The sequence below is a fragment of the Nerophis lumbriciformis genome, linkage group LG32, assembly GCF_033978685.3.
Source record: "Nerophis lumbriciformis linkage group LG32, RoL_Nlum_v2.1, whole genome shotgun sequence".
NCBI classification, from domain to species: Eukaryota; Metazoa; Chordata; class Actinopteri; order Syngnathiformes; family Syngnathidae; genus Nerophis; species Nerophis lumbriciformis.
In genome coordinates this window covers 28,808,033-28,911,118 of record NC_084579.2, presented here as the reverse complement: position 1 = coordinate 28,911,118, position 103,086 = coordinate 28,808,033, and the positions used below count along the sequence as shown (strand labels likewise).

The 103,086-nt window shown below is 40.3% G+C and overlaps 5 protein-coding genes across 8 annotated transcripts in view; 4 read left to right on the top strand and 1 right to left on the bottom strand.

Annotated features, from left to right (window-relative positions):
* The first annotated feature begins 6,147 nt into the window (after positions 1 to 6,147).
* Positions 6,148 to 9,048, top strand: LOC133574937 (dnaJ homolog subfamily B member 5). Its single transcript, XM_061927299.2, has 4 exons — positions 6,148 to 6,397; positions 6,959 to 7,220; positions 7,299 to 7,846; positions 8,370 to 9,048. The coding sequence occupies exons 1-4, from the start codon at positions 6,290 to 6,292 to the stop codon at positions 8,601 to 8,603; spliced, it is 1,152 nt and encodes a 383-aa protein (XP_061783283.1). The 5' UTR covers positions 6,148 to 6,289; the 3' UTR covers positions 8,604 to 9,048.
* Positions 9,049 to 16,525: 7,477 nt separating this feature from the next.
* hwa (huluwa) lies at positions 16,526 to 21,138 on the top strand. The gene is made up of 3 exons (XM_061927300.1): positions 16,526 to 17,193; positions 20,491 to 20,686; positions 20,950 to 21,138. Exons 1-3 carry the CDS (start codon positions 16,651 to 16,653, stop codon positions 21,111 to 21,113), a joined length of 903 nt encoding a protein of 300 aa, XP_061783284.1. The 5' UTR covers positions 16,526 to 16,650; the 3' UTR covers positions 21,114 to 21,138.
* Positions 21,139 to 21,729: 591 nt separating this feature from the next.
* atp5fa1 (ATP synthase F1 subunit alpha) lies at positions 21,730 to 34,875 on the bottom strand. The gene is made up of 11 exons (XM_061927298.2): positions 34,719 to 34,875; positions 29,858 to 29,933; positions 29,609 to 29,778; positions 29,331 to 29,504; positions 29,087 to 29,253; positions 25,063 to 25,363; positions 24,754 to 24,978; positions 22,514 to 22,621; positions 22,293 to 22,437; positions 22,071 to 22,221; positions 21,730 to 21,947 (listed from the first exon to the last, which is right to left on the bottom strand). The coding sequence occupies exons 1-11, from the start codon at positions 34,776 to 34,778 to the stop codon at positions 21,869 to 21,871; spliced, it is 1,656 nt and encodes a 551-aa protein (XP_061783282.1). The 5' UTR covers positions 34,779 to 34,875; the 3' UTR covers positions 21,730 to 21,868.
* Positions 34,876 to 40,055: 5,180 nt separating this feature from the next.
* Positions 40,056 to 57,982, top strand: ark2n (arkadia (rnf111) N-terminal like PKA signaling regulator 2n). 3 transcript variants are annotated; one of them, XM_061926633.1, is made up of 5 exons: positions 40,056 to 40,480; positions 41,027 to 41,909; positions 47,401 to 47,571; positions 48,024 to 48,135; positions 56,401 to 57,982. In XM_061926633.1, the coding sequence occupies exons 2-5, from the start codon at positions 41,090 to 41,092 to the stop codon at positions 56,588 to 56,590; spliced, it is 1,293 nt and encodes a 430-aa protein (XP_061782617.1). In that variant the 5' UTR covers positions 40,056 to 40,480; positions 41,027 to 41,089; the 3' UTR covers positions 56,591 to 57,982. The 3 variants fall into 3 exon arrangements, with proteins under 3 accessions (XP_061782617.1, XP_072768205.1, XP_072768206.1); XM_072912105.1 differs by lacking the exon at positions 47,401 to 47,571 and having other exon boundaries at positions 40,057 to 40,480; XM_072912104.1 differs by lacking the exons at positions 47,401 to 47,571; positions 48,024 to 48,135; positions 56,401 to 57,982 and adding an exon at positions 44,157 to 45,293.
* A 38,089-nt stretch (positions 57,983 to 96,071) lies between these two features.
* Positions 96,072 to 103,086, top strand: part of ark2ca (arkadia (RNF111) C-terminal like ring finger ubiquitin ligase 2Ca) — a 45,048-nt gene continuing 38,033 nt past the window's right edge. For both annotated transcript variants that reach the window (XM_061926721.1, XM_061926720.1), the window contains exon 1: positions 96,072 to 96,213. In XM_061926721.1, coding sequence (XP_061782705.1) covers positions 96,153 to 96,213 — 61 coding nt within the window. In that variant the 5' untranslated portion in view covers positions 96,072 to 96,152. The remainder of the gene's footprint in view (positions 96,214 to 103,086) is intronic.

The following is a 103,086-nucleotide window of genomic DNA, read 5'->3' as shown; positions in this document are numbered from 1 at the left end:
AACGTGTGAACTCGTTGGGAGTTTCCTCCTCTCCCAGCTCGCTAGCCTCAATCTGAACCTTGGTATTTACCGTGATGACGGACTGGCAGTGTGTCGCGCCTCGCCAAGGAGCAGCGAGAATACCAAGAAACGCATATGCCAAATTTTCAAAGAGAACGGCCTACGGATCATGATTGAAGCCAACAAGCAAACCGTCAACTTCCTTGACGTCACTTTCAACCTGAGAAATAACAGCTACCAACCATTCACGAAACCCAACACAACACTCCAATACGTGCACCATGACAGCAACCACCCACCCACCACCACGAAAAGAATACCTACCGGAATCAATAAAAGGCTATCGATGCTGTCATCTAGCAAAGCTGAATTTGACCAAGCAACCCCCCTGTACCAAAAAGCCCTTGATGAAAGTGGATACAATTTCACCCTCACCTATGAACCCACGCCAGGAAACCAGCCAAAAAAGAACAGAAAACGAAACGACATCATCTGGTACAACCCCCCATACAGCAAAAACGTCTCAACTAACATTGGACACAAATTCCTCAATCTGATTGACAAACACTTTCCCAAAGACAACACCCTAAGAAAAGTATTCAACAAGAACAACATTAAATTGAGCTACAGCTGCATGAACAATATACGACAAATCATCTCAAACCACAACAAAACAATTGCAAATGAGCCGTCGGCCCCCAGACAGAGCGACTCCAAAACCAACAAAGGCTGTAACTGTCGAAAGAAACCTGATTGCCCTCTCAACAGGGGGTGCTTACAAACATCAGTTGTCTACCAATCTAAGGTAATACGCAAGGACATTAACACATCCGACACATATGTAGGATTAACCGAGAGAGAATTCAAAACCAGATGGAACAATCACAAGGCTTCTTTCAGGAACAAAAACCTGCGAAATACCACAGAACTCAGCAAACACATTTGGGACCTCAAAGACAATAATGTTGAATATTCAATAACATGGCAAATTCTTGCATCCAGCACACCTTACAATAGTGGTAATAAAAGATGCAACCTATGCTTGAAAGAGAAACTGTTTATTATTTACCGTCCAGACCTGTCATCCCTCAACAAGCGCAGCGAAATTGTAACAGCATGCCGCCATAGACGGAAACACCTCCTAGGTAACACATGAGCCAATCACCACGCCCCTCCGCCAGCCTGTACCCACCCACTCTGTGCCCTATATAAACCATGGTATGCGAATGCTCCCATTAAAATCTCCTGATGATTGAGGGTACCCCCCCTCATGAAACAGGCCTGTAGAGATGAAATAGTCTTGTGATTTTTTTCTTCCCACACATACATATATTGCGCTCTACTACGGTATCGAGCACTATTTTTTGGATAACCTTATTAAGACATATATATACATATATATATATATATATATATATATATATATATATACACACATATATATACCATATATATATATACACATATATACATATACATATATGTACATATACACACACATATATATATATATATATATATATATATATATATATATATATATATATATATATATATATATATATATATATATATATAATATACATTTGACAGTATTTATCAATTGTATATACACTCAATGGTTGTGTTATAGATGTGTGATAGTCAATCCATAATACATAGACTTACCTAAATATGATAAATCTATCTATGATAATTATATTTAGCTATGAAGTATGATAAATCCATCTGATATGCATACAGGTGTGTATATATACATATATATATATATATATATATATATATATCCATCCATCCATTTTCTACCGCTTATTCCCTTCGGGGTCGCGGGGGGCGCTGGAGCCTATCTCAGCTACAACGGGCGGAAGGCGGGGTACACACTGGACAAGTCGCCACCTATATATATATATATATATATATATATATATATATATATATATATATATATATATATACATGTATATATATATAAATACATACATTTATGAAAATATACATGCATACATTCATACATATTTATGTATTAAAATATTTCATTTACAGTATTTATCGATTGTAAACACAATAGTTGTTTTTGCAAGTACCGTTCTTATTTTAATTTACTGTATTGTGTTATAAATGTGTAATAAATCTATGATATGTAGTCTAGATAAGGGGTGGGAAAACTTTTTGGCTATGGGGCCATATTGGCTTTTGAAATTTGACAGACAGGCCGAGTGAGCACATGATGCATTTCAAATCACATCATATCTGTTGGAACTAAGAGTAGGCTTCTCAAACATGGGCTATTTTAATCATAATACATCTACTTTCAACAATAATCTTTAGAACATCAAAGAAACATAACAATGGTATTAAAGGTTTAACGCTTACATTCTTTTTTAGTGGGAGCAGTGTTGTTGATCACCCTTTTTTGCCAGCGCGTCCAAGTCTAGTGTCGGTTTTGTTGTGGCAATTCTCAAAACAGATATTTGCTCAATTCTGTTTTAATATTTGTCGGGCCGGATTAAAGGGACCAACGGGCCGGATGTGTTTGCCCATCTTTGGTAGATTTATCTATCTATAGTCATATTTTTTAATGAATTATGATATAATCAATCAATCTATCGATGATACATACACTTATATCTATATTATGTACACAATATTACCAAAAGTATTTGGACACCCATCCAAATGATCAGAATCAGGTGTCCTAATCACTTGGCCCGACCACAGGTGTGTAAAATCAAGCACTTACGCATGGAGACTGTTTCTGCAAACATTTGTGAAAGAATGGGCCGCTCTCAGGAGCTCAGTGATTTCCAGCGTGGAACTGTCATAGGATGCCACCTGTGCAACAAATCCAGCCGTGAAATTTCCTCGCTCCTAAATATTCCAAAGTCTTTATTATAAGAAAATGGAAGAGTTTGGGAACAACTCAGCCACCAAGTGGTAGGCCACGTAAACTGACAGAGAGGGCTCAGCTGATGCTGAAGCGCATAGTGCAAAGAGGTCACCGACTTTCTGCACAGTCAGTTGCTACATAGCTCCAAACGTCATGTGACCTTCCAATTAGCCCACGTACAGTACGCAGAGAGTTTCATGGAATGGGCTTCCATGGCCGAGCAGCTGCATCTAAGCCCTACATCACCAAGTCCAATGCAAAGTGTCGGATGCAGTGGTGTAAAGCACATTGCCACGAGACTCTAGAGCAGTGGAGACGCGTTCTCTGAGGTAATGAATCACGCTTTTCCATCTGGCAATCTGATGGACAAGTCTGGGTTTGGAGGTTGCCAGGAGCACGATACATTTCAAACTGTATTGTGCCGAGTGTGAAATTTGGTGGAGGAGAAATTATGGTGTGGGGTTGTTTTTCAGGAGTTGGGCTTGGCCCCTTAGTTCCAGTGAAAGGAACTTTGAATGCTCCAGAATACCAAAACATTTTGGACAATTCCATGATCCCAATCTTGTGGGAGCAGTTTGGAGCGGGCCCCTTCTTCTTCTAACATGACTGGGCACCAGTGCACAAAGCAAGGTCCATAAAGACATGGATGACAGAGTCTGGTGTGGATGAACTTGACTGGCCTGCACAGAGTCCTGACCTGAACCCGATAGAACACCTTTGGGATGAATTAGAACGGCGACTGAGAGCCAGGCCTTCTCGACCAACATCACTTTTGGAAGAGTGGTCGAAAATTCCTATAAACACACTCCGCTACCTTGTGGACAGCCTTCCCAGAAGAGTTGAAGCTGTAATAGCTGCAAAAGGTGGACCAACATCATATTGAACCCTATGGGTTAGGAATGGGATGGCACTTCAAGTTCATATGTGAGTCAATGCAGGTGGCCAAATATTTTTGGCAATATTGTGTATTTCTACAATAGATCTATACATATATTAGCTATATCATCTATGATATATGATGTCTTATGATCTATAATCAAGATAAAGATTGATGTATCAGACACTGTAGATCAGTGTTTCTTAACCGTAGGGCCGTAAGCGTCACCATAGAGCACCGCCAAAATAATATCTGCAAATTCTTTTCAACCTATATTCAATTGAATGCCCTGAGATCGGTAGGTTAGAGTTCAAACCCCGGCCGAGTCATACCAAAGACTATAAAAATGGGACCCATTACCTCCCTGCTTGGCACTCAGCATCAAGGGTTGGAAGTGGGGGTTAAATCACCAGAATTGATCCCGGGCGCGGCCACCGCTGCTGCCCACTGCTCCCCTCATCCCCTGATCAAGGGTGATGGGTCAAATGCAGAGAATAATTTCGCCACACCTAGTGTGTGTGACAATCATGAGTACTTTAACTTTAACAGACTGCAAAGACAACATACTTAACGTTTGAACTTGAAAACTTTACTTTTTGCAAATATTAGCTCATTTGGAATTTGATGCCCGCAACATGTTTAAAAAAAGCTGGCACAAGTGGCAAAAAAGACTGAGAATGTTGAGGAATGCTCATCAAACACTTATTTGGAACATCCCACAGGTGAACAGGCTAATTGGGAACAGGTGGGTGCCATGATTGGATATAAAAGCAGCTTCCATGAAATGCTCAGTCATTCACAAACAAGGATGGGGCGGGGGTCACCACTTTGTCAACAAATGCGTGAGCAAATTCTCCAACAGTTTAAGAACAACATTTCTGAACGAGCTATTGCAAAGAATTTAGGGATTTCACCATCTACGGTCCGTAATATCATCAAAAGGTTCAGAGAATCTGGAGAAATAACTGCACGTAAGCGATGATATTATGGACCTTCGATCTCTCAGGCAGTACTGAATCAAAAAGCGACATCAGTGTGTAAAGGATATCACCACATTGGCTCAGGAACACTTCAGAAAACCACTGTCAGTAACTACAGTTTGTCGCTACATCTGTAAGTGCACGTTAAAACTCTACTATGCAAAACGAAAGCCATTTATCAACAACACCCAGAAACACCGCCGGCTTCGCTGTGCCCGAACTCATTTAAGATGCACTGATGCAAAGTGGAAAAGTGTTCTGTGGTCTGACGAGTCCATATTTCAAATTGTTCTAGGACGTCGTATCCTCCGGAACAAAGAGGAAAAGAACCATCCGGATTGTTATAGGTGCAAAGTTCAAAAGCCAGCATCTGTGATGGTATGGGGGTGTATTAATGCCCAAGGCATGGGTAACTTACACATCTGTGAAGGCACCATTAATGCTGAAATGTACATACAGGTTTTGGAGCAACATATGTTGCCACCCAAGCAACATTATCATGGACGCCCCTGCTTATTTCCGCAAGATAATGCCAAGCCACGTGTTACAACAGCGTGGCTTCATAATAAAAGAGTGCGGGTACTAGACTGGCCTGCCTGAAGTCCAGACCTGTCTCTCATTGAAAATGTGTGGCGCATTATGAAGCCTAAAATACCACAACAGAGACCCCGGACTGTTGAACAACTTAAGCTGTACATCAAGCAAGAATGGGAAAAGAATTCCACCTGAAAAGCTTCAAAAATTGGTCTCCTCAGTTCCCAAACATTAACGGAGTGTTGTTAAAAGGAAAGGCCATGTAACACAGTGGTAATAATGCCCCTGTGCCAATTTTTTTGCAATGTGTTGCTGCCATTAAATTGTAATGATTATTTTCAACAAAAAAAATAAGCTTCTCAGTTCAAACATTAAATATCTTGTCTTTGCAGTGAAAATAAGTTGAAAAGGATTTACAAATCATTGCTTTCTGTTTTTATTTATAAATTACACAACGTGCCAACTTCACTGGTTTTGTTTTTGTATCTATCTATCTATCTATGTATCTATCTATCCATCTATCCATCCATCTGTCTGTGTATCTGTCTATCTATCTCTAGTGTTATTTAAGGACATCCTGTTCAATCCATAGTGTTCTTTCAGGACAAGCTGGTTGTCTGGAGTATGTCTGGCCGCTCATGTTTGTTCTGTCTGGACCAAAATTGGACTCGATGTTCTGAGTCGTGACTCGCCGGTGCTGATGCTGCCGCGAGATCTGCCTCCCGGAGCTCCGGATACAAGGCTCCACAAGGCGAGAGAGGGCTGCCACTTCCGCAGGGGAGCCGGCCAATCACGTCTCTCCCCGCGGCATCCCTCCTCGTGCGTTGCGCGTCGTAGGAAGTGGGCGGCGCCTGGGAAACGCTGCGTGGGCGGCCCGGCGGTATAGTAAAAAGGGAGAGCTGCGGAGGCACCATCTAGTCAGACGGAGAGCCAGCAGCAGGAACAGGATCTTACTTTCAGAACCAGGCTCCAGTGGACAGCGACACTGCAACAGCAACACCCGGCATCATCATGGTTCTCATCTGGACACAGTTTGGAGTCAAGCACAAAAATGTCAACGTCAAGTGCAAAGTTCGCGTCATGCACAGGGGAGACAGCTCCGGGTCATCCTCATCAGCGGTAGGTTTCATGTATTTAACTGCTTCTTTACAAGGTCATTTAGGTACTCTGTTGGAAGGACCTTTAATGATTAAGTAAAAAATGTATATTTTTTAATTACTGCATTCATAAATGATTATAAAATAATTAATGTATGCACCAGTGAAATAAAAATATTATTATTAGTATTAAAAAAATAAAAATTCAAACATTAGGAAATTGATTACAATTTTGCCTTTTTTAATGATGTTGTGTCATTATGGCTCAAATTTAGTGGTGATTGTACTTAATAATGGGATTTTATCACTATAGTCACAACCAAATGTGATTTGCCTTTACAATAAGAAGAATGCTCAATTTTGTCACTGATTTAAATGCAAGACTAGTATTCATCCAATATCTGCAGAGTCTCTTACCCACACTGCAAAGGATCAGCCTTTAAAATTCAGTGTGTGCAGAGGCAGCCGCACACATGCCATGCTTGACATGTTAGTGTTATTATGACACGACGCACAACCTGTACAGCATAACCAGCGTAAAACTAAAAATCTAATGCAAAGCTCCTCCCCTTCCACCTTGCAGGAAGGCACCAAGTCCGAGCCGGACACCCCGTGCCTCTCCATCAAGCCCAACGCGGGGAAGGATTTCTACAAAGTCTTGGGTGTGTCGCAGGATTCCAACGAGGATGAGCTCAAGAAGGCCTACAGGAAGATGGCCCTCAAGTTCCACCCGGACAAGAACAGCGAGGCCGACGCGGAGGATCGCTTCAAGGAGATCGCCGAGGCCTACGAGATTCTCACCGACCCCAAGAAGCGAAGCATCTACGACCAGTATGGAGAGGAAGGTGAGGATTGGAAAACTGATGCACTATTTTAACTGTGGAATATTTCTTGCAAAAGTAAACTTATCTTATTTATTTCAGGTCTGAAGAGCGGCATGTCTGTGGCAGGGCAAGGCAAAGCCTTCCGCAACCACTTCGCCACCGATCCCCACGCCACATTCTCCTCTTTCTTCCACGGCTCCGACCACTTCGACATCTTCTTCGGCCAAGACAACGAAGCGGAAGACGACCTATTCAACCCCTTCAGGCGCTTCCCTTTCAGCCACGTGGGCGCCAACCACGACGGCGGCCTGCGGCGGGGCCGGCGGCGCCTGCAGGGCGAGGAGGTGGTGCACGAGCTGCCCGTGACCCTGGAGGAGGTCATGCACGGCTGCACGAAGCACGTGAAGGTCACCCGCAGCCGCCTCAACGCCGACGGGCACAGCGTGCACTCCGAGGAGAAGATGCTGAACGTGGTGGTGAAAAAAGGATGGAAGGCGGGCACCAAGATCACCTTCCCCAGGGAGGGCGACGAAACGCCCAACAACACCCCGGCTGACGTCACCTTCGTGCTCAGGGACACGGAGCACTCGCAGTACAAAAGAGACGGCGCCCACATCGTGTTCACGGCCAGCATCACCCTCAAAGAGGTGAGTTTTGACTGAGACTAATGACTTAAGAGTCGAGCTAGACAATAAGCCTTAAAATGTGTCACAAAACCCCTTCTTTATGTAAGCCTTCTCTGTAATCCCCAAGAAAATCAATTACTGTAAAAATACCAGGCGGAAATATGAGCACCGGCAAAAAGAGCCTGCTCGTTACCTCATCCGCCCCCACGCCGGGCGAGCTAAAAATAGCCTCTGCCTACTGTGATGCTGCATGCAGACTCCTCAATGGCAGGCGAGCGGAGGAGGAGGAGGCGCCCACGCACAGATTAGTCGTTTTGAAAAAAAAAAAACCTCTTTCCTGTCTTCAGTCATTGAGCCGCTCGACGCCCACACGCGGCTCTCAAAAAATGGAGCAGCCATTATCACATCTGTAGCAGCGGGCATGTTGCATAACCGCCTTTTTCAAAGACTTGACACATTTACGGTTTACGCAACTTTCATAAGTGTCCTCGGAAGGATTATGAGTTATGAAACCTGTTCCTAAATCTACGTCTGCCTTTCCCAGGCTCTCTGCGGCTGCACAGTCAACGTCCCCACGCTGGACAACCGCATGATGCCTCTACCGTGCAGCGACGTCATCAAGCCGGGGGCGGTGCGGCGCCTCAGGGGCGAAGGCCTGCCCGTGGCCAAGTGTCCGTCCAAGCGCGGCGACCTTGTGGTGGAGTTCCAGGTGCTCTTCCCCGACAGGATCCCGCCGCAGTCGCGCGAGATCATCAAGCACAGCTTGGGTCAGTGCTAGCCCAAATCGGACGCTGTTCTCGCCTGAGGTTCTACATACAGTAGGACCGCGACCGGCCCCCACTTGGGTTCGGACGATGAAAAGGTGCAGATGTGCACGAATACACGATGCCTGACAGATGCGGTGTTCGGTATCTGACGGACGTCTTAATTGCTGCTGTCACTGCAGTATGTTATTCAAGTCTGTATAGACTTACACGGGTGGTAGAAACTTGACTATATATTATTATATGGTGCTCAAATGACTGCCTTTTTACATTACTAGCTGCGTGTACTTTGTGTACAAAAAAGCAAAAATATTGTCTCTAAGAGAGATTCATGTGTCAATTGTTCTATTGAATGGTTTACATTGTAAATACTCTGCATAGGTGTATTATTATTATTGCTATTGTTAATATGATCTGATACTCAATTGGTAGAATGGAATAAAGAAAGCTCCAACCTGACTTTTCTGTCTTAATCGCTGATTATTTTCCCATGGTGCATTGATTACACAACTACAAAAATGAATACTTGTTATTCAAATACCTGGTTGAATGTTCTTTTAACAAGTTTTTACATACATACATACATACATATATATATACATATACATACATGCATATATATACATATATGTATATATAAATATATATATATACAGTATATATATATATATATATATATATATATATATATATATATACAAACCCCGATTCCATATGAGTTGGGAAATTGTGTTAGATGTAAATATAAACGGAATACAATGATTTGCAAATCATTTTCAACCCATATTCGGTTGAATATGCTACAAAGACAACATATTTGATGTTCAAACTGATAAAATTTTCTTTTTTGCAACTAATTATTAACTTTAGAATTTGATGCCAGCAACACGTGACAAGGAAGTTGGGAAAGGTGGCAATAAATACTGATAAAGTTGAGGAATGCTCATCAAACACTTATTTGGAACATCCCACAGGTGTGCAGGCTAATTGGGAACAGGTGGGTGCCATGATTGGGTATAAAAACAGCTTCCCAAAAAATGCTCAGTCTTTCACAAGAAAGGATGGGGCAAGGTACACCCCTTTGTACACAACTGCGTGAGCAAATAGTCAAACAGTTTAAGAACAACGTTTCTCAAAGTGCAATTGCAAGAAATTTAGGGATTTCAACATCTACGGTCCATACTATTATCAAAAGGTTCAGAGAATCTGGAGAAATCACTCCACGTAAGCGACATGGCCGGAAACCAACATTGAATGACCGTGACCTTCGATCCCTCAGACGGCACTGTATCAAAAACCGACATCAATTTCTAAAGGATATCACCACATGGGCTCAGGAACACTTCAGAAAACCACTGTCACTAAATACAGTTCGTCTCTACATCTGTAAGTGCAAGTTAAAGCTCTACTATGCAAAGCAACAACATCCAGAAACGCCACCGGCTTCTCTGGGCCCGAGTTCATCTAAGATGGACTCATGTAAAGTGGAAAAGTGTTCTGTGGTCTGACAAGTCCACATTTCAAATTGTTTTTGGAAATATTCGACATCGTGTCATCTGGACCAAAGGGAAAGCGAACCACCCAGACTGTTATCGACGCAAAGTTCAAAAGCCAGCATCTGTGATGGTATGGGGGTGCATTAGTGCCCAAGGCATGGGTAACTTACACATCTGTGAAGGCACCATTAATGCTGAAAGGTACATACAGGTTTTGGAACAACATTGCCATCTCAGCGCTGTCTTTTTCATGGACGCCCCTGCTTATTTCAGCAAGACAATGCCAAGCCACATTCAGCACATGTTACTACAGCGTGGCTTCGTAAAAAAAGAGTGCATGTACTTTCCTGGCCCTCCTGCAGTCCCGACCTGTCTCCCATCGAAAATGTGTGGCGCATTATGAAGCGTAAAATATGACAGTGGACTGTTGAATGACTGAAGCTCTACATAAAACAAGAAAGGGAAAGAATTCCACTTTCAAAGCTTCAACAATTAGTTTCCTCAGTTCCCAATCGTTTATTGAGTGTTGTTAAAAGAAAAGGTGATGTAACACAGTGGTGAACATGCCCTTTCCCAACTACTTTGGCACGTGTTGCAGCCATGCAATTCTAAGTTAATTATTATTTGCAAAAAAAAAATAAAGTTTATGAGTTTGAACATCAAATATCTTGTCTTTGTAGTGCATTCAATTGAATATGGGTTGAAAAGGATTTGCAAATCATTGTATTCTGTTTATATTTACATCTAACACAATTTCCCAACTCATATGGAAATGGGGTTTGTATATATATATATATATATATATATATATACATATATATATATATATATATATATATACATACATGTATATATACATATATATATGTGTATATATATATATATACATATATATGTATACATATATATATATATATATATATACATATATATGTATACATATATATATATATATATATATATATATACATGTATATATATACATATATATACATATACATATATACACATACACACATACATATATATATATATATATATAAATGTACAAATGTATATATATATATATATATATATATATATATATATATCAGTGACGTGCAGTGAGGTTCATGGCTGGTGAGGCACTGACTTCATCACAGTCAGATTTACAAACATATGAACCCTAAAGAGTATCTTATTCACCATTTGATTGGCAGCAGTTAACGGGTTATGTTTAAAAGCTCATACCAGCATTCTTCCCTGCTTGATACTCAGCATCAAGGGTTGGAATTGGGGGTTAAATCACCAAAAATTATTCCCGGGCGCGGCGCTGCTGCTGCCCACTGCTCCCCTCACCTCCCAGGGGGTGATCAAGGGGATGGGTCAAATGCAGAGGACAAATTTCATTACACCTAGTGTGTGTGTGACAATCATTGGTACTTTAACTTAACTTTAACTTTACACATACAAACTGTAGCACACAAAAAAGCACATTTAATAAAAAAAATGTTATTATGGTCTTACCTTTACTTATAAATGAAGTCCATTCGCCGCTGTTGTGCTGGATTAATGCACCCCCTGACGGGAGTGTTATATCAACTAAAGCCCTCACTTAAACTTTCCACGTGCAAGATTGAATCTATTTAAAAAAGTGTAACCGAGGGTTTATAAATGTCGCCTATACTGTATGAAACTACAAAATAACAAACACGGAGGCTCCAGTTTACACGAGGACCACTTTATTTACCTTCTTTCAAAAACTTTCGCTCCACTCCAACGTGTCATCACTTCCGCTCTTAGCGCCTTCAAAATAAGAGCTCAGGGCATATACTGTATAACAGCGCATAACAGGAACTTAACATCACAAAGAGGAAAGCCCATAAAAATAGGTTACAAAAGTTATTTAATAAGAAGCCAAAAAGTTTGAAAACAATAATGTTTGTGTTGGAGGAGTTGTGAATTATGTACACCTGCAGTCTGCAGGTGTACCTAATGTTGTGGCCCTGCAGTCATTCACAACTCCTCCAACACGAACATTATTGTTTTTGCACTTTTTGGCTTCTTAAGAAATAACTTTTTTAAATAGATTCAATCTTGCACGTGGAAAGTTTAAGTGTGGGCTTTAGTTGATATAACACTCCCGTCAGGGGTTGCAATCCACGGCGGGGGTACAGGAGGCAGGATTACTGGAGCCTCAGCCAGTGCGTCTTTTGCAGCAGTTTTATGATCGCTCAGCACAAGAAATACGTTACACACATACAGTTGTTGACAAAATACACTGTACATTATATACCTCAGCTAACTAAACTATGGAAATGTATAATATAGTTCATATAGCAATACGGTCTCACTGCACAGCAGGCCAGCAGTTAGCCAAGTCCGCAATCCATGGTGAGGCACAACGCAGTGACGTGCCTCAACTGGCTGCTGTTCACCGCACCATCTCTTCTCAGTATTTGAACGGCAAATGTGAAAATTCAGCGATTTTGAATAAAAATACTCTAAAACTGGTGAAGTTAAATGGAAAATAACTTTATAGTATAATCACTGGATACTTATTACAATTTAATAAAAATGTTTTCTTTTTACATTTTTTTTCTTTCCATGATGTGACTGCACGTCACTGATAGATATATATATATATATATATATATATATATATATATATATATATATATATATATATATATATATATATATATATATACATATATATATACATATATATATATATATATATATATACATACACATATATATATATATATATATACACTGTAGGGCTGCAACTAACGATTAATTTGATAATCGATTTATCTGTCGATTATTACTTCGATTAATCGATTAATAATCGGATAAAAGAGACAAACTACATTTCTATCCTTTCCAGTATTTTATTGAAAAAAAAACCAGCATACGGGCACCATAAATAAACATTGATTGATTGGTTGATGTTCTGGACATTGGGGGTGCAGCATACACCAATAATAACACAGAAATGTAACTCATCAGATCAGAACTGAATCAGATATTGTACACGTTTCTGTTGTGAATAATAAAGGATTAATTTTAGGCTGCCTCTGAATAATAGCATGAAATATTCCAGCACCTTCATAACATTTAGTTATACGAAAGCGTCACTCAAATCTAAATATATTTATATAGCTTTATCGGGCCCGGCTACATTGATCCATTATGAAACCAACCTGAGATATTTCTGTCCGTTATGTTTATTTCCAAATTGGTAACCGTGCGTTTTCTCTCTCAAAACGGAGACAAATGTGCCAGAGACACATTATCAGCCCTGCGTTGCAACAAAGGCATAACATTAACGTTACTCACAAAAAAGCTGAACTCGTGAATGCCTGTTGCCACTATGGACTTAAAAAGTTACGTATCGTGAGTTATTCCCTTCATTCATGGCTCCAACATGTTTCCTTTTCAGGTGCTCAATGTTGTACTTCTGTGCCATTTTGCAGGAAATGGTCTTCTTTGAAGTCTTTAAAGTAAAGTGTGCCCACACTTTTGACAACTTAGGTCGTACACTTTTCTCCATTGAAGCAATGACCTCAAGATGTTTTTCCGCTGAACTATCCTTACTGTTTTCCTGCGCCATTTTTCGAATGTTTCCAGCAAAGGAGACGGCGTCGTCACGTGAGCTGCACATGACTCCCACTGGGGTGAGTTTTTCCTTGCCCTTATGTGGGCTCTGTACCGAGGATGTCGTTGTGGCTTGTGCAGCCCTTTGAGACACTTGTGATTTAGGGTTGTATAAATAAACATTGATTGATTGATGACACATCATTGGCTAGCTTACCTCCACCTCATGAGACGTAGCCTCAGCGCCGCCCTGGCGCTGTTTTGTAATGTTTTTGTACTCATTTTGATTATTGTTTCTCAGTTGTTTGTAAATGTTGCAGTTTATAAATAAAGGTTTATAAAAAAATAAAAAAAAAATAAAAAAAAAATAAATACAAATAAAAAGCCTCCGCGCATGCGCATAGCATAGTTCCAACGAATCGATGACTAAATTAATCAGCAACTAGTAAGTAAATGCTCACCATCCGTCTCACCACCGTCTCTCTGTTTTCAAGTGACTGATGAAGTCACATGTTGGACGGTTGATTAAGATTTTACGCAAAAAACACTTGGACCCCAAGTGTTTTCAGGGTAAATATGAACAATATCGTCATCGGTGATCCACTTGTAAATTATTTGCGCAACGTAAAGTGAAATGTGAAAGTAAAAATAAAGTCAGTTATAACAGTGAAGTTAATTAATTAAACTCATATGTTCTACATAAGGTGAATGTTTATATTCACCTTGGAGAAAGCAAACCACCAAGTTCAAGTAAATAGTGGTATTTCAGTTTGAGCACATAATAAGATAAGGCCCCTTAGTTTGATATTCGCAGGTGGATTGGTTCACTTCTCGTAGGAAAGAGGCCCTAGTTGGGACTTCGGAATGCAAAAGAGATAACCATATCCTTGAGAAAAGATTACCTGTCTAGCTCAACGCCAACAAAGATAGGAAGGAGGAATATACAACTCAAACATAACGTTACTGTGGCCAACTAAAGAAAAAGCAAGATTAATTTGCGGAATTCTGTACGACAACACTTACAAAATGTACTATTTTCGGCCACTGTAACATTACACACAGTTTAAACAGTAAACTGTGTTTGAATATGGAAAATAAAACATTGTACTTGAATAAAGAATCAAATCATAATTAATTTTGCATAAAAGTGAAATAAACATTGTACTAAAATGAATATCAAAATATAGTGTTTAAAGATTTTATGAAAATGTAACTAGATGAGGCAATTCCTGAAGGAACTGCATGTGAATGCTCCAATGCTGAAGTTGAACTGAAATCCTCTAAAAAAAATGTTTGAATTGTGGAAGTAGAGCACAACATTCCTGAACAAGCTGAATATTTTGAAGTTGAAACAGTTTGAATCAAATGAAAAATGTGGGAGCTGTGGAACATTGAAGAATGTCCCATTCATTTCAATGAAAATTTCCCCCAAAAAATGGGAATTTCGGGAAAAGCGGGAATGTTTTTTTTTTTAATTAAAAAAAACTTGAATGGTCTGAATGAGTTGAAATGGTTGGTGTTTAAATTTTTTCAAATAGGTCGAGAAATGTTGAAGTAGTAACATGCTGAATTGAAAAATAGTATTACGGAATTCCTGGAATTTCGGGAAAACCGGGAATTTTTCCAGTTCAAAAAAACATTTCAGTTTTTGTCCCGATTAAGAAGAATGTTTCGACGGTGGAATGGTTGCAGTGGGTTGAAAAATGTGGGAGGAGTAGTCGCCAGAAAAAGGGTGGGAAAAGGGCTTTGGAAAACCAAGGAATTCTGGAAAATCCTGGAATTTTTTTGAACTTGGAAAAGGGGTAGTTTGAATTTCCAAAATGGTGGAATTTGTTGAAGGGGGAATGGTTTGAATGGGTTGAAAAATGTGGAAATGGTGCAAGTTTGAAAAATGGCCAATTCATTTTGAATGGGAAAAATGTCCCGGAAAACCTGGAATTCTGAGAAATCCTGGAATTTTTGGAATTTGGCAGAACAGTTGGAAGTTGGATTGATTGATTGATTGATTGAGAATTTTATTAGTAGATTGCACAGTACAGTACATATTCCGTACAATTGGCCACTAAATGGTAACACCCCAATAACATTTTCAACTTGTTTAAGTCAGGGTCCACGTTAATCATTTATCCATCCATTTTCTACCACTTGTCCCTTTTGGGGTCGCGGGGGGTGCTGGAGCTTATCTCAGCTGCATTCGGGCGGAAGGCAGGGTACACCCTGGACAAGTCGCCACCTCATCACAGGGCCAAGACAGATAGACAGACAACATTCACACACTAGGGCCAATTTAGTGTTGCCAATCAACCTATCCCCAGGTGCATGTCTTTGGAGGTGGGAGGAAGCCGGAGGGAACCCACGCAGTCACGGGGAGAACATGCAAACTCCACACAGAAAGAACCCGAGCCCGGGATTGAACTCAGGACTACTCAGGACCGTCGTATTGTGAGGCACTTGCAGTAACCCCTGTTCCAACGTGCTGCCCCCACGTTAATCAATTCATGATAAATTCATGGAACGGTTTGAATCGGGTGAAAAACGTGGAAGGTAGAGTGCGCCAAAATCTGGAGAAGACGAAGAAGTTGAATAAAAAAAAAATAGATGAATTTTGGTGTAGAAAGCCATGACAATATTCATACATTTTAGGCAGGAGATGCAATGTAGTTTTTTGCACTCTGGTCAACTATCCCCCCCTGATGGTGGGGAGTCGCCATAGCACCCTGCAGCCACGTCAACATAATTGCGCTCAGCTGTTGCTCTGTAAACTTTCCCGACCTGCCTTTTACACATGTCTCATTTCGTGTTACAAAACACGAACCCACGCAGCATTTGACAACAAAGATGTTGAAAGACGACGTTTGAAAAGCCGCACTAACCCAAAATGGCCCACGTTGATTGACACGTCAAAGCACGTGCGTTGCAGACACGCGTGGATGTTTTTCCACATCTCTAATATAGTCACCTTTTTCATGTCCTGTGGAATGAAATGTCACGTCAGAGCACCTCCCCTAACCTGAGTGAAGGGTACCCAGTGACAAACCTCACCCTGGTGGTCCTCCTGCTCATCCCGGCTGTTGTCCTCCTGCTGCTCCTCAACTGCGTCTTCCTGGGCTACAAGCTCTTCCTGCTGTCCAAGAGGGGCCGGGAGACCACCGAGGACTTCCCGCTGAAAAGAGCCCGCAGGAGCTCGTCGCCCGACGTGGAGGTCTTCCCCACGCGGATGGCGTACATGTCACTGTCCGAGCCCGCCTTGCCTCACCCGGTGACCTCCTCCAGGGCTTCGTCGAGGGTCGGAGGGGAGCACAGGATACGGCTTCTGATGCCGGATGGGGCTACCGGGTCAGGGTCCTGGAGGGCGCCGAGTAGCATCCGGGCATCCGGGGCGGGGAGACCCGACCTGGCCTCCGGGTCACGGACGCGATGCATCGACACGGCCGGGTGGCGTCACAGTGCGCCGGTGTTGCCCACGCAGTCCAGTGACTCGGAAGCCGGGGTCAGGCTGCACCTGGTTCCGCCCAACTCCCCCACGGTAAAGTTCATCAATTATCATTTTTTACGTTTGGTGTGATTTCTTACACCGAATTAATCATGTAAATCAGGGGTCCCGGCCCAAACTACGAGCCGCAGGTAGTCCCAAGTTAAAAGAAAAAAAATATTTATCTATTTGTTTTAATTTTTAAATATGTCCTTTCTAATCAATTTTCTACCGCGTGTTACTCTCGGTGTTGTGATGTTCACCAGAACGTAAGGTATTTTATTTTGAAGTCCCGTTGCTAGACAGGAAGTACGCGGAGTCGAGTGGCTACTTGACTATGGTTGTATGCCAGTTATGAAATGCCGCTGATGCGTTGTTATTAAAGTTACGAGTTCAAGGAACAAACTCTCATTATTTCTGCAGTCACCACGATGCAAGAACATTACAGGTATCTCCTAGCCGATCCGGCCCGCAGGAAGTCCCAAAGTGAAATTAAAATAAATACAAATAATTATTATTTTTTTTTTTCCTAATCTGTCCTTTCTAATCCATTTTCTACCCCTTGTTACTCTCGGTGTCTGCTAGCCGCTCAGGCAATTCATATAGTTAAAAAATGCATTTTCCCATCGATAACGTGACGTCATCGCGTTCGCAATATATATACAACTGTGTGTATATATATATATTACAGTCGTGGTCAAAAGTGTACATAGACTTGTAAAGAACATAATGTCATGGCTGTCTTGAGTTTCCAATAATTTCTACAACTCTTATTTTTTTGTGATGGAGCACAATTGTTGGTCACAAAAAACATTCCTGAAGTTTGGTTCTTTTATGAATTTATTATGGGTCTACTGAAAATGTGACCAAATCTGCTGGGTCAAAAGTATACATACTGCAATGTTAGTATTTGGTTACATGCCCCTTGGTAAGTTTCACTGCAATAAGGCGCTTTTGGTAGCCATCCACAAGCTTCTGGTTGAATTTTTGACCATCCTTTTGACAAAATTGGTACAGTTCAGCTAAATGTGTTGGTTTTCTGACATGGACTTGTTTCTTCAGCATTGTCCACACGTTTTAAGTCAGGACTTTGAGAAGGTCATTCTAAAACCTTAATTCTAGCCTGATTTAGCCATTCTTTTACTACTGTTGACGTGTGTTTGGGGTCATTGTCCTGTCGGAACACAAAACTGCGCCCAAGACACAACCTCTGGGATGATGATTTTAGATTGTCCTGAAGAATTTGGAGGTAATCCTCCTTTTTCATTGTCTCATTTACTCTCTGTAAAGCACCAGTTCCATTGGCAGCAAAACAGGCCCAGAGCATAATACTACCACCGCCATGCTTGACGGTAGTTATAGTGTTCCCGGGATCAAAGGACTCACCTTTTCTCCTCCAAACATATTGCTGGGTATTGTGGCCAAACAGCTCAATTTTTGTTTCATCCGACCAAAGATGGGGTTATAGTAGAAAGGTAAAAATATAATCTTTTTTGTGGCAGCATACGTTTAAGCAAGTTATGTTTAAGTTTCACTTTTACATCTCATTGCACATACCTGTAGTGCGTTCTAGGACCCTGTATTTAAAGTTAGACACAGAAGTGTCACTGGTTTGTAGGATCTTAAGACCCAAACTCTTGTAGGGCATGCATTTTTAATTTATCTTGGCTATTTGGAACCCAATGAGTATAAAAACAAAAAAAAGTTCAATTGCCATCTGAACTGTTTTCAGCCATCTTGAGTCATGTGATGTGGTATACTTTTCCTCCACCACTAATTGGCAGTATAATGACCTCGTAATTGGAAACCAGGGTTTTGTAGAGAAATATGTTGTATTTTGGTCTACACCAGTGGTTCTCAAATGGGGGTACGCTTACCCTTGGGAGTACTTGAAGGTATGCCAAAGGGTACGTGAGATTTTTTTTAAATGTCTTGTCAAAAAGAACTGTGAAAAGAAATGCAACAATGCAATATTCAGTGTTGACAGCTAGATTTTTTGTGGACATGTTCCATAAATATTGATGTTAAAGATTTCTTTTTTTGTGAAGAAATGTTTAGAATTAAGTTCATGAATCCAGATGGATCTCTATTACAATCCCAAAGAGGGCACTTTAAGTTGATGATTACTTTCTATATGTAGAACTTTTTATTTATAATTGAATCACTTGTTGGGACGGCGTGGCGCAGTGGAGGAGTGGCCGTGCGCAACCCGAGGGTCCCTGGTTCAATCCCCACCTAGTACCAACCTCGTCATGTCCGTTGTGTCCTGAGCAAGACACTTCACCCTTGCTCCTGATGGGTGCTGGTTAGCGCCTTGCATGGCAGCTCCCTCCATCAGTGTGTGAATGTGTGTGTGAATGGGTAAATGTGGAAGTAGTGTCAAAGCGCTTTGAGTACCTTGAAGGTAGAAAAGCGCTATACAAGTACAACCCATTTATCATTTATTTGTTTATTTTTCAACAGGTTTTGAGTTATTTTTCTATCTTTTTTTTCCAAATAGTTCAAGAAAGACCACAACAAATGAGCAATATTTTGCACTGTTATACAATTTAATAAATCAGAAACTGATGACATGTTGCCGTTTTTTACTTCTTTCTCTTTTTTTCAACCAAAAATGCTTTACTCTGATTAGGGGGTACTTGAATTAAAAAAATGTTCACAGGGGGTACATCACTGAAAAAAGGTTGAGAACCACTGGTCTACACAACCAAAAATGTGTCTACATATGTGGACACCAGGTCCTAAGAAGTTAAAAACAGGGAGACTTAACCAGCAGTAGATGCACTAATAGTCATAATGTATTGTTATGATTGGTATATTCCACTGATAATCCAAAGTGTATCAGCTAATATCTACTTTACATTCATTTAGGGGGGTTTATTTAGACAATTTTAACAAGTCAAAATATTAGTGTTTAACAAAATCAATGCAGTAAGTATTTTTGAGTGCATGTAAACATACCAAGTGTGTGTTTATGAGGTGGGGACATTAGGTTTAGCCTTAGGGTGGGATGGGGGCCCAGAATTTGGTGATGCGCCCCTGGCTGTGTAGAACCGCATTGCTTCATTTGGGGGGTTGTTTCTAATATTGTGACTTTACTTTTTGACAAGTTAGATAAGGTATATCTAAACAAAATACTACGAAACATGCATGCAGCACAGAATATAATAACGTCTGCTAGACAACAAAAAAGTTGCATTATTGCCAGCAAAGCTGACAAGGCACCTGTAAAACCAAGGTTTAAATACTATTTTTATGGCTTTTAGTTGCAGAATATCAGCATTTAATGTTAATATATTTCTGCATGTGTCTTTGCAGGGTATTTCATTGTTTCCTTGCTTACATCCATAGGAAATTGGGCATGTGGTTCAAGTCCATCGCAGCAGCAGTGCCTACGAGTTGCTGAACGAGTGGAGCCCAGGCGATGTGAACTTTGACAAAGTGGACATGGAGTGCGAGTACAACAACCCATCCTCAGAGGGATCCTGCGTCAACACATCTGCGGTGCAAGGTTCCGGCCTGGATAGTGACTTTGGTGCCAGCGCAGGTTTGTTATGTTATAGGGCTTTCTTTTGACTCCATATGTGAGGGGGGGGACATATTTCTACATCAGACGACCCTGCATTGGTGTGTGTTGGTAAGTGACAGGAAGAAAATCTCTGACACACTTGGGCAAAAGTCCTAAGGCTCTTTAGCCCCATGACCTGACTTTTCTGGGGAGAAAACAATCTTGTATTATATAAAAAAATGTTTTTATTTTTATTCTTTTAATGATTCAAAAAACATACGCAATAAATGTTTCCTGTCCAGGTGTGTCCCTGCGAATTCTGTCAGCAGACAGCGACGGTTTGTCCAATGGCGTGGTGTCGGCATTGGAGTGGGACTATTACGACCCCTGCTACGTCAGACAAAACAACGTGTCCAAACATAAACACCATCGACCCGCCATGCACACAAAACAGTACTGGGTGTAAACAAAAATAAATAACCCAGCTTTCAGTACTGTTAGTTTTAATGTTTATTTATTTTGATTCTATTTAAAAAGCGCGTTGTGGATTTGTATGTTTGTCTCACGTCTTACGACGTTGACCTGTTACATTCACAAGTTTGTTTTTTTTAAATATTTTGAGTGCACCCAACACTGAATTTCTTATAATTGGAAGCTGACCTTTTCAAATGACTTAGTGCACTTTTCACATGTTTAGTCTCACATTTCACAATGTTATGTACAGTTGAACTTTTGAAAGTAATTGTTTGATTTTAACTTGTCATGAGAGTATTTGTTTTTTGTACAATTTATTGAGTTTGGCCTATTAAATGGGTGGATTTGGGGATTTTAGGTGGAGATTGTTTGCCTGACACTGGTTGCTAAAGTATCACCTTGAACTTTTGTTAACCCATCCATTTTCTACTGCTTGTCCCTCTCTGGGTCACGGGGGTGTCTTTAGCCTATCCCAGCTGCATTCGGGCAGAAGGCGGGGTACACCCCAGACAAGTCGCCACCTCATCGCACGGCCAACACAGACAGACTAATTAGAGCAGTGACTATCATTTCTTGGTATGTGTGTTTATGAATGAAAATCAGCCATGCAACGAGCTGGAATACTTTATTCTCGGCAAAGAGATTTCTGTACATCACGGATCGGGTGCCACTTGGAGGTTTCGTAGAAAGTACAACTGACGAAGCACTATGTAAATCACAGAAGACGACCGAAACAAACTGAAAATGTTACTCAAAGCTGGAGAGGAAGTTTAACACAACCTCCTTGAGCTTAGCATCTGAGGCCTCTGAGATTTGGCCGTCAGCCCTGTGGAGAGCAAGAAGAGTTTAGTTATAAAATTACAAAAAAAATACTGCCCTGTCAATCAAAATTGATAAAGGCGGAATATTTGTTGCAGGTGTCCTTAATGAAGTGTCCCATGAAACTTACCTGATAGCAGCCAGCAGGTCTTGCTGCTGACTCAAGATGTGCTGCAAGAAAGCCTTCTCGAACCTGGTGATCTTGCTGGGCTCCATTTTGTCCAAATATCCCCTCACGCCAGCGTAGATGACTGTGACCTGCTCTTCGATGGCCATGGGAGCTGGAAAACAGCAGTGATGTTGGTATTTAAAAAAACAATCTAGCTGTAGTTTCTGATAGCAAAATACTTACAGTATTGGCCCTGCTTCAGGAGCTCAGTGAGACGGACACCGCGGTTCAGCAGCTGCTGCGTGGCTGCGTCCAGGTCGGAACCAAACTGAGCAAAGGCGGCCACCTCACGGTACTGGGCCAGCTCCAGCTTCATGGTACCGGCCACCTAATGGGGGTTATTGTCAGTAACGGCTGTAAAAAAATCTCTCTTTAGCAAAAAAAATAAAATAAGTGGCATGAACCTGCTTCATGGCCCTGGTCTGGGCAGCTGATCCGACACGTGACACGGACAGACCAACGTTGATGGCGGGGCGGATGCCCTTGTAGAAAAGCTCGGTCTCCAAGAAGATCTGAGGGAGAATCCTATCATTTAGTGTTGAACGCAGCATTTTTCAAGCATAGAAAACATTGTAAAGCCTCACGTAGGCCTACTCTGTGGCCAGCATAGCTAGCTTGGACTCTAAGCAGCCGGCTAGCCACAGTGCATCGGAAAGCGTGAACAAGTCGGTGAGTGTGGGTTGCACTCGGCCTGCTAGTGTGCTTAGCTCTAAGCAGCCAGCTAACTAAGGTGCGCCAGAAAGCGGCCGAGTTAGCGGTTTTATACGGCAATCTGGAAAAAAAGTATCACTTTGGCTAGAAAAATAGCGGAATTCTGCTAAATAACGGACATCTGGGGTGCCTGTATATCAAGACAAAAACACAGAATGACAATGTAACAATATCAATTGAATATTGAAATTACTTTCCTACTGTTGGCTCTGATTTAAATGCTTGCCCTTAAAGTCCTGTGTTCAGGGACTTATTTCCTGAGTTTATAAATAAAACATTTTGATGATAAAAATTATTGATACAACCACGGTACTATCGAGTGTGTATTGATTCTATACTTGTAAGGGTGTAATGGTACGTGTATTTGCATTGAACCGTTTCGGTACGGGGGGTTCGGTTCGGAACGGAGGTGCACCGAACAAGTTTCCACACTGACGTAACATTATCAGGTATTTTGAAGGCGAGTTGCTCCCTCCTCTAGTTTCCGGTAGTCTCCGCGCGACAGTCAGACGCTCACTCGTTTACACACGAGACGGATTTATGTGTTTTAGCGCTCCAAGTTTGTTGTTTCTTCCCACAAAGTGCCTTGGAAGCATTGTCTAAGTCCTGTGTCTGTTTTATGAGTAACATGAAGACGTTGTGTGCGCGTGTAAATGTAGAAATAGTATTGTGCGACGATAGCTTATTGCTTCTTTGCTGCTAGCTCACTCCTCTAAGGGAGGGTGCAATGTTTGTGTCTCTCCTCCTCAGTATATAATGTATACTATCCTGTGTTGTTTGCAACCATTCCATATGTAAATCTTATTTATGTGTGGCTTTGAGTGTTACATGGGCTATGTACGGCTATTTACATAACTTTATGAGCACTGTTTACATGCTATTGTATGGGCTGTGTGTGTATGACTTAGTAGTATTTGACATATTTTGTGTCTCTTTATACAGTTTTACAAATAAATAAAGAAGAGAAGATAACAAAAACAAAAGGGAAACAACATCCATCACACACAGAGCTATTTTAAAGCAATGTTAAAAGGATAAAGCCATTGTTTACACATTTTGGTAAATAACCAGAAAATGTATATTTTGTGGTTTTCTTACTGTACCAAAAATGAACCGAACCGTGACCTCTAAACCAAGGTACGTACCGAACCGAAATTTTAGTGTACCGTTACACCCTTATATACTTGGTATCGTTACTGTCGATATTTGTATTGATACGCCTTCCTCTGTTGACAGTCAAGAGCTTGAGCTTAGCGGTTTGTAGCATGATTAGCTTATCGTTGTCTTCCAGTAATATTGTTACCGGGTACTTGTAAAAAAAGTAGTTTATTTGCCGCCTTGGATGCAAAGATTGCTGACTTGGGACGGCGTGGCGAAGTTGGTAGAGTGGCCGTGCCAGCAATCGGAGTGTTGCTGGTTACTGGGGTTCAATCCCCACCTTCTACCATCCTAGTCACGTCCGTTGTGTCCTTGGGCAAGACACTTCACCCCTTGCTCCTGATGGCTGCTGGTTAGCGCCTTGCATGGCAGCTCCCGCCATCAGTGTGTGAATGTGTGTGTGTGAATGGGTGAATGTGGTAATACTGTCAAAGCGCTTTGAGTACCTTGAAGGTAGAAAAGCGCTATACAAGTATAACCCATTTATCATTTATCATTTAGAAGCAGTTTTGCACTGTGGAGCGACATTAACCGCTAACAAGGAAGCTACATTGCGTTGAGGACACGTTTGTTAGCTTGTCGCTGTCAAATTTGCGGGACAAAGCTAGAATGTGTCAACATGCATTATCACAATATACTGATTAGATCAAATTTATATCATTTATATTGTGAAACCCTAAACGCAACTGGTCTTTTTCCAGACTTGTTTTTAGGAAAAAAGTCTTACATTGGGGTCAATACGATAATTGAAGTTTCCTCGATGGCCAATAATTACCTGTCCATCTGTAATGGAAATGACGTTGGTTGGAATGTAGGCCGACACGTCACCGGCCTGAGTCTCGATGACTGGGAGAGCAGTAAGGGAGCCACCGCCAAAGTTGTCGTTCATCTTTGCAGCCCTCTCCAGCAGGCGGGAATGCAAGTAGAAGACATCTCCTGGGTAAGCCTCGCGGCCGGGGGGACGACGCAGCAGCAGGGACATCTGACGGTAAGCGACGGCCTAATGGAGAACCGCAGAAATAAAGGGTTACCTTCAAACGCTGAAGGGTGATATCCGCCAAAAGTGACATACAAAAGCACTCACCTGCTTGGAGAGATCATCGTAGATGATGAGGGCGTGCTTGCCGTTGTCTCTGAAGTACTCCCCCATTGAGCAGCCAGAGTAGGGGGCCAGGTACTGCAGGGGGGCGGCGTCAGAGGCCGTGGCTGACACCACAATGGTGTACTTCATAGCGTCGGCGTCAGTCAACCTCTTGACCAGCTGGGCCACGGTGGATCGCTTCTGGCCGATGGCCACGTAGATGCAATACAGCTTCTTCTTCTCATCAGTCCCTTCGTTGAAGCGCTTCTGGTTGATGATGGTGTCAATAGCGATGGCAGTTTTTCTGGTATTATTAAAAAATTCACAAATTAAAAAGGTGTGGAAGTCTCCCTCGTCTTTGCACAAGCATTTTCATGGCGCTAGGATTAATTTCGTGTCAATTTCACATTTGCATCCATCCATCCATCCGTCTTCTACCGCTTGTTCCTGAACATTGATCCTGTGCAGTCTTGCCATGAATACCATTTATTTACCAGTAGAGGGCGTAAGAAACCTAGAAATAACTTAATTTGCTACCTAAAGAGGCTGCATAAAGTCTAATTTGCATAATAGGTCATTATTCATGTGTAAGTAAATTTTATGAATGCTGCAGGAGAAAAAAAGTGAACAAAAAACATGAAAAGCAAAACAAATATGTTTGGAAATACAAATTAACTCGGCTTGTTACGAAGAGTAATATGTGCTTTCATGTTAAGATTCTCCACAGGGGTATAATATTTTAAAATCACTAGATTTGTCTCTAGTCAGCATTTTTGAAAAACAGAATCTAGAGGGGTCTGAATACTTGCCAATCATAACTAAATCAGAAGCATCATACTTTCTGGTCTTCCTTTTCTCTGGTAGACCACATGAGGTGTGTTAACGAGCAGATTTACGTTATTATCTATTGTACAGAGTTGGAATGACAAGCTACATTCGCAGACAGTCCCATTATAATGTCTTTATAAGCAAGTGGGCCTGGGCCGATAAATGTTGCTGAACAATATATTGTCCAATTAATTATTGCAGATAAACGATAGTGTAAACATTATTTTGAGACCAAATAAAGTACTAATTTAATCACAATATAATATACAAATAATGCAAGGAACGCTTTAAAACGCAATAAACTTGTATTTCTCATTAGTATTTTTTAGCATTGCAATAGGTTGTACACCTGATGTCACGTCTGGCGCTAATACGTGAGACTCGAAGTAGTGGGCCAGCGAGCGTCTGTTGTCAAAGCGTTCTGGGCGGCATTTTGCCTTTCTCAAAGAAAAATTCTCTAGGCTTTAATTGCTTTAGGCTGTTAAAATGTTGGAAAAGTTTCTTAAGAGTTCTCGGAAGGTCAAAGGAGTGCAAGATTTTATGAAAGACAACGAGAAAATGGCACACACTCTAGTTGTCCAAAGGAGCAAAGTCGAAGAACACACAAATTTGCAGTGATCACTTCGTTAAAGGTGTGTTTGATATACCATCAATTTTGGACTTTAAACCGCTACTTTTTTCCTACACTTTGAAACCTGCAGCTTATAAAGTTATTAATTATTAATCGTAATTATTATTTTTGCCATAATCATCCAGCTCTAAAACACGGACATAGCAATTTATCGAGCTCATTTTCATTTATCGTTCAATTAATTGACTTATTGTCTATCACAGTGTTTTTCAACCTTTTTTGAGACAAGGCACATTTATTGCATTGAAAAAATGCAGAGGCACACCACCAGCAGAAATCATTAAAAAACAAAACTCAGTTGACAGTAAAAAGTCGTTGTTGCAATTGTTGGATATGACTTTAAAGCTTAACCAAGCATGCATCACTATAGCTCTTGTCTCAAAGTAGGTGTACTGTCACCACCTGTCACATCACACCCTGACTTATTTGGACTTTTTTTTGCTGTTTTCCTGTGTGTAGTGTTTTACTTCTTGTCTTGCGCTCCTATTTTGGTGGCTTTTTCTCTTTTTTTGGTATTTTCCTGTAGCAGTTTCATGTCTTCCTTTGAGCAATATTTCCTGCATCTACTTTGTTTGAGCAATCGAGAATATTTCAGTTGTTTTTATCCTTCTTTGTGGGGACATTGTTGATTGTCATGTCATGTTCGGATGTACCGTATTTTCCGCACTATAAGGCGCACCGGATTATTAGCCGCACCTTCTATGAATTACATATTTCATAATTTTGTCCACCAATAAGCCGCCCCGGACTAAAAGCCGCGCCTACGCTGCGCTAAAGTGAATGTCAAAAAAACGCTGCGCTAAAGTGAATGTCAAAAAAACAGTCAGATAGTTCAGTCAAACTTTAATAATATATTGAAAACCAGCGTTCTAACAACTCTGTCCCAAAATGTACGCAAATGTGCAATCACAAACATAGTAAAATTCAAAATGGTGTAGAGCAATAAATAGCAACATAATGTTGCTCGAACGTTAATATCACAACACACAAAATAAACATAGCGCTCACCTTCTGAAGTTATTCTTCATTCGTAAATCCTTCGAATTCTTCGTCTTCGGTGTCCGAATTGAAAAGTTGCGCAAGCGTGGGATCCAAAAATGGCCGGCTCCGCCTCGTCGAAGTCATCGGATTCAGTGTCGCTGTTGTTGTGCAGCAGTTCTGTGAATCCTGCCTTCCGGAAAGCTCGGACCACAGTTGTGACCGAAACTATCTGCCCAGGCATTTACGATCCACTGGCAGATGTTGGCGTATGTCGACCGGCGCTATCTGCCCGTCTTAGTGAAGGTGTGTTCGCCTTCGGAGCTGTGTGAAAAAAGCCACCCGGCCTCTTCGCGTAAACTTCCCTTAACCACTCGCTCATCTTTTCTTCATCCATCCATCCCTTCGAGTTAGCTTTTATGATGACGCCGGCTGGAAAGGTCTCTTTTGGCAAGGTCTTCCTTTTGAATATCACCCTGGGTGGAAGTTAGCATGGCAAGCTAGAACCACAGTGAAGGATGACTTCTCATTCCCTGTGGTGCGAATATTCACCGTACGTGCTCCCGTTCCACAGTGCGGTTCACAGGAATATCAGTTGCTGTGAAATACGGTAGTAATCCGTGTGCGGATGGAGAGATTGCGTCTTTTTATGAACCGGATCCTTGTCCTTTGTAGGAGCCATTTTGTGGTCTTTACAGATGTAAACAGGAAATGAAACGTACGGTGATATCCGCGCGTTTTTTCTTCTTCTTCCGGGGGCGGGTGAAGCGCTTCCTGTTCTATGGGGGCGGGTGAAGCGCTTCCTGTTCTATGGGGGCGGGTGCTTTCCTTGGCGGTTGCTTGCGTAGAAGAAGAAGCGCTTCCTGTTCTACCGGGAAAAAAGATGGCGGCTGTTTACCGAAGTTGCGAGACCGAAACTTTATGAAAATTAATCGTAATAAAGCGCACCGGGTTATTAGGCGCACTGTCAGCTTTTGAGAAAAATTGTGGTTTTTAGATGCGCCTTATAGTGCGTAAAATACGGTATATTGTCATTGCTACAGTAAGTCTTTGCTGTCGTCCAGCATTCTGTTTTTGTTTTCTTTGTAGCCAGTTCAGTTTTACTTTCATTCTGCATAGCCTTCCCTAAGCTTCAATGCCTTTTCTTAGGGGCACTCATCTTTTGTTTATTTTTGGTTTAAGCATTAGACACCTTTTTACCTGCATGCTGCCTCCCGCTGTTTCCGACATCTACAAAGCAATTAGCTACCTGCTGCCACCTACTGATATGGAAGAGTATTACACGCTCTAGACAGCACCGACACTCAACAACAACACATCATTTGCAGACTATAATTACTGCTTTGCAAAAAATATTTTTAACCCAAATAGGTGAAATGTGATCATCTCCCACGGCACACCAGGCTGTATCTCACAGCAAACTAGTGTGCCATGGCACAGTGGTTGAAAAACACTGGTCTATCAACCCAGACCTATAAACAATGGTAAACATGTAGTGCCAAATGCATTTCTGGCGTTTGAAATGTATCTGTGGCGGGCCGGAACACAACACTGGAAGAATATACACTCAATTAAGGGGAGTCTTCCTACCCAGTCTGCCTGTCGCCAATGATGAGCTCACGCTGTCCACGGCCGATGGGCACCAAACTGTCGACGGCCTTGATGCCAGTCTGCATGGGTTCCCTCACGGAGATACGAGGGATGATGCCAGGGGCTTTCAGACCCACTCGCCTGCGGGTATTGGAGCCAAGGGGACCCTGTCACGGAATTAATGAAAAAAGGCGATTAGGAGTATAGAAGATACTGTAACTCTAAAGCTCATTTGCTTAGTCACCTTTCCGTCAATGGCATTTCCCAAAGCGTCCACAACGCGGCCAAGCAGTTCTTCGCCAACAGGAACATCCACAATAGCGCCAGTCCTCTTGACAATGTCTCCTTCCTTGATCAGCTTATCGTTACCGAACACCACAACGCCAACGTTGTCCGGCTCCAAATTCAGAGACATGCCCTGAAATCCAACAGTTTCAAACAAGTTAGTTCTAAAGTAAAATTAGAACCAATATGCAAAAAGCGGAATCAACAAGGAAGTAATATGCAAATTAACGCATCTACCTTGAGCCCAGAGGAAAACTCCACCATCTCCTCGGCTTGCACGTTCCTGAGACCGTACACTCGAGCGATACCGTCACCAATGGAGAGCACTCGGCCGGTTTCCTCCAATTCAGCGCTGGTGTCCGCTCCCATGATCTTCTCCTCCAGGATGGAAGAAACCTCAGCGGTGCCTGAAATTTTAAAAGCAACCAGTGTTAATTTGGTAATAGGTCTGAAATACATTATTACACCATTTCACCAAATGCCGACCTATTTTCTGCATCCATGGACTGGTGGTGTGGAGGTTCCTGACTCCAACACATGCTGCAGCAACATTTTTGGACACCTTCAAATGCAACAGAACGTTTTACAAATTGGATGTGAAAAAAGTGACTTTAATAACTTTTAAAAAAGCCCTGCTAATAGTTATCGAATAAAGAGCTGCGCCTGAACAATGTATATCTTAAAGTACAAGTAAAGTGGAAAAACAAGTTGAATTTATATTCTTATTTGTGTTTCGTTGTATCCGTTTCAACCATATCCAATTGTATTTACAAACTGCAAAGTATGTGAAAATACCTTCTAAACATCACAAAATGACAAATTCAGTTACCCATTTTGTATATTCCGCTCCGAACGTCTTCTGTAATTTCCATAAACTGACGTCACTGGAGTAACACTTCTGCACTCTGACCATAGCATTAGATCAGTGATACTGGAAGTACGCAGGAATTAGAGAGAGTTGTGCTGTCTATCATTCACAATCCTTATATAAGACATGAACACATGTTTTTTTTAATTTATTCCAAGTAGTAAATAAATACCGGTACATAGAAAGTCAGCTAACAATGTAGTTAATAGGGGCTCTATTTTTCCCACAAAACCAACCAACAATACTCTCTCTACATTAGGGCTGGGCGATGTATCGATATATGCGATATATCGCGGGTTTGTCTCTGTGCGATATAGAAAACGACTATATCGTGATATTCGTGTATACGTTCTCACGCAGTTGCTTTTAGCTGCTGGCATTACACTACAGGCTCTCCTCGCTCTTTCCTGTGTCTCCTTCTCACAGACAGACAAGCGCACCTTCTTACATACGTCACATCATACGTCACATACGTATACGCCCTCACGCAGCAAAGAGGTAGCAGCATGGGTAAAGTTAGCTGTGATGCTAGCGGTGCGAGTGGTAATACGAGAGAGAGAGGGTGCGAATCTGGTAACAAATGAAGGAATAATTAATTCCCCCAAAAAACAGCAGGGTGTCCATCGTCTGGCGGTGGTTTGCCTTCAAGTGTGAATATGTCAAACAGACAACCGTATTTTGTCAAGTGTGGGGAAAAAGTGTTGCTATAAAAAGTAGCATTATTGCTAATATGTAACATCATTTGAAAAGTCACCTGCTAGAGAATGAAGAGTGCTTACTCCGCATGTCAACAACTCCATTCGGTGCCACACGCCCACACCATCAAAATACAGAGGCAAACATTTCCAGATCAACACCGTATGAAAAAAATAGTGATTTTTTTAGTTGTGATTTCCTTCTGTGCATGAAAGTTTTAAAGTAGCATATATTAATGCAGTATGAAGAAAAATGTTTTAATGTAGACACATAGAATCAGTAGAAGTGTTCATTCAAGGCTAAGGCAAAATATTGAGATATATATTGTGTATCACGATATGGCCTTAAAATATCGCGATATTAAAAAAAGGCCATATCGCCCAGCCCTACTCTATATACATATCGTGACCTGGATATTAACCACATATTAGCAAAGTTATTTTAAGCGCTAACCAAAAATACTATTTTTTAGCGGCGGATTGAAAACAGACAGCTAAGTATCCCTCCACTGTTTTACTGTGGGCTGGCCGTGATGTCCTGCTGCTCCCGCATCATCGCGTCTTACCTCGTGAAAGTTATTCGAGATTATAAATCATGCCTCTCATTTGGATATTAAGAGGAATTAGCAATACATCTGGAAGTTGTTCATCTGTGACATCCAATGTATAGCCAGAGATCAATCAATCAAAGTTTATTTATATAGCTCTTAATCACAACTGTCTCAAAGGGCTGCACAAGCCACAACAACGAGATGGAGACAAACACACACAAACGAGGACTGTCTGCAGGGAGACTTTTCTTTTGTTAACCCTTTGTGTGCATCATGAATAATTTTGCATATAAACAGGAAGATATGGACATCATGTCAGTCGTCATCAAAGTAGGAGAAGACATCGTGCAGTAAGCAATTTTCTTTAGTTTAGTTTGTATTTTTTGTTTAGCACTATATAATGCTTAATATTTCACTAAAGCTGGATCTGTTTTAACCTGACTCTCGCCAGACCTTTGTAGTTTGCTGAGCTCAACAAGGGTCTGGGCTCAAAGGCATTGCAAACTCCTTCCAGATAGCAAAAAATAATGAACCAATCAGGATCGCCGGGCGGGATTTCATAGATGTGACGTAGCGCCGAAGGGACTGTTTGATTCAAACAACAATGGCGGCACGGAGCAAGGAGTCGTGTGCTGACATTGATTCTGCTATTGCAACGGTTTTGCGACATCGATCGAACATTAATTATTTAAAAGATGAACAGAGAATGGTTTTGAAGGCTCTTCTTACGACCGGGTTTGGATTTCCCAGCGTCACTTTCAGCAGCGTCACGGGTTGATTTCGATGTGAGTGGTTGAAGTAGCACGTCATTCAAGATAACGGACAAGTGCTTTATCCAATCACATACCATTTTTTTTTTTTTTTACAAGGCCCCGCCTTCTGAAATACATCTCCTATTGAGAACTCCCAGATTCTTGTGTGGAGCTCAGCGAACAACAAGGATCAGGCTAGACTAATGCAACACACTTCTTGTCGGGATCCCCAGCAAGAACATCCAGAAGCTGCAGTACTTACAGAATAGTGCTGCTAAGATCCTGATGAGAGTGCGGAAATATGACCAGATCACACCAATTCTCAAATCCCTTCACTGGCTTCCTGTTCCACTCAGGATTGAATTCAAAGTCTCCCTGCTAACCCACCAGTGCCTCCATGGAAATGCCCCCCTCTACCTCAAAGAACTACTCTTCCCCCAAATCCTCCACACGACACCTCCGCTCCGGACAGGCTAACCTCCTCCAACCTCCGAGGACAAAGCTACGAACAATGGGAGACCGGGCTTTCTGCTCCGCCGCTCCCAGTCTGTGGAACGCTCTCCCTGACCACCTGAGGGCAGCCCAGACTGTGGATGCTTTTAAAAAAGGCTTAAAAGCCCTTCTTTTTAAAAAAGCCTTTCTTTTTTTTTTTTTTTTAGATATATGCATACTAGTTATAGCTATTTGGCTATTCTAGTTTGTATATTTATTTATTTATTATCTTTTTATTTATTTATTTTTAATACACTGTAGCACTTTGAGATTGTTTACTCAATATAAAGTGCTTTTTACAAATAAAATCTATTATTATTATTAATATCTGGCGAGAGTCAGGTTAGATCTGTTTCGCAGAGCTTCTAAAACTTGTAGCTCCTCCTCCTTATATTTTGGATCAACAGGATAAGTTTCTGGTTCATACTTTTGCCCAATGTGATCAATGTTGGCTCTAACAAAGTCTGCATGATTAGCATTGTTGTTGTTGATGGAAGAGATCTGTGGTTCCTACCTCTACGTCACGCAAAGACGTGTCTGGATAACTCATTTTCTCTCAAAATCGCTGGGGAATCTCAGTGAAATTGATACTATTTTGAACATATATATTTACTCACAAAAGTAAATATTTAGGTGCTATGCAACATCCATCCAGCCATCCAACTTCTTCCGCTTATCCTAGGTCGGGTCGCGGGGGCAGCAGCCTAAGCAGGGAAGCCCAGACTTTCCTCTCCCCAGCCACTTCGTCCAGCTCTTCCCAGGGGATCATGAGGCGTTCCCAGGCCAGCCGGGAGACATAGTCTACCCAACGTGTCCTGGGTTTCCACGTGGCCTCCTACCGGTCGGACGTGCCCTAAACACCTCCCTAGGGAGGCGTTCGGGTGGCATCCTGACCAGATGCCCGAACCACCTCATTTGGCTCCTCTCGATGTGGAGGAGCAGCGGCTTTACTTTGAGTTCCCCCCGGATGACAGAGCTTCTCACCCTATCTCTAAGGGAGAGCCCCGCCACCCGGTGGAAGAAACTCATTTCGGCCGCTTGTACCCGTGATCTTGTCCTTTCGGTCATAACCCAAAGCTCATGACTATAGGTGAGGATGGGAACGTAGATCGACCGGTAAATTGAGAGCTTTGCCTTCCGGCTCAGCTCCTTCTTCACCACAACGAATCGATACAGCGTCCGCATTACTGAAGATGCCGCACCGACCCGCCTGTCGATCTCACGATCCACTCTTCCCTCACTCGTGAACAAGACTCCGAGGTACTTGAACTCCTCCACTTGGGGCAGGGTCTCCTCTCAAACCCGGAGATGGCACTCCACCCTTTTTCCGGGGTGGAGGTGCTGATTCTCATCCCAGTCGCTTCACACTCGGCTGCGAACCGATCCTGTGAGAGCTGAAGATCCTGGCCAGATGAAGCCATCAGGACAACATCATCTGCAAAAAGCAGAGACCTAATCCTGCAGCCACCAAACCAGATCCCCTCAACTGCGCCTAGAAATTCTGTTAAAAGTTATGAACAGAATCGTGACAAAGGATAGCCTTGGCGGAGTCCAACCCTCACTGGAAACATTTATATGATAATATCTTCAATATAGAGGCAACTTGTTTCTCCACTCTACTGGTACTATAAATTGAGTATGCAAACAATAAATATGATTAACCAAAATAGCAGTATAATTTCACAACATGCTAACAAACGTGACCTTCAGTGCGAGATTCCATTGGCCACAAGCTAATGTAAGACCATTGGCAATCCTAGTTTAGACAGATAGCACATATACATGAAATTATAAATAATTATATACAGTGTAACTTCTTGTCAAAAATGCATGTTAGCTTGTAGCTAAGTAGTGACAGGCCCAGTCAGTGTGCTCCCTATGCTAGCACGTCCGCATGTACACCTCCGCCACGGTTTTTCGCGCTTAAGCCCTACTTTCCGGTGCAAACATTAATCAAAAGAGAACATAATTCAGGGGGTATTTGCTTACATAGCCGGCCCGTCGAGGCAGAGAGCGGGCCAGGGCCGCTGCGACGCGTACTGACAGCATGTTGGAGTCCTGGGGTGACCGTTCTGCTCTCGGAGCGGAGAGAGAAGGATGGCGGATGTAGACGCCAAATTGAAGAAAGGTCACAGTAACCCGGATGTACTTTCTTCTTCTTCTTTTGTTTTTTTTTATGGCGGTTGGCAAGCAACCTTGTGGTGTGCATTACCGCCACCTACTGTAATGGAGGTTGGATCGAGGTGGATCCCTACTCTATATTCTTTTATTTAACCCAGTATTTTTTAAATATGTGCATATTGCTTTATAACCTATGTGTTCTGAGTGCATTCCTAATATATCTTCCACTGCTAACCTAATATTCTCTTTCGCTAACTTACTTTCCAGTATTTCCCTTTCTCTATTATATTTCCTACAATGTATTAAAACATGTCCTACACTTTCTAGCTGTTGGCAAGAATCACACAGTCCTGTAGTATGTTTCCCTATCAATTTTAATGAACTATTTAGATATGTATGTCCTAATCTCATTCTAGTAATAATGTCTTCTTCCTTCCTATTTCTATTGCCTCCTCTCATTACACCTACTCTCCTCTGGACTTTGTAATACTCTCTACCTGTTGTTTCCTTATTCCAATTATCCTGCCACTTTTTATTGTGTTCCATCTTAATTATGTTCTTCACTTCCTCTTTACTGTGCTTAATCTCCATGTTTACTTCTGTTTTAGTAGTTGCTTGTTTTGCGTACTTATCCGCTAATTCGTTCCCCTCAACTCCTACATGAGCAGGAACCCAAAGAAATGTTACCACACCTCCCGCTTTATTTATTCTGTAATTTGCCTGAACTATTTCATAAACTAAATCTTGTCTTGTTTCTGATGCTATGTTTTTTATGCTCATCAATGCACTACTGGAGTCTGAGCACACGACTGCTTTTCTTGCTTTATTTTCTTCTATCCAATGAATTGCCATATAAATTGCTACCAATTCTCCCGTAAAAACAGATAACTTATCACTAATTCTTTTATTTAATACTATGTTTCCTTGTGGGATAACAGCTGCTGCTCCTACCTTATTATTTATAGTTTTTGATGCATCTGTGTACACCATGATGTTGTCTAAAAACGTTTTCTCAATCCATTGTTCTATCTGGTAACTATTTAAATTTCTATTCTTTAGTAATTGCATGTTTACATTTGGGTTTTCATACATCCACGGTGGTATTGCAGGGATTGGTACTGTAGGGCTAACTTTAATATTATCAATTTGAGCTTTATTACATATGTCTCCTATTATCCACCCGAAACTATTCATTTTTTTCTTCTCTTTTTCTTGGCAGTTTAATAACACTTGATGGGTTGGATGTCCTTGCTTGGATCCTTTTAAGTTTGCCCAATAAACTGCTGACAATTGATCTCTCCTCATATCTAAAGGTTTTTCATTCATCTCTACTTGTAATGCTGTAACTGGGGTTGACTTTGTAGCTCCACAACATAACCTTAAAGCCTGTGATTGGATCCTGTCTATTTTCCCAAGTAATGTTTTTGAAGCAGATTGATAAATAATGCATCCATAATCACCGGATGTACTTTGAGGGTTTACCGTATTTTTAAAAGCACTACATTTGGGGAAACCTAAATGACTGGCAGTTAATTGGATAGAGAAAATAAAGCAAGGAAAGCAGTCGTGTGCTCGGACTCCAGCAGTGCATTGATTAGTAATAAAAAACATAGCATCAGAAACAAGACAAGATTTAGTTTATGAAACAGTTCCGGCAATCTGCAGAGGTGTGGTAACATTTCTCTGGGTTCCTGCTCATGTAGGAGTTGTGGGCAGAGATAGATACGCAAAACAAGCCACCACTAAAACAGAAGTAAACATGGAGATTTAAGCACAGCAAAGAAGTGAAGAACATAATTAGGATAGAATTGATTGATTGATTGATTGATTAAGACTTTTATTAGTAGATTGCACAGTACAGTACATATTCCGTACAATTGACCACTAATTGGTAACACCCGAATAAGTTTTTCAACTTGTTTAAGTCGGGGTCCACTTCAATCAATTCATGGTACAAATATATACTATCAGCATAATGCAGTCATCACACAAGTTAATCATCAGAGTATATACATTGAATTATTTACATTATTTACAATCCGGGGTGTGGGGTGTGGAGGGGGCGGGGGGGTAGGTTTGGTTGGTATCAGCACTTCGGTCATCAACAATTGCATCATCAGAGAAATGGACATTGAAACAGTGTAGGTCTGACTTGGTAGGATATGTACAGCAAGTAGTGGACATAGAGAGAGAGATCAGAAAGTGTAAGAACAAGTATATACATTTGATTATTTACATTTGATTATTTACAATCCGGGGAGGTGGGATGTGGTGTTAGTCTAGGGTTGCAGTTGCCTGGTGGTGTTCTTTTAGTGCGGTTTTGAAGGAGGATAGAGATGCACTTTCTTTTACACCTGTTGGGAGTGCATTCCATATTGATGTGGCATAGAAGGAGAATGAGTTAAGACCTTTGTCAGATCGGAATCTGGGTTTAACGTGGTTAGTGGAGCTCCCCCTGGTTTGATTGATTGATTGAAACTTTTATTAGTAGATTGCACAGTGAAGTACATATTCCGTACAATTGACCACTAAATGGTAACACCCGAATAAGTTTTTCAACTTGTTTAAGTCAGGGTCCATGATACAGATATATACTATCAAATATATACTAACATCATAATACAGTCATCACACAAGATAATCATCAGAGTACATTGAATTATTTACATTATTTACATTGTGTGGGATATGAAGGGGGGGGGGGGGGTGGTAGGTTTGGTTGGTATCAACACTTCAGTCATCAACAATCAGCATCAACAATTGCATCATCAGAGAAATGGATATTGAAACAGTGTAGGACTGACTTGGTAGGATATGTATAGCAAGTAGTGGACATAGAGAGATAGATCAGAAATTATAAGAAAGAGTGTCTACATTTGATTGTTTGATTGTTTACAGTTGATTATTTACAATCCGAAGAGGTATTATGTGGAAGGGAGGGTGTTAGTTTAGGGTTGTAGTTGCCTGAAGGTGTTCTTTTAGTGCGGTTTTGAAAGAGGATAGAGATGCCCTTTCTTTTACACCTGTTGGGAGTGCATTCCATATTGATGTGGCATAGAAAGAGAATGAGTTAAGACCTTTGTTAGTTCGGAATCTGGGTTTAACGTGGTTAGTGGAGCTCCCCCTGGTGTTGTGGTTATGGCGGTCATTTACGTCAAGAAAGTAGTTTGACATGTACTTCGGTATCAGGGAGGTGTAGCGGACTAGGCTCAGTGCAAGTTGTTTTACTCTGTCCTCCACCCTGAGCCAGCCCACTTTGGAGAAGTGGGTAGGAGTGAGGTGTGATCTGGGGTGGAGGTCTAGATGTAACCTGACTAGCTTGTTCTGGGATGTTTGGAGTCTAGATATGAGGGTTTTGGACGTGCTGGGGTACCAGGAGGTGCATGCGTAATCGAAAAAGGGTTGAACGAGAGTTCCCACTAGAATCCTCATGGTGCCTTTGTTGACCAGAGAGGAGATTCTATAGACAAATCTCGTTCGTTGGTTGACCTTTTTGATTACCTTGGTTGCCATTTTATCACATGAAATAATAGCCTCTAGAATGGAAACTAGGTAGGTGACTTCATCTTTCCTGGTGATAACAATGTCACCCACTTTTTTAGTGAAGTCATTGACTTTCTTAAGGTTGATGTGGGACCCAAACAGGATGGATTCCGTTTTACCCAAGTGTATGGATAGCTTGTTGTCAGTGAGCCAGGTGCAAGTTCTACAGTTTATGAAATAGTTCAGGCAATCTGCAGAATAAATAAAGCGGGAGGTGTGGTAACATTTCTCTGGGTTCCTGATCATGTAGGCGTTGTGGGCAACGAGTTAGCAGATAGATACGCAAAACAAGCAACCACTAAAACAGAAGTAAACATGGAGATTAAGCACAGTAAAGAAGAAGTGAAGAACATAATTAAGATAGAACACAATAAAAAGTGGCAGGATAGTTGGAATAAGGAAACAAAATGTAGAGAGTATTACAAAGTCCAGAGGAGAGTAGGTGTAGAAATAGGAAGGAAGAAGACATTATTACTATAACAGTGGTTCTTAACCTTGTTGGAGGTACCGAACCCCACCAGTTTCACATGCTTCTTTAGTGAAAAATAATTGTTGTTTTTTTTCAAATTCAAGACAAAGTTATATGTTTTTTGGTAACACTTTAGTATGGGGAACATATTCTAAGTGACAAAGACTTTATTTAGTGTTATTTGGTTAGGGTCAGGGTCAGGGTTAGACCATGCCGAATAAGGCATTAATAAGTACTTAATAATGACTAGTTAAGAGCCAATATGTTACTAATTTGCATGTTAATAAGCAACTAATTAATGGTGAATATGTTCCCCATACTAAAGTGTTACCATGTTGTTTTTACTGGTGCACAAAATGAACCGTGCATGAACATCACCTTGTTCAAACAACAAAACCAACACAGTGCATAAACTCACAACAAATTACACACCTGCAATCCAGTCAGCTGTTGCCGTATCCGTAATACGACGATAGGGAGAAGTTTGGTCGGGTGTGTTTTGACCTCCGCCGAACCCCTGAGGCCAACTCACCGAACCCCTAGGGTTGGATCGAACCCAGGTTAAGAACCACTGTACTCGAATGAGATTAGGACATACATATGTAAATAGTTCATTGAAATTGATAGGGAAACATAATATAGGACTGTGTGATTATTGCCATCAGATAGAAAGTGTAGGACATGTTTTAATACATTGTAGGAAATACAATAGAGAAAGGGAAATACTGGAAAGTAAATTAGCGAAAGAGAAGATTAGGTTAGCAGTGTATATATTAGGAATGCACTCAGAACACATAGGTTATAAAGCATTATACACATATTTTAAAAACACCGGCTTCCCCCCACCTCAAAAGACATGCACCTGGGGACAGGCTGATTGGCAACACTAAATTGGCCCTAGTGTGTGAATGTGAGTGTGAATGTTGTCTGTCTATCTGTGTTGGCCCTGCGATGAGGTGGTCACTTGTCCAGGGTGTACGCTGCCTTCCCCCGGATTGTAGCTGAGATAGGCTCCAGCGCCCCCCGCGACCCCGAAGGGATTAAGCTGTAGATGTGGATGGATGGATGGATGGATGGGTTAAATAAAAGAATATACAGGTAGAGGAGGGATCATCCACCTCGGTCCACACTCCATTTCAGTAGGTGGCGGTAATGCACACCAGAAGGTTGCTTGCCAACCGCCATTAAACAAAAGAAGAAGAAGAAGAAGAAGAAGAAACCTAAATGACCGCAATAAAACACTCTCACTATTTAAAACAATATTGATTTTGATTATATTTGTAAAAATATTAATATGTTGTCCCGGTGCCTTCCATAATGCAGTTTTGACTCCAGACAGGCAATGTCGCTAACCTCCACCAGTATCCGGAAGTGACGTATTCCGCTTTGTGAGGCCGACGGAGACATTTTAAAATAAACATTTAGCTAACTGCTAAATGCTAATAGAGCGCTCGCGCAGGTGTGAGCCCGCTGCGCCAGCACAGAAACTACCCTCTAAACGCTCCAACTTGTCACCGTGTTCATTTTAATGAACGGCATTTCGCGGGCCATAGAGGAATCTACCAGCCGAAGATGTTAAGATGTTCGATATTGGGAATTAAAAAGCATTAACACCGTGGTGAGTAAGTAACAATCGGGGTCGACTGCTAAGTTAGCTTAGCTAACATCCTGACGCCCTGCTAGTTAGCCCCCGGCTGTCAACCCATTTAAAGATGTCGCTGCTCAATAGTGATCCAGCAAAAACAAATATATGTTATTCCTGTGATTTAAATGTGCTCTTGCAAAGCTTGCGGAGTGCGTATTTGTGTCCTAATCTGGCTTCGTTGCGTAGCCTGTCAGCTATGTGCTAGCCAAGGCAACGAGCTAAGTCATTCATTCTGGCACAGCTAAATGTCTCAAATTACTCACCCAGCGAAATGTGACAATCATTAAACGTTTGTAAAATTAAATTGTGTGCATACAACTACAACCTAAGCTAACTATACATGATTGTTGTAAATATATTTTGTATATTAGTCCTAATGATTCATGTTGATTTTGAAGTACCGTAACGGTTTGCATGGTGGCTAATTTCTGTGTGACTTGTGAAAATAAATATAATTTTGCTTCTTTCCTCTGACTTGATTTTTCTAGTTGATCAATTGCATTTCTTTCCTCACTGCAGGTGAGTGCTGATCTCAGCACCTTGGTCCATGTTTGCTGGACATTGTGCTAAAGTAGCCTGAAGATGGCTGATTCTGAGAAGGCAGAGGAATTTGTTGAAGCAGAATGTCCCTCGGAGTGCCTTGTTGAAGCACAGTCAGCCAATGATGAACATTTAAAAACCGAGACTACCACAAGCACCAGCTCCCCTCCGAGGGATAAGGAGGCAGACAGCCCTTTTCACACGGAGGGTGAGCAGAGCCTCCTCTCCATGCCATGCCTGATGAAGGAGCTCCGCAGAGACTCTCCAGAGTCCCAACAGGCCTCTACGGAGAGTGAAAAGCCTGTCTCTGGCCATGTCTACGAGAGCGACTCATCTAACCCCTGCATGCTCTCGCCCTCGTCCAGCGGCCACCTGGCTGACTCGGACACGCTCTCCTCAGGGGATGAGGGTGCTGCTCCGGTCACGGGGGAGGAGGCAGAAATCAAAATGGAAGCTGCAGATGACCCTGGCAAGGTAGCTGAAAAACAAATGGTCACTTCGGCTGCTGTGAGTAGTGGGAGGAAATCTCGGCGGTCGCGCTCAGAAAGCGAGAATCCGCCCAACGCCATGGCTGCGAAGAAGAACCGCTGCCATCCCGCGGCGGCGGCAGGGGCCACGGGGCCAGAGAAACAAATCAACGGCAAGCAGGCCAAAGTGAAAGGTCACCGGAGCCAGAAGCACAAGGAGCGCATGCGTTTGCTGAGACAAAAACGTGAAGCGGCTGCACGGAAGAAATACAACCTGCTGCAGGACAGCAGTACGAGTGACAGCGAGCTCACGTGCGACTCCAGCACCAGCTCCTCTGATGACGAAGACGACGACACTTCAGGAGGCAGCAAGACAATCAAGACAGAAATTCCAGGTATTCATTCACTCTTTGTCATTCAGGCCTGCGGTAGAGCAGTAGATATTCACCTAAAAGTACTGTCTCATAAAATAGGGAGTAAGTTGTGTGCATGATGTCAACATTTCAAACGCCTCATGTCACATCTATAGTGAAAACATGTCATGGTAGTATCAGATCAAGCGTTGCTTTTTAAAAAAAAATGAGAAGTTACGCCACCTATTGATTTCTCATCCTATTTTCCCTTATTTCATCCAAGTTGACTCACTAGAAGCTTTTATCCATTCATTTGTCCTGCTCTTATAACATTTAAACAGTGTGAACGCTAGGGGTGTGGGGAAAAATCGATTCGAATTCGAATCGCGATTCTCACGTTATGCGACTCAAATTCGATTCTCATTTTTAAAAAATCGAATTTTTGTATTTATTGTTTTTTATTATTATTATTTTTTTAATTACCGGTAATCTATCCAACAAAACAATACACAGCAATACCATAACAATGCAATCCAATTCCAAAACCAAAGCCGACCCAGCAACACTCAGAACTGCAATAAACAGAGCAATTGAGAGGAGACACAAACACGACACAGAACAAACCAAAAGTAGTGAAACAAAAATTAATATTATCAACAACAGTATCAATATTAGTTACAATTTCAACATAGCAGTGATTAAAAATCCCTCATTGACATTGTCATTAGACATTTATAAAAAAAAAAAAAAAGAGCAATAGTGTCACAGTGGCTTACACTTGCATCGCATCTCATAAGCTTGACAACACACTGTGTCCAATATTTTCACAAAGATAAAATAAGTCATATTTTTGGTTCATTTGATAGTTAAAACAAATTTACATTATTGCAATCAGTTGATAAAACATTGTCCTTTACAATTATAAAAGCTTTTTTACAAAAATCTACTACTCTGCTTGCATGTCAGCAGACTGGGGTAGATCCTGCTGAAATCCTATGTATTGAATGAATAGAGAATCGTTTTGAATCAGGGAAAAAAATCGTTTTTGAATCGAGAATCGTGTTGAATTGAAAAAAAATCTTTTTTTTTTTTGGCCCCACGAATCGATATTGAATCGAATCGTGGGACACCCAAAGTTTCACAGCCCTAGTGAACGCTATGGCATTCATGAGAACATTCGCTTGGATTGCTTGGAAGCACATAAACACTTGGGTTTAATGTCACCTGCGCCTTGAGAGCTGCAGTTCAGCGAGTCCATTCCTTTAGTCTTTTGCTGTAAATAATGTTTGTGTGTCTGCGCTTGCTGTTTGAGTTTAACTACATATACTGGAGTGTGAAGAGAAAGACATAGCATCAGGATCAGTTTATTAGTTTGTTTTTAAAGGTCAGTTTGTTCTCTTCCGTAGGCTACCAGTTAAACATCCTTTTTCAATATCTGTCTTTCATGTTGTGTCTCTGATCGCTGCATTCTGTTCCACATTTAGCAAGCAGTGGTTCATTTGTTCCACTGCAGAGTGTACCAGGTACTTATTTGCAGGGTAGCATTTATTTGTACAATTGCAATTAAAATACAAATAATATTGATTAGAATAATAAACTATCATAATTTCTTATTCTATATTGTGGCTCTCATAGTAAAACTAATTACATCCGCCTCATAATGTTTTAAAAATGTGCTGCGTTTGTTCATACAATATTGATTAATTAGGGTGGGGTTTCTATTTGAGCAGAGTCCACTATTTAAGGAAAAATAGACATATAATGTTATCAAAAGCTTCAGCAAAATAGTAATCATATTTTTGCAGCTGTAAATAGTTTTCTGGTAAATGTAGATCATTATGAAAAGTTAGTTGGTATTTAGAGGATTTTTTATGGTCACTTTTTTCCAGTTTGAGTTGAATGTTGGTTCTGGAGTGTGATCTTTTTCTGTACTAAATAGTGGCTTGTATGTCGTATGACCATTTTTTTGCTTACTTTGATTTTTTTTGCCTATTCGAACCTTCTGTCATATTTGCAAGGAGTTCCATTTCATCCTTTGAATCTTAGAAAAATGTGTTTCGTGTAATCAGCCAACCGGGGTTTTGTAGTACAGAAAGATGTCAACCATTTCTGCATCCCAAACACAGACTGCATGATGTAGTCCATCAGCATGAAAGAGTTGGTCCGCACGTAACCAGAAAGCAAAATAAACAATCTGTCATTCTCTCTGTTAACACAAAAAGTCCACTTGGGAAGCATGAAACCACTGCCACTGTATGTTCTTAAGCCTTGGCCTCAATTTCTTTCAAGCTGGCTTCAGACGTGCGTCGGAGAGATCCAGAGTGGGCGCCCACATTCATGGGCTGTTGGACACCGGCTCGTGGGACAGGAACGGCCTCAGCAGCGTTTTGGAGGAGGCCATGACGCGCATCGCCGTCATGCAGCGCCAGACTGAAGAGCGATTCCGCGTCTGGATGGAAAAGCTTGCGCACCTCGACTCGGATGACTCGTCCAAGCGCTCGAGCGATGCCGTGGATGGGGGACAGCAGCAGCTGTCACAGGGAGCGCGGCCTTCCCCCCCTAGCTCCTTTTTACCGTCGTCAGAGTCTGCAGAGACGATGGCCGCCTACATGTTGGCACGGGCAAACACAGGTCTCGCCACCAGCCCGATTAACAACAACATCCTTCCTGAAGCGGTCACTCAGAACGGAAACCTTGGCGTTCAAGATCCTGGTCTCTTGAATGTTTAGATGTCACTTCCTCGCCACTCCTCGCAGTTCCACACCGGTTGATGCAGGAACACAGACCTTTTGTGTCAAAAGGCAAATAATGGGAGGATGACACACCGGGATTACAGCGGGCCTGATGCCTGGCACACCACCTGGAATTGAATCACTGTGAGATTTCAGAATATTTCCAACCCATCCCCTTGATACAGTGCTGAGGAAGGGCTCTTTGTTGTTTTGACTTCCTGTACGGCTTCCTATATGTTTTTATTCCCCCAACTGTACTGTCACACTCCAGATGACTGTGGTGCAAAAAATCTACACACCACATAACAATCCATCGCCAGGGAGGTGCGGCTGCAAAATAGCATGTGCCTTGTCATTCAGCAGTCATACTGGGAATAATGCAGCCTCTTAATATTTCTCTCGCACTCGAGCGGGGGTCAAAGGTGAACAACATTTGCACTGTGCATGTCTTGTGACTTATAATTATATTTTAGCGTCAGAGCTTTACTAACCTATACAGCTAACAATGGGCTGAATAGCATTATACAAACAAGTGGTTTGAATTAAAATACATATTTTACATAGACTAGAAGTGTTTACATTGTGGGTTACATCCGCTGCTATTACTGCCCTTTAAGCAGTAACTAGAAACCTGTGAGAGAAAAAGTACGTAGCCTTGGCCGCCAAAAAAAATATATTTATATATGTATATGTGTGTGTGTATATATATATATTATATATATATATAAATATATATATATATATATATATGTGTGTGTGTATGCATATATATATATATATATATATATATATATATATATATATATATATATATATATATATATATATATATATAAATATGTGTGTATATATATATATATATAATGTATATATATGTGTATATATGTATATATATATATATAATGTATATATATGTGTATATATGTATGTATATATATATATATATATATATATATATGTATATAATACACATAGGCAATAGGTGTGATTGTATGCTAGCTACGGTGGTAAAAATCAAAAATTTTGCCTGATACATTTTTTTATTATTTTATTTTGCACCCTTTGGCCAGTTTAGGGGCCACTGGTGTTCGCATCTTGACTGAAATCAAAAGTGATGTGACTGAAACTAACTCCAAGCTGGAGTACTAGGGCCACACTGAAATTGAGAAATAAGAGCATTATAACGGAAATGGGGTATTGTTGCATTTTTTTATATTTTTGATTTACCTCAAATTAGTAATTTATTTCTGCTCATACTGATGTTGGACACATGTTTGGATATTAGGGCTATTAAAATTAATGTGCATTGCAGTTATTCACAAAATTTTTTGCAATAATCATGTATGAACGCATATTAATCATGCAAGTTATGTTAGAGACTCCAACTGGTGTGCAAATTTCGTTTCAACATACACCCCGACAGTACTTAAGATAATGTTTGTGCCAAGTTTTGAGCAAATAAATGATGAGCATTCATTTTTAAAAATGTTCCTGTATGGCATTCTGACAAAAAAAATGCATTTGTGTCAAAATAGTTTTTTTGAAAGTTAATTTAAACTAAGCAAACAAATAACTTACTGTTAATTGCAATTAATCAAAATTCAAAAGTGTAATTAATCAGATTTTTAAAAAAAATATCGTTGTGACTTTTTCTTTCTCATATAAATGTTTACTTTTTTTGTATAATTATTTTCCCCCTCTTAAAAATTACAACATAATTTTCGTAAATTCTCTTTAATGTTATCCTGGTGGTATTTTTTTGTCTCTTCAGTGTAGCGCTAATACTCCTTTTGTACATACCAGCATGACAATGTTTACTGACCTCTTAAAACCTGATCTGGGGCTGAGAGATTGTGTGATCTTTGAGGCTGCCCCCAGATTTCATCTAAAGGTGACCGCGGTGTCACAGTTTCAACACAATCCTGCCTATTAATGAAGGAGTCCAATCATATTTATAGCTAGGATGTTTTTTTTCTGCGTGTACTACATGTAGCCCTGAGAGTTGTCGGCATCACCTGTTTGCATGTGACTTCTATTAGTGTCTAGAATGAGAATAGCTAAATTGCCGTCAGGAAGCATACATGCTAGTTCTACGCTGGTGATACTTTTCTTTCAAAATGTGTGCATATGTGTATCTTCTCTTGTTGTGCCAGTTTACTACCAAGCGTGTGCATTTATATAAAAAAAAAAGAGGACATTATGTTGTCGGCCAAAGAGACAAGTCTGGTTTACATGAGTTCTTTTTCTATCTTCTACACCTGGCCTTTGCTTGGCGGGTGTTTGGTTTCTCTGGTAACGCCACTACCTGCCAGTTTAAGCTATTCAGAGGCAGCGTCCCTTCAGTGCACGCTGTCCCTGCACACACAAACACACACATGCACTCTCGCCAGCATAGCAGTGTTTGTGTGTGTTTGTGTACCCTTTTTACAGGGTAGAACAATTGTTCCCAACTTCTTTTGTTTGGCTTTTGTTGTCCAGCTGCAGTTTTGTTTGTCATCGGAGAATGATTCTGTGGACATGTTTTGTATGTACTGTATTCTAGCATAGTTTTTATGTGAATGGCTGTTATTTCAAAAGAAATAAATGGAAGAAAAGCAAAAAGAACAAAACAGCGTATTATTGCATGCAACTACTACAACTTAACCATAGTGGCAAAATAACATGGTTTTAAATTGTTACACTCTATCTAGTGAGGACATAACTAAAGAAAGTGATATTTTTTTGGGTGCTGCGTCCAGCCTCCACACCCATCAATTCACGCCTTGTATTGAATAATGAAGTGTTCTCTTTGTCCTCTGCAGACGGGCCTCCAGTAGTGGGTCACTATGATATTTCAGACACTGATTCTAACCAGGAGAGTATGAATTTGGAGAAAGTCCGGCCCACCGTCATAAAGCATGAGCTAGAAACACACAGAGGCCAGGATATGGCAGCTCACTCCGGGTGTATAAGAGCTCTGAGCTCGATCGCAGGTCAGTTACAAACCCGGTGCATCCCGGTTGACACTTTTCCTTCCTTCTGCTCTTCCTATCAGTAGAAACTGGACTTTCAGCCGCATGGGTTTTCTTTGGTTAGCGGCGGGCTTTTCTGGGGTCCTTCCCGTGTTGGCAAGATGTCACACACTGCTCGCATTGCTTTTAAACGTCCTGCTGCCTGGTTTCAAAGCTGAAGAACATCACATCGTTCTAACTGGTGGTGTTAAAACACCATAAATCAGGTCCACAGTTAGCGTTTTGTCCGGTATGCCACTTTCTGCTACAAAACTGCCCTCCCTCCAAACACACAAAGTGTCTTTGAGCCATCATTGTCTTGTCTGTATCTAAGCAGCTGCGGGGCCTGAAGCCGCAACCCCTCCCCTTGTCAGACGCTCCACCCCTGTCTCTTCCACAGTGTGTGATTTGTGCTCATTTGTGTGTTGTTTCAGGCCAAATGGAGGTGGCGCGCAACAAGGACAGCTGTTCTCACCACAAGGGCCAGATTAACATCGCCTCCTCGGACAGCGAGGTGGAGATCGTGGGCGTGCAAGACAAAGCTCGGTAAACGCACGCTTCATCTTGTCCCATTCAGTTTTTGTTGTTCTTTTTGATACCAATTTGGTTGTATGTAGGAGTACAGTCGTCCCTTGTCTATCACAGTTAATTGATAGCTGGCAAATTTTCGCAAAGTAGGTAGGATTGATTGAATATTTTTGTAGAGCATAAACAAAATATTCACAACCTTCTCAAAAATGTTTTCACATTATAAAATAACACCCAAATAGTCATATTTACACTTGTTTCACCCAATATAGTAGTCTTGACTGTGTTCTACTTACCGTATTTTTGGGACTATAAGTCGCAGTTTTTTTCATAGTTTGGCCTGGGGTGCGACTTATACTCAGGAGCGACTTATGTGTGAAATTATTAACACATTACTGTAAAATATCAAATAATATTATTTAGCTCATTCACGTAAGAGACTAGACGTATAAGATTTCATTAGATTTAGCGATTAGGAGCGACAGATTGTTTGGTAAACGTATAGCATGTTCTATATGTTATAGTTATTTGAATGACTCTTACCATAGTATGTTACGTTAACATACCAGGCACGTTCTCAGTTGGTTATTTATGCATCGTATAATTTACACTTATTCAGCCTGTTGTTCACTATTCTTTATTTATTTTAAATTGCCTTTCAAATTTCTATTCTTGGTGTTGGGTTTTATCAAATAAATTTCCCCCAAAAATGCGACTTATACTCCAGTGCGACTTATATATGTTTTTTTCCTTCTTTATTATGCATTTTCGGCCGGTGCGACTTATACTCCGGAGCGATTTATACTCCGAAAAATACGGTACTCACTGCTAACCCAAAGGATCCTCCAAGCGTCATTAGTATCGCCATCACCCGCCCACTATGTGGAAATACTTCATCACTTCCTGGCTAATTCCTCTTTTAGAACTGGGTTTCCACGTGCAGAAACCACCGGCTTGTGTTGTTTGCAAAAATTTGGATAACAATCGCAGCTACGGTCGTTCGCATCATTTTTAATTGTTAGCATTCTGTGCCATGCATTGTTATTTCACATAGCTCACACCAAAGCTGTGTTATTAATGTCAAAGTTGAAGTGCGCCTTGAATAAAGAGAATTTATTTCCACTTTGGCCCGGGCATGTTGACAGCTGATTTATAGCAGTCTCAGCCTGAAGTGCCACGCCTAATGTCTAATGTTATGTCCCACTGTTGTATTTTGATATCGCTGATATCAAAGTCTAACCAATGTGGAGATGTGTTATTGATGAAGCAGGAGTTGAAGATAAAGTGCATCCAAAAGTTTGTCTGACAAAAGTTGGTCAACTTGACAGCGCCAAGATTAGCCACGTGTGGTTGTTAGCATGGATCGACCCTTTACCCGAAACAGTTTTGCTTGGTGAATACCTTTTATCGATTGACACAATATTATACTAGAAATTAATACACTGTAATGCATAAATAAAACTTCCTTTAACACTCAATTTATGCCCAAGATTTGCACAATATGCTTACATTAACTTTATTTTTTTTAAATCTGCAATTTAGTGAAGCCGCAGTATTTCAAGCGCGTTGTAGCGAGCGACCACTGTATTGAGCTGCAGCTATCGAATATTTTAGTAATCGAGTATTCTATCGAATATCCCGATCGAGTAATCGAATAAATCATATTTTTGCTTTAAAAAAAATAGATAAAAATGTTGTCTTGTCCAGCTTCTCAGGCAAATCATATAGTTGATGTAAATGCCTATATCGGCTGTACAAATTTACTTTACAAAAGAGAAGTGTGGGATACTTCTCTTGTTGCCTTATTTGTATTTTGACTTTATTAAATGTATTTATATTATTATTTGGTGCAGCCTAAGGCCATGTCTACCGTATTTTCCGCACTATAAGGCGCACCGGATTATTAGCCGCACCTTCAATGAATTACATATTTCATAACTTTGTCCACCAATAAGCCGCCCCGGATTATAAGCCGCGCCTACGCTGCGCTAAAGGGAATGTCAAAAAAACAGTCAGATAGTTCAGTCAAACTTTAATAATATATTGAAAACCAGCGTTCTAACAACTCTGTCCCAAAATGTACGCAAATGTGCAATCACAAACATAGTAAAATTCAAAATGGTGTAGAGCAATAGCAACATAATGTTGCTCGAACGTTAATGTCACAACACACAAAATAAACATAGCGCTCACCTTCTGAAGTTATTCTTCATTCGTAAATCCTTCGAATTCTTCGTCTTCGGTGTCCGAATTGAAAAGTTGCGCAAGCGTGGTATCCAAAATGGCCGGTTCCGTCTCGTCGAAGTCATCGGAGTCAGTGTCGCTGTTGTTCTGTGAATCCTGCCTTCCGGAAAGCTCGGACCACAGTTGTGACCGAAATATCTGCCCAGGCATTTACGATCCACTGGCAAATGTTGGCGTATGTCGTCCGGCGCTGTCTGCCCGTCTTAGTGAAGGTGTGTTCGCCTTCGGAGCTGTGTGAAAAAAGCCACCCGGCCTCTTCGCGTAAACTTCCCTTAACCACTCGCTCATCTTTTCTTCATCCATCCATCCCTTCGAGTTAGCTTTTATGATGACGCCGGCTGGAAAGGTCTCTTTTGGCAAGGTCTTCCTTTTGAATATCACCATGGGTGGAAGTTAGCATGGCAAGCTAGAACCACAGTGAAGGATGACTTCTCATTCCCTGTGGTGCGAATATTCACCGTACGTGCTCCCGTTCCACAGTGCGGTTCACAGGAATATCAGTTGCTGTGAAATACGGTAGTAATCCGTGTGCGGATGGAGAGATTGCGTCTTTTTATGAACCGGATCGCTTAGTAGGAGCCATTTTGTGGTCTTTACAGATGTAAACAGGAAATGAAACGTACGGTGATATCCGCGCGTTTTTTCTTCTTCTTCCGGGGGCGGGTGGTTGCTTACAGTAGAAGAAGAAGCGCTTCCTGTTCTATGGGGGCGGGTGCTTTCCTTGGCGGTTGCTTGCGTAGAAGAAGAAGCGCTTCCTGTTCTACCGGGAAAAAAGATGGCGGCTGTTTACCGAAGTTGCGAGATCGAAACTTTATGAAAATGAATCGTAATAAAGCGCACCGGGTTATAAGGCGCACTGTCAGCTTTTGAGAAAATGTGTGGTTTTTAGGTGCGCCTTATAGTGCGGAAAATACGGTACACAAACACAGAGAGTTTCAAAAACACATTTTTGGGGTTAAAACAATCTCCATCCACACAAGTGTAGTTTCAAAAATGTATATGTCTATACACAAACACATACACCTGTTGTCATGCACATTTTGTCCAACCAGAAGCCTGAAAAAAGCAGCAATATCTGACTTGGTGACATTACACCTCCAATAATGTTTATTTTGATATACCAGACGTACACAATGACATGTACATTATCTTTAAAACCTGCCTGCACATACACAGAGACCTGGGAACGTTATTAAAGAGCGAATGCATGCCTGTGCTGCTGGAACCCAACATTCATAGAATTATAACATGTTCAGCAACATGGTGATGTATTACATGTGCAGTGAAGTGTACATTATTTCTAACATCAGCGCGCACTAACGAAACCCTTTTGCATGTTTGGTAAATGGTAAATGGGTTATACTTTTATAGCGCTTTTCTACCTTCAAGGTACTCAAAGCGCTTTGACACTGTTTCCACATTCACCCATTCACACACACATTGACACACTGATGGCGGGAGCTGCCATGCAAGGCCCTAACCACGACCCATCAGGAGCAAGGGTGAAGTGTCTTTCTCAAGGACACAACGGACGTGACAAGGTTGATATAAGGTGGGGATCGAACCGGGAACCCTCAGGTTGCTGGCATGGCCACTCTCCCAACTTCGCCACGCCGTTTAAGTGCCTATATAAAGTGCACGGACGTGCGTGTACCGCTGCAAAACTCTCGTGGAATTATAAAGCATTTAATCATGGATATAGTGAAATGGTACATGGGTAATGAAGTGTATATTGTCTATAGCATCAGTACAGATGACAAGCTATTTTTTAGCTGCTTGGTCGCTTTTTACGCACGAGCACGGTCGCGCCCGACTCCATCTACAAAAATGGACGCAAGACACGTAAGTTAACTTCATGATTTGTCGTTAAACAAGGACTAAAAACATAAAATAATGTTGCACCTTTCTTATGACAGAGCAAAAAGTCTTACTTGTCAAAGTTGTTCCATCAGGCGGAGGTTCCACAGCGATCGTATCCAAAACAGCTGACTGTCATTTGCGCCGGCGGGAGTGTCGCAAAACCCATTTTTATGTGTCTTTTTTTATTAATGTTGAGTGAAAAGAGCAGCATCTTTACGTTTAAACATACATTAAGTCCTCTTATAATGTGTTTAAAGGCAGCAAGGCAGTGTTGATGAGTTTGGAAGTGACAGCGTACAACCGTGACGTCATCACAAGTCTCCGCTGAGTGGAAAGTTTTGGATCTTTACACTTTGGCCAGCGTTTGTAAAAGTCTGCGTTTTTAAGGACAAAAGTATGTGTCTGCATTTGGACAAGAGGCCTAAACGCAGAGATAAGTACCGTATGTGTTTATTAAGTACCGTATCTGTGTTCGTGTGGACATGGCCTTAACAAGGCAAAATGCCGGGAAAAAAAACAATTTAACAATGCAGCGAAAATTCCTCGAATATATTTTGTAATCAAATTACTCGAATTACTCGAGTAATCATTTCAGCTCTACCACTGAATCGGTCGAATTTGCCAGATAATATTTGGAATTTTTTTTCTTCTTGAATTGTGTGGTTACTGGCCTAACTGACAAAGTGATAGAAAAACAGATGCCTTTGTTCCTAATGACAAAATATGCCCTATTAAAAACCATTGAAAACGACATTTTGGACCCCACATTAACAAAACAAAAACTAATGCAAACCTTTAAGATTCAAATTTTGACTATTCTTTCCATTTTGTATTTTTTTAAAAGACCTACTTATGTATTTGGCTGCTAGGGGTGCTGAAAAAATGTCTTCACATCTGGATTGCAATTATTATTTATTCTAATTCTAAATCGATTCATAATTTTTAATAATTGATTAAAACAATATTTGAATGGAAATGCAACAGAAATGCGGTTACCGTATTTTTCGGAGTATAAGTCGCACCTGCCGAAAATGCATAATAAAGAAGGAAAAAAACATATATAAGTTGCACTGGAGCCCGGCCAAATTATGAAAAAAAACTGCGACTTATAGTCCGAAAAATACGGTACATTTGTTCATAACGACAAAGTATGTGCTGTTGAAAATTACATTTTCAATCCAATTTAAAGCTGCAGTTAAGTGGATGCTTAGGCCCTCTTAGAGGGTGATCGCGTTCAATCATTGTGACCCTCCCTCTTCCTAGTTTAAACCTTCAGCATACACACACGTAAAGACAAAAAGAACAACGCCACAGCTCTTGCGCTGTGGCGTTGTTTGGAGTGATTTTTGGCCGCACCTGTTAAAACCCCACACGGTGGCTGTTGCATCTCTTTTTTAATTCTTCCCTATGATCTCTCCTCTGGGCACGCACCGCAGAAATTTGCGCGTGTATGGACAAGAAAACGGAAAGCCAATCAACGTCAACATGTCATTCAGCCTGTGTGGAAGTGTTTTACAAAGTTTAAAGGGGAACTGCACTTTTTTTAGGAATTTTGTCTATATTTCACAATCCCTATGTAAGACAAGAACACTTTTTTTTTTAAATGCATTTTTAACTCGTAAATAAACGTTAGCAAAAGTCTGCTGCAAAGACACTAATGGAAATGGCTCCATTCTGCCTATGAAGTGCTCAAAAAACATCCATCATTTTATATACATGCTGTAAGTATTTATGCAGTGTATTAACAGGCACAATCATAATAACATGTAATATTTACATGTTTTAGTAATTATGAGCATATGGCACCGTGTTAATTTCACAGATGCATCACAATGTTCACTTTTCCCTTCAACAACACCACTACCAAAAATGACAGACTTCATAAGAGCCATCAAACGCAAATGATGATCCAGAACATTATCTTTTTAGCCTGAATATAGGGAGGATGATAGGCAACACTAAATTGGCCCTAGTAGGTGAGTGTGAGTGGCTGTGTATCCGTGTTGGCCCTGCGATGAGATGGCGACTTGTCCAAGGTGTACACTGCATTCTGCTCGAGTGCAGCTGGGATAAACTCCAGCCCCCCACAACCATGAGAGGTACAAGCAGTAGAAAATGGAAGGATAGATGGATGGACGTACAAGTTTTAGAAGCTGCGTGCTAAACAGATCCAGCTTTAGTGAAACACTAAGTATCATGCAGCAGTATTGCTAAGTGCTAAATAAAAAAAATTCTAACTGCAAACATAATAATAATATCACATACTGTACAATGTCTGCTCTCGCTTGAATGCTGATTGATGGGATGTTTATATCTTCCCATAACCTTCTACTATGTACACCAGTGAGAGGCATGATTTATAATCTGGAATTAATTTTCCGTAGCTCAACGGTGATGGAGCAGCTCACTGGCTCGGTATGTCAGTATAGCAGCACAAGCTCGATCGTGCTCTGTGACTGTGGCGCAGCTAAAATAGTTTGTCTGCGTTAGCAATCAAAAAATGATTGCTAATACTTGGTTAATATTCAGGTCAAGAGATGTAAATAGAGTATTGTTTGCGGTTTTTGGATGTTTTTGAGGGGGCTTTATGGGCAGAATAGTGTACTCCCATTAGCTGCACTGTTAGCCACCTCGTGTTGGCTGTGTTTTACAACTTAAAATGCATAAATAAAAGAAAAAACGTGTGTTCTTGTCTTACATAGGCAAAATTCTCCAAAAGGTCCAGTTCCCCCATGACTTTGTATTTGTGCCAAATATATACATTTATTAATAAATCTATTAAGTTTATTAAAAAATAAATCTCATTTAATTATTATTTTTAGAATCCATTTTTAAAAAGATGATCCCGCCACGTTCCACGCTTACTTGCTTTGTGTGTGCATCATACGTCGGCAGCCTTTTGTAACCTGTTTTGAAAAGGCTTTATCATCATTCTTCAACCAGCTAAAATCGCTTCAGTCAAGAATCGCATTGAATTGAGAATTAATTCTGATTCGAATCATCACCCCTGGAATCCGAATCTACCGGTAATCGTGAATACAATTCCCATCCATATTGGCTACTCGGTGGCGCTACTGTTCCCCATTCCAAGCATGCAGCAAAACAGCTTTTGATCAAGGTAATATAGTCAAAATTCCATCCTTGGTTATTAGTAAATATAAGAATAATAAGATCAATGATTTTGTAAAATTGCAAACAGCTAAAATTATGTACAAAGCAAACTATTACCTGTTACCCAAGAGTGTACAAAAAATATTCTCAACTTAAGAGGAGAGATATAACCTTAAAACATTTGTAACCTTGTACAGCACTAAAAACCTTTCATCTGCCTGTCTCTCTGAGGTCTTTATCAACCATTGGTCCCTTCAAAATCTCTTTTTGTGTATCTTAAAACTGAATGCCACTGTATGTATAGTATGCCGTTGGTTGGAATTTAATTCAATTTAATATTATATTTATTTTACTGGATTATATGTTATTCTATTGTAAATGCTGTAATTTCTGAGAGAGTTGTGTGAGCTGAGAGGTTTCTGAGCAAAATTGTCTCTAATGATTGTAATTGTTTGTTGTGTAACTTGTACTATTGTGTTAATTTTAAATGTATTTGGTCCCACTTGAAAACGAGATGCTTCATCTCAAGGGTTTTTTCATTCATAAATTCAAGTAACTACTCTCTTCGCGCGTTGCTCTTCTGTTAACACTTCCTGTTGAGGCTGATCTTTCTTTTAGAAATGAGTAAAAAGTAAAAGCCAAAAGTGTGAATTGATCCTTTGATATGTGCTGAGTTTTTTAGGGTTACCGGTTTTTCCCCCAAAATGTTGGTCAAATTATAAAGTATACCACTTTTGGGACATTTGACGTTAAACGATTTGCCTAGTGGTTAGAGTGTCCGCCCTGAGAATCGGTAGGTTGTGAGTTCAAACCCCGGCCGAGTCATACCAAAGACTATAAAAATGGGACCCATTACTTCCCTGCTTGGCACTCAGCATCAAGGGTTGGAATTGGGGATTATATCACCAAAATGATTCCTGGGCGCGGCCACCGCTGCTGCCCACTGCTCCCCTCAGGGGGTGATCAAGGGGATGGGTCAAATGCAGAGGACAAATTTTGCCACACCTAGGGTGTGTGTGACAATCATTGGGACTTTAACTTTAACTTTAACTTTTGTGTGTGTTCCAGATGCGCCCATCCTTGCGGCGGCGTGATCAAGAGCTTGTCCTCTTGCAAAGAGAACTCGGTGGAGCAATCGCACGGCACAAACCATCCTCAGCTGTGGACTTCTGTTTCCCCTCAGTCTAGCTGGGTGTCCCCCCCAGAGGTGGTGGACCTCACGCTGGACGAGGAAAGCGGACACAAATACTTACCTTAGACGACCTCTCACACTGAAACGCCCGTCTCCGCCACCTCCCCGCCCGTCACTTTTTGCCTCTGTGTCCTGGACTCCCTAAATTGTCATGTATTTCAAAGCCATTCTATTGACGTGATTCCCTATTTTTTTATTTTTAGACGTGGTTACACGACAAAGCACTTGTGATCTGCAGGAGTGATTTATATTTTAGATAGCAATACCCTCCCTCAAATTGATGACCTTTTTATGTGTGTGTTTGTACCGTGAAAAAAAACAAACAAACATCAAAGTTGCTGCTGGAGAGCGTGGTCAGTATCACAAAATGGCGCCTGGCCTGCTCCACTACAGACTCTTTTAATAACAATACAAGTCTCACCACTGGGTTTTCACCTTCTACATCAGGCTTTTGCAGGCGGTCCACACTTAGTGATGCCGCCGCCGTCGCTGCTGCTGCTTTGGTCACAAGCTTTCCTTCCTTTCTTAATTTTTTTTTATACAAAAAGTACCATAACCTGACGAGAGCGCACTTCACGCTTTGTCGCAATTGCAAGTGCGCGAGTTGAGTGTGAATGTACGAGACCGGCGCCACATTTTTACTTGTTCTGAATGAATAAAAGGAGATTCAAAAAATGCTCCTTTACAGCAAACTTTAAAAGAAATGTATCTTCCGCTAAATACTGCATAGCGACATGTCCTGAATGCCTTGAAATCTGCACTGTTTTCGTTTTAAATTCTTTTTACCCAGCAAAACAGTGACTTTTTGCTATCTTGACAATGACTATTTTAATATTAAATGTAATTTGACTTCGTATGAAAAAAATTATAAGTGAGAGTGGATACGTGTGACGTCTTTTGTCACATTGACATTCTGCCCCCCCTGCCAGTGACATTTATTATCCCCTTTTTTTTTTTTTCTTCCAAAGGTTACCAGAAGATAGTACAGTTGTGCAAAAATACCTCTGCTGGTTACAGAAAGGGAAATCTAATCCTACACATTATTTTTTAACCAAAGTAAGATTTTTTTTCATCCTTGTTAAAATTGGGCTTATAACATTCTTTGGAATGTTTTTCATATTTTATTAAATAGTAATATAGTTGCTGTCCATACTGTTCATTGGAGAGTAACGATGCCAGGTCACAATGCTTTTTAATGCTGCCATCTTTTTTTTTTTTTTATATATCTTTGGTTGACATAATACAGAAGGACATTGCTTTAATAATGGCTGTTGCACACCTTGTTATCCTCATCACTTATCATTTAACCTTCCTTCTGTTGCTATATCAATGTCAGTATTTTAAATTAACAAAAAGGTGTTTATATTTTGTCGCTTCTGCAAGATCTTCCTTTAACTTATGTCTGTAGAACAAAAAAAGTCTATTTTAAAACAATAAATAGAATGTTATTTAATGACATTCTTGTAAAGTCCTTCATTCACAAGTTTCCCATTTTTCTTGTCATTGTTTGTAAAAGTAGCGTGCAAAATTAAATAATATTTGATAACCTGTGAAGGGTGTGTGGCTTGGGCCAAGGAAGTAAAAATGTATATATATTTTTTATGTTTTATTGTAGCAACAATTTTTCGGTGGTGATTTTCAGGCTTTTTTTCCCCTTAATTGTATCTTAACGAGAACTTGCGGATACATTACCCTTATAGTTGCCCACAATCTTCCATCCATCCATCCATTTCTACCGCTTGTCTTCAGTGTTGTAAATATAGTGATACATCCAAAGCTAAAAGTAATGTTTAATGTGAATCAAAATCATGTTACAATCAAAAAAATATGAATACTCATTTTCATACATAGAAAATATTTTTTCTAGTGCATAAAAAATAGATACATACTAATGAAATGGATAAATACCATTTAACATGCTCTGTTTGGCCACTCCTTTTTTTGAATTGATACTCTGTACTATAACGGAAAAGGTGTAAAACTTTTTTTCTTAATAATTTTATAGACAAATCATTTTTTTATTACGACAAAGAGAGATTTGTCAGTGAACAACAGATAAATCTTACTGACAAAAATCTATTTTTTTTGTGTTACTTGTGTTTTAAAAACATTTTTACTAACAAAGTTCAAATTTGGGTGTTGTGAACATACTTTTAGTCAAAGAAACACACTTGTCCTTAATGTTGTTTTGTAAAGAATTTGTTAATTGGGGACATGTTCTTCTCCGATATGACTGGGATTAATTGGCCTTATAAGTACAATACTTCAGGAGATGTCTCATTGTTTTCCTTTATCCCGAGCCCCAAATAGTCTAGACAACTGCCTGGCAGCCCACAACATAATGCAAACCTCGCTCACAAAAAGCAGCCTGCAGGGTTCAGAGGTCGCCTCGTGACACCTGCCATTAGGGGGGGGACATATGGCGTTCACTCTTAAAGAAAGACAAAGAGGGAGTGGAGCAATGCTGCCAAAGCTTCTTTTCACTCATGTGTACAACAATCAGCTGTATGCTAATTTAACCACGCAAGGAGTATCCTTCCATTTCTCAGCGTTCACATTTGATGGGTTAAGGTTGGATGTGCATATTCAAAGTGAGACAGGCAGTGATTTTTGCAAGTATAAGAATGCATTTTCGGTTCCTGAATTGATATTTTGAGAATTGGACTCAAAACCTGAACTTCTACAATCACCACAACCTTGGAGAACGATGTGGATTTACAGTCGCGATCAAACGTTTACATACACTTGTAAAGAACATAATGTCATGGCTGTCTTGAATTTCCAATCATTTCTACAACTCTTATTTTTTTGTGATAGAGTGATTGGAGCACGTACTTGTTGGTCCCAAAAAGCATTCATGAAGTTTGGTTCTATTATGAATTTATTATGGGTCTACTGAAAATGTGACCAAATCTGCTGAATCAAAAGTATACATACAGCAATGTTAATATTTGCTTGCATGTCCCTTGGCAAGTTTCACTGCAATAAGGCACTTTTGGTAGCCAATTTTTGACCACTCCTCTTGACAAAATTGGTGCAGTTCAGCTAAAATTGTTGGTTTTCTGACATTGACTTGTTTCTTCAGCATTGTCCACACGTTTATGTCAGGACTTTGGGAAGGCCATTCTAAAACCTTCATTCTAGCCTGATTTAGCCATTCCTTTACCACTTTTGACCTGTGTTTTGGAGTCATTGTCCTGTTGGAACACCCAACTGCGCCCAAGACCTAACCTCCGGGCTAATGATTTTAGGTTGTCCTGAAGAATTTGGAGGTAATCCTCCTTTTTCTATTGTCCCATTTAAAGCACCAGTTCCATTGGCAGCAAAACAGGCCAAGAGCATAATACTACCACCACCATGCTTGATGGTGGACATGGTGTTCCTGGGATTAAAGGCCTCACCTTTTCTCCTCCAAACATATTGCTGGGTATTGTGGCCAAACACTGCGATGAGGTGGCGACTTGTCCAGGGTGTACCCCGCCTTCCGCCCGATTGTAGCTGAGATAGGCTCCAGCGCCCCCCGCGACCCCAAAGGGAATAAACGGTAGAAAATGGATGGATGGATGTGGCCAAACAGCTCAATTTTTGTTTCATCTGACATCACATGGACAAAGATAAGACCTTCTGGAAGAAAGTTCTGTGATTTAGAATGGCCTTCCCAAAGTCCTGAGTTAAACGTGTGGACAATGCTGAAGAAACAAGTCCGTGTCAGAAAACCAACAAATTTAGCTGAACTGCACCAATTTTATCAAGAGGAGTGGTCAAAAATTAAACCAGAAGCTTATGGATGGCTACCAAAAGCGCCTTATTGCAGTGAAACTTGCCAAGAGACATGTAACCAAATATTAACATTGCTGTATGTATACTTTTGACCCAGCAGATTTGGTCACATTTTCAGTAGACCCATTATAAATTCATAAAAGAACCAAACTTCATGAATGTTTATTGTGACCAACAAGTACGTGCTCCAATCACTCTATCACAAAAAAAATAAGAGTTGTAGAAATTATTGGAAACTCAAGACAGCCATGACATTATGTTCTTTACAAGTGTATGTCAACTTTTGATCGCGACTGTATACAGCACATTTTTAGACACTCAAAGCACTTCACAGAGAACTGAGAACATCATCATTCATTCAGTGCACATTCACACAATGATGGCGGTAAGGTACATTTGTAACTACAGTAGTCTGATTGAAGCATGGCTGCTAATTTACAACTCCGACCACCATCAAACATTCATTCACATCCATACACCAGTGGGAGAAAGGTGGGTGAAGTGTCTTGCCCAAGGACGAGCCGTGACTCGGATGGTAGAAGCTGGTATCGAACCTGCAACACTCAAATTGCTTGCATAGTCGCTCTACCATCTGAGCCACGCCGTCACAACAAGAATTGATTAGAGCTTACAGCACTTTTAATTTTACCAGAATCTTCTCACACCTTTTCTGACTTATGTCCAAATGAGTTGCAAGCTACAAACCAAATTTCATAGAAATCAGTTCTATTTTAGTTGTGTGCAGTAAAAAAAACATGTTTTAAGTCATACCAATTTTACACATTTATTTTTTAAATTCAAATCCACTCACAAATGTTATGGATTTATGACAGTGGAACGGTATTGAGAATTCGGATCACAATCAAAAACTTCAAAAGTCTTTTCTGTTTTTGAATCTGGATCCACGTCACAAAGAAACCGTTTTGAAGAAATCTCTTCTTGGTTTTTCGTCATTGCGCACCAAAATGTAAGACACGTTTGCTCGTAAGTAGTCAGGTTAAGCTTGTGTTACAAAAATAACCGGATTCTGTAAAAAACTGTAGATCAGGGGTCTTCATGAGGGAGTCCATGACCTGCCACAGGATCCGCAGACTGCTGGGGGGGGGTCGTGAAATGTTGGGTCGATTGACTTTGTTTTTGTTTGGTATACTCTCCATGCAATTTTTCCACAAAGGTGAATATTTTGAAATACACATTAACATTAATCCAACTCACTGTAATATAGTTTCTTTAGAAAGAGCAGTGACACCCTACTGACTGTAGCTTGCAGCTTGCAAATAAAAACACGAATAAAGAATTATAATATTGTGTCTAGAGATGTCCGATAATGGCTTTTTTAGGGAGTAGCGGGGGGTGTATATTGAAGCGTCCCGGAAGAGTTAGTGCTGCAGGGGATTCTGGGTATTTGTTCTTTTGTGTTCATGTTGTGTTACGGTGCGGATGTTCTCCCGAAATGTGTTTGTCATTCTTGTTTGGTGTGGGTTCAAAGTGTGGCGCATATTTGTAACAGTGTTAAAGTCGTTTATACGGCCACCCTCAGTGTGACCTGTATGGCTGTTGACCAAATATGCCTTGCATTCACTTGTGTGTGTGAAAAGTCGTAGATATTATGTGACTGGGCCGGCAAGCAAAGAAAATGCATTTAAGGTTTATTGGCGCTCTGTACTTCTCCCTACGTTCGTGTACAAAGCGGCGTTTTAAAAAGTCATAAATTTTACTTTTTGAAACCGATACCGATTAATTTTGAAACCGATAATTTCTGATATTACATTTTAAAGCATTTATCGGCCGATAATATCGGCAGTCTGATATTATCGGATATCCCTAATTGTGTCCATGTTGGCATTTAAAATAGCTAGCGATTAGTGCACTAGTTGTCAGCTAACGATTAGTGCACTAGTTGTCGGCCCTATAGCATAGTATTACATTATCTTAGTAGTTCTGTCCTTGGCTTGGAAATCATTGAAGAGATCCCAAAGTTTCGGAAAAAAACATACTTGGTTATACTAGAGTTATACAACAAATTTGCGTCAAAATCTCTTTGCAACTTTGCACATTTGAGTGAAATTCCTTTCTGAATGGAACATATCGGATTGGAATCTTCTGAGTGACGTGGTTATATGAAGCATTTTTAATATGATTGGGCCTTTATTCCAAATATTTGTGTCCGTATAAACATGGCTAGTCTTACAAAAATAGCCCAGATCTAGATTTTAAATCTGGATCTACAACCCATGCATCTTGGGTTATACTTATAAAAAGCTACTTAAAGGGGAACATTATCACAATTTCAGAAGGGTTAAAACCATTAAAAATCAGTTCCCAGTGGCTTATTTTATTTTTCGAAGTTTTTTTCAAAATTTTATCCATCACGCAATATCCCTAAAAAAAGCTTCAAAGTGCCTGATTTTAACCATCGTTGTATACACTCGTCCATTTTCCTGTGACGTCACATGCAAATGATGCCAACACAAACAAACATGGCGCATAGAACAGCAAGCTATAGCGACATTAGCTCGGATTCAGACTCGGATTTCAGCGGCTTAAGCGATTCTACAGATTACGCATGTATTGAAACGGATGGTTGTAGTGTGGAGGCAGGTAGCGAAAACGAAATTGAAGAAGAAACTGAAGCTATTGAGCCATATCGGTTTGAACCGTATGCAAGCGAAACCGACGAAAACGACACGACAGCCAGTGACACGGGAGAAAGCGAGGACGAATTCGGCGATCGCCTTCTAACCAACGATTGGTATGGGTTTGTTTGGCATTAAAGGAAACTAACAACTATGAACTAGGTTTACAGCATATGAAATACATTTGGCAACAACATGCACTTTGAGAGTGCAGACAGCCCAATTTTCATCAATTAATATATTCTGTAGACATACCCTCATCCGCTCTCTTTTCCTGAAAGCTGATCTGTCCAGTTTTGGAGTTGATGTCAGCAGGCCAGGGAAGCTAGGGTTGATATTCTTCTCTTGATCATCTTCGGTGGCATAAGGGACGGTGTGAGCCAAGACATCCAGGGGGGTTTAGCTCGCTCGTCTGCGGGAACAAACTGCCGCCATTGCTTGCCGTGCTACCGAGGTCCTTTGTCCCTGAATTGCTCACACACTCCGGCAGATTCAATGGGGGTCTGGCGGCAGATTTCTTTGACTTTATTGTTGGAAATGCATCTGCTTTGAGTGTCGCAGGATATCCACACATTCTTGCCATCTCTGTCGTAGCATAGCTTTCGTCGGTAAAGTGTGCGGAAAAAACGTCCAATTTCTTGCCGCTTTCGCATCTTTGGGCCACTGGTGCAACTTGAATCCGTCCCTGTTGGTGTTGTTACACCCTCCGACAACACACCGACGAGGCATGATGTCTCCAAGGTACGGAAAACAGTCGAAAAAAACGGAAAATAACAGAGCTGATTTGACTCGGTGTTTGTAATGTGTTTGAGAAAATGGCGGATTGCTTCCCAATATTTCAATCGCTCCGAGAGCGAATAATAGAAAGGCGTTTAATTCGCCAAAATTCACCCATTTAGAGTTCGGAAATCGGTTAAAAAAATATATGGTCTTTTTTCTGCAACATCAAGGTATATATTGACACTTACATAGGTCTGGTGATAATGTTCCCCTTTAACAAAAATCATCAAAGTCTGTTCACAACTTTGAGTTGTGGTCTTACCACAAAAACAATCCAGATCACGACCACAGCTACAGGCAATGTTCGATGATATATGTCCCTGATTTGTGTCGGTGTGCCAAAAAACAAATTTTTCCAGATTCCACAATAGATAAATGGTAAATGGGTTGTACTTGTATAGCGCTTTTCTACCTTCAAGGTACTCAAAGCGCTATGACACTATTTCCACATTCACCCATTCACACACACGTTCACACACTGATGGAGGGAGCTGCCATGCAAGGCCCTAACCACAACCCATCAGGAGCAAGGGTGAAGTGTCTTGCTCAAGGACACAAGGACGTGACTAGGTTGGTAGAAGGTGGGGATTGAACCAGGAACCCTCAGGTTGCTGGCACGGCCACTCTCCCAACTGCGCCACGCCGATCAAAGTTTAAATAATATATGTCCGTGGTCACAATGTTCTGAGTTCTTCTAGTAACAGACCACCACCCACATAAGTAAAATAATGGAGTAAAATGAAGTGATTTGAGATCTGAGCTGATAGTATTTCATTTTGAGAGACCTCTGTGCTATTCTGCAGACTTCAAGTAGGTGGGAATCGTAAGACGGTGGTGCCATATGGGATCAAGAGTTTTGTGATTGACCCCTTCTTCCTTCCCAAGCCCATCTGTTCCCTCAGCCCTTAGGCTCACTACTCAGGGCACATTCAAGACACACTTAATCTGCTTTACAATGTTACTGGAGTCTGGTGATAGTACTGATGAATCGCCGACAGTCAAATTGAGGACTATTCATTAATTGTTATGGTTTCTCTTCTCTCTAGTGGTCTGCTCTAAGACCACTGTTCGTAAGAGCCACCATCCTTTACACTATCGAGTATATGAGAACATCTTCTCCCCGGAGGCCTCTTGCCCTCCACGCTACCTTCAATCATGACCACGAGTAGAGCTCTGTGACGTAGCGTTTGGTCGATCCAGGCTCTCTGCCTTCTGTGGACGATGTACACTTTAGCCCAGTGGTTCTTAACCATGTTGGAGGTACCGAACCCTACAGGTTTCATATGCGCATTCACCGAACCCTTCTTTAGTAAAAACTACAATGTTGTTTTTTTTCAAATTCAAGACAAAGTTATATGTTTTTGGTCACACTTTAGTATGGGGAACATAGTCTAAGTAACAAATACTTAATTTAGAGTTTTTTGGACACTAGAGGAACATATTCTAAGTAACAAAGACTTAATTTAGAGTTTTTTGGACACTAGGGGAACATATTCTAAGTAACAAAGACTTAATTTAGAGTTTTTTGGACACTAGGGGAACATATTCTAAGTAACAAAGACTTAATTTAGAGTTTTTTGGACACTAGGGGAACATATTCTAAGTAACAAAGACTTAATTTAGAGTTTTTTGGACACTAGGGGAACATATTCTAAGTAACAAAGACTTAAATTAGAGTTTTTTGGACACTAGGAGAACATATTCTAAGTAACAAAGACTTAATTTAGAGTTTTTTGGACACTAGGGGAACATATTCTAAGTAACAAAGACTTAATTTAAAGTTTTTTGGACACTAAGTGAACATATTCTAAGCAACAAAGACTTAATTTAGAGTTTTTGGGACACTAGGGGAACATATTCTAAGTAACAAAGACTTAATTTAGAGTTTTTTGGACACTAGGGGAACATATTCTAAGTAACAAAGACTTAAATTAGAGTTTTTTGGACACTAGGAGAACATATTCTAAATAACAAAGACTTAATTTAGAGTTTTTTGGACACTAGGGGAACATATTCTAAGTAACAAAGACTTAATTTAAAGTTTTTCGGACACTAAGTGAACATATTCTAAGCAACAAAGACTTAATTTAGAGTTTTTTGGACACTAGGGGAACATATTCTAAGTAACAAAGACTTAATTTGGAGTTTTTTGGACACTAGGGGAACTTATTCTAAGTATCAAAGACTTAATCTAGAGTTTTTTGGACACTAGGGGAACATATTCTAGGTAACAAAGACTTAATTTAGAGTTTTTTGGACACTAGGGGAACATATTCTAAGTAATAAAGACTTAATTTAGAGTTTTTTGGACACAAGGGGAACATATTCTAAGTAACAAAGACTTAATTTAGAGTTTTTTGGATACTAGGGGAACATATTCTAAGTAACAAATACTTAATTTAGAGTTTTTTGGACACTAGGGGAATATTCTAAGTAACAAAGACTTAATTTAGAGTTTTTTGGACACTAGGGGAACATATTCTAAGTAACAAAGACTTAATTTAGAGTTTTTTGGACACTAGGGGAACATATTCTAAGTAACAAAGACTTAATTTAGAGTTTTTTGGACACTGATGAACATATTCTAAGTAACAAAGACTTAATTTAGAGTTTTTTGGACACTAGGGGAACATATTCTAAGTAACAAAGACTTAATTTAGAGTTTTTTGGACACTGATGAACATATTCTAAGTAAAAAAGACTTAATTTAGAGTTTTTTGGACACTATGGGAACATATTCTAAGTAACAAAGACTTAATTTACAGTTTTTTGGACACTAAGGCCACATATTCTAAGTAACAAAGACTTAATTAGGAGTTTTTTGGACACTAGGTGAACATATTCTAAGTAACAAAGACTTAATTTAGAGTTTTTTGGACACCAGGGGAACATATTCTAAGTAACAAAGACTTAATTTAGAGTTTTTTGGACACCAGGGGAACATATTCTAAGTAACAAAGACTTAATTTAGAGTTTTTTGGACACTAGGGGAACATATTCTAAGTAACAAATACTTAATTTAGAGTTTTTTGGACACTAGGGGAACATATTCTAAGTAACAAAGACTTAATTTAGAGTTTTTTGGATACTAGGGGAACATATTCTAAGTAACAAATACTTAATTTAGAGTTTTTTGGACACTAGGGGAATATTCTAAGTACAAAGACTTAATTTAGAGTTTTTTGGACACTAGGGGAACATATTCTAAGTAACAAAGACTTAATTCAGAGTTTTCTGGACACTAGGGGAACATATTCTAAATAACAAAGACTTAATTTAGAGTTTTTTGGACACTAGGGGAACATATTCTAAGTAACAAAGACTTAATTTAGAGTTTTTTGGACACTATGGGAACATATTCTAAGTAACAAAGACTTAATTTAGAGTTTTTTGGACACCAGGGGAACATATTCTAAGTAACAAAGACTTAATTTAGAGTTTTTTGGACACCAGGGGAACATATTCTAAGTAACAAAGACTTAATTTAGAGTTTTTTGGACACCAGGGGAACATATTCTAAGTAACAAAGACTTAATTTAGAGTTTTTTGGACACCAGGGGAACATATTCTATGTAACAAAGACTTAATTTAGAGTTTTTTGGACACTAGGGGAACATATTCTAAGTAACAAAGACTTAATTTAGAGTTTTTTGGACACTAGGGGAACATTCTAAGTAACAAAGACTTGATTTAGAGTTTTTTGGACACTAGGGGAACATATTTTAAGTAACAAAGACTTAATTTAGAGTGTTTTTGGACACTAGGGGAACATATTCTAAGTAACAAAGACTTAATTTAGAGTTTTTTGGACACTAGGGGAACATATTCTAAGTAACAAAGACTTAATTTAGAGTTTTTTGGACACTAGGGGAACATATTCTAAGTAACAAAGATTTAATTTAGAGTTTTTTGGACACTAGGGGAACATATTCTAAGTAACAAAGACTTAATTTAGAGTTTTTTGGACACTAGGGGAACATATTTTAAGTAAAAAAGACTTAATTTAGAGTTTTTTGGACACTAGGAGAACATATTCTATCCATCCATCCATCCATCTTCTTCCGCTTATCCGAGGTCGGGTCGCGGGGGCAGCAGCTTAAGCAGGGAAGCCCAGACTTCCCTCTCCCCAGCCACTTCGTCCAGCTCCTCCCGGGGGATCCCGAGGCGTTCCCAGGCCAGCCGGGAGACATAGTCTTCCCAGCGTGTCCTGGGTCTTCCCCATGGCCTCCTACCGGTCGGACGTGCCCGAAACACCTTCCTAGGGAGGCGTTCGGGTGGCATCCTGACCAGATGCCCGAACCACCTCATCTGGCTCCTCTCGATGTGGAGGAGCAGCGGCTTTACTTTGAGTTCCCCCCGAATGACAGAGCTTCTCACCCTATCTCTAAGGGAGAGCCCCGCCACCCGGCGGAGGAAACTCATTTCGGCCGCTTGTACCCGTGATCTTGTCCTTTCGGTCATGACCCAAAGCTCATGACCATAGGTGAGGATGGGAACGTAGATCGACCGGTAAATCGAGAGCTTTGCCTTCCGGCTCAGCTCCTTCTTCACCACAACGGATCGATACAGCGTCCGCATTACTGAAGACGCCGCACCGATCCGCCTGTCGATCTCACGATCCACTCTTCCCCCACTCGTGAACAAGACTCCGAGGTACTTGAACTCCTCCACTTGGGGCAAGATCTCCTCCCCAACCCGGAGATGGCACTCCACCCTTTTCCGGGAGAGAACCATGGACTCGGACTTGGAGGTGCTGATTCCCATCCCAGTCGCTTCACACTCGGCTGCGAACCGATCCAGTGAGAGCTGAAGATCTTGGCCGGAGGAAGCCATCAGGACCACATCATCTGCAAATAGCAGTGACCTAATCCTGCAGCCACCAAACCGGATCCCCTCAACACCCTGACTGCGCCTAGAAATTCTGTCCATAAAAGTTATGAACAGAATCGGTGACAAAGGGCAGCCTTGGCGGAGTCCAACCCTCACTGGAAACGTGTCCGACTTACTGCCGGCAATGCGGACCAAGCTCTGACACTGATTATACAGGGAGCGAACTGCCACAATAAGACAGTCCGTTACCCCATACTCTCTGAGCACTCCCCACAGGACTTCCCGGGGTACACGGTCGAATGCCTTCTCCAAGTCCACAAAGCACATGTAGACTGGTTGGGCAAACTCCCATGCACCCTCAAGGACCCTGCCGAGAGTATAGAGCTGGTCCACAGTTCCACGACCAGGACGAAAACCACACTGTTCCTCCTGAATCCGAGGTTCGACTATCCGGCGTAGCCTCCTCTCCAGTACACCTGAATAGACCTTACCGGGAAGGCTGAGGAGTGTGATCCCACGATAGTTGGACCACACCCTCCGGTTCCCCTTCTTAAAGAGAGGAACCACCACCCCGGTCTGCCAATCCAGAGGTACCGCCCCCGATGTCCACGCGATGTTGCAGAGTCTTGTCAACCAAGACAGCCCCACAACATCCAGAGCCTTAAGGAACTCCGAGGAGCTTTTTAACTACCTCGGCAACCTCAGCCCCAGAAATAGGAGAGCCCACCACAGATTCCCCAGGCCCTGCTTCCTCATAGGAAGACGTGCTGGTAGGATTGAGGAGGTCTTCGAAGTATTCCCTCCACCGATCCACAACATCCGCAGTCGAGGTCAGCAGAGCACCATCCCCACCATACACGGTGTTGACACTGCACTGCTTCCCCTTCCTGAGGCGGCGGTTGGTGGTCCAGAATTGCTTCGAAGCCGTCCGGAAGTCTTTTTCCATGGCCTCCCCGAACTCCTCCCATGTCCGAGTTTTTGCCTCCGCGACCGCTGAAGCCGCACACCGCTTGGCCTGTCGGTACCTGTCTGCTGCCTCAGGAGTCCCATATTCTAAGTAACAAAGACTTAATTTAGAGTTTTTTGGACACTAAGGGAACATATTCTAAGTAACAAAGACTTAATTTAGAGTTTTTTGGACACTAGGGGAACATATTCTAAGTAACAAAGACTTAATTTAGAGTTTTTTGGACACTAAGGGAACATATTCTAAGTAACAAAGACTTAATTTAGAGTTTTTTGGACACTAGGGGAACATATTCTAAGTAACAAAGACTTAATTTACAGTTTTTTGGACACCAAGGGAACATATTCTAAGTAACAAAGACTTCATTTAGAGTTTTTTGGACATTAGGGGAACATATTCTAAGTAACAAAGACTTCATTTAGAGTTTTTTGGACACTAGGGGAACATATTCTAAGTAACAAAGACTTAATTTAGAGTTTTTTGGACACTAGGGGAACATATTCTAAGTAACAAAGACTTAATTTAGAGTTTTTTGGATACTAGGGGAACATATTCTAAGTAACAAAGACTTAATTTAGAGTTTTTTGGACACTAGGGGAACATATTCTAAGTAACAAATACTTAATTTAGAGTTTTTTTTACACTAGGGGAACATATTCTAAGTAACAAATACTTAATTTAGAGTTTTTTTTACACTAGGGGAACATATTCTAAGTAACAAAGATTTAATTTAGAGTTTTTTGGACACTAGGGGAACATATTCTAAGTAACAAAGACTTAATTTGGAGTTTTTTGGACACTAGGTGAACATATTCTAAGTAACAAAGACTTAATTTAGAGTTTTTTGGACACCAGGGGAACATATTCTAAGTAACAAAGACTTAATTTAGAGTTTTTTGGACACCAGGGGAACATATTCTAAGTAACAAAGACTTAATTTAGAGTTTTTTGGATACTAGGGGAACATATTCTAAGTAACAAATACTTAATTTAGAGTTTTTTGGACACTAGGGGAATATTCTAAGTAACAAAGACTTAATTTAGAGTTTTTTGGACACTAGGGGAACATATTCTAAGTAACAAAGACTTAATTCAGAGTTTTCTGGACACTAGGGGAACATATTCTAAATAACAAAGACTTAATTTAGAGTTTTTTGGACACTAGGGGAACATATTCTAGGTAACAAAGACTTAATTTAGAGTTTTTTGGAGACTAGGGGAACATATTCTAAGTAACAAATACTTAATTTAGAGTTTTTTTTACACTAGGGGAACATATTCTAAGTAACAAAGATTTAATTTAGAGTTTTTTGGACACTAGGGGAACATATTCTAAGTAACAAAGACTTAATTTAGAGGTTTTTGGACACTAGGGGAACATATTCTAAGTAACAAAGACTTAATTTAAGAGTTTTTTGGACACTAGGGGAACATATTCTAAGTAACAAAGACTTAATTTAGAGTTTTTTGGACACTAGGGGAACATATTCTAAGTACCGTAACAAAGACTTAATTTAGAGTTTTTTGGACACTAGGGGGACATATTCTAAGTAACAAAGACTTAATTTAGAGTTTTTTGGACACTAGGGGAAGATATTCTAAGTAACAAAGACTTAATTTACAGTTTTTTGGACACTAGGGGAACATATTTTAAGTAACAAGGACTTAATTTAGAGTTTTTTGGACACTAGGGGAACATATTCTAAGTAACCAAGACTTAATTTAGAGTTTTTTGGACACTAGGGGAACATATTCTAAGTAACAAAGACTTAATTTAGAGTTTTTTGGACACTAGGGGAACACATTCTATGTAACAAAGACTTAATTTAGAGTTTTTTGGACACTAGGGGAACATATTCTCAGTAACAAAGACTTAATTTAGAGTTTTTTGGACACTAGGGGAACATATTCTAAGTAACCAAGACTTAATTTAGAGTTTTTTGGACACTAGGGGAACATATTCTAAGTAACAAAGACTTCATTTAGAGTTTTTTGGACACTAGGGGAACATATTCTAAGTAACAAAGACTTAATTTAGAGTTTTTTGGATACTAGGGGAACATATTCTAAGTAACAAAGACTTAATTTAGAGTTTTTTGGACACTAGGGGAACATATTCTAGGTAACAAAGACTTAATTTAGAGTTTTTTGGACACTAGGGGAACATATTCTAAGTAACAAATACTTAATTTAGAGTTTTTTTTACACTAGGGGAACATATTCTAAGTAACAAAGACTTAATTTAGAGTTTTTTGGACACTAGGGGAACATATTCTAAGTAACAAAGACTTAATTTAGAGGTTTTTGGACACTAGGGGAACATATTCTAAGTAACAAAGACTTAATTTAAGAGTTTTTTGGACACTAGGGGAACATATTCTAAGTAACAAAGACTTAATTTAGAGTTTTTTGGACACTAGGGGAACATATTCTAAGTAACCAAGACTTAATTTAGAGTTTTTTGGACACTAGGGGAACACATTCTAAGTAACAAAGACTTCATTTAGAGTTTTTTGGACACTAGGGGAACATATTCTAAGTAACAAAGACTTAATTTAGAGTTTTTTGGATACTAGGGGAACATATTCTAAGTAACAAAGACTTAATTTAGAGTTTTTTGGACACTAGGGGAACATATTCTAGGTAACAAAGACTTAATTTAGAGTTTTTTGGACACTAGGGGAACATATTCTAAGTAACAAATACTTAATTTAGAGTTTTTTTTACACTAGGGGAACATATTCTAAGTAACAAAGACTTAATTTAGAGTTTTTTGGACACTAGGGGAACATATTCTAAGTAACAAAGACTTAATTTAGAGGTTTTTGGACACTAGGGGAACATATTCTAAGTAACAAAGACTTAATTTAAGAGTTTTTTGGACACTAGGGGAACATATTCTAAGTAACAAAGACTTAATTTAGAGTTTTTTGGACACTAGGGGAACATATTCTAAGTAACAAAGACTTAATTTAGAGTTTTTTGGACACTAGGGGAACATATTCTAAGTAACAAAGACTTAATTTAGAGTTTTTTGGACACTAGGGGAACATATTCTAAGTAACAAAGACTTAATTTAGAGTTTTTTGGACACTAGGGGAACATATTTTAAGTAACAAGGACTTAATTTAGAGTTTTTTGGACACTAGGGGAACATATTCTAAGTAACAAATACTTAATTTATAGTTTTTTGGACACTAGGGGAACATATTTTAAGTAACAAAGACTTAATTTAGAGTTTTTTGGACACTAGGGGAACATATTCTAAGTAACCAAGACTTAATTTAGAGTTTTTTGGACACTAGGGGAACATATTCTAAGTAACAAAGACTTAATTTAGAGTTTTTTGGACACTAGGGGAACACATTCTATGTAACAAAGACTTAATTTAGAGTTTTTTGGACACTAGGGGAATATTCTAAGTAACAAAGTCTTAATTTAGAGTTTTTTGGACACTAGGGGAACATATTCTAAGTAACAAAGACTTAATTTAGAGTTTTTTGGACACTAGGGGAACATATTCTAAGTAACAAAGACTTAATTTAGAGTTTTTTGGACACTAGGGGAACATATTCTAAGTAACAAAGACTTAATTTAGAGTTTTTTGGACACTAGGGGAACATATTCTAAGTAACAAAGACTTAATTTAGAGGTTTTTGGACACTAGGGGAACATATTCTAAGTAACAAAGACTTAATTTAAGAGTTTTTTGGACACTAGGGGAACATATTCTAAGTAACAAAGACTTAATTTAGAGTTTTTTGGACACTAGGGGAACATATTCTAAGTAACAAAGACTTAATTTAGAGTTTTTTGGACACTAGGGGAACATATTTTAAGTAACAAGGACTTAATTTAGAGTTTTTTGGACACTAGGGGAACATATTCTAAGTAACAAATACTTAATTTATAGTTTTTTGGACACTAGGGGAACATATTTTAAGTAACAAAGACTTAATTTAGAGTTTTTTGGACACTAGGGGAACATATTCTAAGTAACCAAGACTTAATTTAGAGTTTTTTGGACACTAGGGGAACATATTCTAAGTAACAAAGACTTAATTTAGAGTTTTTTGGACACTAGGGGAACACATTCTATGTAACAAAGACTTAATTTAGAGTTTTTTGGACACTAGGGGAATATTCTAAGTAACAAAGTCTTAATTTAGAGTTTTTTGGACACTAGGGGAACATATTCTAAGTAACAAAGACTTAATTTAGAGTTTTTTGGACACTAGGGGAACATATTCTAAGTAACAAAGACTTAATTTAGAGTTTTTTGGACACTAGGGGAACATATTCTAAGTAACAAAGACTTAATTTAGAGTTTTTTGGACACTAGGGGAACATATTCTAAGTAACAAAGACTTAATTTAGAGTTTTTTGTACACTAGGGGAACATATTCTAAGTAACAAAGACTTAATTTAGAGTTTTTTGGATACTAGGGGAACATATTCTAAGTAACAAAGACTTAATTTAGAGTTTTTTGGACACTAGGGGAACATATTCTAGGTAACAAAGACTTAATTTAGAGTTTTTTGGACACTAGGGGAACATATTCTAAGTAACAAATACTTAATTTAGAGGTTTTTTTTACACTAGGGGAACATATTCTAAGTAACAAAGATTTAATTTAGAGTTTTTTGGACACTAGGGGAACATATTCTAAGTAACAAAGACTTAATTTAGAGGTTTTTGGACACTAGGGGAACATATTCTAAGTAACAAAGACTTAATTTAAGAGTTTTTTGGACACTAGGGGAACATATTCTAAGTAACAAAGACTTAATTTAGAGTTTTTTGGACACTAGGGGAACATATTCTAAGTAACAAAGACTTAATTTAGAGTTTTTTGGACACTAGGGGAACATATTCTAAGTAACAAAGACTTAATTTAGAGTTTTTTGGACACTAGGGGAACATATTCTAAGTAACAAAGACTTAATTTAGAGTTTTTTGGACACTAGGGGAACATATTTTAAGTAACAAGGACTTAATTTAGAGTTTTTTGTACACTAGGGGAACATATTCTAAGTAACAAATACTTAATTTATAGTTTTTTGGACACTAGGGGAACATATTCTAAGTAACAAAGACTTAATTTAGAGGTTTTTTTAGACACTAGGGGAACATATTCTAAGTAACAAAGACTTAATTTAGAGTTTTTTGGACACTAGGGGTACATATTCTAAGTAACAAAGACTCAATTTAGAGTTTTTTGGACACTAGGGGAACATATTCTAAGTAACAAAGACTTAATTTAGAGTTTTTTGGACACTAGGGGAACATATTCTAAGTAACAAAGACTTAATTTAGAGGTTTTTGGACACTAGGGGAACATATTCTAAGTAACAAAGACTTAATTTAAGAGTTTTTTGGACACTAGGGGAACATATTCTAAGTAACAAAGACTTAATTTAGAGTTTTTTGGACACTAGGGGAACATATTCTAAGTAACAAAGACTTAATTTAGAGTTTTTTGGACACTAGGGGAACATATTTTAAGTAACAAGGACTTAATTTAGAGTTTTTTGGACACTAGGGGAACATATTCTAAGTAACAAATACTTAATTTATAGTTTTTTGGACACTAGGGGAACATATTTTAAGTAACAAAGACTTAATTTAGAGTTTTTTGGACACTAGGGGAACATATTCTAAGTAACCAAGACTTAATTTAGAGTTTTTTGGACACTAGGGGAACATATTCTAAGTAACAAAGACTTAATTTAGAGTTTTTTGGACACTAGGGGAACACATTCTATGTAACAAAGACTTAATTTAGAGTTTTTTGGACACTAGGGGAATATTCTAAGTAACAAAGTCTTAATTTAGAGTTTTTTGGACACTAGGGGAACATATTCTAAGTAACAAAGACTTAATTTAGAGTTTTTTGGACACTAGGGGAACATATTCTAAGTAACAAAGACTTAATTTAGAGTTTTTTGGACACTAGGGGAACATATTCTAAGTAACAAAGACTTAATTTAGAGTTTTTTGGACACTAGGGGAACATATTCTAAGTAACAAAGACTTAATTTAGAGTTTTTTGTACACTAGGGGAACATATTCTAAGTAACAAAGACTTAATTTAGAGTTTTTTGGATACTAGGGGAACATATTCTAAGTAACAAAGACTTAATTTAGAGTTTTTTGGACACTAGGGGAACATATTCTAGGTAACAAAGACTTAATTTAGAGTTTTTTGGACACTAGGGGAACATATTCTAAGTAACAAAGACTTAATTTAGAGGTTTTTGGACACTAGGGGAACATATTCTAAGTAACAAAGACTTAATTTAAGAGTTTTTTGGACACTAGGGGAACATATTCTAAGTAACAAAGACTTAATTTAGAGTTTTTTGGACACTAGGGGAACATATTCTAAGTAACAAAGACTTAATTTAGAGTTTTTTGGACACTAGGGGAACATATTCTAAGTAACAAAGACTTAATTTAGAGTTTTTTGGACACTAGGGGAACATATTCTAAGTAACAAAGACTTAATTTAGAGTTTTTTGTACACTAGGGGAACATATTCTAAGTAACAAAGACTTAATTTAGAGTTTTTTGGATACTAGGGGAACATATTCTAAGTAACAAAGACTTAATTTAGAGTTTTTTGGACACTAGGGGAACATATTCTAGGTAACAAAGACTTAATTTAGAGTTTTTTGGACACTAGGGGAACATATTCTAAGTAACAAAGACTTAATTTAGAGGTTTTTGGACACTAGGGGAACATATTCTAAGTAACAAAGACTTAATTTAAGAGTTTTTTGGACACTAGGGGAACATATTCTAAGTAACAAAGACTTAATTTAGAGTTTTTTGGACACTAGGGGAACATATTCTAAGTAACAAAGACTTAATTTAGAGTTTTTTGGACACTAGGGGAACATATTCTAAGTAACAAAGACTTAATTTAGAGTTTTTTGGACACTAGGGGAACATATTCTAAGTAACAAAGACTTAATTTAGAGTTTTTTGGACACTAGGGGAACATATTTTAAGTAACAAGGACTTAATTTAGAGTTTTTTGTACACTAGGGGAACATATTCTAAGTAACAAATACTTAATTTATAGTTTTTTGGACACTAGGGGAACATATTCTAAGTAACAAAGACTTAATTTAGAGGTTTTTTTAGACACTAGGGGAACATATTCTAAGTAACAAAGACTTAATTTAGAGTTTTTTGGACACTAGGGGTACATATTCTAAGTAACAAAGACTCAATTTAGAGTTTTTTGGACACTAGGGGAACATATTCTAAGTAACAAAGACTTAATTTAGAGTTTTTTGGACACTAGGGGTACATATTCTAAGTAACAAAGACTCAATTTAGAGTTTTTTGGACACTAGGGGAACATATTCTAGGTAACAAAGACTTAATTTAGAGTTTTTTGGACACCAGGGGAACATATTCTAAGTAACAAATACTTAATTTAGAGGTTTTTTTACACTAGGGGAACATATTCTAAGTAACAAAGATTTAATTTAGAGTTTTTTGGACACTAGGGGAACATATTCTAAGTAACAAAGACTTAATTTAGAGGTTTTTGGACACTAGGGGAACATATTCTAAGTAACAAAGACTTAATTTAAGAGTTTTTTGGACACTAGGGGAACATATTCTAAGTAACAAAGACTTAATTTAGAGTTTTTTGGACACTAGGGGAACATATTCTAAGTAACAAAGACTTAATTTAGAGTTTTTTGGACACTAGGGGAACATATTCTAAGTAACAAAGACTTAATTTAGAGTTTTTTGGACACTAGGGGAACATATTCTAAGTAACAAAGACTTAATTTAGAGTTTTTTGGACACTAGGGGAACATATTTTAAGTAACAAGGACTTAATTTAGAGTTTTTTGTACACTAGGGGAACATATTCTAAGTAACAAATACTTAATTTATAGTTTTTTGGACACTAGGGGAACATATTCTAAGTAACAAAGACTTAATTTAGAGTTTTTTGGACACTAGGGGTACATATTCTAAGTAACAAAGACTCAATTTAGAGTTTTTTGGACACTAGGGGAATATGATGAGTCGGGTGTGTTTTGACCTCTGCCGAACCCCTGAGCCCGACTCACCGAACCCCTAGGGTTCGATCGAATCCAGGTTAAGAACCACTGCTTTAGCCCTTTCTTCTCCGACCTGCCAAAGCGATTCTTCATTACTCTTCTTCATGATCTTCCTGCACACCCACATCTCGCAGCTTTCCAGTCGTCTGATCTCTTCTTTGCGAAGACTACAGTCTTGATTGATCTCTTTTTCAAAGACAGACTAAAGGCCTTTGTCAGCAGTTCTTTTCTCTTAGAAAACGCATCTTTGACTTGATCTCTTTGTCATAGTATCTCTATTGTGCAAATACACTGCCAAGGTAGCTAAACTGTGTCACTTGGTTCAGCTATACACTACGAATGCGGATTGCGAGTTCTTCACCCGGCTGCTTTTAATTAATTAATCAACTTTTTTTCTTACCGTTTATCTTCATGACACATTCTTCTGCCGTCTCATACATCCTGGTCATCTTGAGTTGTAAGCCGTTAACAGAACCAGCTACTGTGGCCTGGTCATCCGTCTATCTCACGGTCTTGATGAGATGTCCTCCCACACCAATGCCTTCCATCCACCTGACTTAAGCCATCTCTGAGCATAGCTTCAGCATAGATATTAAAAAGCAAGCGTGATAAACAACACCCTTTTCTGGTTCCATGCCCGATCACAGCAGGATCTGTCATACTATCCTTCAGCCTGCTGTTGTGGTTTTTAGGAAATAATCACACAAAAATGTCAGAGTTGGTCATCAGTCAGCTACATTACATAGAGTACACCCACAAAGACAAAGTAATAAGAAATATGTTATAGTTGGGCATAAATAATATAATGACAACTACAAAACCCAAAACCAGTGAAGTTGGCACGTTGTGTGATTCGTAAATAAAAACAGAATACAATGATTTGCAAATCCTTTTCAACTTATATTCAATTGAATAGACTGCAAAGACAAGATATTTAATGTTCGAACTGAGAAACTTTTTTTTTTTTTTAAATAATCATTAACTTAGATTTTAATGGCAGCAACACAGTGCATCACAGATGCTGGCTTTTGAACTTTGCGCCTAGAACCTAGAACAATCCGGATGGTTCTTTTCCTCTTTGTTACGGAGGACACGGCGTCCACAGTTTCCAAAAACAATTAGAAATATAAACTCGTCAGACCACAGAACACTTTTAAACTTTGCATCAGTCTATCTTAAATGAGCTCGGACTCAGCGAAGCCGGCGGCATTTCTGGGTGTTGTTGATAAATGGCTTTTGCTTTGCATAGTAGAGTTTTAACTTGCACTTACAGATCAATCAATCAATCAATCTTTATTTATATAGCCCTAAATCACAAGTGTCTCAAAGGGCTGCACAAGCCACAACGACATCCTCGGTACAAAGCCCACATACGGGCAAGGAAAACTCACCCCAGTGGGACGTCGATGTGAATGACTATGAGAAACCTTGGAGAGGACCGCATATGTGGGTAACCCCCCCCCTCTAGGGGAGATCGAAAGCAATGGATGTCGAGTGGGTCTGACATAATATTGTGAGAGTCCAGTCCATAGTGGATCCAACATAATAGTAAGAGTCCAGTCCATAGTGGGGCCAGCAGGACACCATCCCGAGCGGAGACGGGTCAGCAGCGTAGAGATGTTCCCAGCCGATGCACAGGCGAGCGGTCCACCCCGGGTCCCGACTCTGGACAGCCAGCACTTCATCCATGGCCACCGGACCTGTGCCCCCCCCCCCCCCTCAAGGAAAAGGGGAGCAGAGGAGAAAAGAAAAGAAACGGCAGATCAACTGGTCTAACAGGGGGGCTATTTAAAGGCTAGAGTATACAAATGAGTTTTAAGATGGGACTTAAATGCTTCTACTGAGGTAGCATCTCTAATTGTTACCGGGAGGGCATTCCATAGTACTGGAGCCCGAATAGAAAACGCTCTATAGCCCGCAGACTTTTTTTGGGCTCTGGGAATCACTAATAAGCCGGAGTTCTTTGAACGCAGATATCTTGCCGGGACATATGGTACAATGCAATCGACAAGATAGGACGGAGCTAGACCGTGTAGTATTTTATACGTAAGTAGTAAAACCTTAAAGTCACATCTTAAGTGCACAGGAAGCCAGTGCAGGTGAGCCAGTATAGGCGTAATATGATCAAACTTTCTTGTTCTTGTCAAAAGTCTAGCAGCCGCATTTTGTACCAACTGTAATTTTTTAATGCTAGACATAGGGAGACCCGAAAATAATACGTTACAGTAGTCGAGACGAGACGTAACGAACGCATGAATAATGATCTCAGCGTCGCTAGTGGATAAAATAGAACGAATTTTAGCGATATTACGGAGATGAAAGAAGGCCGTTTTAGTAACACTCTTAATGTGTGATTCAAACGAGAGAGTTGGGTCGAAGATAATACCCAGATTCTTTACTGATTCGCCTTGTGTAATTGTTTGGTTGTCAAATGTTAAGGTGGTATTATTAAATAAATGTCGGTGTTTAGCAGGACCGATAATCAGCATTTCCGTTTTCTTGGCGTTGAGTTGCAAGAAGTTAGCGGACATCCATTGTTTAATTTCATTAAGACACGCCTCCAGCTGACTACAATCCGGCGTGTTGGTCAGCTTTAGGGGCATGTAGAGTTGGGTGTCATCAGCATAGCAATGAAAGCTAACACCGTATTTGCGTATGATGTCGCCTAGCGGCAGCATGTAAGTACTAAAGAGTGCAGGGCCAAGAACCGAACCCTGAGGAACTCCGCACGTTACCTTAACATAGTCCGAGGTCACATTATTATGGGAGACGCATTGCATCCTGTCAGTAAGATAAGAGTTAAACCACGACAAAGCTAAGTCTGACATACCAATACGTGTTTTGATACGCTCTAATAAAATATTATGATCGACGGTATCGAAAGCAGCGCTAAGATCAAGAAGCAGCAACATAGATGACGCATCAGAATCCATCGTTAGCAGTAGATCATTAGTCATTTTTGCGAGGGCTGTCTCCGTAGAGTGATTTGCCCTGAAACCGGATTGAAAAGGTTCACAGAGATTGTTAGACACTAAGTGTTCATTTAGCTGCTGTGCGACAATTTTTTCGAGGATTTTCGAAATAAAGGGAAGGTGGGACACCGGTCGGTAGTTTACCATGAGGTCAGGATCGAGGTTAGGTCTTTTGAGCAGAGGATGAATAACCGCTTTCTTGAATGCTAGGGGAACAGTGCCAGAGGAAAGTGATAAGTTTATAATATTTAGCACTGATGGACCTAATAATACAAAAAGCTCCTTGATAAGTTTCCCAGGAAGTGGGTCAAGTAAACATGTTGTTTGTTTTATCCCACTTACACGCTGTAATAGTTCCTCTAATGTTATTTCATCAAAAAGAGAGAGACTATTTTGTATTGCAGTATCCGTCGTAGATACATTTGTATCTGTGTTCATAGAACCCAGTTGTAGCTGGGATGCGTTGTCTTTAATCTCCTTTCTAATGAGTTCAATTTTCTTATTAAAGAAATTCATAAAGTCATCTGCCGAGTGGGTGGAGCTATTGGGAGGAGTCCCTTGTTGGGTTAGCGATGCTACTGTACTAAACAAAAATTTAGGGTCGTTTTTGTTGAGGCGGATGAGATTTGAGTAATATTTAGCTTTAGCTAAGGTAAGCATGCGTTTATACGATATTAAACTATCACTCCATGCTTGATGGAAAACCTCAAGCTTGGTCGCGCGCCATTTGCATTCCAACTTTCTACATGATAATTTATGAGCTCTGGTTTCCTCTGTAAACCATGGGGTGCGCCTTTTAGGGGCCCTTTTTTGTTTTAGCGGTGCTATACTATCAATGGTTTTGCGCAGGGCATTGTCAAAGTTGTTAGTGAGGTTATCAATAGAGCCGACATAATTTGGGAATGGTGCCATTACCGAAGGCAGTAGGTCAGCAAGAGTCATCGTTGTGGCGGCATTAATGTTGCGGCTGCTATAGCAGTTATTATTATTATTAGTTTGTTGACAATGAGTCAGAACTTCGAATTTTATAAGGTAATGATCGGACATTACTTTAGTATACGGGAGTACCATAACTTTGGAGGTGGTGACACCCCTGACCAGCACTAGATCTATCGTATTGCCGTTGCGATGCGTAGGTTCATTTATTATTTGTGTAAGACCACAGCTATCAATTATAGTCTGGAGCGCCACGCACTGAGGGTCCGATGGGGTATTCATATGGATATTAAAGTCCCCCATTATGATTATATTGTCTGCGTGCGTCACTAGATCAGCAACGAACTCTGAGAATTCATTAATAAAGTCCGAGTAGGGCCCTGGGGGGCGGTAGATAACAGCCATATCGAGAGGCAGCGGTGCGACAGACCTCATAGTAAGCACCTCAAACGATTTGTATTTATTATTTAGGTTAGGGGTAAGGTTAAAGTTTTCATTATATATTAGTGCGACCCCCCCACCCCTTTTAAGGGGACGGGCAATATGCGCATTCGTATAGTTAGGAGGAGATGCCTCATTTAGCGCAAAAAATTCATCTGGTTTGAGCCAGGTTTCGCTAAGACCAATGACGTTAAGATTGTTGTCCCTAATGACCTCATTAACTAATAACGTTTTGGGAGACAATGATCTTATGTTTAAAAAGCCCATATTATAAGTATTGGGCTGTTTTGACGAGTTTTTGTTTAAATTATCCGCAGTAGAAATATTAATAATGTTGCGTTTATTATACGTAGTGCACTTTAAATAGTTTCGACCATATCTAGGAATTGATACGACGGGAATTTTCAGATTGTTTGCTTGATGCTGCGATCGACTGAACGCATCATGATTTGCCACCTCAGTAGAATGCATATCTACCCCGGACACATTCACAACAGAAAACACATTATGTGAGTTGTGTGTTATTCTAAGAAAATTGCTATGCGTACAGGAATTATCCAGCCTGGTGCTGGCTTGTTCTAGCTTAACTGACTCCTCACCCGGACTAGCAGGCTCTGTAATTGCCTGTGACCGGGCTTGCTCTAGTGTAGTTAGTCAAATGTGACTTAAACAGTAGTCTATATTCTTAGACAGGATGATGGCGCCTTCCTGGTTAGGGTGAAGGCCGTCCCTCATCAGCAAGCCTGGTTTGCCCCAGAAAGAGGGCCAATTATCAATTTACGTTAGTCCCTGTTTTCTACAGAAGCTAGCCAGCCACTTGTTAAGCGAGACTAATCTGCTATACCTCTCATCATTGCCTCTCGCAGGCAGGGGGCCAGAGACAATTACTCGATGCCTGGACATCTTTCTAGCGAGATCACAAGTCCTGGCTATGTTTCTCTTTGTAATCTCTGACTGTCTCATTCTAGTGTCATTGGAGCCAACGTGTACAACTATATTCGCATAACTAGTGGTGCGATTAGCCTGTCGTACGTGTTTACTAGGCCTGTTGCGAGTTAGCTCCCTAAGATTAGCCTCAATGTCAGGTGCTCGGGCCCCCGGGATGCACTTAATTGTGGCTGGTTTGCTAAGCTTTATGTTTCGGGTGATGGAGTCCCCTATGATTAAGGTGTGGTGCCTGGTAGACTGGGGTGTAGGACTAGCTAAAGAGCTAAATCTATTATGCGTCTCAACCGGTACACCGTAGCTTGTAGGCCGCTTAGGACTGCTACAGGCTGGGATAGTTAGCTCGCTACAGCTAATGCTAGCAGATGTGTCCGCAACATCTAAAGTTACGAGATTACTCTGCTCTAACTGGCGGACACGGCCCTCTAGCAGAGCCAGCCTCTCCGTGAGTAAGGTGCAAGACGCGCAGGAAGCCATACTCACGGTGTTTTCTGTCACCGAGTGAAGTTCCTGCTGTCTTCCGAGAAGTCCTGGTCACGGTGTGCAGGAGTAGACTCCTTCTGACCGGCGCCCGGCGACGCCTTTCTCCGCGCTAGCTTCGTTAGCTTAGCAGCTAGCTGCTAGCTAGCTGCGGGAGGGGTGGAGAGACAGAGATCGGGTGATTTGCAAGTTAAATAGTACTACTAAATATGTTGAGAAAGTAATAAAGAAAGCTGCAGAACAATTTAAAAGCACACAAATAGAACGATACTTAGCTTTTTCGAAACAGCGAGCAGTCAGCGAGCAGTCACGCACGGTGATGTAGTGACAAACTGTAGTTACTGACAATGGTTTTCGGAAGTGTTCCTTATCCCATGTGGTGATATATTTTACACACTAATGTCGCTTTTTGATGCAGTACCGCCTGAGGGATCCAAGGTCACGAGCATTCAATGTTACGTGCAGTGATTTCTCCAGATTCTCTGAACCTTCTGATGATATGACGGACCATAGATGGTGAAATCCCTAAATTCCTTGCAATAGCTCGTTGAGAAATGTTGCTCTTATACTGTTCGACAATTTGCGCACACATTTGCTCACAAAGTGGTGACCCTTGCCCCATCCTTGTTTGCGAATGACTGAGCATTTCATGGAAGTTCTTTTTATACCCAATCATGGCACCCACCTATTCCCAATTAGCCTGTTCACCTGTGGGATGTTCCAAATAAGTGTTTGGTGAGCATTCCTCAACTTTCTCAGTCTTTTTTGCCACTTGTGCCAGCTTTTTTGAAACATGTTGCGGGCATCAAATTCCAAATGAGCTAATATTTGGAAAAAAAAAAAGTTTTCCAGTTTGAACGTTAAGTATCTTGTCTTTGCAGTCTATTAAATTGAATATAGGTTGAAAAGGATTTGCAAACCATTGTATTCTGTTTGTATTTACCATTTACACAACGTGCCAACTTCACTGGTTTTGGGGTTTGTATATACAAATATATAACAAGTGTATTACATTACCAGACAATATATTCATTAGTGTTTTCATAGGTAATACATCTATTTTATTTTCATGCAGGCCTTGGTCTCAAACTGATCTTTGTTTGGTTTTCTTCTCTCTTTTTATGTTTTTAAAGTCTACAAATGCAAATGTTCTTCCATTGTAATGAGGAATGTATGCTGTTCCACTATTACATCCCTCTCTATATACAATATCTTGTGGAAGAATAGTGTTCATCCCTCTAGTTCAGTGATTCTCAAACTGTGGTACGTGTACCACTAGTGGTATGCGGGCCTCCTCTAGTGGTACGCCAAGGCATCCCTTGATTATGGTATGGTATGGTATGGTCTTTATTGTCATTGCACAAGTACAACGAAACTTTGTTTTCAGCACAAACCTGTTCAAGATTAGACAAACAAACAGTGTACTGGGTTACAGAACAGAAACGCTGATGGGTCACCACAAGGCGCCCTGTAAAATATAGGAAAAAGGTAAACGCTGGGGGAGGATGAGTAAAAAAAGCTCCTAAGGGGGCCAGTCTGGAGTGGGAAAAAACACCAGAGCAAAGCACATATACATATTACAACATATAACTCGAGACTTGCAACAGAGGGGAGGGAGCGGGGGCTACGGTGGCAGGCAGCTGTTCAGGCGCTGCCCAGCCGTCCATCACCCCTAAGGGATTCAAGCCATCGAAGGCATTGGATGAGGGTGGGTATGTGTGTGTGGATATTTTTTCGTGGATGCATGTGTGTGTGTGTGTAAGCCTGCAGTGTGACTCTGTTCCGTGGCCTTGGTGTTTTTGCAGTCGCCAGTCAGTTCAAAGTCAACAACAACAGGTGTGTGTCCATGAGAGACTAGAAGGGAGTTTGTTGTGTCTTCACCGCACTGTCCTTCGGGAGAGCCTCGAAGCCGGGGAAACAATCCAAGTAAGAATGTTTTGTATGCGAGTGAAAATAAAATTTGCTTTTCACTCTAAATTGTCTGTTACTGGTCCTCAAATTCAACCTGCAGGGCAGACAGTCCGATGTTATTCAAATCACAAAGTGTCCACAGTTCTGCCCGTATCCTCCAACTATTTGTGGCAGCCTTGGGGTACTTTGGAGAATGCATGACAAGGAGCATTGAAGCTGTTAAAAAAGCTAGTACAATGAAAAGGACACGGATACTGTATGTGTCAATCTACTTGACAACAGCACCTACTAGAGCAGGGGTCACCAACCTTTTTGAAACCAAGAGCTACTTCTTGGGTACTGATTAATGCGAAGGGCTACCAGTTTGATACACACTTAAATAAATTGCCAGAAATAGCCAATTTGCTTAATTTACCTTTAACTCTATGTTATTATTAATAATTAATGATATTTATCTTTGTGGAAACACTGATCATCTTAATGATTTCTCACAATAAATATATATAGAAACAAATAAATATCAATATACAACACTTTATTTTTATATTTTCTCTAAGTGCACATTTTTCAAATTGAACATTTTCAAATGATCACTTCTAAGACAGTCTTGTGAAATCACAATATCCCATTTTAATTAGCTAGCCACTAACATTTTTTAACAAATCATGAATTAATTTGCACCATGTTTGTACAAATAATAACTCATGTAAAATACAAAAGTCAGTCAAAGTTGTTAGAGTATATAACAAATTGGACCAAGCTATATTTCTAACAAAGACAAATCATTATTTCTTCTAGATTTTACAGAACAAAAATTTTAAAAGAAATTCAAAAGACTTTGAAATAAGATTTAGATTTGATTCTACAGATTTTCTAGATTTGCCAGAATCATTTTTTTGAATTGTAATCATAATAAGTTTGAAGAAATATTTCACAAATATTCTTCGTCGAAAAAACAGAAGCTAAAATGAAGAATTAAATTAAAATGTATTTATTATTCTTTACAATAAAAAACATTTTTTTTACTAGGACATTGATTTAAATTGTCAGGAAAGAAGAGGAAGGAATTTAAAAGGTAAAAAGGTATATGTGTTTAAAAATCTTAAAATAATTTTGAAGGTTGTATTTTTTCTCTAAAATTGTCTTTCTGAAAGTTATAAGAAGCAAAGTAAAAAATAAATAAATGAATTTATTTATTTTTTATTTTTTTATTTTTTTATTTTATTTATTTATTTATTTATTTATTTTTTTGTGTGTCCTGTCCAGCTTCTCAGGCAAATCATATAGTTGATGTAGATGCCCATGTCGGCTGTTCAGATTTACTTTACAAAAGAGAAGTGTAGGATACTTCTCTTGTTGCCTTATTTGTATTTGACTTTATTAAATGTATTTATATTATCATTTAGTGCAGCCGGGCCGGAGCAGGAGGGGATAGAAAGAGAAAAAAAAAGAAGACAGAGGGGGAAATTGTGGGGACAAGAGGGGGATTAGACAGAGAGACAAAAACAACAACAGCAAACAACAACAACAACAACAATAGAGCAACATCAGCAATGATGAATTTATTTAAACAAGTGAAGACCAAGTCTTTAAAATATTTTCTTGGATTTTCGAATTCTATTTGAGTTTTGTCTCTCTTTGAATTAAAAATGTCGAGCAAAGCGAGACCGGCTTGCTAGTAAATAAATACAATTTAACAAATAGAGGCAGCTCACTTGTAAGTGCTGCTATTTGAGCTATTTTTAGAACAGGCCAGCGAGCGACTCATCTGGTCCTTACGGGCGTCCTGGTGCCCGCGGGCACCGCGTTGGTGACCCCTGTACTAGAGGAATTAAGGAAATTTGGTCCTTGAAATAAGTTAATGCAAATTACCGTATTTTTCGGAATATAAGTCGCAGTTTTTTTCATAGTTTGGCCGGGCTCTAGTGCGATTTATATATGTTTTTTTCCTTCTTTATTAGGCATTTTCGGCAGGTGCGACTTATACTCCGGTGCGACTTATACTCCGAAAAATACGGTAAGTTCACTTACGTTGAAATATTTGATAAAATGCCTCGCTTATTCTCCAAGGTATAAGACCCGGAAGGAAAACTTCTCTGCTCCTCTCCACCGAAGGGGGAAATGAGTCCTGGGGAGGAATGCAACAACTGATAACTCAATCACCCCTCCAAAAATCACTGGATGTTTCTGTATATTAAAAATGTTCTCGCGAAACTCGCAACTATCAAACTAAACACCGCTAATCAGATACGAAACAGTATTCGGTTTGTAAAATGTTTTCAGAAACATTTAGTGTACTATTTAGTTGTAAAATGAGAACGTTTGTGCTATGTTAAGTTAGCTGCTCCTGCTAATATTAAGTGCTACCGGACATTACCGAACTAAAATTAACAGATTTATGTATGCAAATAAATACAATTGTGGCTTTAAAACTTAACACTGTTAGACTGACTTCACGTGTTTTTAGCTAAGTTACCTTTACATTTGCAAGTTTCAACAAAACAGCAAAACAAAAGAGAAGTTACGTTGTCTGCCCGCCCGGGAAAACAGGCCAAGACACACCCCACACACAGGAAGTAAAGCCGACAGAAGGGCAAGTGCCTTCCAAATTATAAGAAGGGTGGAGTGCCCCATGTGGAGGAGTTCAAGTACCTCAGAGTCTTGTTCACAAGTGAGCGAAGAGTGGCTCGTGAGATCAACAGGCGGATCGGTGCGGCGTCTTCAGTAATGCAGACGCTGTATCGATCCGTTGTGGTGAAGAAAGAGCTGAGCCGGAAGGAAAAGCTCTCAATTTACCGGTCGATCTACATTCCCATCCTCACCTATGGTCATGAGATTTGGTTTATGACCGAAAGGACAAGATCACGGGTACAAGCGGCCAAAATGAGTTTTCTCCGCAGGGTGGCGGGGCTCTCCCTCAGAGATAGGGTGAGAAGCTCTGTCATCCGGGAGGAGCTCAAAGTAAAGCCGCTGCTCCTCCACATCGAAAGGAGCCAGATGAGATGGTTCGGGCATCTGGTCAGGATGCCACCTGAACGCCTCCCTAGGCACGTGTTTAGGACACGTCCGACCGGTAGGAGGCCACGAGGAAGACCCAGGACACGTTGGGAAGACTATGTCTCCCTGCTGGCCTGGGAACTTCTCGGGATCCCCCGGGAGGAGCTGGACGAAGTGGCTGGGGAAAGGGAAGTCTGGGCTTCTCTGCTTAGGCTGCTGCCCTAATGGATGGATGGACAATGAGTAGATTTTATTCCAAACATTTTTATAGTAATTTAATTAAATATTTGACAAAAAATCAAAAACACAGTCATAATGATTATATTTTACCTAATAAAATGTGTTCAAATTTACACAACCACATAATCTTGTTTTACAGTGTACTGACATCTTATCCAGTAGTATTTGATAAAGTAAATAATTATGTTGTTCTTACCAAGCTTTCAAAATTTAACTTCTCTCAAAATGCTGTGAGCTGGATTGAATCTTATCTGCATGATCGAACACAATCTGTATCAGTTAACATCTGACTCTCTTAGGCTAACCTCTGGAGTCCCTCAGGGGTCAATATTTGCCCCCCCTTTTTTAGCCTCCATGTTAATGATTTGCCCACTGTTTGTCCTGAAGCTGAATGCTTAATGTATGCAGATGACACGGTTTTCTTTGTTCATGGTCACACCAAAGACATTGTTGCTGCCAAACTCACTAAAACAATGTCCTATGTTATAACTTGGTTGCAGGAGTGCTGTCTGCAGCGAAATGTTTGTAAAACTGTAGGCATGTATGTAACTAAAACAAAAAATGTATCATCTGACCAAGACATACATATTAATGGAGAAAAAATACAAATTGTCAGCCAATATAAATATCTTGGGTTAATAATAGATTCAGAGCTTTTCTTTAAAGCCGTATTGGCAAATTGTGTAAAATAATCAAGTTTAATCGCGCAAATTTTCTTGCAATTCGAAATGAAATGTCAACTGCAGCTGCAAAATTGTATATGCATTCGATGATTTTCAGCCACTTCAACTATTGCCTTACCAGCTTGTCTCAGGCTGGTCAGAGTTTAAAAAAACCCATTGGAAATCTTGTTCAAACAAGCAATTAAGGTTATGGATAGAGATGTTCGATAATATCGGCAGGCCGATAAATGCTTTAAAATGTAATATCGGAAAATATCGGTATCGTTTTTTTTATTATCGGTATCGTTTTTTAAAATTATTTTATTTTTTTATTTTTTTTATTAAATCAACATAAAAAGCACAAGATACACTTACAAGGATGACAGGGGGTGCGAAACAATAACAGTGCAACACTTTTTTCATAACATGGTCACTACTGCCTAGTTTCTCGTGTTATATTCTTATTTTTACTGTTATATTTTTATTCTTATTGATGCTTTTTATTTTTTATTCTTGGTGTAATATTTTCTATTTTATTTCCATTTGTACCCCCATTATTTACTTTTTACTTTTTAAATTCGATTTCAATTCTGTACACTGCTGCTGGAATTTTTATTTTCCTGAGGGACCTCTACTAAAAGAATCAATAAAGTACTATCCATCCATCCATCCATCCATCCATCCATCCATCCATCCATCCATCCATCCATCCATCCATCCATCTATCTATCTATCTATCTATCTATCTATCTATCTATCTATCTATCTATCTATCTATCTATCTATCTATCTATCTATCTATCTATCTATCTATCTATCTATCTATCTATCTATCTATCCATCTATCTATGTTGTGGTGTTGTATTTTATTTTTTATCATATTGTATATGTATTGTGCGCTTTTTTTCTTTTTCTCTCTCTTTTGTTTTTCTTTTAAATTTTAATTTTTTACTGCCTTTTTTTACATCATGGCCAGGGGACTACAGATGAAAACTAGCCTTCTGGCTAATTCTGGCTTTTTTTTTTTTAACCATGTGGAGTCATGTGTTTTTATGAAATTGGTTGATTGGCAACACTAAATTGGCCCTAGTGTGTGAATGTGAGTGTGAATGTTGTCTGTCTATCTGTGTTGGCCCTGCGATGAGGTGGCGACTTGTCCAGGGTGTACCCCGCCTTCATACTTGCCAACCCTCCCGATTTTCCCGGGAGACTCCCGAATTTCAGTGCCCCGCCCGAAAATCTCCCGGGGCAACCATTCTCCCGAATTTCTCCCGATTTCCACCCGGACAACATTATTGGGGGCGTGCCTTAAAGGTACTGCCTTTAGCATCCTCTACTTCCTGTCGTTCTGTCCGCTTTTCCTCCATTCAAACAGCGTGCCGACCCAGTCACATGCGGTTTTTACACACACACACATGAGTGAATGCAAGGCATACTTGATCAACAGCCATACAGGTCACACTGAGGGTGGACGTATAAACAACTTTAACACTGTTACAAATATGCGCCACACTGTGAACCCACACCAAACAAGAATGACAAACACATTTTGAGAGAACACCCGCACCGTAACACAACATAAACCATACTTGCCAACCATCCCGAATTTTCCGGGAGAGTCCCGAAATTCAGCGCCTCTCCCAAAAACCTCCCAGGACAAATATTCTCCCGAAAATCTCCCGATTTTCAGCCGCCCCCTTCAGCTCCATGCGGACCTGAGTGAGGACAGCCTTTTTTTACGACGGAAGGACAACAGGGTGACAAGAACTAAATCATCCAGACTAGAGATAAATTGTATTATTATGTTTATCATACCTAAAAATAAATATATTTATTAATTAAAAATTTTTTTTTTTTTTACTATATTTTGATAAAAACATCAAAATTAATTGTATTTTTATTTGTATTTTTTCTGACTCCTTATTACATCCAGCCATAGAATTATAAATTAAAATAAACATATTTGACATAATTAATTTTAAATGATCATAATAATTCATTTAAAATGACCATATTTAATTATTAAAATAATTGCTTGTTTTTCAACAACTTCAGCATTTTATTCATTACATTTTGAAGCTCTCAGAAGCCAAGTGATGTTATATTCCTCAAGATTTATTTATGCAAGTTTGAAGTATCAATTATCTAAACACAGTTTTGTTTGCATATTTTCAGGATATATATATATATATATATATATATATATATATATATATATATATATATATATATATATATATATATATATATGAGGGCAGCACGGTGGACCAGGGGTTAGTGCATCTGCCTCACAATACGAAGGTCCTGAGTAGTCTTGGGTTCAATCCCGGGCTCGGGATCTTTCTGTGTGGAGTTTGCATGTCCTCCCCGTGACTGCGTGTGTTCCCTCCGGGTACTCCGGCTTCCTCCCACCTCCAAAGACATGCACCTGGGGATAGGTTGATTGGCAACACTAAATTGGCCCTAGTGTGTGAATGTGAGTGTGAATGTTGTCTGTCTATCTGTGCTGGCCCTGTGATGAGGTGGCGACTTGTCCAGGGTGCACCCCGCCTTCCGCCCGATTGTAGCTGAGATAGGCTCCAGCGCCCCTTGTGGGAATAAGCGGTAGAAATGAGAGATGGATGGATATATATATGAAATACTTGACTTGGTGAATTCTAGCTGTCAATATACTCCTCCCCTCTTAACCACACCACCCACCCCCACCCCCCACCTCCCGAAATCGGAGGTCTCAAGCTTGGCAAGTATGACATAAACACAACAGAACAAATACCCAGAATCCTTGCAGCACTAACTCTTCTGGGACGCTACAATATACACCCCCGCTACCACCGAACCCTGCCCACCTCACCCCCCACCCCCATCTCCCGAATTCGGAGGTCTCAAGGCTGCCTGCCTTCCGCCCGAATGTAGCTGAGATAGGCTCTAGCACCCCCCGCGACCCCAACAGGGACAAACGGTAGAAAGATGGATGGATGGGCATTGTCCCCTTTGAAATAAACTAAGATAATCTATTCTAGAAGTCTTCGAAGTCTTCGAGCTCGAAGACTTCTATGGGAATGAAACAACAAAGACTCAGATTTCCCTCGCCCGGACGTGGGTCACCGGGGCCCCCCTCTGGAGCCAGGCCCGGAGTTGGGGCACGATGGCGAGCGCCTGGTGGCCGGGCCTGTCCCCATGGGGCCCGGCCGGGCACAGCCCGAAGAGGCAACGTGGGTCACTCCTCCAATGGGCTCACCACTCATGGGAGGGGCCATAGAGGTCGGGTGCATTGTGAGATGGGCGGAAGCCGAAGGCAGGGCACTTGGCGGTCCGATCCTCGGCTACATAAGCTAGCTCTTGGGACGTGGAACGTCACCTCGCTGGGGGGGAAGGAGCCTGAGCTAGTGCGCGAGGTAGAGAAGTTCCGGCTAGATATAGTCGGACTCACCTCGACGCACAGCAAGGGCTCTGGAACCAGTTCTCTCGAGAGGGGTTGGACTCTCTTCCACACTGGCGTTGCACGCAGTGAGAGGCGACGAGCTGGGGTAGCAATTCTTGTTGTCCCCCGGCTCAAAGCCTGCACGTTGGAGTTTAACCCGGTGGACGAGAGGGTAGCCTCCCTCCGCCTTCGGGTGGGGGGACGGGTCCTGACTGTTGTTTGTGCTTACGCACCAAACAGCAGTTCAGAGTACCCACCCTTTTTGGATGCACTCGAGGGAGTACTGTAAAGTGCTCCCCCGGGTGATTTCCTCGTCCTACTGGGTGACTTCAATGCTCATGTTGGCAGCGACAGTGAAACCTGGAGAGGCGTGATTTGGAAGAATGGCCGCCCGGATCTGAACCCAAGTGGTGTTTTGTTATTGGACTTTTGTGCTCGTCACAGATTGTCCATAACAAACACCATGTTCAAACATAAGGGTGTCCATATGTGCACTTGGCACCAGGACACCCTAGGCCGCAGTTCCATGATCGACTTTGTAGTTGTGTCATCGGATTTGCAGCCTCATGTTTTGGACACTCGGGTGAAGAGAGGGGCGGAGCTTTCTACCGATCACCACCTGGTGGTGAGTTGGCTGCGATGGTGGGCGAGGATGCCGGACAGACCTGGCAGGCCCAAACGCATTGTGAGGGTCTGCTGGGAACATCTGGCAGAGTCTCCTGTCAGAGAGAGTTTAAATTCCCACCTCCTGAAGAACTTTGAACATGTCACGAGGGAGGTGCTGGACATTGAGTCCGAGTGGACCATATTCCGCGCCTCTATTGTCGAGGCGGCTGATTGGAGCTGTGGCCCCAAGGTAGTTGGTGCCTGTCGTGGCGGTAATCCTAGAACCCGTTGGTAGACACCGGCGGTGAGGGATGCCGTCAAGCTGAAGAAGGAGTCCTATCGGGTTCTTTTGGCTCATAGGACTCCGGAGGCAGCGGACAGGTACCGACAGGCCAAGCGGTGTGCGGCTTCAGCGGTCGCAAAGGCAAAAACTCGGACATGGGAGGGGTTCGGGGAAGCCATGGAAAACGACTTCCGGACGGCTTCGAAGCGATTCTGGACCACCATCCGCCGCCTCAGGAAGGGGAAGCAGTGCACTGTCGACACCGTGTATGGTGCTGATGGTGTTCTGCTGACCTTGACTGCGGATGTTGTGGATCGGTGGAGGGAATACTTCGAAGACCTCCTCAATCCCACCAACACGTCTTCCTATGAGGAAGCAGTGCCTGGGGAATCTGTGGTGGGCTCTCCTATTTCTGGGGCTGAGGTTGCTGAGGTAGTTAAAAAGCTCCTCGGTGGCAAGGCCCCGGGGGTGGATGAGACCCGCCCGGAGTTCCTTAAGGCTCTGGATGCTGTGGGGCTGTCTTGGTTGACAAGATTCTGCAGTATCGCGTGGACATCGGGGGCGGTACCTCTGGATTGGCAGACCGGGGTGGTGGTTCCTCTCTTTAAGAAGGGGAACCGGAGGGTGTGTTCCAACTATCGTGGGATCACACTCCTCAGCCTTCCCGGTAAGGTTTATTCAGGTGTACTGGAGAGGAGGCTACGCCGGATAGTCGAACCTCGGATTCAGGAGGAACAGTGTGGTTTTCGTCCTGGTCGTGGAACTGTGGACCAGCTCTATACTCTCGGCAGGGTCCTTGAGGGTGCATGGGAGTTTGCCCAGCCAGTCTACATGTGCTTTGTGGACTTGGAGAAGGCATTCGACCGTGTCCCTCGGGAGGTCCTGTGGGGAGTGCTCAGAGAGTATGGGGTATCGGACTGTTTGATTGTGGCTGTCCGCTCCCTGTACGATCAATGTCAGAGCTTGGTCCTTATTGCCGGCAGTAAGTCGGACACGTTTCCAGTGAGGGTTGGACTCCGCCAAGGCTGCCCTTTGTCACCGATTCTGTTCATAACTTTTATGGACAGAATTTCTAGGCGCAGTCAAGGCGTTGAGGGGATCCGGTTTGGTGGCTGCAGGATTAGGTCTCTGCTTTTTGCGGATGATGTGGTCCTGATGGCTTCATCTGGCCAGGATCTTCAGCTCTCGCTGGATCGGTTCGCAGCCGAGTGTGAAGCGACTGGGATGAGAATCAGCACCTCCAAGTCCGAGTCCATGGTTCTCGCCCGGAAAAGGGTGGAGTGCCATCTCCGGGTTGGGGAGGAGACCCTGCCCCAAGTGGAGGAGTTCAAGTACCTAGGAGTCTTGTTCACGAGTGGGGGAAGAGTGGATCATGAGATCGACAGGCGGATCGGTGCGGCATCTTCAGTAATGTGGACGCTGTATCGATCCGTTGTGGTGAAGAGGGAGCTGAGCCGGAAGGCAAAGCTCTCAATTTACCGGTCTATCTACGTTCCCATCCTCACCTATGGTCATGAGCTTTGGGTTATGACCAAAAGGACAAGATCACGGGTACAAGCGGCCGAAATGAGTTTCCTCCGCCGGGTGGCGGGGCTCTCCCTTAGAGATAGGGTGAGAAGCTCTGTCATCCGGGGGGAGCTCAAAGTAAAGCCGCTGCTCCTCCACATCAAGAGGACCCAGATGAGGTGGTTCGGGCATCTGGTCAGGATGCCACCCGAACGCCTCCCTAGGGAGGTGTTTAGGGCACGTCCAACCGGTAGGAGGCCACGGGGAAGACCCTGGACACGTTGGGAAGACTATGTCTCCCGGCTGGCCTGGGAACGCCTCGGGATCCCCCGGGAGGAGCTGGACGAAGTGGCTGGGGAGAGGAAAGTCTGGGCTTCCCTGCTTAGGCTGCTGCCCCCGCGACCCGACCTCGGATAAGCGGAAGAAGATGGATGGATGGATGGATAATCTATTCTAATCTAGTCATATAACAACTTTAGTTTTTGGGCTTTTCACCATACAGTATTCTCTTGGTGGGGCGGTATAGCTCGGTTGGTAGACTGGCCGTGCCAGCAACTTGAGGGTTCCAGGTTCGATCCCCGCTTCCGCCATCCTAGTCACTGCCGTTGTGTCCTTGGGCAAGACACTTTACCCACCTGATCCCAGTGCCACCCACACTGGTTTAAATGTAACTTAGATATTGGGTTTCACTATGTAAAGCACTTTGAGTCACTAGAGAAAAAGCACTATATAAATATAATTCACTTCACTTCTTACTAACATGACTTTTTGCTTTTAGGATTTATAACTTTATTCTTACCATGACATGTTACGACTTTTGTCATTTTTCTGTATTTCCCTTTAGTGTGTCTCTCATACTTCTTTGTACTATTAAAGAAGTGTTCAAAAGTGTGATTGGCTGTAGATTGTGGAGGCGGGCAATTGGAGCTCAGCGTCCCCTCCCAGCCGTGCCATTCATTGGCTTAGCCTATTGGCAGTCAGCGCGATTGGACGGAGATACGCTCTGGTGATTGGTTATTTTTCTCCGTGATGGGCGTGTGCGTGTCGGCTTGAATGTGCAGTAAGGCAGGGGGGGTGGCACCGGCGGGGATCACTTCCATGGACCATCTGTCTCCCTCGACTCAACAAAGAAGGAGGACGCAGGATGGTGTTAGTCCATGTCGGCTATCTGGTTCTCCCCGTCTTTGGCTCGGTTAGAAATAGAGGTATGAGTACATTTGTTTCTTTCCTATTTTTTTTTAAATTCATATAGTAGAAACAAAATAACCAATTCAATAGCTGTGATGTCCTTAATGATGTAAACAGACCTGACACCTGCTAGCAAACAGCACCGCTAACGCTAGCTGTCTTGCTAACTAGGGTCATTTCCACATACATATTCATACAAAATATTTAACATGGAATATATATTAATGATTTATTTTGTTATACAAATCTCGGTGAGCACCTGCCAGTCAGCGTTTTGACAAGTCTAAGTAAAAACATTTTTTCAATTGTCATTGTCGCCTGCTAATAGCTAGCTATTAATTGACACTCGTACATAAGTAACGTTTAATCTCCATTGCTCATTTCTCAAGATGTCTCTTGACTTCATTGTGCGCAAGTGGCAGCCTTACTTCAAGCGTCCACTTGCGTCATTCAGTGTTTTTATTTTTTTATTTATTTTTTTAAAAACATGACTCCATATTAAGAGGCTAGTTGGCAGTTAAGCGCAATATAAAATCTGACGTACTGCTGCTATACTACTACTACTAATATTAATAATCAGTGCAGGGGGAGAGGCCGTCGTCATTGTGCTGCTAATCCTTTCTGATTGTTGCACAGTACTACATGCAAAGTGTGGCACCGATGATTTCATTGTGCTTTTATTTGTGTTTCTTTTTTTCCCTGTTCCATAGTATCGAGGCTGGCTCCACATTCCGCATTTCTCAGACCTTTGTGTCCCCCCCTCCATTGTGTAGCTAACGATCATCTGCTGCTGTCTGCCGTATAGCCTCTGCCTGTTTCTCTGCATCTAGCTGTTCTTGTGAACCCCTTCTTCTTCTTCTTCTTCATTTCTTCTTTTCCATCTGAAGACGACATTGGCATCTAAAAAAAAAACAACAAAAAAAAACCCTACGACAACACAAATTCATTCATGCCTTCTGTTGTGTAACTTGACTAAAGAATAACACCTTGTAGACCAGTGGTTCTTAACCTTGTTGGACGTACCGAACCCCACCAGTTTCAGATGCGCATTCACCAAACCCTTCTTTAGTGAAAAATAAGATGTTTTTTTTTTTCAAATTCAAGACAAAGTTATATGTTGTTGGTAACACTTTAATATGGGGAACATATTTTAAGTAACAAAGACTTAATTTAGAGTTATTTGGTTACGGTTAGGGTTAGAGGGTTAGGGTTATAATAAGGCCATGCCGAATAAGTTAAAGTTAAAGTACCAAAGATTGTCACACACACACACTAGGTGTGGCGAAATTATTCTCTGCATTTGACCCATCACCCTTGATCACCCCCTGGGAGGTGAGGGGAGCAGTGAGCAGCAGCGGTGGCCGCGCCCGGGAATCATTTTTGGTGATTTAACCCCCAATTCCAACCCTTGATGCTGAGTGTCAAGCGGGGAGGTAATGGGTCCCATTTTTATAGTCTTTGGTATGACTCGGCCGGGGTTTGAACTCACAACCTACCGATCTCAGGGCGGACACTAACCACTAGGCCACTGAGTAGGTGGATTATTATTATTATTATTAATGCCACTGAATAAGGCATTAATAATTACTTAATTATGACTGGTTAAGAGCCAATAGATTAGTAATTTGCATGTTAATAAGCAACTAATTAATGGTGAATATGTTCCCCATGCTAAAGTGTTACCATGTTTTTTGCATGAACATCACCTTGTTCAAAGAACAAAACCAACACAGTGCATAAACTCACAACAAATTACATACCTGCAAATCAGTGTGACTTCTGCTGTTGCCGTATCCGTAATATGCCGATAGGGAGAAGTTTTTATTTACTCGATGAGTCGGGTGTGTTTTGACCTCTGCCGAACCCCTGAAGTCGACTCACCGAACCCCTAGGGTTCGATCGAACCCAGGTTAAGAACCACTGTTGTAGACAAAACTCAATAGACTTTGTGTTGATTTTACAACTGTCTTTGCCAATAACAATTAGATTGAACTACTCATTGTGATTCTCCCATTACGTGTAAATAGACAACATTCTGCTGTAAATTTCTGTAAAGTGGATACATTTTGATACTCCCCACCACCCCCTTATAGCATCAACCCCCCCCCCCCCCCCCCCTTCTCCAAAAAGACAGTTCGATCACAGCTAAGGCTTGATCCAACTCTCCATCTTCAAATCTTAGCAAAGGTGCATTGAGACCACCACCCCTGACTCTCAAACAATGTTCACCAATTGGCCGACAGCAAATTTATTTATTTGATATTTTTCCCTTTTATGGATGGTCCACTGCACCGGTGCACTCACCGGCCACAACATTAGATACACCAGCACATTTCAATGACATCCTATACAAGAGTTTTATCATTCATGCAATATTGATGACTTTTGATGTCGGAATTACCGTAATTTCTGGACTATAAGAAAGCTTTGAACCCTGCGGTTTATACCAACGTGCAGCTAATCTAGGGATTTTTCTTCGCTAACGGCTAAATTATGGACCGGATTAAGAAAAAAAAGTCAAAGAATTTAATGAAATGAGGTGGCGACTTGTCCAGGGTGTACGCCACCTTCCGCCCGATTGTAGCTGAGATAGGCTCCAGCACCCCCCCGCGACCCCGAAAGGGATAAGCGGTAGAAAATGGATGGATGGATGGATCCACTTTTAAGAAACGGTTTGAAGTCAAAATGTTTACAAAGTACACAAAATAAGTATCCTGATAAACATCTTGAACCTTATTTAACAAAGGAGAACATCTTATTCATCCCATAAATGATAAACAAATACATCAATTACAATTAAGGAATGTAAATAAATATTTACAAAATCTTTCTATGTAAATATTTCATTTCACAACGTACCAGTATATACGCGCGGCTTCTAGTCTGGTGCGGCTAACATATATATTGAATTTAGGGCTGCAACTAACGATTAATTTGATAATCGATTAATCTGTCGATTATTACTTCGATTAATCGATCAATAATCGGATAAAAGAGACAAACTACATTTCTATCCTTTCCAGTATTTTATTGAAAAAAAAACCCAGCATACTGGCACCATACTTATTTTGATTATTGTTTCTCAGCTGTTTGTACATGTTGCAGTTTATAAATAAATGTTTATAAAAAAAAAAAAAAAATGCCTTCGCGCATAGCATAGATCCAACGAATCGATGACTAAATTAATCGCCAACTATTTTTATAATCGATTAGTTGTTGCAGCCCTAATTGAATTGAAATTTTTTCTTCTAAAATTGAGTGGGTATTGTTCGGAAAATACAGTAATTATATAAACTGCTCATTACACAGGCATTTAGCAGATTTGTGTACAAAAATGTTTAAATTTTGTCCTGTTCCGAAACACAAAGCAATATTGTATTTGTATTAGGGTTGCAGCCATCGAATATTTAAGTAATCAACAATCGATGATTTTGTTCGATCAATCGGGTAATCGGACAAAACACAATTTATAGCCTCAATGTGTAGTTTTTTGAAAATAGTTAAAAAATTAAAAATCTGAATTGTTTTCCGAAATGCACATCAACACTGAAATTGCACTTTTAACATTTGTGCATTGATACAAATATAATATGTCATGGCACCTTCACATCGCCACACTCATGTGGACGCTATTGCAGAGGCCCTGTTGAAACTATTTTCACATATTTAAAGTTCCAGGCACTCTATGCCGTCCTGATTTGATACATCTTTATTGGTTACACGGAAACGATTAATCGCACCCACAGAATAAAAATTAAATGTTTTTTTTTTCAAATCGAATAATTGATTAATTGATTAATTAATTGGTTAATCATTGCAGCCCTAAATATTATATATACATAAATGCATATATATACCGTATTTTTCGGACTATAAGTCGCTCCGGAGTATAAGTCGCACCGGCCGAAAATGCATAACAAAGAAGGAAAAAAACATATATAAGTCGCAATTGAAAAATAAATAAAGAATAGTGAACAACAGGCTGAATAAGTGTACGTTATATGACGCATAAATAACCAACTGAGAACATGCCTGGTATGTTAACGTAACATATTATGGTAAGAGTCATTCAAATAACAATAACATATAGAACATGCTATACGTTTACCAAACAATCTGTCACTCCTAATCGCTAAATCCGATGAAATCTTATACGTCTAGTCTCTTATGTGAATGAGCTAAATAATATTATTTGATATTTTACGGTAATGTGTTAATAATTTCACACATAAGTCGCTCCTGAGTATAAGTCGCACCCCTGGCCAAACTATGAAAAGAACTGCGACTTATAGTCCGAAAAATACGGTATATATTTTTAATTAATTTTAAATTTTTAAATTTAAATTTTTAAAAAAAATTAATTTTATAAATTTTTTTCTTCTACCCTTGTTTCGATACAATTTATTTTTTTGAATCTCAAAATTTGGACAAATAGAACTTTGTAATTTGTTGAAAACCTATTTCAATTTGTTGCTATGGAAATTTTTTGGTGTACTCCAACAGCAATTCAACCAATTTCAACCGGTCCAGTATGTGCCTAGAAATAAATTGTTACATTTGGGAGAGGTTCTGGATAAAGGTGTAGATTCGGGTTTTAATTGGAAGTACTTGGGAATGTAACAATGTGAAATTTTCTTATCACAGTTATTGTGACCAAAATGATCACAGTTTATTATTATCATCACAGTATAGTTTAATTTGCTTAAAAAGTGAGCAGTATTACCGTGAGTTTTTGAAAGTGTGGTAATTAATCACAATTTCACGGTATTTAAAAGTAGAAAGGTAATACGAGCCGTCATTAATTTTCCGCGGTTTATCATTTCACCGGTAATTATTAAATTAATTAAAGCAGGATTATGATTGCACGAGAAAGTGTAAAATAAAACTCTATAGCTATCCTGGACTACATGGTCATTTGTTAATTACAATACAGCAGAAACCGAACTAATGTTTTAATTGTGCTATGGAGAAAACAGTTGCAGACAGCATCAATACCGCTCATAAATATATGCCCACAATAATTGTGTCACACCAACAGCTGAGCAGCGCAGCCAACAGTTTAAAGTGCATGCAGAGCTGCTAGAGGCTGACCACTCATGATGCAGCTTCTGCCATCTTTTGGATAGAAAAAGCTGTGATTGCAAGTGCTTTTTTTGCGCTATAGTTAAAGACGCCCCTGCAACTATATGTTAACTAAATAGGGGCTATAATCTGTTCATTTATGGCATTTGTTAAAAAAAAAGTACTCCATTGCTCAGTGAATAACGTGTGAAGCTTAATGACAAATACCTATGTATACATTTTTTAATTAAGGGTGGCTTTTAGAGCCTAAACTCTGCCTCACTTGTCTGTTATTTAGTTTTTTCTTTTCAACAAAATCACAAATATTTGCTGTGATCAGTATGTTTAAAGGATCTTTTTTCAGTCTTGTTGGAGGTCTGCTTTCCACAAACAGTACATCTAAATAGCACATACGTTGCTGTTTGATTATTATTTTTTTTACATTTAATTTACATGATTTAGCTACATAAGAGAGATATAAAACGTACAAATACTATTTCTGCATTGACCCGATTTTTCTTTCTTAGTAAAAGATTCATGTAATAATTAAAGAAAAATTTAATAAAATGTAAGAAAATAGGAAATAAGAACACTACAAAAAGCAAATACAAATTCTCAATCTGCACCTTTACCTGGATTCTCTACTATTCATAACATTTTGTTGAAAGCAGTTCAAGAAACAATTTCTGCACTTGTTTAATATCATATATGCATAAATCAATCATATATGCATGCAGCAAATGATTATCTTTTATCAATACGTTTTTCTTCAATACAGCTTTTGTATGGGATCTCATTACATTGCGTACCTAATATTATGGCAGCTGATTGTATATTTTAAATTCCCCGTCCATGTGTAAAAGCATTTTGCTCAGTTTAAGCATCAAATTAGCATGTGCAGCAAAACGAAAATAGTCCAGTTGTTTTATAACCATGCAACCTCAGTCAAAATGCTATCCACTTTACAGGGATGTGTATCCTCACACTGCTGTAGAGCTCTTTTAGTTTTTTAGAATCAAAATGTCCTTTCTTTTGTATTAATTATTTGGTTGTGGTTTTTCTACCTCATGTTCTTGTATGATTAGATCCTCAATGCATGGTCATTTGTTCTACTTTTATTTTGTCCACATTGAACAGCAGATTCCAATGTTATCTTTGTGTAGAGATGTCCCTGCTGTACTGAAATGTGCTGTAAAACATACACATCTACTCATTGGATGCTGCTTCTGTTCTGTTAACCCTACAGAGAGCATGATGGTCGGGCCTTGCCTTCCCTTCCGCCTCTTATTTGCATGTTATTATTGTTGTTATGCAGGACTCTATATTACTATTATCTCACAGTGCCACACACGCATACAGTATATACACTAATATTTTCCAATAAAGACTGTAGTTTTCTTCCTAACCTTCAGTGTGCTTTTTGCTGATTTTCCATGTGCCCTTGCACCTCCCCCAAACCACCCTCTTCTCCCCTTCTCCTCCCTACACACTGTGCTGTCACTGAGACGTTTCCCCCCCTCACTCTTTATGTGCTCCCATTTTCAGCTGTCCCTGACAGTCGATTCAACTTGCGGCTGCGCTTACTTAGGAGACTTCACTGTAAAGCTCCAAAGTTGAACACCTCGAATTTTCCCATAGGACACAATAGAACGAGAAATAAGCCCTTCAAAAAAACGTTAACTGTATTTTTTGTTTTAAATATCTGTATTAACTGTTAAAGGGGCTGTTTGCAACATTTAGACAAATGTCTAGAGAGCGCTAACTTTCCAATGTATTTCCAGTGTTATATCCCGCCTTCTTACGTAAGGCTTTTAGGATGTAACTACCAA

Bases quoted from the DNA above. Each gene is read 5' to 3' on its own strand.
- LOC133574937 (XM_061927299.2), top strand. From the start codon at position 6,290: ATGGTTCTCATCTGGACACAGTTTGGAGTCAAGCACAAAAATGTCAAC. The intron at 7,221-7,298 runs GTGAGGATTGGA...TATTTATTTCAG, and splicing joins CGACCAGTATGGAGAGGAAG to GTCTGAAGAGCGGCATGTCT. The intron at 7,847-8,369 runs GTGAGTTTTGAC...TGCCTTTCCCAG, and splicing joins CCAGCATCACCCTCAAAGAG to GCTCTCTGCGGCTGCACAGT.
- hwa (XM_061927300.1), top strand. From the start codon at position 16,651: ATGTCACGTCAGAGCACCTCCCCTAACCTGAGTGAAGGGTACCCAGTG. The intron at 17,194-20,490 runs GTAAAGTTCATC...TTACATCCATAG, and splicing joins TTCCGCCCAACTCCCCCACG to GAAATTGGGCATGTGGTTCA. The intron at 20,687-20,949 runs GTTTGTTATGTT...TTTCCTGTCCAG, and splicing joins TGACTTTGGTGCCAGCGCAG to GTGTGTCCCTGCGAATTCTG.
- atp5fa1 (XM_061927298.2), bottom strand. From the start codon at position 34,778: ATGCTGTCAGTACGCGTCGCAGCGGCCCTGGCCCGCTCTCTGCCTCGA. The intron at 29,934-34,718 runs GTAAGCAAATAC...TTGCATTTGAAG, and splicing joins TGCCTCGACGGGCCGGCTAT to GTGTCCAAAAATGTTGCTGC. The intron at 21,948-22,070 runs GTAAGTTTCATG...TGCTCTCCACAG, and splicing joins GACCTGCTGGCTGCTATCAG to GGCTGACGGCCAAATCTCAG.
- ark2n (XM_061926633.1), top strand. From the start codon at position 41,090: ATGGCTGATTCTGAGAAGGCAGAGGAATTTGTTGAAGCAGAATGTCCC. The intron at 41,910-47,400 runs GTATTCATTCAC...TGTCCTCTGCAG, and splicing joins AATCAAGACAGAAATTCCAG to ACGGGCCTCCAGTAGTGGGT. The intron at 48,136-56,400 runs GTAAACGCACGC...TGTGTGTTCCAG, and splicing joins GGCGTGCAAGACAAAGCTCG to ATGCGCCCATCCTTGCGGCG.